Source organism: Ylistrum balloti, unplaced genomic scaffold (genome assembly GCF_031769215.1).
Source record: "Ylistrum balloti isolate Yb309-2 unplaced genomic scaffold, AGI_CSIRO_Ybal_v1 Utg370392, whole genome shotgun sequence".
NCBI classification, from domain to species: Eukaryota; Metazoa; Mollusca; class Bivalvia; order Pectinida; family Pectinidae; genus Ylistrum; species Ylistrum balloti.
Genome location: NW_026782271.1, coordinates 686,692 through 830,217, shown reverse-complemented (window position 1 = coordinate 830,217; position 143,526 = coordinate 686,692). Strand labels below are relative to the sequence as shown.

General features: G+C 33.4%; 7 protein-coding genes across 7 annotated transcripts in view; 3 read left to right on the top strand and 4 right to left on the bottom strand.

Moving 5' to 3' along the window:
• Window positions 1–7,853: 7,853 nt before the first annotated feature.
• On the bottom strand, window positions 7,854–14,147 carry LOC132554306 (dnaJ homolog subfamily C member 30, mitochondrial-like). The gene is made up of 2 exons (XM_060218612.1): window positions 13,430–14,147; window positions 7,854–10,598 (listed from the first exon to the last, which is right to left on the bottom strand). Exons 1-2 carry the CDS (start codon window positions 13,906–13,908, stop codon window positions 10,286–10,288), a joined length of 792 nt encoding a protein of 263 aa, XP_060074595.1. The 5' UTR covers window positions 13,909–14,147; the 3' UTR covers window positions 7,854–10,285.
• A 659-nt stretch (window positions 14,148–14,806) lies between these two features.
• On the top strand, window positions 14,807–23,391 carry LOC132554311 (probable 18S rRNA (guanine-N(7))-methyltransferase). The gene is made up of 11 exons (XM_060218616.1): window positions 14,807–14,976; window positions 16,118–16,155; window positions 16,954–17,049; window positions 17,300–17,382; window positions 18,676–18,772; window positions 19,048–19,144; window positions 19,378–19,428; window positions 19,718–19,803; window positions 21,939–22,046; window positions 22,566–22,658; window positions 23,258–23,391. Exons 1-11 carry the CDS (start codon window positions 14,926–14,928, stop codon window positions 23,310–23,312), a joined length of 855 nt encoding a protein of 284 aa, XP_060074599.1. The 5' UTR covers window positions 14,807–14,925; the 3' UTR covers window positions 23,313–23,391.
• Window positions 23,392–24,539: 1,148 nt separating this feature from the next.
• Window positions 24,540–28,808, bottom strand: LOC132554304 (GTP-binding nuclear protein ran-1-like). Its single transcript, XM_060218610.1, has 7 exons — window positions 28,751–28,808; window positions 28,479–28,510; window positions 28,150–28,234; window positions 26,919–27,044; window positions 26,299–26,486; window positions 25,658–25,834; window positions 24,540–24,807 (listed from the first exon to the last, which is right to left on the bottom strand). The coding sequence occupies exons 2-7, from the start codon at window positions 28,497–28,499 to the stop codon at window positions 24,766–24,768; spliced, it is 639 nt and encodes a 212-aa protein (XP_060074593.1). The 5' UTR covers window positions 28,500–28,510; window positions 28,751–28,808; the 3' UTR covers window positions 24,540–24,765.
• A 1,571-nt stretch (window positions 28,809–30,379) lies between these two features.
• LOC132554297 (GTP-binding nuclear protein Ran) lies at window positions 30,380–37,546 on the bottom strand. The gene is made up of 7 exons (XM_060218602.1): window positions 37,509–37,546; window positions 36,786–36,819; window positions 36,276–36,360; window positions 34,493–34,618; window positions 33,708–33,895; window positions 33,108–33,278; window positions 30,380–31,981 (listed from the first exon to the last, which is right to left on the bottom strand). Exons 2-7 carry the CDS (start codon window positions 36,810–36,812, stop codon window positions 31,934–31,936), a joined length of 645 nt encoding a protein of 214 aa, XP_060074585.1. The 5' UTR covers window positions 36,813–36,819; window positions 37,509–37,546; the 3' UTR covers window positions 30,380–31,933.
• Window positions 37,547–37,867: 321 nt separating this feature from the next.
• On the top strand, window positions 37,868–100,742 carry LOC132554322 (syntaxin). The gene is made up of 10 exons (XM_060218629.1): window positions 37,868–37,955; window positions 39,419–39,499; window positions 72,660–72,759; window positions 77,929–78,003; window positions 86,000–86,073; window positions 90,868–90,976; window positions 96,534–96,607; window positions 98,600–98,737; window positions 99,366–99,476; window positions 100,631–100,742. The coding sequence occupies exons 1-10, from the start codon at window positions 37,923–37,925 to the stop codon at window positions 100,706–100,708; spliced, it is 873 nt and encodes a 290-aa protein (XP_060074612.1). The 5' UTR covers window positions 37,868–37,922; the 3' UTR covers window positions 100,709–100,742.
• An 11,279-nt stretch (window positions 100,743–112,021) lies between these two features.
• On the bottom strand, window positions 112,022–135,995 carry LOC132554315 (centromere protein J-like). Its single transcript, XM_060218621.1, has 24 exons — window positions 135,641–135,995; window positions 135,119–135,316; window positions 134,810–134,964; window positions 133,510–133,809; window positions 132,755–133,024; window positions 131,912–131,960; window positions 130,068–130,123; window positions 127,550–127,783; window positions 126,751–127,113; window positions 125,535–125,681; window positions 125,260–125,330; window positions 123,433–124,463; window positions 122,788–122,894; window positions 122,230–122,382; window positions 121,002–121,105; window positions 120,587–120,680; window positions 120,217–120,390; window positions 118,425–118,551; window positions 116,819–117,323; window positions 116,448–116,589; window positions 114,420–114,560; window positions 113,961–114,034; window positions 113,429–113,624; window positions 112,022–112,514 (listed from the first exon to the last, which is right to left on the bottom strand). Exons 1-24 carry the CDS (start codon window positions 135,993–135,995, stop codon window positions 112,386–112,388), a joined length of 5,175 nt encoding a protein of 1,724 aa, XP_060074604.1. The 3' UTR covers window positions 112,022–112,385.
• Window positions 135,996–140,728: 4,733 nt separating this feature from the next.
• LOC132554310 (uncharacterized) overlaps window positions 140,729–143,526 on the top strand; it is an 8,272-nt gene continuing 5,474 nt past the window's right edge. The window contains exons 1-2 of the mRNA XM_060218615.1: window positions 140,729–140,764; window positions 143,345–143,526. The exon at window positions 143,345–143,526 is cut by the window's right edge and continues 520 nt beyond it. Coding sequence (XP_060074598.1) covers window positions 143,436–143,526 — 91 coding nt within the window. The 5' untranslated portion in view covers window positions 140,729–140,764; window positions 143,345–143,435. The remainder of the gene's footprint in view (window positions 140,765–143,344) is intronic.

Here is a 143,526-nt window from a genome sequence, read left to right as displayed (position 1 = left end):
GATACAGTACAATGACATTTTAACATTTCTTATTTTTTGTTAAATTTATTTTCCTACTAAAAAAATGATAATCGTCATTCATCTGACATTATGCGTACTGACGGACCAGTCCAACAACTGGCGGGATGACAAAATAGCTGAATCCATTTTGTTGGGAAAGGTTGGCAGGCTGGACAGTTTACCCTAAGTGTAAACATTTATTTTTATAGTTAAGGAGCGTAAGTAATTTTTCTTTTCAAAATAAAGAAAATAACGTGCGTCATTTAAAATTCATGTGAAAAATGCAGTTTTTACATCGGTGAAAAAAGACGGTTTATTCCTTAGGCGACATCAACCAAATATGGACCTTTAACACATTAGAACTCTCTGACTTTCATTTTGGTTGGAAAAAATGCAATATAAATTAATAGACGGCAATATTCTGTATTTTTCCTGAAAAGTATTTCTTAAGCTCGCTTATCAAAGTTAGATTACGCGAAAGGAGCACTATGTAAATATCATTGCGAAATTTCGTTTAAACGCACGCAATATTTCGATCAAATGCAATATTTTAACAGTATATTTTTCATTTCACGATGTCTCCGTCTATTTCCCAAAGTTTGAATTTCCCATGATGTTCTAAGCAGTACCGGTATTTTTCTTCAGAGCCTTTGTCCAAGGCAGCTTTTTCTCAGAAGATATCGTCCACACATAATTTTGATTGAGTGTGTGACCTACCATGTCGAAAACAATAAAAAAATTCTCTCTACCAGTGAGTTATTTCCCATGGCAGGTCGAATGCTTGTGGATTTAATTGGAGAGCAGCTCTTTCACTCGTGCTGTGGTTCAATTTCCAATTAAGTATACTGTTTGATTTGTGATCAGCTATAGAATTTAAGAGGAAATAGAGTTATAACACTATACCCGATATACAAACATTATCATAGTATTGATAAGAAAGCGAAGGGCCACGAGTCGGTTAAGTGATGTACCTACGTTGAACCCCTGATGAAGATTTGTAGTATATCGCTCAACCCGTGGCGGGTTCTTTCTGAAGAAACTGAGAAACGGACCAGTCTGCTTTTGAGGTAGAAACCGGCAACTACAAGTAGACCCCGCTTCAAAATGACCCTGGCTGTTTAAAAGACGATTACCCAGCAAGCTGTTAGAGTATTACAATGAAAATGAGCAATAAATAATATCCTTATATAGCGTTCCAAAGGTAGGTTATATCTTATAAAACATGCTTAAGATGAAAAGTTTAATTTTGCAGCACGTGACACATTTACTCGCAGTTGTAAACGGCATGTGACATTAAAATCAAAAAGATCCTTCCGCGGTCCCGAGCTCGATACGCTGGACCACAAGGGCCTGTAACAATGTTTTTGGTGGATGAAGGGCTGTATAGTATACTACAACCATACAAACCCTAACATGATAGGCCCCTGTGCGCTGGACATGCCAATGTTTCATATTACTTCAACTAAAAGTGAATACATTGAAGAGAAGTAATCAACACAAACAAAGCGAAATACTCTTAATTATTGACAAATATTGTTCTAGAATCAGATCGAAGAACAATAATGAAAATAAGACAGAAAAAAGACTTAAGATTTCCGATTTCTTTGGTATACCTGTATACAATATGTTTAAGACAGATGAACATCAGCTATAGGAGGCTCGCCCTACACTGGCCACAGTATTTTTTTTCTCTCTTCGTCACCGAAAACCCTAAATACCGAAGCCTTCCGAGTAGAATGTTAAATTTCAATATTTGTCACTATCGAGCGATATCACGACAAAAATTAGACATATAGATGGAAGTAACATGCCACCATAAAATTTGTTTCAATCTCGTAAGAAATATTTTGAAAGTCGTCTCAAAGTTTTGTTATGTTTGTTTTTTTAAAAATTCATTTCTGCCCACCAATGCTCATAATGCACAATGATGATGATGAATTGACTGATTTTACGGCATAGCACACATTCCCCGAAATGTTTACAAATATGTCTGAAATTTCAAAACATCAGACTCGTTTTGGGAACTGCCTGTACCGTATAAGGAATGTCAAAATATAAGCGTCAACTATCTGAATGTGTCTCAGAACGGAAACCTTGTTAACCTTTACGAAACAGTGCTACTATATATATACAAGAAGCTGTATTCATCTTTACAGTGCTACTATATATATATATACAAGAAGCTGTATTCATCTTTACAGTGCTACTATATATATATACAAGAAGCTGTATTCATCTTTACAGTGCTACTATATATATATATATATACAAGAAGCTGTATTCATCTTTACAGTGCTACTATATATATATACAAGAAGCTGTATTCATCTTTACAGTGCTACTATATATATATATACAAGAAGCTGTATTCATCTTTACAGTGCTACTATATATATACAAGAAGCTGTATTCATCTTTACAGTGCTACTATATATATATATACAAGAAGCTGTATTCATCTTTACAGTGCTACTATATATATATACAAGAAGCTGTATTCATCTTTACAGTGCTACTATATATATATACAAGAAGCTGTATTCATCTTTACAGTGCTACTATATATATATACAAGAAGCTGTATTCATCTTTACAGTGCTACTATATATATATATATATATATATATACAGTGCTACTATATATATATATACAAGAAGCTGTATTCATCTTTACAGTGCTACTATATATATATATACAAGAAGCTGTATTCATCTTTACAGTGCTACTATATATATATACAAGAAGCTGTATTCATCTTTACAGTGCTATATATATATATATACAAGAAGCTGTATTCATCTTTACAGTGCTACTATATATATATACAAGAAGCTGTATTCATCTTTACAGTGCTACTATATATATATACAAGAAGCTGTATTCATCTTTACAGTGCTACTATATATATATACACAAGAAGCTGTATTCATCTTTACAGTGCTACTATATATATATACAAGAAGCTGTATTCATCTTTACAGTGCTACTATATATATATATATATATATATATATATATATACAAGAAGCTGTATTCATCTTTACAGTGCTACTATATATATATATATATATACAAGAAGCTGTATTCATCTTTACAGTGCTACTATATATATACAAGAAGCTGTATTCGTCTTTACAGTGCTACTATATACAAGAAGCTGTATTCATCTTTACAGTGCTACTATATACAAGAAGCTGTATTCATCTTTACAGTGCCAAAGGTCATAATTATGATTTTAAAGATTGCGTTAACCTTTTAACAGCGTGTAGCACATCGTTTTCTAGAATATACAACACATTTAGAAAACTTCAAGTGAAATATCACTGGCGACTTCGTCAAAGTAAAAATATAGGTCACAGCGACCATTTCTGCTCTGCAGTGGATTTCTCGAGATCCTAAGAGAAAGGGTATACAGGGTCAAAGTCAAAATATAGCCCACGATATCGAAAGCCTCGAGTGTGACAGACTTGGTTTTCACGCGCGCGGATGATGATACATTCTACTAACGAGACAATCATGTGACTTCATAAAGACGTGACTTATATATGACGTCACAACAGAGTTATTGCACGTGTGTCGCAAGATAATTATGAAATGACCGTTTGACAAGACACAGCTGACCATTTATATTATATAATGGTCAATGTAACGCGTTTTAAGTTTAAAATGCATCCGAACCTCACAGTATAACAGGTGCTGATACAGAATAAGGAGGTCCTATTTGGTATGCATCAGCATAATTGGGTTTTTGTATGATAAACAAATATGTCGGTGTCTGTTTGCTTCTTCGGCACGTGACGAGAATCCGCAGCCATCATCTGCTCTTGAATTTAGTCAAAACCTGTTCACAACAGCAGATAATTCTGCATTATGAATTCGCTTTCATGTTGACCAACACTTAAGTTCTTCTTTGATGTAAGCAAGATTGATTTGCAAAACCAAATGTGCGCTGTACCAATTATTTGTAAAACATTTCTTGGAATGCATGAAGGCCAGGCCTTCGTAGCTCCAAGGGTTGTTAGAGTTACCTTGGCCCCAGTTGCTCAAAGGTTAATTCGAGTTAACCAGCGGTAAACAAAGGGTGTCAAAAGATGGAGGTTGGTGAAAATTACGGGGAAGTTTTACGATCGTCATTCTATTTCATTGTGCGATAGGAAGCTGGACGTGTTTGGTGCCTGCTGTTTCTCATTTGAGAAATTACTTACTTGCATAGACCAAGATTTACCTGGCGGGTACCGTCGATGAATTAGAAGACGCTTACCCTTCCGGAACACGCGGTCTTATTCTCCTTGTATTTTTTCAGGAGTCTCCGTGTAAATCTTTTTGTTCAAATTTTCCTCTCGTTTGATTGAATTTGAGTTTGGGTTATCATTATTGTAAAACCATGTGTAATGTCTGCAGGAACTTTTTAGGCTGAAATAAGTAAAAAAAGGCTTCTACTTGCATTATGTGCGCACCCAAAAATTCAGTCAAAATCGATCTCCAGTAGCCAAGAAATCGGTCTTGAAATGTTCAGCTTACACGTCAGACCAACGATATGAAGTTCAAAACTTCAAAGTTATCTGTTCAAAATTTGTTTTCATCTCATTTAATGACTTTCAACTACCTTCTGTTTAATCATACGTACAACACAATTGAAGAAAAAAACTGCCTGATGTTTGCCACTTCATGTCTTTTTTTCGAGATCAGACACGTTACGCTTTATAATTCACTTACCTATCCAAATATTATCCAATCCTAACTTATCTTAAGTACACAAACACTGGTCTTCACACCAGCCTAATAAACAGACTGTACAAGTCAATATCTATACCTATTAATAACCAAACAAGGTAATTAGATCTCTGGAATCTTCTTTCCTGTCTAATGTTAACATGTTGGTATGTTCTTGTTGGTTTTTAGCAATTGAAGGCAGAATTTCTGAAATTTACCTTTTGTGCAGGTGATGATTTTTTCGAAAATGAGATTTTTTCAGAGAATTTAAAAGCACTTCTTTTGCAGCTTCAGAAGTGCAATAGATAATATACACTTTCAATTACTGTTCTTGATATTATTCTTAAAGAACAGACATTCTGTTTTATGGGGGACAATCTTTTTTAATACTCATTTTTTAATACTCATTTAATTTCTCATTAGAATAAAATAGGATAATACCTGGATAATAAGAAAACAATAATGTGAAAATGCAAAATTTTCACTACGAAATTAAGAATACTTCAACCTTTTATTGCACCATACTCAAAATTCCATCTTAACATTTTATTTTATGATATGAAATTATTTGAAGATATTTTCAAGGTTAAACTAGAGATCCCAGAGGAATCTTGGTACCCACCACTGAATAATCTTAATTGGGTTTTTGAAATGCTGATCTTTTCTCCACTTTAAATTCCTTCTCTCCCCTTTTCCTTTTAGTTGTCTTTAACAGGGAAATCCCACATATGAAATCTAAGCAAGATCTAACAAGAAATAGTCATTATAAACAACTGTCAAAATCTGTAAGGGTCTTCATTAAGATCAGTCATCCATTATCTTTTCTTGAGCAAAAAGAAAATTGAATTGGCATAACTTGGGGACCATCCAGAACCTATACATCATGTTTTAGAAATATCTTTTGAATACTTCACAACAAATAGCTAAAACAACACCAACTGTTAAAATCAAGATTTGCTTCACTGATCAGTCTCAGTATTAAATAGGAACGACTAGGGACCATGAGGAACATATACAAGTTTGAGAACGACGCCTCCAATACATCTCTGAGTAGTGATAACAAACTTTCATTGTCAAAATCCAAGATGGCCGTCTGCCAGTCATTTTGTTTCTCTTGTCCCTAAATCACAAGGACAAAACTTGGGACCAAGGGGAGCATACCCATGAAATTTGAGGAAATGAGACAGATTCATACAGTACTTAATGGTGATAAACATTCATTGTCAAAATCCAATATAACTGTCTGTAAGCCATTTTGTTTTTTGAACGGTTGTCGAAGGGCACAAGAGCCCTAGTCAAATTTGGGAACTTTCTGTCCCATACTTTTAATTTAACTAAAATTTAAATGGGCACAACTAGGGATTAGGGTGAACCAACACATCGTTTGAGAAATATCCTTGCATTTATTTTTGAGAAATATTGATAACAAACTTCAACTAACAAAATCCATGATGGCTACATGTCAACCATGTTGTTTCCCAGACCAGTCTCAAAATTCAATCCAAATAAGGGACCAAGGGGAAAATATATTTGAAGTCTGAGAAAACCCTTTCAATACTTCTATGAAAATAGCAATAAGGAAAGAGAATTTCAATGGATTGATGGATGCACGGACCGGATGGGGGATGACGGACCACAGATGAATGGGATTGATAATTGGCTAAAATTGTGTCTGGTCTTTTGATTTCCACTATTGTACAGGTGAATGTAACTTTTCTATTTACTATATTCTAAAACTTTTTTTTAAAAATGATAGTTCTGGTTCACTTTTAGTTTCCATTGGTTACTATCCCTTCAGGAGAAATAAGTCTTTATAAATATACTTTTCTTCTTTTATTTCTATTGTTTCATTCATTTCAATCAACATGAGGTGAAATATTTCAGTGTAACTTCAAATTAAAGATCTATCATCCCTCTTTCTTTTCGTCACTTTTTAGCATTATGCGATTTCCTGAGACTTAATTAGATTTGCAATCAATAATAACAAATACATAAATGTGATTAAATGTAAAACTAATTTCTGCAATGTATTTCCTTATAAACCATTCACCAGTTATCTACCCTGATTATCTGTCAACAGAGCAAGTTCCTATGACAACTTTATAGAAATAAACATCAATGTGTTTTGGTAACCATTACATCAATACTTATATATAAAGTCCCATTATCTCTGATATTTGACACATTGCTTTAAATCATATAAGGCTTTTATAATCTGATCCCTGACATAAAGAGGAATGTGTACAAGATTATTGTAGGAAAATCTGAAAACCTAAATGTATTATAAACTTGTACAAATCAGCAGAAAATCAAACCTTTTTTTCCTTCAAAATTTGTGTCTATAAGCTTTGGAACTCTGAAATCTTTACAACAAGATCTAGCTAATTCTTGATTCATAAGCAGTTTAAAGGATAATTTTTTAATGTTTGTTTTGTGTGTATTCTGTGTAAAAAAAAAGATACAAAATATCATAAACATAATGATGATCATACATTGATGTAGACTCCAGTACTGGTCACTTTTATATCTGACATTAATCAATTCAATGTTGCTAACCTTGTTTGTAATGTATACTCTTAGAAGACACCTGAATTTGACCCATACATATAGTTATCATACAACATTTAAGTCTCCATTACATTTAATCACAAAACTGTAAAGTCAACCTTCTGTATTACCTCAATGATATAACTTTGTCAAAAGGTTAACTTCCTGGTTTGAAGAAAGTATGATCATGCACAAATTCTCTGTGAAAATTGAAACCCCCCCCCCCCAAAAAAAAAAAAAAAAAAAAAAAACAAAATAATCATGGCTAAAATTTCCTGTCAATTCAGTGTATACTTATATTTTTGGTTAATGTTTGTCTTATAATAAAACTTAAATCAGATGATTTAATATTGTCATACAACCTGGAGAGGTAACATCCATCGAGTAATTTCTGTACTGAACAAAGATAAGGTACTTCTAAGGTCACAAGTAGCCACTGTATTACATAATGAGATGTTACACATGTAAGGCCATTGTTTCTTTTCTAATTAAAAAAATGACCTATTAAAACAAAATGAATATACACTCTGGAAATGTTGAGGAAAAAGTATAAACCATTGAAATAATGGTTCCTTTGTCTTTTTTGAAATAGTGTTTGTCTATGTTGTTATGAGGTAAAAAGATTTTCATTAAAAACAATATTTAGATACAGAACATTTTAAAACAATTCTCAGGATAAGCTTTGATAACGGCAAACTATAATACCATGATATTGCTATAGTTATGTCTATAACCATTAACATATAACGCTGAATTCCTTGTGCAATGTAAAGATCAATATCCAATCCAGGGAAGATAACCCTTAATTCTTTCTAGGAAGGTTGATTAAGGAACCCATAAAAAAAGTAATAATTTGGTACCTTCCGATACTTATACCACACTCTCACAGTGCCTGTCAATGTAAGCACACAAATATTTATCACAGAATATGCTGTTTGTATTTATCACATATCTGATGAAAACAAAAAGGAAAAAAAGGCAAAAGGGTAAGTTATTTGCATTTTCCATTTTTAATTAGAAATTTATCAGGAAAGATTAAAGTAATACTGGTCTCTGTAAGTCTATTTATTCTTAAAGACCTCTCTCCTTTTTGTTTTTATTTTCTACTTTGAATGATGCACACTTCCAGCTTTTAAAATCATATGTTACTTAAGTTCTCAAAACAGAAACCTGATAAAAAACATCAAACACATTAAAACTGGTATAAACAGAGACTTCTATAAGCTTTCTATTAATATTTGTAAAATATTACCAAGAATTTCTTATGTAAAGGTCACCAGTAATGAAAAGTTACTTTTAGGTGAAAAAATGTTTGATAATAACTAAAACGAGTTATTGGTGCACAGGTAGGGTTATTTTCACCTGTAAATAACTGAGGAAGTTAAAATATGTCAGGTTATTTCTTTTCTGGAAACCAAGGACTTTCATTGGTTGATCATTTGTGACATCAATTCTGCCATTGGACACATTTTCATAAGTGTTTAAGAAGGCTGTGCACATTAAATCAACTTTAGTCAAGTAAGCATGCCCAGCACAATATAACGACTTAAGAGGTAAAGTTTGTTATTTGACTATAGCAGTGTGAGTTTCAGAGCAGCTAAAAGGAGTACAGTGGTGATAATTTATGCAACGAATCTAACTTCATATCCCAAACTGTAATAAACACAAGCCAGTTTCACATCAGTTCACATCCACAGGACATGGTGCAATTCATGTGAAAATTATCGGGCTTAAAACCAGTGTGAAACACATGAATAAACTTAGAAACACATAAATATGCTTAGAAAATTCCATGAGAACATATCTTTGCTGTGATTACTACTGTAAATCACTTAGATTTCATGATAATTTATTTTGCAAATCTACCTCTTCAGACATATTCACATGATTATACACACAAGGAATCTAGAAAGTAGCATATATGTATTCAGGTATCAGCAATCAAATTGGCATGGACGTCATCAAGATATAACTTTTGACAAACAGGATTTCAAATTCACAATTGATTCCCCTCATGTATTAACACGAAATTAATTCCTACGCGAAAATAACTTATTTACAGTAGAATCAAATTATTTTCAAAGATAGTTTAGAATACTATTTAAATGCACAATGACTTTTTAGAATTTAGCTATCATCAAATATGGTAAATGAATGTTTTGAAGAATATGTATCTAACTATTCTATTTGAATTCTTCTTAATAATTGTTATCCTATGGTCTGATATACATAATAGTAACATTAGGGTAATACTACACTATCCACTCTCTTTGTCTGCTTAGTCTGTGTGAAAATATACAGATAAATAAAACAGTCTGTGTCTGGTCCCGACTCCAAATATCTTCCAATTACCATGTTGGGCAGATAATGAAGAACCCACCTGGTTAATTTGTTAGTTGTTGTTAATCTAAGATTTGTTTGGTTTTTCACAGACTTTCTATATTGTTTTGTATTGATGAAGCTCATATTTGAATTTTCACTAGTTTTATGCTACCTGTGAACAACACAGTGTACTATCAATGCTGAAACAACTTTGATTATAAAACTGTCATATCATCAGAGACTTCTACTGTGGTACCAGCTGGCACATGTGCAATAGCAGAAATAACGTCACAAATTTTAGACACAAGAGATTCCTGGGTGTGACCATAGAAGCATGGAGAGGTTATCAAATTTATCTGCAGCATCACCACTCCGCTATAACAGCATCATGAGGTGAAAATTGATTCAGGATATTACTTAGGTGAGCTTTATGTCAAAATATTGAGAACTGCGAAACAAAATTGTTGCTGGTGACCTTTAAGATATGTCATGAGTATAACAAATCTTTAAACAAAACTTAATGTGAAACATTGTTTATCACATTAACTAATAATTGAGTCACAAAAATTCATGAAAGCAACATTGTTTGAAAACAAATTTAAAAACTCAGGATACAGGAAGGAGATCCAGAGCACTTTAAAATAATTAAGTATGTGTGTGTGTGTGTGTGTGTGTGTGTAATAATATTTTAAATCTATTAATTCAATCTGTAGCTAAATTTGTCTCCAGGTTTCCTTTAATTGCTAGTCGCTGATCTTTCTCTCTTTTCTCTCGTGCTTTTCTTTGTAATATATTTGATTCATTTGCTTGTGATACTGCAATGTCTTGAAAAGTTATTCCTCCTGCTGCATATACTATGAACATAAATCCCATTATCAAATAAAAAGCTAACTTATTCTCTTCCTTTATATGTGCTGTACTGCGACTCTGTCTATGCATCTGTCTTCCAATTTCATATTCATCAAATTTTTTCTTTTCAGCTGCCCTTTTTTCAAAAACTTCTGCATAGTGCGTTCTGTAAAACAGTAAAACAAGAAGCCAATGTAAGTCACACAAATAAAAACAAGAGACCCGAAGGCCTTAACGATCAGCTGACTATAAAGGCCTATACATGAAAGAGGCCATATAGGCCTAAAATAAATTGCTCAACTATATACAGCTTACAAAGAAGATACTGTTGTTTCATAAAAACATTTTCTGCAAATTTGAAATCATATTTTTTGTATATGCTACTACACTAATGCCATTACTTCGATCCTTTCGCTTGTTGAAAAGAAATTCTAAGATAACCAAACCATTTGACTAAAGTGACCTTGATTATAGGTCAAGGTCTATTATTTGAATAATATGGTAGACCTAAGCCTTCACCCACTTATCTTAAAGAATGAATATCAGCAAGCTGGACCTTTTTTGTTATTGAGAAGAAGATATTTGAAGATTTTAACACATTTGACCCCTGTGGCCTTTAAAAAGAGAAAATGTCAGTCACATGAACAAAATTGGTAACCCTTCATCACAGCATGCTGCAAGTTGATTGTCAGCACTCTTAGCCTTTTGGTTATTGAGGAGATGTCTTTTCAAGATTTTTACACATTTGTCCCCTGTGACCTTGAAAATTGGTCAAGGTAATTAATTTGATCAAATATGCTACACGCCCAGTATCTGCACCCTGGGCCTTCTGGTTATTGAGAAGAAGTCTTAAATATTTCAACACACCCTGTGATCTTGAAATTGGGTCAAGGTCATTCATATAAACATACTTGGTATCCCTCCATCTCAACATCACACAGGCCCAATATCAGCACCCTCCACCTTTTGGTTAATGAGAAGTTGTTTGAAGATTTCAGCATATTTGACCCCTGTGACCTTTGAAGTTGGCCAAGGTCATTCATTTTAATCAACTTGGCAGCCTTTTATCCTATCATGCTATGGAGCCAATACGTGCCCTGGGCATTTTGGTTATTGAAAAGAAGTCATTTGAATGGAAAGTTTACACACAGTGCATGGCAAGCATGCACATGTGGACGAAACATGATGGCTATAGGTCATCCAGGCCCTTTATGTTAGATGACCTAAAAATGCAATAATCCCATAAAAATTCAAAACATTGGGAATCCTGTGATCTTGCAAGTGAGTCAAGGTAATTAATTGTAACAAACTTGGTTATTGAGGGAGCTGTTTAAAGGTTTTAACACATTTGACCCCTGTGACCTTTGAAGTTGATACGGCCTAATATCAGTACTTTTGGTCTATTGAGAAGAAGTTTTTTCAGTGGAAAGTTTACACAAGGCAGACAAAGGCGAGGGACGTAGCACAAAAGCTCTAGGGTCAGATGACCTGATAAAATCTCAATTTGTTCTTTAAAACTTAATTTTCCCTTTCTTTTCTCTGTTTTTGTTCTTAATTTTTATAAAATTTGAAAATTACTTGCAATAGCAATAACAAACTTCAACTGTCAAAATCCAAGGGGCACCTACAAATTTGAGAAAGATCTGTCCAGTATTTATAAGAAATAACGGATAATAAGAATTCTTTTGCTCTGATGGACAGACCATTAACCACGGTCATGGCGCATTCACCATCATCAGATGGTGGGCTATAATTACAATATTTATAAATGCACTCCTTGTTTACCTGTAGTCTTAACTTTCAGTTCTTTTGCTCTATAATCACTTATAATGCACCAAGACATTTAAAAGGACATTCAGCACAAGTTAGGATATGAAATGCTTTTTTAATAAAAATTGGCATTTATGTGCAATAGAAGTGACAATAGGATAAGGACATTTTTCAATGAAGCACAATGCCTTTATCAAGTTGGCATTCATGATACCAAGGAATACCAACTTAAAGCAGTTCAATGCTAAATTATCATATCAATATTCAAATCTTCTTAAATCTTCAAATAGTTAACAGCACATCAATATTATACCTCTGCTATTGGCAGTTCTGTGTTGGTGATACACAAAAGACATCAGTAGGGCTACCCCATGGGATTGCCATAAAAATTTTAAATATTGGCATTATATGTACAAAGACTAAGCTGAATTTAGCAGTATGGAAGTCAAAACAAGGAAAATGAATTATCAAGAGACATTTGCTCACTTGCCAAAATGGAATACACTGACATGTAAGTATGACAGCTTCAAATGCATTTTAGGTGAAATATAAATCAGACAAGAGGAAGTCAAGCATCAGTTTATATCTTGACTGCAGACAGCAGAGTTCCTCTTTATAGTTGCCAATATGTAATTACTTAATTGTGTATAACAATATAATTGTGCCCTGCAAAACACAATAATAATGTATTGTATTGCAGTACAAAAAGCACATTGCATATATATCACATTTTCAGCGTTTTATCCAAATTTCCTGAGGATTGTAAATAAATAACAATAGGACCTATATCACTTACCTGGCTGAAATTGTTTCATTAAAACTTCAAGAAAAGAAATTCTTAATATCCAAACACAAAAAAATCTTGCCATCTTACTACCGGATTAATATAACAATTAACACTTTGGGTTTAGGGCCAATATCATTTGTCAATCCAACTATAAAACCTATAAAATCTGTATTGATCAATCTGAAATAATTAGATATTTTTGAAAGTTTTCGATTTGATTAAAGTAAACAAAATCACATTAACAGAGTTCCTGTGATAATAGACTATAGAATACATGGAATTCAACATTTTCTTTTGTTTTTCATAACTGTGATTTTTTTTGTATAATTTTACATTAGGCTATTCCAGACAGACTGACACAGCTATTATAGGTTTTTAAAGCTTTACGTGTCTATCAGCAAACTGTATTGGACAAAATAGAGAAGAAGAATATTACTGACTTTGTCCATGTATCAAAGTCATAGATTGATGTTCTGCCACGTACAGGAGGGCCATCGTATTTTTTGAAGCCTTTTCTATATGCCTTCCAACCATCTGGGTGTTTAGTATTTCCGAGTTCATCTTCTTGTTCCAACCCTTTATCATAAAGTCTTCTGGAGTGTGGTTTCCCCAAAATTTCATATGCTTCTGCTATTTCAGCAAATTTCGCAACTGCATTTTCATTTTTATTGACGTCCGGGTGATATTTCTTCGACAGTCTGAAGTATGCACCTTTGATTTGTACGCTTGTTGCTTTACTTGACAATTCCAAAACTTCATAAAGGTCTTTTTTATGTTTGAGCTTTCTGTGTGATCCTTGATATCTTTTATTTACAACGTTTTTTCCAGGTATGAAAATTAATGGCCTATATGTATTAGGGAATGGCTGCTTGGCGCAAAAACACATTTGGCCTCTTAAAGTTCTTAAATAACTATGCATTTGTTAATGTCTCTTCAGCTTTTCGAATCGACGACCTGTCTGTTTTGGCAATGTCAGATCATTTATAAATCGGTTTACTTAGCCATTTTGCATTGCTGTGTTGCTAATGTCACTTCATTCAGCAGTTCTCTTAGTTAATATTTAGGTCCAGTGTTCTCCTCCTAGCTTTCATCGGCGTTCAAATAGTGGTAATACTGTTCGTTCGAAAACACACGAAAATAATACGTAACAAGTTTTCACCTTGTACTCTACTCGGTCGCGCTGATGATCGTTGTCGTGCAGACGCTTGTATACTAACGCATTCTGATGTCTCATAGTTTTGATCAGTCAGTATGTAATGACTAGACGTTACTAACACTAAATAAAACAGAAAAAACAGAATCATAGTTCAAACGCAAATTAGTGAAATTATGGTAAAATATGAACACAAGTAAAAATACATAGAGACTCATGAAAAAGTAGTAAGTTTTGCCGCAGTCACTCGCTTCTGGTTTAAGAGATGCGTTAATGTAAAATTAGTTTATTTACTAAATAGTTGTTTGCTAAACTTATATAAACAAAGTTTATTTTTTTATCAATATTCCACTAAGACTGGAAATAGGGACTTTATAACACGTAATGTACGTATCTGCTAGAAGCATGTGATTGTGTTTATTTCACAACTCGGGGTTAATTCACAACATAGTGTTAATGAAAAAATGCTTATACGGGAAAAAATAACAAACTATGTGTATTTTATTTCGTGGATAAGCAATATTTCGTAAAAAAAAATTGCGAGGTATATCTTTAAATATTTTGTTTGTATCTTGATACTCCTTGTCGCTATAAGATAAGACACTTCTTAGAATACAAACTTTTTATTGATAGAGACTTATGGAAAGTACTTCCGGTTGTTTGCTTTGGCACTGGCACGTGTATTGACAGCAATCATGTTGACGGAGTGGAAACAATAATGATTAGATCTTGACCAAGCCAATACGTCTTCTCGTACTGATACTGACTTTGGTTATAATAATAATGGCCCACTCGTCTTCTGGAAGGCCCGAACGTCAGGCCCCTCCTGAAATCGTAAGTTAAAAGTTGCAGTCTTGCACACGCTCATTAGATTTGTGAATTAAACATACGAATTTTATAAAGAGTAAGAATTAATCGCATTTTGATTTCTGTCTGTGTATCATTTGGTTCATAACACATTCACCGAAACCCAAAGCACTTCCAGCCACCATCACCAACATCACAAAGATAGCCATCACGCACCACTACCAACGTCACACACCACCACCATCGCACACCATTACTTTCCTGACTCTACCATCACACACTATCTGGCTTCACTGCCACACCACACCATCATCATCACCACAACACCCTCCTCAACCACACCACACATCAAAATATCTGGCTTCACCGCCAAACCACTTCCTACCATCACTACAACAAACCCTTCTCAACCACATCATAATCACACACCACCATCACAACAAACTACCCAGCTTAACTGCCACCCAACTACCTACCATCACAACTACAATACCCTCCTCAACTTCACCACTATCACACACCACACATATCAAACTAATTGATTTCACTGCCACCCCACTACCCACCATCCCCACCACATCACACCACTACACTCTGCTCAACCACATCACCATCACACACCATCACATCACCACGCACTACCTAGCTTCACCACCAACACACCACCACCTCTAGAAAATAACTTCACCACCCTTAGAGACTACCTCCACCACCACTGTCTGTTCCTTTTCTACCACCACACTACCACCACCATCATAGAACCACACACCACCTTCATCACTATGTTAGTGTACATCTTCTGCTTTTATGATTTTACAGGAAAAATGAGACAGGGTATGAAAAGTCATTCCATATATATTCTTGTCTATTACTGAGTTATGACCAAACAAGCTCACATGTAGATATTTATACCCCTGTCATGGTCAGGGCATATATGATGTTACCCATAATTTATGCTTATTTGACAGATAAAGAGTTTGTGTATACATAGTTGTATAATGGTTCTGATTTGGTTATAGTCAAAACACCTCTTAACAAAGTCAGCAAGCACTGAAAATTTTGAAACTTCTTGGTTGCTGGCAGTCATTTGTATTGCTGTTACATATCTAGTTCTTTGTAATGTGAATATCAATAGTAACTCAGTGTTATATTGTGTTTTTCAATTTAGTTTTATGGTGAAGAAGAGGCTAGAAAATACACCTCAAAGTAAGTTTTTTAAAAACCTTAATGAATGTCAATGTCATATACTGAAGTAATAGAGAAATGTATGTGATCTATTAAAACTGTGGTACATTTGAAACTCAAAACGTCGTTTTGACTTCATCAATAATTTGTACACAACTGATATCATAATGGTTTTAGGATGTAGCTGTTTAGCAATAAGGCAATGTTGCTGCCCTGTTGCTGCTTGAGGTAATGTGTAGTTTAACATGAGTATGTAGTATTTTGTTAGTGATGTATTCATACTCAGCTTCAAGTTAGAAAAAAAATGGTGATGATTTTTTGTGTTACATATTTAGTATTGTAGGTAAAATAGTCCCCACATAATTAAGTGAGTTGTTACATGAATTTTTCCCCTGTTTTAACAAAGGTTTGATAAGGAAGAGATGCACTTTTTCTAGGAAGTCATGAAATTAACTCTTTTCTTCTTTATTATTGATTATATTTCAAGATTTCTGTTTCCATTCCATCCTTGAAAACAGCAAAAAATTGATCTTCTTTAAAATAACAACCTTTATATTGTAATTATTGTTTAGTTCAAAATCATTTATTTTCATTGAATTGTTGGATATTCTAAATCCATTAATTTAAATGTCTACAAAATGATACACAGATAAATGTACAAATACCTTAAAGCACTTTTGTGAGCAAGATTTATCCACAAAATCATCATTGTCACAGTTACATCTTGGCTAGTAACAGAGAGACCACCCTTGAGTATATGAGGTCATGCCAGGTATCAATACTTCCACTTTTCATTGGATTATTTGTTTTCTCCTCCAGTACTCGTATGATAGAAATTCAGAGCCAACTGTCAGAAAGAGCTATAGAGTTACTACAGTTACCAGCGGATCAGCCATGTTTTATTTTGGATGTAGGGTAAGTGTTTTTTGTTTGTTTAATGGATCAATTTTAAGTGTTTAAACTAAATACCAAATTTAACTGTCAAAGAAGAAGCTATATAGTCACATGACTAAGGTCAAAGGTTGCATTGTGATAATACACTAATTAATTATTGTTCGGTTTTTATCAAATTACCCTTCTAATTAGTTTTTGTTCGGTTTTTATCAAATTACCCTTCGAGATTCAATTCAGCAGAGTTTTTATTAAGGATTTTGGCTTGTTGTAGATGTGGCTCTGGGTTAAGTGGAGAGACATTAACAGAGCAAGGTCATTTCTGGGTTGGAGTGGACATCAGCCCTCACATGTTGGGTAAGTACACAATTTTTTTCTTTCATACCCATAGGGTATCAAATTCAAAATTTTGATCTTAGTTTTTTTGTTTATGTGTTTAAAGTGATGTAAAAAGAAACCTCAATACATGAAAAATTGAAATTTAAGTGTAATCTTGCAGCATATGATATGGTTACAAACTCCTACATACCAATATCATGATCTGATATATGACACAGGAAAGAAAATTCTATACAGGAAACATGGGGGCATTCTGGCCCCTCCTCTTTCCCAAAGTGCAGCTCAAAAACATCTTTGCTTAATTACAATTTTAGCTCAACTGACCTAAAGGTCCAAGTGAGTTTATGCCATGGTGCAGCTTCTTCCGTCCATCTGTTCCTTGTCTTTCTGATGTCAACTTTTCTGTTAATATCACTTTTTCTCAATATCTGACTGACCAGATGTCATGGAATTTAGCTGGTGGTCAGACAAAGTTTTCAAAAAGAGCTGACCTTGACACTTATTTGAGGTCACAGGGGTCAAATTCATTTAAACGTTAAAACCACTTTTTTTGACTAATCAAAAGGCACAGAATTATGGTATTTGACTAAGAGGTTTCAGTGATGAAGTCCAACATAGTTTGTGAAAAGAACTGTTATCTTTATCCAAGGCATAAGAGCAGAACTTGTTGAAACCTTTCAACAACTTCTTCTGACTAACCAACAGCCAAGAAGCATGAAATTTGGCTTGGATCAAGCATGACAACGTTTGCATGAAAGAAATGACCTTGAATCATAAATCATTTTCAAGGTCACAGGAGTCAAATTGTCAGAACCTGTTAAAGACTTCTTCTGGTAAACCAAAAGTCTGAAAAGTAAAGTATTTGGTGGAAAGATGTGTCTAGTCCAAGGCCTTGAGAAGAAAATATAATCCAGGTCATAACTGATACTGTTTAAAATATTGGAAGCTGTTTGTTGCAGAAATTAGTTAGAGTTAATTAAATGTGCCCACTTTGAGTGCCAGTGGTGTATGTGTTAATGTATTTGAGATAGACACAAATTGTATTTTTGATGAACATTGAATAGCAGGTGAGTGTTGCAGGCATTGGGCCTCTTGTATTTTGCTTTTATTTCAGAGCATTTAATTACAACATTACTTAAATGGAAATGTGCTTAGATTTGTTAAAATCATAATCCTGGTGTACAATGGAGTTTTGATACATACCACATAATACATGACAAGAATTGTGTCCTGTTCTATAAGCATTTGCTTCAATATCTTGAAAAGTGATTGGATTTTATTATTTTCTCATAGTTGAATAACTGATTTCAGATGTTGCCAGAGAGAGAGAGACTGAAGGAGACCTTGTTTTGGGAGACATGGGATACGGCATGCCCTTCAAACCAGGGACATTTGATGGCGTCATCAGGTAACATGATGTATTTGAGATCAGAACAAGGCAGTTTGACGACAAAAATAAATATATAGCCAAACCTGTCTACAAAGGCCACTAATGGGAGCAAAGAAAAGTGGCCTTTATAAACAGGTGGTCTTTGTATAAAGGAGGCTTTTGAGACAGGTTTGACATTAATTATATTTACCTCTGGTTTTAATGTCAGTGTATAAGTACAATCTACTTTGAACACTGGTCGGCATAATAATATATATGTTCTCTAAACAATTGTGTTGTTATCTTTTTTTCAGTATATCTGCCCTGCAATGGCTTTGTAATGCTGACAAATCCTTTCATCATCCACCAAAGCGTCTTCTAAAGTTCTTCAGTTCACTCTATGCCTGTATGGTATGTTAACATTAAAAGGCCATTTCTTTTTGAATAAAATCATCAAATAATTGGGGTTAATTATGTTTCTCATGTTGGACATTTTTACGTTTAAAAAAAAACAGTGATTCATATGATGAAAAATGCTGGTGTCAGGATATGACAAGAAAGTGTTTCAACAGTTCACAAAACACTCCTAAATCCTTTAAAATTTAAATAAATAAAACTGATGTATTCAAACATTCCATTTCCAGAGTAGAGGAAGTCGTGCTGTGTTCCAGCTTTACCCTGAAAACAGTTCACAGGTTAATGATTTTTATATGTCTCCATAAAACTAATTATCACATTTTTGTTATTTGGGCTATCTAATTATGTTTCCTGTGTAATATTTAAGAAGATCATTAAAGTAAGAAAAACAATCTGAAATTCATTCATTTCACTTCTGATCAAACTTTTTCTGCCTAATAGATCAAAAGTGTTAATTCTCTGGAAGGGAGAAACGAAATCACTCCATTGTTTGACTCTGGAATTTAGTGGGTATTGAAGCCTCACCCACCTAAACAGTTGTGTAACAGAACTAGAATTTTGTTTCAGTTGGAGCTGATTACACAACAGTCTATGAAGGCAGGTTTTACAGGCGGTTTGGTGGTGGACTATCCTAACAGTACTAAGGCCAAAAAGTAAGTGTAACTTAATGTTTGGTCAGCTATATGATGGGTATGGTTTACTGTGTGAAGTTACAACTACAGTGTGGGGTATGGATTATTGTGTGAGGTATAGTTTACTGTGTGATCTGTGGTTTACTGTGTGAAGTTGTGACTACCGTGTGGAGTGTGGATTATTGTGTGAGGTGTAATTTACTGTGGGATCTGTGGTTTACTGTGTGAAGTTGTGACTACTGTGTGGAGTGTGGATTATTGTGTGAGGTGTAGTTTATTATGTGATCTGTGGTTTACTGTGTGATCTGTGATTTACTTTGTGAAGTTGCAACTACTGTGTGGAGTGTGGATTATTGTGTGCGGTGTGGTTTACTGTGTGATCTGTGGTTTACTGTGTGAAGTTGCGACTACTGTGTAGAGTGTGGATTATTGTGTGAGGTGTAGTTTATTGTGTGATCTGTGGTTTACTGTGTCAAGTTGTGGCTATTGTGTGGAGTATGGATTATTATGTGAGGTGTAGTTTACTGTGTGATCTGTGGTTTACTTTGTGAAGATGCGACTACTGTGTGGAGTGTGGATTATTGTGTGAGGTGTAGTTTGTGATCTGTGGTTTACTGTGTGATCTGTGATTTACCGTATGAAGTTGCAACTACTATGTGGAGTGTGGATTATTGTGCGAGGTGTAGTTTGTGATCTGTGGTTTACTTTGTGAAGTTGCGACTACTGTGTGGAGTGTGGATTATTGTGTGAGGTGTAGTTTGTGATCTGTGGTTTACTGTGTGATCTGTGATTTACTGTATGAAGTTGCAACTACTGTGTGGAGCGTGGATTATTGTGTGAGGTGTAATTTACTGTGGGATCTGTGGTTTACTGTGTGAAGTTGTGACTACTGTGTGGAGTGTGGATTGTTGTGTGAGGTATAGTTTACAGTGGGATATGTAGTTTACTGTGTTAAGTTGTGGCTCCTGTGTGGAGTATGGATTATTGTGTGAGGTGTAGTTTACTGTGTGATCTGTGATTTACTGTGTGATCTGTGGTTTACTGTGTGAAGTTGTGACTCCTGTGTGGAGTATGGATTATTGTGTGAGGTGTAGTTTACAGTGGGATCTGTAGTTTACTGTGTTAAGTTGTGGCTCCTGTGTGGAGTATGGATTATTGTGTGAGGTGTAATTTACTGTGGGATCTGTAGTTTATTGTGTGAAGTTGTGACTACTGTGTGGAGTGTGGATTATTGTGTGAGGTATAGTTTACAGTGTGATCTGTAGTTTACTGTGTGATCTGTGGTTTACTGTGTGAAGTTGTGACTCCTGTGTGGAGTATGGATTATTGTGTGAGGTGTAGTTTACAGTGGGATCTGTAGTTTACTGTGTTAAGTTGTGGCTCCTGTGTGGAGTATGGATTATTGTGTGAGGTGTAATTTACTGTGGGATCTGTAGTTTATTGTGTGAAGTTGTGACTACTGTGTGGAGTGTGGATTATTGTGTGAGGTATAGTTTACAGTGTGATCTGTAGTTTACTGTGTGATCTGTGGTTTACTGTGTGAAGTTGTGACTCCTGTGTGGAGTGTGGATTATTGTGTGAGGTGTAGTTTACTGTGTGATCTGTGATTTACTGTGTGGAGTGTGGATTACTACGTGAGGTGTTGGTTACTGTTTGAGATGTTGACTGTGAGGTTTCGGTTACTGTGTGAGGTATAGTTTACTATGTGGATTACTGTATCAGGTGTGATTTACTGTGTGGGATTTGGTTTACTGTGTGAACTATAGTTTAATGTGTGAGATATGATTTAGTGTTTGAGTTCTAGCCTTACTGTGTGAGCTGTATTTTACTGTATAAAGTGTGGGTTACTTTTTGATGGAGTCTGGTTTACTGTGTAGAGTGTGCTTTAATTTTTGTGGTGTGGTTTACGGTGATATGAGGTTTACTGTGCGGAATGTTGATTACTGTGTAAGAAAGGGTTATCTGTGGTGTGTGGTTTGGGTGTCATTTTCTGTGTCGGACGTGTTTCACTGTGTGAGTTGTGATTTACTGTGAAAGCAATGTTTTATTATGAAACTGCTGTTTCTTTTGTTTTTTTACCAGACTAAAATGGATTATTTATATTGTATATTTAAGGAATTTTTCTGTAGATAAGACATTCCCTGTGTATATTGTAGGATATTTCTGTGTTTGTTTGCTGGAGGACAACCACAACAGTTACCTAAGGGATTAGGAACAGAAGTGGGAAACAGTCAGGGGCAACAGATTGACTTCAACACAAAAAGGTAAAGTACTTGTGATGTCATACAAATGTATTTCTATCAACTAGGACAGCTGCCAGCATACCAACAGCAGCAAACTTTTTCACCTTAAAGAAATTAAATATGTTTCTGCTACAAAATAGGACAAGTTGGTCAGAAAATGATTTATGATAAATAGTTAATACTAAATATACATTGAGAAAGAATTATCACTGAAATAGTGCTTCCTTGAATATCATCAAAGTAATTATGGATAGGCTCAGGAATGTAGGGTCAGTGAATGATAAATGTTTTTTATAGGCGTGAGTTTCATCGATATTCAAATTAGCACACAAAATGTTATGGAGCTATAGTGGGAAAATAGATCTTTTGTAAATAGTTATATTCAAAACAAAAATTATTGTTGACACTTCAATAACATTCCAATAATGATAAATTGTTCTTGAAAGAGTATATTTTGAAAGAGTTATTAACATCAGAAGAAATATAATAGAAGTCTGAACTTCAAAAATCAGCTGTTAAGCTTTCGTTCCAATACAATAGGGAGAGGATGAAGAAGATACGAGGTGCTAAATCTGCAAAGGGAAGCAGAGATTGGATCCTGGAGAAGAAAGAACGTCGCCGCAGACAGGGGAGGTAAGTAATGGAGAGTTGAGATAACATTATTTCCAAACCATAGCTTTAGTCTGTTGGTCATCTTTTAATATTGATGTAAAAATGGAGAGGTATCATTGATAAATGCTTTTACAGTATTTGAATTGACTTTTTACTGCTGGCATTGAGCATGCTTAGAGGTAGTATTTGATGATGTGTAATTGTTTCCCTTGTCATATGTTTACAAGGCTGGTATTACTGATAAAAAGGAAGTTTACTCTTCTGCAACATTGTCTCTTTCTTCTTGTACTTATTTTAATTCTCACTTCATTAATCTTCCACTGTTCATATTTTGCCCTTGTTTCAATGAATCTTAATTATAATTATGGTTCTTTTGACATGTCAATATTTTTTCTGTTGCTTTTGAGATACATATGTGTAGTTAGAGTCAACTGTTTGAACTCATGCAACTTTTCAAGGAACTTCGCAGAGAAAGTCTGACAAAGTTAATATACATACCCGTTTGTTAACATAAATGAATCTGTCAAATGCATAATTTCAGAATCATCAATCCTTTATGGGTTAGTAGTAAGTCAGATCGTATTCATTTAATGATAACTGTTTTGTTTACATCTTTACAGAGAAGTACGTCCAGATACAAAATACACAGGAAGGAAGAGGAAGGTCACGTTTTAAAACTTTGTTATTTTAACTGAATATTTCTGCATACATGTATCCCGTTTAATTGTTATTAAATTCTCCCTTTTAAAATCGATTTTGATTTGTATTTTGTGATTCTGAAATGAGGCAAAACTGATATTTCACATCCCAATGGCAAATAAGGGATGCTTAGTATAGTACTTATCACAGGGAATTAACATGAATTTCCAACTATTATAGTAACAAAGATTGGAACTCCAGAGAAAAAAAATCTTAATTTTTTGATATTATAAGAGCTGTAGAAATCTTAGTGACATATACATGACATTTAATGATTTATCTTTCTAATGTTTGTTTGATGGATGAAAGTGGTCAAGTTTTGACCAAGTTACGAATTCAGAATTCAGAACTATATGTAGAGATGGATTGATAGACATTTGCCTGTTAGGTTAAAAACATGTTCTTTTCTCCAATGAGGAGGAACTCAAATAACTAAGCCAAAATCACAAAAATCAATGCTTGTAGCAGAATACAGTTCCTATGACCTGAATGTTCTTTACTGTTGTTATGCCCGACATACTGAAGAAATTTCACGGTACTCTCTTTCTTTTGTTTTTATTGCTGATGGTGGTGTATGCTAAACCCTACCTTGACCTGATAAATAATTCAAGAATGAAAAATCATATAAATTTCAAATTTTCAATTTAAAAACATTTTTAAAAATCAGATACTTTGAATGAATTAATTACAGTTTCACCATCAAGTGTTGTGTACCAATTTTTTTTTACTCTCCTAAAAAATGCAAATCGTCATCATGATCTCTTGGTATCTAGTTACCATTCTATATGATAATTAATACATGTACATGTAGTTACGTGTATTTTAAACAAATTTAAGTTTCTTATGTTCATTTTCACCATTACTTTATTTCTATGTTATGAAATGAATACAGGTAAATGTTTGTTTGAACAACATGTATAAGATTAGTTTGAAATGTAAAAAGTTATTTGAATTTCATGTTATTTACAATATATATGTAAAGAAATACTTGACAATGAATTATATACAGTAAGAGGTATATACAAATTAACATGAGGAAGTGAAGATACAGCAGGTAACACATTCCTAAAAACAAGGTCTTTGATCACACAATTCTTCTCACCATAATATATTACAATGCAGTAAGTAAAACACAACACAGCTTGATTTTTGATTTACATGGAAGATAAACTGTTATTTGCACATTTATCTTATTTTCACAGTTAATGATATTTAAGGTTTAAAAGATGAAAAAATGCTTTACTAACTTTAAACATAAATTTCCATTAAAATTGCAAATAACACAGATTTTTATCACATGTAATTTTCTTCTGACCAATTGTTAATTTTTCTGTGTAAGTTTCAACACACATGCATGAAAACTTCCAATTGAAATATATGTCCAGCCATGATGCATTTATCATGTATTATTGATATTGTTGAGAGGATTTTAAAGCTCGTCATCATCATCTGGAAGCGAGACGTTCTTGGCCTGAAAGATATAAAGCAATAAGAATACAAAATATTGTTTTGGGATCAAATGGAATAAAGTTTAAGTTTGAATATATAGAGTTATACAAAATTAAAGATTTTACCTTTGTTTCTAAATCAAAATTTACATCACTTAATAGAACATCTATGACTACAAATTGAACTTTACAGGCTTAACTCATTTACATTGTGATAGTAGCAGTTTGGGAATATGAAATTTACAGAGGAGATGCTATATTTCTACAATATGTATATATCTGGTTTGTCAAGAATGTCAAAAACTGACAACAAGGGCTGTCAGAGATGGGTTATGCTCCTCGAATGAGACAAAATTTAAGTATAAAAAATAAACAAAAGGCAGTAAGAAAGGTATGATTCTTATGTCCTTCTTCCTGTTAAGATCAAACATCGACAATAACTCCTCAGGATGCAATACACAGTGATAGTACGTACTGCACTTCTCCTTATTGAAATTATCTACTTATGAAGTTTCATGTTGATACCTCTTATAGTGTTAGTGCAATGCTCCAGACAAAATTTAAGTATGAAAAATAACAAAGGGCAATAACTACTAAATTATGCTAAAGAGAGTGATGGTTCTGGTGTGCTGCACTTTCCCTTGTTGTGATATATCTACCTATGAAGTTTTATGTTGTTACCTCTTTAGTTTTTATGTCATGCTCCAGACAAAATTATGACCGACAGATTGACAAAGTGCTCCCTTAGGGTGCCTAATAAACTGCCTAGAAATAGCAGTGAGTTTGAATGCCAACAAACTTCTGTAAATTTTTTATTATAAATCACCTGTTCTACTTAAATAAACAACACAGGAAATGTAATTTTCTACAAACCTCTTCCAATTCCTTCTCCATCTGAGCAATTTGAGCTTTGTCCATGATTATTGATGGTGGTAACAGGCCTGCACAACAGGCCACAAAATACAGCTGAGGATCACCAACAAGTTGTCGAGCCAGCCACAAAAATGGTTTCTCATAGTTATAGTTACTCTTGGCACTCATGTCATAATACTGGAGGAAACAGGAGATTTTGATGACATAATAAAAGACTTTATGGAAGGTTGTTTTTTATGAATCTTGTACAATAAAAAATGCATGAGTTCAACTTTTTCATATTACCAATGAAAATATTTCCCTAAACAGGTGACTGACCAAAACTTTTTAGTGACCATGAACAGATGACCAAATTTTTTTAGCCTACAATTATGGCCTGTTTAAGCAGTCTTTTAAGGAATTTATATACATGTATGATGTATTTACTTTCTGTACAAGAAACAATTTGTTTATATTGTGCAGGAGGTAAATGCACTCTATTATATATGTACTGTTAAACAGACCATTATCGTAGATTAAAAAATTTTGGTCAACTGTTCATGGTTGCTCAAAAATTCTGGTTGGTTGCCAGTTTATGGCCAAAAGGGTGTTTTTTTATTCTTTTTTTTTTAATTTTTCTTCTTAGATAACTACACACTGACCTGTAGGTTATGTTTTCTGTGAAACTTGATAAGCTTTGCTGGAATTTTGCGATCCTTCACATCCACCTTGTTGCCACATAGCACCATGGGAACATTAACACAGACTCGAGAAAGGTCTCTGTACCAGTCTGGTACATTCCTGTATGTAATGCGTGATGTTACGTCGAACATAATGATAGCACACTGTCCTGAAATTTAAAGGGTTAGACACCTTTATTAATGGTTGTTAAAATATTTGTACAAGAAAATATACATTCTCCTTGGAGTATAGTCTTCATGAAGACTAAAGAACTGTATGTACACATTTAAAATACAAAAGTTTGGGTGAATCATATTAAAGATGTAGGCAGATATGTCTACTCTAAGGGACATGTAGATACCCAGACCCACAAGTTTTCAAACTTAGAAATTTCTCTCTGCTCTGTTTGCAATTCCCCTTTCCCACCTCCATAAGTGTGATAGATTCTATAATTGTTGCACCAGCTAATTTAAAACTATGTAATAATATTCTATTATATTTGTCATAAAGTAAATTTTCACAACATTAAATATAATAAAGTTGGTTTCATCTCTTCATGTTGTGATAGAAATAGTGGATCAAGATGTTTAACATGTGAGACCTTGTATGTAGTAGCCATCCCTCAGGCGTCCATATTTCTCCTGGCCTGCTGTATCCCACACATTGAACTTAATTTCTCCACGATTTGTGTTGAATTTCATTGGATGAACTTCTGCACCAACAGTAGCTACAATAAACATAACTCACAGGTATGTGGAAGTTCACTGCTTAAGTAGACAGTCTTACAGTCTATAATATTACAAGGTATAACAAGGAATATGGGGTTAGGCATTTACAAATAAGTTCCTCAGAGCAGGAACTGAAATCAGTTCCAACAACCTTGAACTGAACAGATAAGACTTGAAACCAGGTTTTTTTTCTCTAAATTATCTATGATTTTGATGATATAAATACTTAATATACAGTCGCTGTGGTATATTTAATGTCCGATATATTAATTATGATTTCACATAACAATATTTCTTGATACTTCAATTACATAAATGGTTTAGATTTTATTTGTCTTTATTATATCTTTTTTAAACAGTTGTTATAATGATCTCTTTGGGAAAAATGTATCTCCTTGTGAAATATAAAGTCAGATGTGTGCTTGTTAGATTGTATGATGGTTGTTGTTTACCTTGTTCTCATTTGTGAACATGACATTACTGACTTCGATTGACTAGGATTTATATCCAAGATAAATTAAACATGGCTGGTGTCATCAATGAAGCTGATAACACTTACACTGCCGGAACATTTGGTCTTACTCTCCTTGTGCTTTTTCAGGAGTCACAGTGTAAATATTTTGAGAATAGCAAATCTCCTGAAACTTTTTTTTTCAAAGGTAATGATCTTTCATAATATCTCTAGGACAATTTTGTTCATGTTATACTTTATAGCTTGAAAAGTTTGTGGTGGATTCCATTTTGCTATACATGCAGTCATTAAAGATAGCACTAAATTAAATATCAGACACATATTTTAACAGTTAGTCAAAATATGAATACCTATTGTTTGGTGCTAAAGGTAATGTTGCCTGGAATATCTAATGAACTAGCCTGAACTAGCAGATTTAAATCCATCAATGTGATTATTGAAACTAACACACCATTAAAACACTTAAATTCAGAATACAGAGCGTTGTTCTATTATACAGCAATTTTAAATTTTTGTAACAAACTTAATCTATTAGAAACACAGCTCATTTAAAAAATATAATTACCATGAAAACCACATAAAAACTTGTGCCATAGAATTATTATAATTTTATCATTAATTCATGTACTTACCGATATACTTCTTTTCAAACTCGCCTGTCAAATGACGTTTCACAAAAGTGGTTTTTCCAACGCCACCATCACCAACTACAATCAGCTGGAATTTTAAACATAAATTCTGTCTTTATCAACACATTACATTATACCTCAATTGTACTCCAGATATTGACTTTTAAAGACAATATATATCAGCCTTGATTCGTTTTGTACTTCAATGAAAACCGATTCAATTTATTATCATAAAGTTTATTCATTTAATTAATGGAATATAGTCATACATAATTAAGATGTCCATCAGCTGTACATATCAATTAATCTATATATATATAAATAATATTTACCTTAAATGTGGGAGTTGCCATGTCCGTAATCCCTAGAAAGAGGAAGGATTTTATTTTTAAATCAAATAAAGATAAAATAAAAAAAAAATAATAATAAAATCGGAAAAAAAAAAAAAAATCCTCCCAGTATGTAAGAGTTATCTCTCTTCTCCCATGAAATTAAGTACAGAGTGGTATTAACTATCTGAAATTAAAAGTAGAATAAGGAAATATCTGTGACAAAAATATATTCACTCAGTAAATTATCATTCATTGTACGACAACAGACTTACTTGAGGAAAACAGCAGCCTTCTATATCAAAGTTTGCTTGATGAATGAAGTTGCCTATGGTGCAATACCATAAGAATTGTACCAGCCATAACTGGCTGAAACCAGCTGAAAATTATTGAGAAAATTTCCACCAAGTATATAACTGATGGCTGATATCATGGAAAATTACAGAATGTGTCCTAAGCAAATTTGAATTATAAAGAGACCTTGAATAACCTTTTCTTCTTACCGCCCTCTGTTTTGTATGCCTGCAAACAATTTCTATACAGTTATCAAAAGTTACAAGATATAGATAACTACTTGTATAAGTGTTTTTGTAAATTGTTTAGTGTTCCAAGAAATAACAGATTTCAAAATAAACTTCCAGTCAACTTTTCTGCTTTGTTATTATTTTGTACACTAGAATATACATGTACCATGCAAATTTATGAAAGTATATAGCTAGATGTGTACCACCGTCTTGTTAAATAAGTAGCACTAATGTTTTATAAAGCGAGTCTTAATTATTCAGAAAATGATATATTGATAAAAAGTTGTGTTGTATCAGGTATATTTTTTTAATGTTACTGTGAATCCAAATTAGCAGTAACAGACTACCAATATTTTTCAACGCAAGCAATAGAAAAGATTAGTTTAGAAATACATCACTGTACAGGAGAGGTTCATTCTAAAATTATTAACATGGAAGTTTCAAGTTAAATTTGCTATACTCTGTAGAAGCAATCTGTCAAGAAATGATTCAGTCTTGCATCAGTAATATCTACATTGAACAGCAGCTGCTAGGGATTTGTTACTTATCATCATTGTTTTGATCAGTAGTCAGTACTCAAGTGTATGTATTGCCATGTACTCAAGTTTTTCAAAATAATGAAAATAATTCCAATCTTCTCAATCACAATGTGAATAATTTATACCAACTAATTCGGATTTCATCATAGAATAACAAAAGATGTTAAAAATATTAGCCTCAAGTATATCACTGTCATTTATTGGAGACTTTTTATTGAATCCTATTACTGACTATGTTGTCTTCCAACAAATCTAAGCACATCTGCCCTTGTGCACTTAAAAGCATGTGAAAATCATTCAAGGATTCATTTTAGCACACCACGAGCCAAAACTCTTTCTCCCATTTGTTATTTCCACACTAAACATCTCGTCTTGGGACCAATTTATTTTATCTAGATACCATTTGCAAACATAATCCTTCATCCAAGCAGGGGCAATCCAAGTTTAAAATATTGTTAGAGGATTTCAAAGAATTTTTTAGAAAATGTGTTCTGAATTTTCCTGATCTAATTCATCACAATACATATTTGAATTAATGATTCAACATCCTTGCCCAAAATTCATCTTTGTCCCCAATTGCTCCTGGCTGTAACAGACTGGTATTCCATTGATACAGTATTATAATCACACCTTTGCCATAAAGTTCCCGGTATGAAGTCAACTGCCATACCACATTGGTTTCCTATCATATCAAGACCCTAAACATATTCTTCTCAGGTTATTGGTACATCCAGCACATCAATACATTTGAAATTTACATAGTACTTTAAAGAGTAAAATTTTGGACACAAATCATTGCATAACATGCAAAAACTCACATGAAAAACATAAAAACACTACAAACATTTTAGTAAATCTTTTTATTGACAATTGATGTTGATGTCAACACTAACATGCATCACAGATCATATTCATTTGTAATAGGATGGTCTATAAAACAATTTTTGTGCTGTTAATTGCAAGGAAGAAAAAAATGAAAAAAAAAAAAAAAATAAAAATCGCATAACCTTGATAACTTAAAGACCATTACTAACATTCATCCATTAAATTTTGTAGTCGAAATTTGGTGTTTTTTTCCTCCATTAATCTGTAACTAAATGAAGAAATTTTTAAAAACAATTAAAATTTCCAACATTACTTTTCTTTTACCTCTACTATGTCTAGGACTTGTTTTTCATATTTACACCCACATGACATCAATAAGAAAACAGGCAAACCAATATTTTGAAAACAATTCATAGACACGCAAACAAAAAACGAAAGTTTCACTGTAAAGAGTATTAATAACAGACCACAACTATTTTGATGCATCTGGTGTTGGTACACATTAAATCATAAAACATTGTTTTAAGTGTTTCTAATTTCAACAATATTCCCCTTCAACATTTTCAGTAAACATGGCTAATATCAAAGGCCACATTTAAACATAATACAGCTTATTTATTTAAAGCATTGCAGCTGCTAGAACTTTACACCGACACTAGAGTAAAAAAAGCATAGATATTTTTTCTTGTACAGAATTTTGAATAAAATAAGTTGAAAACAAGCAGCTTATTTTTGGCCATGTGATTAACAATATGATCCCTTTCTATAATACCTCTACCATACGTATACAGCAATGTTCAATGGATTTTTTTTCTTCTTACCTCCCCCCCTCCCGAATTTCACTTTCCTCCACATCATTTTACTTGCCTTTTAATCATCCACATAAACAACATCACAGCAGAATATTTAATATTGCATGAGATTGTTGTGGAAAAACAAAATTAAAACAAGCTAACTTCTCCTGAATAAGAACAGCGGTGTAAATATGTCTATTCGCTCTCATCTTAATTATAGCAGGGGATTTTAGTATGTTACAGCTCTGTTGCTATATAATTCCATAAATGATAAAGTTAATAACTGGAGTATCATTCAATCATCTTGTCATGTGGTGTGTTTGACTGTTACAACAGTTCTGATATCCTAGGCAAACATCACAGGGAATCAGAATATGTATAACAATAAATAGATGTCCATACTAAAGAGATTTTTTTGCGATATTCAGTATGGCATTAGCTGTTGCCAGCCATCATCGCGAAATTCAATAGTGCTAATCTTACGACAAATTTAACAGGCCAAAATGTTGCCTTTGTTCTCATTTAACAACATTTATGATGGCTTGAGACGCAAGAGTTCCAGTCTTTGCAGCATTCACCAGCGAAAAGTATAAACCTTTGCCAAATATTCTCTCCACCATTCAAATGTCACAGGTCTCCCTTGTTAAATGTATTTTCACATGTTTTAAAGTATTTCTGCTGTGAACAAATGCATTCTTGCTAACACACAATCCATCTTGATTTGTTGAGAGAATAGCAGAGGTTCATCCTCTTCGAATTTCAAAACTACAGCACGTCTATAACTCTGAATCATCTTCGTCTGGTAGAGCTACCTGCTGTGCTTCCTGAAAATGTAAACATATCAAATTAAAGACATGAAAATGAATTTGTTATCAGCATCCTGTTTGACCAAATCATGAAAACTACATGTTCAAGTTTTTTTAGGATTAAGTTAAATCAGTCATTAAAATTGATTAATTTTTACACAATTCCATTTCCTCATAAAAACTCCCTATTTGTCAAACTGATTACCAGGTCTTGAACATGTCCTTATATATTTCTCATTATTATCACGCAAGATTCCTTGAATTGTTATTACTTAAACACCATTTCATTCCTGTCCCTTCCCTGCTATTGATGAGCAAGTGTCATTTGTTAGAATTTACCCGGGTTACACATGACTTGGTCCAACTAAAGCAAACCAGTTCAGATCACTTCCAAGTGTTTACAAAAATGACTAAAGATATACTGCTTTATTTGTTTTATAGGAACACTTCATATAAATTTGTATTTTAAATACATCGACAAAAATAAAGTATTGTTTGAAGTTCTTTTTGGAGTAAAACAAATAATATTGACATTTTGTGCTAACTTTTAGTGATAAATAAAACACAGAAGTATTCATCAATCTACTTTCATTCTCTGCAACATGCTTTCTGCACTTTGTTGTAAATTAAATGAAAATAAGACAGTCAAAGCTTCAGCAAAATCATAAATTACCATGTTTATGATTATCGAATACATTGTTCACAGATGCCGGACCTTCATGGATAATCAGCTACCAGTCAACAGTGAATATCTGATTGCATGATATCCTCATATTCCTTGAAAAACTAATATGGTCCCAAGGCGTTAAACTCTGCAGGTTTCACTGTATTTGTGTAGTTGAAGACTTCTATAAATACATGTTCTCTCTCTCTCTCTTTTTTTTTTAAATGAATAAGTTGACTATGAAACCATTTCCACAATTTAGGTAACAAACTATCAAATTTTCATCCCAAACCTTTGTAATATAGATACTTTTGCTGACCTGAAGTATTACAAGCTATTAAATTGAAACTGAATAACATTACATTTTAAACAATTGGTAGCCTCCTCCATCTCCCATCCCCTATTCTTTTGTAATTAAAATCACAAAGGAATTAAGTTGTTTCCCATTTAAATCATCTTCTTCTGTTTTATATGCCATACCTCTAGATCTTGTTCACATTGTTTAGCCAGACCAGGGTCCATGTGGATTTCTGGGGGAGCAAGGGCAGGCATAGCAGCAAACTCCAGGTTGGGATCTCCGACCAACTTTCTACCCAGCCATAGGAAAGGCTTCTCAAAGTTGTAATTACTTTTTGCACTGATGTCGTAATACTGGGAAACAGAAACAAATGACATAAATTAGGAGCAAAGCCCATCAAATTTAATCATCTGCTACAAACCGAAGTCTACATGATTTCAGGCAATTTTAATCTGTTTTATTATCGAAAAAAAATTCTTTAGCATTAAAGCTGACATTATAAAGAAATTACAACTTCAATGCAGTTCTTCATACCTAAATCGATTGTGGAAAAAAAACATGATCGAAGGAAGTTGAAAGAGCTTATCACAATTTGTTCTCTAAAAATTTTAATTTTATTGTATTTTTTTTAAACATTTAAGTTGAATGATAAACTTCCAATCAGCAGTAAATAAAACTTTGATTTAAGATTTTTTTCCCTTCATGCAATTTAGATCCTTTGATGAGAATGATGGACTCCCAAATCATTGTCCATTCTCATCTCAAAACAATACTCCTTTTACCTGGAGATTTTTCTTCCTGTGGAATACGATCGACTTTGCTTTCACTTTTCTATCCTTAATGTCCACCTTGTTGCCACATAGCACAATGGGTATACTTTCACACACTCGCACCAAGTCTCGATGCCAGTTGGGTACATTCTTGTATGTCACTCTTGAGGTCACGTCGAACATAATGATTGCACATTGACCTAAAATGTATGAAAATAAATAAAATGAATAGATTCAGAAATCAATTCAAACATTGATACTTAAAGCTTTATTTCAAAGTAATTTATGATGATCCAACAAGCTTAATCTGGAGACTTAATCAACTTAAACCACACCAAGGCATCAATATTTTCATCAAATTTAAGGATATATCATTATGCTTTTATTTTTCTAAAACATTTGCATTGACAAATTTTTACGTTAATATAAATCTGATTCACAAAATGTTTTACATCATCAAAAAGACAAAGGAGAACACTCTATCCAAGTCCCAAATAGTCACTGTATCTAAGGAGCAGGCAAATATATTTTGAAACTTTGATACAGGGTTAGGAATGAAAACAATGGACACAGTAGGAGATTACTACAGAAATTTGAGGCATCTTTTTCTCTCTCTGAAAGTATCTGTAAATAATTAATTTTCTCAGTAGAATCAATTTTGACAATACTGAAGTCATCTGAAATTATACAACATGTCTGTTTATAAGTTAATTAAACCAGAAATCAAGCCTACCAAACATATTTGTCTCTCCTAGATACACTAATCAACAATGAGAAACAAGGATTATACTACATACCTTGAATGTAGTATCCATCTCGGAGTCCTCCATACTTTTCCTGTCCTGCAGTGTCCCACACATTGAATTTGATATCACCTCTGGTAGTACAAAAGCGGAGAGGGTGCACCTCCACTCCAAGAGTAGCTAAAAATCAAATTAACTGTATTTTCACTACATCTTTTTTAATTTTAAACAAATGAAAAAAAAAATTTATTGGAGATTTGTCAAGGTTTTTTAAGTTTAAATATCGACATTTCAACAGTCAAGTCTGTTCCCTTATCTAAGGAATTTTCCAGAAAACATCTAAAGGATCCTTGATTCTCTTTAGGGTACCGCTCAAAGATTTTAAGTTGAACTTGCTTTCATGAAGTATAGTAAGACCAGAAATAATGATTCATCAATTATCATTTATCAGTTGTAAATGGATCAAGGCTTTTCATGATTGTGACGATTGATCATTAGTAAAAACTTCTTTGGGAAGTTCATATCAACTTGTCGAATTGACAAAAGGGTGACTGAAAGGTGGCCAAGATGCATTTATAGAAAGAAAATTCCTCAAACTATTCATTACAAAATATACCGATAAGCAAGAAAAGGTAATCGATATTATTGTCATATTTGTATAGATACAATGACATGACCATGCACAGAAAGAACTTTGTGCATACCAGTTAAATTATTAATACACTGTAACCACTTGTAATCGGTACAGGGGTTTATCAACACCATTTTTAGGTCCGCTAAATCAACCCATTCTCAATCGAAAAAGAAAAGGTTCAATTTTCTCCAATTTGCTTCTCTAAAATTCCCAATTTGCACTTCTAGAAAACAAATTTGACTTCTTTTAATTTCTAAAATACATTGTGTTTAACTAACGCCGTGTTGAGAGTCGGAGAGCTGATCGTTAACTAGGCCTTTTCTTTTATTACATGTGTCATCATGGTCACCAAGATGTTTTACTTATGATGCAATGAGGCTATTATTCTCAAGCGCTTAATAGATCGCGACATCGAAAAAAACCCACACACAAAACGAAACATGTTGCACAACAGTAGGTACTATGTGAAAAAACTGAGGAAAGCCGACGCAAAACATACAAAAACCGATCAACTTGTTCTTTTTAAAATTCCATCCAATTGATAAGGCGAGATTCACAACGAACCTACTGTAACTGATGACTGTCAGAGTGAGAGACAGGCTCACATCAACACATGTACCAACGTCAACGATACTGACGACTCTCAGTGAGAGTCAGACTCGCAATGACATTGACATATGTATCAACGATACATCAAGTTTATTAACGAAAAAATTGTATGAAAAAAAAAAAAAAAAAAACAAGCTGATCATGTTTAACCACCAAGAGAGTCTGAAAGGTTGAAACAGAACTTTTCAATTTGTATGCATAACTCAGAGGAAGTTAATAAAACAGAAAACAAAGTATTTTCAGTGGTTTTATTTTGATTTCCAAAAATTCCCAAAATAATCATTTGGTTGATGATTTTTCCAAATTCTGCCCCACGGTCTGTTTCCCAAAATACCCTGATAAACCCCCTGCGGTAAAATTGCATACAACCATTTCAGACTATTTTCTGAAACTGGTAATGTCAACGGAATATAAGTTCTTGCAATACAACCAGTATACAATTTATTTTGGAGTCCAGTAGTCAAGAAGATGTTTTTTTACTGGAGTGCCGTAACCAGTCAAACTATCAGTGATTACCTCTTTTTCCCTTTCTTGTCTGAAAAACAGAAATCAATTTGCAAAACTTTTTGGTTAGTATAAGTCAAAAATTCCTACCAACATATTTCTTCTCAAATTCTCCTGTCAGATGTCTCTTTACAAATGTTGTCTTTCCCACACCTCCATCGCCAACAAGCACCAACTGAAATGAAATATATGATTTTGTTCAGTTTACTAAAATAAATGAAGTAATGTAACAATTCCAATCATATTTAGTAAACTTCCTGCAAGTTCATCAAAAATTGGGTTAAAGGCAAGGTTCACAATCAACCGCTTATACCAATTTTTAAATATATGTTGGTTTCAGAAACAATTTCTGCTTTGTTTTATGGTATATTTTGTTGGCTTCTGATGCATTTGTTATGTCATATATAAGCTATGAAATTATTAGAAGAATATATATAAGGTCTTAATAATTTTAGATTGTCTCTGCTTCCAGAGTGAATTTCTAAACATTGATCACTTCCTAAATAAATTGGATGCTGAATGCCTTAATCAATGTAGTATAAATTGTGTGACAGTTTCTGGTATGTTTTAGATTGATGATGTCTATGTGTTCATACTCACCTTGAATGAAGGAATTTGTAAAGCCATTTGTATCCTGAAACGAACAAAAAAATTCTCGTATACAATGCTCTAACAATAAACACAAAAGACAATATATAAAAATCAAAATACATAATATATATTTTGAAAAATAACCTCATGCTTTCAAAATATTGTTATATTTGGGCAAGCAGTGCCACTACTGACTTAAACAACTTACCAAATTTTGTGGTCGAGCTTATGAAAGTAAAATTATTAGGCAAAATATCACAAAATGACTACTAAATGGGATTGCTGAACGAGAGCCCTTGGTCGTCTGTTGCACAATAACGTTTCAATACACACACTATAAATTGAGTTTGAACAGAAACCAGTAAAAACCAAAATAAACCGGTTCTCGAATACTGGTGATTACGACATAAATAGAAATCATACATATCAATATGGTCGTAATATCATTTATGAAAGCAAAATAACAACGAACGTCTCTTAACAAATTTATGACAAAAGTGTTATGTAGAGAGTCAATCGAAAGATGACGACGTACTTGTACTACGCAACAAAGAATTTTGGGGACTTTCCAGAGGGGGGTGGCCAGAATTATGTTAAGAATTATCAAATTATAAGTCTTTTTATAATAAAATTTGATAAATTTAGTCCCCAATGTCACTATTCACAAAACTGACAACATAGATACTAAAAACAAAAAGTGATTACGATGATATTCTTGGATGTTGAGCTTACCAATTTCAATAGATATTACACCGCTCTATGGTGGATTACTAAGACAGGAAGTGGAAGTTCAAGCTATTTTTGGCGCGAAAGAGAGAACAATATTATCATAATTATTATGAATATAATCAGACGTAGTAAACATTTAAACAGATTTGTAAATGACGTATTTGAGTACTCCAAAAATGTTAAAATATTGATTATTTTATTAGATAAGAATAATTTATACCTCGGAAAACCGGAAGTAGGAAACACCACATCGCACCTGCGCAAAACTGTTGTAATGGTTTCATGGTAGACAATATTAAAATTGTATTGATCTTACATGTTTTATCGCAACTCATGAAGCTTATATGACTCCTGGAACGTTTATTTTACCGTTTTACACCATCTGCGACAAGTTAGGTTAAAAACCTTCCATGCAAGATGACCAAAGACCGACTAGCGGCTTTAAAGGCGGTAGGTTTCTAAATCCTCAGCATCTGTATCAACTGTGAACTGGCAATGTCTTCCTGATGAACGATAGATTTGGACCCTATGTGCATCCCAAAAAAATCGGAACGGAGTTTAAGTGATTTCACGTTGGAATTTTAATGCTTATGGATTTAATGGACACAGTCATATCTTTTCCTGATCCTTGTTGTTTTTATTTGTTTTTCCCCACCCATTAAACTGATTTGCCGGTAGGCTTACGGAGCAGGCTTAGGTATGATCAGACCATGTCTATGTATTCATTAGAAGAGCTGTGATGTTCGTACACCATGTAGGACCGTTTTAGTCATAAATATTTCCTATTTCTGTACATTGTTTATTTTTGACTGATATTTAAACAGTAACATCAATTTCCAATCGTATGTAAAAAAAAAATTCCCGTTTGAGAAAACCTTTATTTTTCAGGTAGCATCAGTCTATTCGTACACATCAAACAATCCTTATATTTGATCTGTTGCTAGTATTGCTCAATCCTGTTTTTGTCATGAGTCATGACTGATTTTAATTTTTCGTATTTGTATGTCATTTGTCACTTGTGTGATAGCTGCTAACAAAACATGTAAGCATAAAGGAAAATCATCTTACTTTGTCCAGGTCTATGATAATTCATAATAAAAGAAAAAAATGTGTCCCATTAAAGAATGATCTAGCTCTTCACATATTAGTGATACTTTTAAATGTTAATGTTTTCCTGAAACCTCATTTTTACTTCAGTGTAATACATATACTTGATGTAATGGAACTTTATTAGAAGTATATCTCCATACATATCATTTTGTTATTGTTGTCACATGAAAAATTACCTTTAAAGGAAGCAAAGATTGAAAGTTGCATTTAACAATCAGTGTAAGTTTAAAGGACCATTCACATCTTGCTGACAGCTGAACAAGGAAGTGACACCCACTACCTGTAATATTCATCTATTTTTAACTAATCTGATAAAGTTAACATGTGTTTATTGTCTTAATGTGCAAGTTGAGTACATGTATTGAATAACATATAGTAAGCCTGTCCTGTTGCATGCTATCCCAGGTAACTGGCGCACAATGTCATACTCCAATATACAATCACATCAGAATAAGACGAGACACAAACCACCATATAGGATGGTTTGATCTAGACACCATAGGTTTTCAGCTGAGGTTGTATTACTACTACCCACATACCTGTATATCATTCAATCAGTCAGCATTATATTTAAAATGATCTTTTGAACTCTTTAAAAAAGGTTTTCATTTCAAGATCGCTTATATTGGAAAACATGAGATCTCTTTTTACACATTTTGGATACTGATTTTGTGGAAATTTAAAATAAATGATACGATGTTGGAAACTTACCATATCTGTGTGGGTTCAACTGATGTATAATTAATAAATTTGTCTTACCTTGATCTTGTATATTATTTTGAATCACTTTCTGCTACATGCAGGCACAAAGCGACGATGAAGAAGCTGATGATGTTGCTGTTAATGTGGATAGTAGCGGCTTTATGGAGCGATTCTTCGGACAGGTAGGCCATACAATTTTCAATCTTTCAGGTGAAATTAAAATATCATCTCTTCTGAACTTAAATGTATTGATGGAAATCCGATAATATTGGTAAAAGCTGAATAAGTGCCTCTAAATAAAAGTTGTCTGACAAAGATAGCCACCAACCTTCTGATTATAAAGGCAGTAAGAAATCCAATAATGCCAACTGACTGTTGGCAATTAGAGACATCTGCATCAATTGTCTGAACTGTAGAGGTCCCTATATATAAAGTTAGGTGTGAGAAGTCTTATGTAATCTTAGTACCTATGCTTCCTGTCTACTGACAGGCACTATAATTAGCATCTCACCTTTGGACCAATTACATGAAAGTTAAGTGTTTTTTTTACAGTATACTACACAAAGAATGCCTGAATCAATGGGTTTTCAAAGTCACTGACCCATGACTAATACAACAATGAGATAGATGTGTTTGATTAATGCTAAATAAAGTACTTCTCTGCTGTACAGAAAGTAAGGACAATTAATTCATGAACCAGTTTATAAAGACTCTAATGTTTTGAGTCAAACAATTCTCAAATATATGAAATTATTAAAGTACTGTTCTACTGTACAAGAACATAGTCCAATGAATTCAAACCTAGTATAAAAGATGATAATGTTTTGAATCAGATATTTTCTAAAATATATGCAATTCCAAATGATACCAAATTAAGTTGTATTGATGGTTGTTATGTAAGCATTATTAAGCAATTTGTAGAAAGTCAACAAATTTTCCAATGAACTGTATCAATTTCTTGTCAGAAAATTACTAGTTTAGGTAGACCTATAAAGTAAACAATACAACAGTTAATAAAACAGAAGTTCTTATAACACAACCAGTAAAAGACTGTACTATAATACAATGTTCTTTAAGGTAGAAAATAATGTGATGAGATGGTAAGAAGATTTTAGAGAAAAAGAACACGGAATGATGATAATATGCAAATGATAGTATGCTTTACACTGGTCAGATGAAGGGGACTATATAGTCATCAAAATGCTGCCCTTAAATTTTCTACTGGTTGTGATGTCAGAACTTCTATGTTATTGATATTACCAACCTGAAGAAAATGCTCTGAAATGTACAACAGTTGAATTCAAGTAAAAAACCCAGATCTTTGGTAAAGGTAGCTTATCAAATATTGACAAAATAAATTGTTTAACAGTCTTATCTGAAAGAAAAGAAAACAAACCGAGATGTCATAGACATGTGTTAGATATTTATGAAATCAAACAAAAAAGATAGATGAATACATTGAAAGATCTTTAATTGAAAAAACTACATCGAAGCATACATCAACACTTTTGTTTTTTTCAGATTCCAGTTGATACTCGCAATATTGTACTTTTAGTATTTATTGAACATTGAATGTTGTGAACATGTAGTTGTATAGTGAACAACACCATTTTTCAAGCGAATGCTGTTTTTTTATCATAAGTAAACCATTAATGACTAATACTATTTAGGATTATTTTTTCCTAACCCATGCACTGGATAGAAACAAATTCCTGATCTCTCCAATTCAGACCTTATCAATTGTGGTTACAAATGGTACTAACAGCTACTCATCAATTGACAGTCACAGTTTTTAAGAGAAGTACAGTACCTAGTATAAAATAGGGTTGTGTAAATATTGATATTCATGATTGGTAGTGCTTATCCTGTTATTTATGGTATTGTACAGGTTATATATCAGAGAACCACTTGATCTTGAGACAGCCCTACCCATCACACAGGTACTTGTGTGATGTGTGATCTTATAGGTTGTAGGTGAGTCTGAAGATCAAGGCCATTGATTTCAGGATACCAGCTTCATATATTATGTAATGACTCTGTTTAAAACTTTGCTTAATGATCTTGACAAAAAACTGAACATTTTACATCACAAAAGAGGATTTCTTACATCTTATATTTTAATTTGAATTGATGATTTTCTTGATATGTAATTTTGATAAAATTTCTTGGGTAAGCAACTTGCAGAAGAATATTGTTAGTTTTAGCATACAAGCAATTGAATTGCAGACTGTTTAGTCACTGTGGACACTAAAACTTCCAACCTTCCAACGTATCAACTGTCAGACCTAATGTATTATACATCAATGTAGAGTTTCATAGTTAGTTACTGTAACATGGGTCTGTTATTGTCAGTGTCAGCCACAAGGATGATAATGAATAAATCATGTAGATACACTGATAGACTTTGCCGGCTGATTCAGGAAAATCTGGTGAATTGTGTGATTGTTTTATTTATGAACAGTGTTTTTTTAGTGCAGTGGTATTTGATGTAATTAACACCTGTTAAAGTTCAAACTTTTAAAATATTTAAGATTTTGATGGCATCACCTAACAGAGATAATGATACTTCGTTTAAATGAAAGTCACCTTTTTAAAGGTAAACTCATTTCCATGTTGATATTTTTCGTATAAATTTTAAAAGAAATCATGATAAGATAAAAACAGTTAAAATCAGTTGAGAAAAGTTTGTGTTTTTTGGCTTTATTGCCCTGGGAACATCCAAGGTCATATTGAGGTGGAGACTGCTGTTAGTTGCTGATGGCTACCTCCCTGAACAACATACTGGAGGCTAGGCATATGCCATCCAGAGCAGTGTCTAGTCCAAAGGACAAAACCGCATCAGCACAGAACAGTCCATTTTTTTTAGCTTCCTGAGAAATACAAACCCCAAAAGGTAGTGAGTGTTGAAGGACACACCCTGGATCTTCTCCTTTGGTTAAGTTGGTCAACACTCTAGTCAAGTGAGGTATTACAGCCCCCTTACGGAAACGACCAATATAGAATAACGATTAGATAACACGTTGTATTGAAAAATCAAAACTCGTTCTTGGAAGTCAGAAAATATAGTCTCTAGGCTGTTAAGTGTCTATAGAATGTCTAAAGGAGAGCCGTTAAGTAAGATAATTGCCTATGGCTTAATCATTTTGATGTAACTTATAGAAAGTACCTTAGATCATTAGAATTACCAAGTCTTCAGTGCAGGTGGAAACTGGCTGATATTGCTGAGTTGTTTAAAGTAATCAACATCGCTGATACTGTAAATGAGTTGTTTACATTGTCACCCATCAATACTATCAGTGGACATTCAGAAAAGCTGCTTAGCTGTCCTCAATACATGGTTAGCAAAATCGCATTTCCATGAAAAGCCTCAGCTTGAAGGTCAAATACAGTTTGCCAGCATGTCCTACAGTTTTAGTTTATATAGAGCTTTGTGCTTCAGTGTTAGATAGTTTGTCAATAAGTAATGATATATTTTTTCTTTGATCCAGGATTAGGTTTACTTCTTATCCCTTAGTGTTCTTATATTGCAACTCATTTGTCTTGGGTCTTGATTTAGTGTGCTGCTTGCCTTAACTACTTGGATTTTGTTCCCAGCTAACTGCTCCATTGATGTGCTGGCTGTAGCTTGCCTGGAGTTTTGAGTTCTGTTCTGGATTTAATGGCCTGGGAAACCCAGACAGTCAGCCTGTCATGCGAGTCACATTCTCCTTTGCAAAAAAAAAAAAAAAACTACCAATCTTGGCAATAATAATTTCTGAAGACTGGTCAGCTTGTTCTTTTGTAGGACAAGGTTTCTTGATTCATTTGAAGGAAAAAAATTGATTTTGGAAATATAATTTTAAAATATCAAATTAACTTACTGGTAGTCTTATATGCTACATGTTAAATATATTTTAGTTTGTCACCACGTACATTTAAATTCTAACAAGAAGGTTGAAAAAGTTGAAATTATTTTGTATGATAAGATTACAAAATATTTTTTAACAACTTTTTATTTTAGTTTTTTTTTTATAAACAGCAGTACACCACCTACAAGTACTTCAGAATCATTGAAATTTTATGTTTCTTCCACAAGGTGATTTAAGATATTTTTCAGTGCTGAAGGCATTGAAAAGTGACCTATTTGTTAAAATTGTGCAACATAGCAGAGTACCTTAAGCTTGCCAAGCATAAATCCAAGCCTCATTTACAATAACGATCAATAAAATTTAAGCGCCTCGTCCTAGCAACATTAAGTAAAATTAAGGGATTTCAAATGGTTGGAGGAGCCATGTGATTTACTCCAAGAGAGACATTTGCCTGATTCTGCCTAGCTAGACAGAATATTTAGTTGTCACTCATGTTTGGACTAGGAAAGTTCCAGATTTGAATCGTTCAAGAATGAGCAGGTTTAGCTCAGATAGTGTGTGCCAGAACATTCCTCTTAAGACCAAGAAAATTGTTAGATTCTGCTTAGTCTAGCAAAATTTGTGAAAATATAGCTGTTCTCCAAAAGTCGATAGAGCATTAGTCAAATTTTATCTAATTGCCTGTGTACTGTATGTATTTTCAGTTTTTCAGAATGGGTGTATGAGAACCTATTGGAATAAAAAAGAAGAGCTAGTGTCAGGACATTAGAAAGGGAGAACTGTTAACAATTGAATGATTGTGCCATTAGAAAACACTTCACTCTATTTTAATGGAAATAAAAATGTAATATCAATTTAAACAATTGAACAGTTTGATCATTATAACAACAGCGTTAATGGTTGTGTTTTATAATTTCTAACTAGAGATACAGAGGTTTGTGATGGCTATCTTTCGTTGGGTGTGATTTTTACCAGTAATGATGACGTTTCAGTTGATTAAAGCCATACTTATCTGTAGCCTAGGATTGTAGTGATTAAGATTTTAGCCAATAAAAACAAGTGCCTGAGCTACCACAGTGACTCGTGATTTTAAATTATGTAACAATATCATAATTTTATGCAGTGAAACCTTTCTACTCTCGTTGTAGACAAAAATATGTATTTCTAATTCATGAAATTATAACCATCTTTTGTCAGCTGGAAGAGATAAAGGAAGTTGTCAGATGCACAAAGGGAATATTGAATGGCGTAGATCTTTTGAACTGTATTCTTGTTTGCATATTCAAGTTATGAAATACAAAAATTGTTCCCTTTGTTGATGGGAGTGGAAAGCCTCGAGAGATGAGCTCACGGAATTACGTTTCTATAACAGTGCACAACAGTGATTAAATGTCGGTGCGCTCTGACATCTCGGTAGCAAGTCTTGCTTGAGTTTAACAGCATCTTTGAAAATTGATTCCCAGCTCCGTTTTAATTACTTGGCATTGTGTTTCAACAGGATGCTTAAGCAAAGCTTGCAAGCTTTTCATGATCAATAATTTTATGCAGTGAAACCTTTCTACTCTGCATTGTAGACACCTCCTGATTTATGGTAGACACCATGTAACTGTTGGTATATCTAAAACAACCATAGCTCTAGATCTCTACCAACAAGTTAGCATTGTGTTGTCATTTGGGGTTTTTATAATGTAATCATCCTGTGATTCATGTTTCTCCGCTATCTAGCCACAAAAACCCACAGCTTCGGTTTCCTTCTTAACATCCTTGAGTTATCCTTACTATAACAAATATACAGTCCAGTGTCCTGGAGAAGGGAAATTTAAGTACCCATTTTCATGATCCACACAAAATTTTCACCTATGATATTACGCTTTTCATTATTTATTTATAACTTTAAGCTTATAAGCTTTGCCTATTTTTATACACAGTATATTCCAACAGGAAATTTTGAATATATCTCCAAACTTCGGTTGCTGAATGAAACATCAATTATATCAGTTTAAAGTCCCTTAAAGAAGGATATAACTACCAAAACATTTTGTAATATCATGAAATATTTACATCACAATTTCTATTTTAATCTCTTTTGTCATGGACACCACACCATTTTTTGGTGTCCATAGTGGAGAGGAGATTTTCTCACTACCAAATCTGTATTGTTTAATGTTATGAGACAAAGTGAATGGATTAAGATTGATGAAATACATTTACATTTTGGAAATATGCATTCATTTATATTTACAACATTTCGAAAAATTTGCACCTGGACGTAACCTTTTGTATCCTAAATGTTACGTCCAAAGATATACTTACAATGAGAAGCATGTATCACAGACAGGTTTCTAGCTGTTTAATGCATGTCTGTACTATCACAATGCAAAACGATGACCTATATACTGGAGTGTTGGTGATGCAAGTCTAAAGTTTCGTCACAGACATCAGATGAATATGTAAGCCAACCATTGAAAATGTTTGAAATGACAGAATTTATTGGGAACAAATCTAACATTACAAGTCAAATCTAATATTACATTTCATTGAATATTTTTGGTATATTTTACCGCACAATGGCGGTAGAAGATCAATCATCGATGAAATGTTGTACAGTAATATGACTGGTTTTAGTCAAGGTTTGCTCTATTGTTTGATGCGGTTTTGGGTCCATCTTTACATCTTGATGACTTACTCTCAGATGTGACCGATATGTTTGACTCTTAGCCTCATACAAGTCAAGAAAACCCTACCTATACAAGAAAGACCTTTTCAAATTTAACACATGGCGGATAAGAATCGCATGGTGTATTCTATCGCTAGATGATGGCCTAGGATGCACAGGACACCAAACACTTACGTCTTTCCATTATGCAATAGATTTAGTATTTTCATGATGATATGTGCACAGACAATGCTTTATGTAAAACAACTATGCGTGAGATTACATTTACCATCAAAATTCTCTGGTGTATGACAGTTTTTTTTTTTACAATATATGTCTGAGATATAACATGGAATCCCTATTCTGAACTGGATGTAATGTAAGACACCATAGTTGTAATTGGTGAATAAAATCATTGTCAAGAGATAAAGTTCTTAATATTATTCTGAAAACCTTTATTGGTATTACTCATTCATATGCATTATAGAACAAAAATGTAGTTTTACCTATTAGTATCTCAAAAAACTTGTTGATTATTGTTATTTTTGCTTATTATTTTTGTAAATAAAACATATTTGATGGCCTAAAATTGAAGTTTAAATATTCATAGCAGTATCTTATTCAAATGGATAATAATTTTATATGATTTTGACTATAAAATGTACTTGAGAAGGAAATATATTCCCAAATGAACAGCCTTTGGTGTCCTGTTACATCCAGGAACTCTACATCAACAGCTGTATTTTCTCCATCATTCAAAGCAGAACTGTCTTCACCTTTATTTGTCATGATGCAACACCATTTCATGAGTTGAAATCTACTATATAATAGTGTTTTTACTTTGTTTTAAATTTTTACAAATGGATGTCCTGGACTTAACAAATATTTTATGACAGAATTCTGCCTCATAAAGCATCATATACCACTGGCTTTGTTTCCTCATACGCAACATCCTGTTGTCTCTTAAATGGGCAAAACAAAATCAGATACCAAACCTACATTATAATACCACACCTAGTGTGTCCTCACTCACAGCAGTCTAATATATAAACAATTACACCCCTACCCATCCCCTCCTCCTACCCATTAACAACACCCAGTGTCTCCTAACCCTAAGTAGTCTTATATTAAAAAATGACACCTTTACCCACCTGTAGTCCTACCTAGAAACCACACTCAGAGTCTTCTCAATCTCAACAGCCCTATATGAATAATTGCATCCATACCCACAATCTACAACATTGCCAGAACGTTCGTCGTTAGGACAATGTCTAGAAATAGGATGAGTAACAGAAACTGTAAACCTGTAACCAACCAACAAACCAACCATTTTACCCTCTACTATCCATAAACCACACCCAGAGTTTCCTCACAGTCACCTGTCACATATGGCCCCAGTAGACATCAGCTAGACCACTGTCCTTACTTGGGTGTATGTACATGACTCCCACTTCCCAACATTCCAGCAGAGACCTTATTGATCTGTAGAGATGGTGTGTGCTAATTATTGCCTCAGGCCCCAGTACAAACAGCAGGCTATAGACGCTATCTACAGTGTATATAACAAGTGTAGCTTGTTGATCAATTTAATGACAAATATAAAAACAATAGAAATATATGTTTTTTTTTAGGAATTTTGTAATTAAGATACTTCCATATTTAGTGCTGACCTTAATTTACGGTGACATAATAATCATGAAAATATTTGCAGTATGAAATGTTAATAAGGCCAGGAATGAAGCCAACCTTACCATAACTTGTATATAACGGGGTTGTGTTATATAACCTAATTACTATGGACTTTGAGGGAAATATGACCTAAGTATCGCCAACTCACCTGATTTTGTCAGGTTAACCTGATATTGGCCATAGAATTCGCTTCCATGGATTGTGAAAAATGCTAAAATCACCAGATATTTCCTAACATTATTGTAGTATTTGAAAATAGAGTTTAGATCTAGATAATGTTCAAACATAACATAGAACATCATCTAAATATATGTATAAATGCGATAACTGTACAATAGAATTGGTTATAAGGTATTGTTACTTGATGACTCTTTAATGCATCTTGTCACTCTTGATTTTTAAGGCCTATAACCAGATATTAGATACCAAGAGACAGGTTTACGGCATTGCTTACATGGTTTGGGTCCCTGAAGTCATTTATGATAACCCTTACACTACTGTTAGTCATTTATCATTGTATGCTTTCAGATTCTGACATCATAGATATCAAATTCCTATCTTAGATTCTGTCCTAAATCAACTAGTGGTGAGCAGTTGACACAAGATGGCATCTTAGGTTTAAAAAACATTGCACAGTTTGTTTTACTTTTAAAAGTTCATTTACAGAAGTAGAAAATAATTCTTATCACAAAATACATGGTGCCTCTAAGTATTGATACGTGTGGATCTCGGATTGAGAGGGATGAATTTATTGTTAATAGTTAGGGATGGCTACCTATGGTATATATGTTATTACCAAATAAGAAGTAGTAGTGATGTGTAGTAAAACATGTCCAAAGAATAGGGGCAATACAGGAGAAGTAAGGACAAATTTGTTCTCAAATTCATCCATGAAAGAACAGATTCCACTGTGTTGTCTCCGCTGATTAGATACATGTTGTATTGAAAAATCAAAACTCGTTCTTGGAAGTCAGAAAATATCGTCTCTAGGATGTTAAGGGTCTACAGAATGTCCTCCTTTATTATCAACAAGATTCCTCATCATCAAGGTGTCAAGTTTTAAGTACCATAATAGATTTGTTGAGATACTGGGTGTAATTGCCTTCAGGTAAGTCCAGCATACAGCTGGTGTACATATCCAGCAGTTGTCAGAACTGGTTGTCTTTGTTAGAGATATTTCTAATTATAGATTGTCAGTCAGATTATCTTTCAACTCCCAATATAAATTTTCCCATTCTAGAGGTCACAGCTGTGAGTGTCTGAATTCAAAAGGTCATCAACATCGATCATTATCAAATGCTACCATGGACCGGAACTATTTTAATATGGATCTTATATGGAGCTCAGGAACGATGCTACTTGGTTTGATTTGCTTGTGAGGAAATCAATTATTTTGAACTTTCAAAACTAGGCAATTGGTTAGATTTGATTTCTCTGAATTAAAGAACATTTTGTCTTCATCTTGGGTTTTGAAGCTTGCATAATGAAGTATGCAGTGTTGTAAGGTGTACATGAAAAGCTTTCTGAAGCCTGTATAGATTGTGTGATTCTGCTAATTAATCTTGCCCTGAATTGGTTGTAAGTAGACATGAAGGTGTGTCATCACTCTTCTTGCATGCAATCCTTGTTGAGCAATAAAAAAAATCTTCAAATATGGTATTTTGTGATTCATATCGAGATACTAGAATCATACTTTCTGTCTGTTTGATTCTCAATACTTAATAAAACTGTCTGCATATGCTTGTCTTATGGAATACATCTACGTACAATGAAATACAATTGATCTTTTCCAAGCTTTGTTGTGTAAAGATATACACTTTGTAATTCTGCTTTCTCTTTATACTTAAAAGGAGTTGAAAAAACAATGAAATAATGTTCTTTCAGTCTTCAAACAGTGATATACTAGTACAAGTCAGTAAATTGATATCAAAATAGACTTAAGGAGGTTTGTGGTATTAATCTAAAACTTATATTATAGCCATACTGAAGTCAGCATTATGATATGAAATGGTATATGAAGAGTAATTACAGTAATAAAAAATGTCCATTTTTGAAAGAATTTAACAAAGTACAAACTTTGGTTTGTTTATATCCTTAATTGAATTCTATATTTTGATACATATTGTCACTATTATAAGTAAATCTTGAGATATTTACCAAAGTATAATCCTGGTGAAATTGGACACTCAATCATCTTTTACAGTAAAGAAAGTAGGAATAGATATCTTATAGCACTGCCTATTTTTGTGGGTAAATTGATAATTCACCTTCATGTATTTCACTAGTTGGGCGTTGACTACCTGTTGACAGAAGTAGTTGTGTATAGTGATATCTATATATAGATATGATACATTGTTATTACCTGTAGGTATATCAGCTTTCTTAAGATATCTATATAGGATTACTTCAACAGATCCTACATATCTAAATGTCATGAAAAGTGAAATTTAAAACTCTTAACTCTTATGTGTAGTTGATTTCCAGTACTAGGTTGAATAAAGGTTATTTAGTCTGAATTAATTGTACTGATTCCATGTTTTAACTAGGTCATTTTACATAAATAATTATTTTGCCCACCCCCCACTCCATAAAAAAAAGAGTAATAGATAGGAAGGACATATTGATCAAGTCTGACTTTCTCAATACTATAAGGAAAAAAATCAGTATTGGTTGATCACAAGGGTAACAGGTACTTAAGTATTAGTTGAGTCATATGATTGTACACTGACCTAGGCCTGTAAAGGTGATATCATGAAGTGAAAATTTCATAACCTCTTGTGCTGTTTGGACTTTTAAAAAATTATTTGCTAATATTTCTTTCAGGGTACTGGGTAGATGGAACTTAAGATATGACGAATCTGTTGATATATTACAGTAGAGGCAGTAAGTTGTATAACAGAGTATTGACAAGATCAAAATCCCAGTAAATGATTTGTTGACGTTTGCTGTTAATACACGAGATGATTCACAGAGAGTAAATAGATCAATATTTGATGGCACCTGGATCAGCTTAGAGAGCTACTCGTGCATTAGTCGAAGTAGAAGTGGTCAGTAGGTGGCTCTCTCTTCCTATCCGTTCTAATATTTACATATGAGGATCAGTGGTGTCAAGACAGTAGATCATATTTCCTGATTGAAATCAGGTCAGGATATAGTGATGTGTTACCATTACAGATGTCGATCTCATACTGGCTGTAATTCTGATGGATTTGATTGTTGATAATAATTATTGGAAACTGAAAATCTCTGTTGTTGATGTCAATTATTGGAAACTGAAAATCTCTGTTATATTAATGTTTGATAACAAGCTAGCTTTATCATTTTGTTCAACTGGATCTTGAGGTACAGAAACAAAATCAAGATGAATTTTCCATAACATGTAATATTTGATTGATTAGTGATCAGTTTACATATGGAACCTCTTCATTTTGGAAACTGGAGAAATTGATTTTCTGTTGGACATAAAAAGTGATAAGAGTAACCTGTCTGACTCTTACGCTTTCTTACTAATACTATGCATGTTTATTGCTGTCCCAGTTTTAATTCTGAAAATTTAAATGAGTTCAAATAGAAATTATATCATAGTCTGTGATTGTGTATGATGTTGATTGTAAAAATTTTCAAAATAACAAGGGACAGGGTTTGGCTTTGTGTAACTTTAGATACTGACATTGCAGGGTAATTCATAGATTTCTCTTTGAGTGAAGTAACATTGCATACACATATCACTGTCCTTTTTTTCACGTCATGGGAATATTTTTCATCTATAAAGGTGCTTTCTGTATTCAGTTTGACATGTGCAGTTTAAATGCTCAAAGCACATGCAATCGTTAATGTACTGCACAGATTGGATTTGGAACAATTATATCTGAGCCTTGATCATCAGTCAAGTTCTGTCACTTTTGTAAACCGTAAACATTCCCTAAACCAGTCAAATATTCATGTCCCATGCATGGTGGTTTTGGAAAAAGTTCCACTGTATATTATCACCATTGTCGTAACTATGGAATTTGTATTCTGTCCATAAACATGGAAACATATTAGAATCAAGACAATTTGACACAGAATGATGTATGTAGTCTTTTTACAGAATGACTTAATCGGAATAAGTTTTGTTTTAGCATTGTTGAGATAATTTGGATGCAGCCTATTATTTCTCGAATTCTGTATACTTGGAGTGGAAGTCTGTGTTGTACACTGTGTTTATATGTTGATCTTTGAGTATAAGGTTGAATATTTTCTGAAGTCTTTGGACATTATTGTAAGTTGGTATTTTACTCATACAGAGCTCTGTTTTTGAAGTAAGTCATTCTTAAACTCAGTATGGGCTTTATTTTCTGTGTATGTTGATTTAAGTCAGTTTTGAGCTCTGTATTAGCCTTATTTGCTGTACACTTATGGAAGCAAATGTTGAGCTCAGTCTTATTTTCTAAAGCTTGTGTATACTTAAATCAGCGTTGAGCTACAAGTGAGTAGGAGTGTGAATGTCTGAAATCTGTGTTGAGCTCTGTACGAGACCTATTTTGTCAAGTCTGTGTACACTGATATAAGTCCACATTGAGCTCAGTATGAACAGCATTATAGTCTGTATTAGCTCTATTTTTCTGTAGTGTGTAGTAAGCTTTGTGTAAGCTCTATTTGCTGAAGTCTAAACACTGATGTGAGTCAGTGTTGAGCCTTATATGAGCCTTATTTGCTGAAGTCTTTGTATACTATTGTAAATCCCATAATGATAAAAGATAAGGACTTTGTAAGATTTCCCCAAGGACTATGTCACTGTACAGTATCGACTGCCACCGCTGGGTGTAATTCCTCCAGTGGCTGAAGATCACATCCAGTAGCCTACTAACGATTGATTCAATAAACAAGTGAAGAAAGTGATCACTCTCCCCTCATAATCGTAATTAATTTTCTGCCCGAAATGAATCTATCAATACCTAAGACCTGGACACGACTGCCGATGTGTATGACACCATTGGATTGTATAAACAACATACTGATAGGAAAAAATGACAGCTGATCATTTTGACTTTGGAGGACAGCATAGTTTTATTTGATATTTTGGTAGGCAAATTTAGTGGTTATGAAATCTATGATGAGATTGTTTGCGATTGAATATAGGAATAAGTTTGTTGATGACAAAGTTGTCACCTGATGGGTTTCATTGTTAGATTGCAGTTAGGGTAGAAGGGTAGACTTTCTGATAGGTTAAACATGCTGAAATTTAGGAAACACCTCTTGGATTGAAATCTACCCCAATGTAGCAAAAAAATGTCCTATGAACTGCAATCAAAAATTCCATGACAGTTAGAAATACATTTCAATTTATAAGTTCTACATTGAAATATATACCAGTTGATATACTGGTATTATCATAAATTTAAGAAAAAAATACTTGTAGGAGAAATAGGTAGCTTAAATGATTGACCATGAAAAATAAACAAATTGTATGAAGGGACAAAATTCAGATATAAACGCAGTTGTCCTATATTGCTCAATAATACTGTTATTTGGAACACTGAACATATGCTATACTCCAACTGTATTCTTATGGTGATCTCTGTTGCCACCAAATCCATACCAGCCATCCTCTACTGCAGTGTCCTAGCTCGATATGCCACAGAATCAGCCTAGGATACATTGGATTAACAAAGTCCTTTGATGCCTGTCAGTCAACTATTTTGTATTGAGCTCAAATTTACTATCCTTTTGTGGCATTTGTGGTCTTCCATTGAGTGACATGTACATTGATGACAGGACTTGTCAGTCATCCACATGACAAGTTTTATCCTGGTTTGTAATAGTTTTCTGTCAACAAAGTGCTTGTATATGGATTCATAACATGTGTCATTTGTTACTTCTCTGTGATAAGCAAATTGGTTAAAGTACTGTTTGGTTTTTGTCTACATTAATCAAGTTATGTTTCAGATTTTGTCAGTTAGCTTTAAGTCATGTTTGGCTTTGTCTCAAATACTTCAAGTTATGTTTGACTTTCGTCAGCAATGCTTCAAGTTATGCCTTGCTTTTGTCAGCTATAGATCAAATTATGTATAGCTTTTATCTGCAATTGATCAAGTTATGTTTGGTCTCTGTCAGCTTTAGATCAAGTTATGTTTAGTTTTTGTCCTGAATGGATCAAGTTATGTTAAGATCATGTAAGCTGTATGTGTGGTTAGTATCATATGTGTGGTATAGTCTGTTGGTATGTGTGTGGTGAAAAATGAATTATCTGCTTTGTGTGTGAAGAACATAAAGTCAACAAATTTGCTGTAATTTGAAGATTTATGATGTACAATGTATTGTTATGTGTTTGTGATGATCAAACTGAATAAAAAAATAAGATATAAAAAAAAAATTATGTTAAGATTTTGTCTGCTATAGATCAAATTTGGTTTATCTTTTGTCTGTAATTGATCAAGTTATGTTTGGTCTCTGCCAGATTTAGATCAAGATATGTTTAGTTTTTGTCCTGAATAGATCAAGTTATGTTTAGATTTTGTCAGCTATAAATCAAATTATGTTTAGATTTTGTCTGCAATTGATCAAGTTATGTCTGGTTACTGTGCGCTTCAGATCAAGTTATGTTTAGTTTTTGTCATCAATGGATAAAGTTATGTTTGGTTTTTGTCGGCTATAAATCAAGTTATGTATGTTTTTTGTCCGTCATGGATCAAGTTATGCTTAGTATTGTCAATGTTGAAACATTACAGTTTAGGAATTCATCAGTGGTAAACATATTTAATCTATACATGATGTATATCAGTTGTTATTCTCTCCTGTAGTGTATCTCTACAGCAAGCTGTCACCACAAAAACATCACAGTTTATTGTGTCACATAATAACGTAATCTACTGAGCTTTGATCCCCTGTCTTCCACAAACACTGCTGAATCAACTCATATCCACCGCAGATTACATATTTTACCTGTAGCTGCAGAATGATCTATTTTTAAAGAATGGCTGTTCTGTTTTGTATCAGACTCTTACTCTGTAGGTGGGTTGCCATCATTTCAATCTGATTTTGAGAGATTAACTTCAATACTTATACTGTACTCAGCTATGTTTATTTATATTGAAGTCTACAGAAATAAAAGATTTTATTAACAGAAGAAAATGACTTCTGATTAATTGATAGAGGCTCTATGTTAATCATCTTTGTATGAAGATACATTGCATGTATGTAGGTTCCTTGAAGATGTTAAAGTTTTGTTTAAGTTTATGATAGGGATGTCAATAAATTTAAATAATTCTACTAAATTGACATTCTTAATTTTAAGATTGTACAAAAGCACACTAGTAAAGAGTACCTTTGATACTATTTAGAATTAGATAGAGCCAAATTATAGATTCAACAGCATCATCCAGCTGTTTGTCCTTAAAGGACTTGTTAGTGCTGCTTAAGACCTAAATTTTGAATTCAAGGAGGCGACTAAAGAAAATCAAAAAGTGATGGTAAAAATGTCAAAATCTGGATGAGGAGGTGTCTTAGGGTGGAGAATGATGAGGACCCAGTGTATGTTAAATAAAAAGGAAACTAAAAAATTCAAATATATTAGAGAGTTGGCCATATATAGGTTCGTGTTTAGTGGGCATCATGTTCAGCAGGTGTTTTGATTTTTCATTGTTACTTTGGTTTATAGCTGTTATATAGAAGTGTATTCCTTAGGGTGATGAGTTGATGAAGTATGACTTCAGTGAGGGATATATTTATATACTGTTTTATAATTTTCTAATTAACTTTCATCAATTAATGGATTACACAATGCCACCGAATTTGTTCCAGGCGAGATAGGAAATCTCTCATGAATCTTTCGATGGTTGGAGATTTTCTTTTAGTTACAGATAATTACATATGCAATTAAGCAGTTCTGACTCCAAAGGCAGTTTTTGATTAAACTTGCAAGGTCATCGTGACATTAAAATGATTCAGTAGGTGGTAGTGCCTACAACTATTATGATGTATAAGTCCTGTTCTGTTGAATAAAACTCGCAGAACAATAGAACCAGTAAAGCATCGCACAGTGAAACCTAACCAAGGCGATAAAAACATTCCCTTGTATCAAAAAAAAACCAAAGATAAAATTCCCTGTGTGAATCAAATTTGTTATACATAAAACCAGGAACCTGTAAGTCAATGCTCCATGAAGGCTGCAGCCACAGGTAAAAGATAAAAACATAACAACCAACAGCGAGGCCTGAAACTAAACGTATTGATTATAATGATTTAAATCTGATTCTTTTATAAGTATAATGTTGTGTCAATTAAAACTGGAGTCCTGCTGCAGAGCCTTTACCATTGATTCTCGCCTGACTGTTTGAACACCCAATCAATATAACTATATACACACAGTCCCGGGTATAGGTTTTCTTCTACACAGGCTGCCAATATTTCATGGGGCATTTGTTCAAACTCAAAAGAACTTAGACTACGTTGCTGACAGAACATAGGACTATGGTATGTTCTGTGGGTGGTGTAGAACTGGGCTAATGTGGTTTCATTAATCAATACCTACATAGATTTGTTACACATGTTTCATTTGGTCTTAAAACACAAAATTGTTTCTTAATCAATTACTGCATTTTGTGATTTCTCATAAAGAGGCAATGTTTGTCTAATGTGGTTAGGTCCAACCTTTTGGATAGTTTTGTTTATTTTGTGTCAGACTATGTTACTGCCAAATCAGCTATAAAAGTAGGCCACTGAAATAGAATTGTTGTTCATGCTGCATTGCATGCAAACTAAAGATAATCTTTATAAGGTTTAGCAGATTGCACAGGAAAGATGATATTGAAGAGGTTTTAAGATTGTACAGGAAAAATGATATTAAAAGGAGGTTAGCTGATTGTACAGGAAAGATGATATTAAAGAGGTTAGCAGATTGTACAAGAAAGATGATATTAAAAGTGGGTTAGCAGATTGTACAGGAAATATGATATTAAAGAAGTTTGCAGATTGTACATGAAAGATGATATTAAATAGATTAACAGATTGTACAGGAAAGATGAAATTAAAAGGAGGTTAGCCGATTGTACAGGTAAAATAATATTAAAAGGAGGTTAGCCGATTGTACAGGTAAAATAATATTAAAAGGAGGTTAGCTGATTTATTAAAGAGGTTAGCAGATTGTAAAGGAAAGATGAAATTAAAGAGGTTAGTGAATTGTACAGGAAAGATGATATTAAAAGGAGGTTAGCAGATTGTACAGGAAAGATGATAATAAAAGGAGGTTAGCAGATTGTACAGGAAAGATGATATTAAAGAGGTTAGTGGGTTGTTAAAGAAAGATAAAGTTAAAGGGGTATGTAGATTGTACAAATTAGATGATCTTTCCACAGGTTTGCAGATTGTACAGTTAAGATAGTCTTACAGTGGAGGTAAGAACATTGTGCAAATATGATAATCTTACCAGAGGTGCTTAGCAGGTTAAGTAAGATAATGTTTTAGAACTTATTATAATTTCATTACAAGAATTATAATTTCTTGTAAATTATACAAGAAAGATAAATTGTGTTAACTTAAAGGTATTACAGAAGATTTATTAAAACAAGGGAATACTGTTACAGAAAACATTACACTTTACTGCTATATAACTTACAATAGGGACAGAAGAATGAAGCGTACGGAAAAGGGCTTGCTTCAAGATGGATGGGGTAGTCTTGCAATTTTTCCCCAAAGGAGACTTACTGAAATGGTTACTGTGTTATAAAACCAGATCTTCCAGACTACAGAAGGTGACTGGTGTGGTGGGATGGGCAGCATGGACATGTAGTTGTTATATTAGTGCCTGGTCTAACTCTGTTGTCTGTCATGCTATATTTCAGCATGTGAAGCAACCAGCACAGGATATCAGATCCTCATATTTTCCTATAAGGCTCAGCATTTTTTTATTTCCCAAGAGTCCTCTTCAAAAGGCGCAGTAGATACGAAAGGAAAAGCACAACCGTATCGTGCAGAATAATTACTCGGAAAATCTTAACTAAACTAAAACCTATTCCATTGATTCATGACAGAACTGGTTGCACTGAATGGGTATAGAGGCAGAGAGCGTGAAGTCACTTGAGAATGAGGGTATTGATCTGAGGTGTTCCGAATGCAATGATTTACTTCCCCCAAGGAAAAAAATTTCCAGCACATTGCAACACAATCTGTTTTCATTGCTTTTGCTGGTCAAAATGTTTGCTTAACATGTTTATATTACTTTACAATAGAATAATAAAATTATTGCCCTTTTCCTTAACTATGTACCATAGGTATTTAGAAAAGAAAAAAAAAGAAAAGAAAGAAAAATTCTGATCACATTGCATCTTTCTGATGGTTTTATTCATAAAATGAAAATTCTTAGAAGTAAAAATGATTAGTCATCAGAAATTGTATTTGTGTATTAATGTGAAAATAAAGGAAGTCCTTAAATTTGTTTGTATCAAAGACATTATATTGAAACTAAACAAATTAAGGGCTGTGCTCGGGACATGAAAACATTATTTTGAAAGTATACCGGTGTTTAAATTTGATAAGGTACAGTTGAAAATTGTTGTCTCGAAATTGCTTGAGTTGAAATTCTGTTTGAGTCCTAATTATTTTCCTTTTTTGTCTTTGTAACATAAGTTGGGATGACTCAAATTTCATTGAGTCGGAATTTCATTGGAGTCGAAGTCATTTTTAAGTCCTTTCAATTGTAAAGAATAAGAAAATTCATTCATTGTCTCGAAATCAATTATTGTCATTAGCATGTCTTCCCGAAGAAAACTGTCAATACATACATAGAGTCAAATGTCACTTGTGCGTAACACATGGCTAATTACAGCAAATCAGTCTATGTACACACAACACTTGGTCTCTGACAATTAATTACCAGTTTAATTATCCAATGAAATGTTGGCTTCTTAATTAGTATCACTATCCTGTAGCAATGACTTACCTACACAAGACATGAAAACAGTTAGCTGGGTTGCGTGTATCTTTAGGAATGATAAAATGAAACTTTTGGATGAAATCTGATCCCCACAATTCCAAGAAAAACTAATTTTTGTGCTTGTTTAACAAAGGACTGTAAAGGGGTGGGTACTTTGCTGGATTAAGTGCTGTTTGTACCTTGGAGTACCTGCCAATCGTAGCCCCTACTGTAACCAATATTACACTTTCCACGGTTCCTTGAATTTGGAGATAACGATTTTCCACTGTGTGTTGTTTAAGAATTTATTTAAATTAAATTCTCAATAATGTATCCAGTGACTTTGTCTCCTAAAAGGTTATAATAGCAGATATATAACCTACTAAGTAATTTTACTGTATGAATATTATTGATGTGTGTTATAATATAATAATTAATGTCTGTTTTAATTGAAAAATTAAATTTGTAACAATTGATGTGTGTTAGATTTAAATTGTTAAATTTATAACAATCAATGTGTGTTATAATTAGATAATTAAATTTATAACAATCAATGTGTGTTATAATTAGATAATTAAATGTATAACAATCAATGTGTGTTATAATTAGATAATTAAATGTATAACAATCAATGTGTGTTATAATTAGATAATCAAATTTATAACAATCAATGTGTGTTATAATTAGATAATTAAATGTATAACAATCAATGTGTGTTATAATTAGATAATTAAATTTATAACAATCAATGTGTGTTATAATTAGATAATTAAATGTATAACAATCAATGTGTGTTATAATTAGATAATTAAATGTATAACAATCAATGTGTGTTATAATTAGATAATCAAATTTATAACAATCAATGTGTGTTATAATTAGATAATTAAATTTATAACAATCAATGTGTGTTATAATTAGATAATTAAATGTATAACAATCAAAGTGTGTTATAATTAGATAATTAAATGTATAACAATCAATGTGTGTTATAATTAGATAATTAAATGTATAACAATCAATGTGTGTTATAATTAGATAATCAAATTTATAACAATCAATGTGTGTTATAATTAGATAATTAAATTTATAACAATCAATGTGTGTTATAATTAGATAATTAAATTTATAACAATCAATGTGTGTTATAATTAGATAATTAAATGTATAACAATCAATGTGTGTTATAATTAGATAATTAAATTTATAACAATCAATGTGTGTTATAATTAGATAATTAAATGTATAACAATCAATGTGTGTTATAATTAGATAATTAAATGTATAACAATCAAAGTGTGTTATAATTAGATAATTAAATGTATAACAATCAAAGTGTGTTATAATTAGATAATTAAATTTATAACAATCAATGTGTGTTATAATTAGATAATTAAATGTATAACAATCAAAGTGTGTTATAATTAGATAATTAAATGTATAACAATCAAAGTGTGTTATAATTAGATAATTAAATTTATAACAATCAATGTGTGTTATAATTAGATAATTAAATTTATAACAATCAATGTGTGTTATAATTAGATAATTTAACTTGTAACAGTCATTGTGTGTTATTGTAAAATAATTAAATTTATAATAATTGATGCATATTGTAATTAGATCATTAAATTTGTAACGACCTTTTGCTTGATAAATAATAAGTGAAGCTAAGGTGTTACAGTTTGTCCTTTTTGTAACAAGTGATTAATATACCCTAAAATACTTGATATGAAAACTAATTAACATCATAATTGATTTACTGTGTAATATTAAGTAACATGTATAAATCTAAACTATTGTAAACGTACTTAGTTTGGCAAAATCAGATTTTTGCACATAACAATTGTTTGGTTAATTAGTGCATTGATGAATTCAGGCATCCTTGATGATGACATTAGTCAGAAGTAGCTTGTAGAAACTGCAATTAACGTAATCATGATTTAACGCAACACTTCCAGTGCTAAAGGTGCTAAAATATGATTACCAGTAAAATATTTACAAAAATTAGTAATCAATAAATTTTGCAAAACTTAATCGATCTAAGATGTTATGATTGATTGCATACATAACCTTTATCATGTAATTTTGTCACGTCGTTAACATAATTACTCTATTGATTACCTGTTATTTTATTTTACCATTAATTTCTGGACTACTGCAATCTACTGTGATAATTTGATATAAGTAACAGTTGTACATTAATTATTTATATCAGTCTTTTGTAAAATTAAGATGTTGTTACAGAGGAAGGTTTGGTTCAGGAGACAATTAACAACATATTTCAGCATCAGTGGTTTCATTTGATTTTAAAGAGACCACACAAGTAACTATCTTGTGATCTTAAAATGGCTGTTACACATAAAATAAACAACAAAGCTACTTGGTTTTCAAGTTGTAAGGTTAGAGAAATTGAATTTGTTGTTTAAGGCCTGTAGTGAAGTATGTTAAACTGTAGTATTGATCCGACATCAGTAGACCAGAGTGTTTCCAGCTATATTGTCTCTGGTGCGACTCCTCATCCATCACCGACTGCAAGCTAGGTGATATAGCGAGAACAGACTCCCTGAACAGTCCTTGAATCTCTCCATGGAAAATGCTGAATATGTTATATTCTGGAAAACATGTGATTTGTTGTTTCTTTTATTAAGACTTGTTTGCTAACTTTATCACCCTGTCAACATCCAGGGTCATTTTGTTGTAGGGTCTCCTTGTAGTGGATTAAGGCTACCTTACTGAACAACATACGGAAGGCCTGTTGCATGTTATCTAAAGCAATTGGGGTTTAGTGTCTTGCTCAAGGACATCATTGTGACAACACACCTCCAGCTTGTTATAAAGAACAACTAAATGATGTCAAATTATTTAGTATTGCAGCAATTCTTTTTAGTGAAACTTTTAAGTTAAAAAAATAATTCAATTTTGGACATTGATTTTTCAAACAATATTTATTCATTTTCAACTGTTATAAAGAATTTGAGAATAAAATATGTGTTTTTCTCTTACAAAGAAACACTAGACATCTACCTTAAACCTGTATAGTATTTAATTTCCGCCCAAGAGATAACATGTCAAATTAATTTCCCTAGATCATTTACGGTGATAATCTTGATTCATTTTTACAATGTAATGTGTGATACAATCTGAATACAACACAATTAATGGTAGAATGGACTACATCATGTCAATCTTCCTGTGATTATTGATGGGTCTTACACGTGCGTCTTCCTCATCTGGTGTGTCGTGTGTATGACCTTATCTCTTCGCTTTGTACACTAAAGACACTGCCTCATCCATCTTTACAATCTTATAGTGTTTCCAACTGTCCTCGGATCATATGCCATTTATCATGTCCAAGAGGAAGGCTTCAGATGACCATGGTATCAACCTTTTGTTGAGGGAAACACCAACATTGACAGGGTTTGATCATTACTTTTCAGTAGAGAGACAGCAGATCTCCTTGGTACAATCATGGCAATGATTTTGATAAATTAAATAAAAGGTAACAAGAATATTAACATCTGTGATATTTCCTCCTTTAAATTTATATATGGATCACTTCATTTAGGTTAATTAACATGTTCTATTGATTTCACAGATGTAAGATTTTTTTCTTCTGGAAATAAGAGGAAAAGAATGTGGAATCTAAGGGCCTGAAAGGTCATTGAATGAGGCATAAATGATACTTGATGTCCACCTACCCATGGAGGTTTATCAGTATTATTTAAACATGGTTAAATATTACAGAACAGGTATAATATGAAAAGGACAGGTGGTCCATGTTCAACTTAATGTGACCATCTCACCCCGAAAGATTCATGATGGATAATATTACCTCTTAACTTTATTTTCTCAGCAGTTATTTAAATTTGTTCTTCTCGACTTTGTATAATTACTTGAATATATTAAACAGATCAAAATTTGAAAAAATGGGGATTAATGAATGCCTTTTGATTCAAAACTGAATGTGACACCATGAACAGCCAGGTTCATTTGTAAAGTGGATTCCCCTTGTAGAGCATAACTGAGGCTACCTTACTGAACATTATAATGGATGCAATAGTCCATATGATGGAAATGCCCAAACTAGAATCAGTAAGACTTCGTTAAAAACAATCACATCTACAATGTACATCTAGATGTTTTTATAGACTGAAAATTACATAGAAGCATAGTACTGACAAAGTTAGATATGGGTTTTGGTAAAGACATGCACCTGAATGCCCATATCAAACATTGTAGAAGAGCATACATCCTTTTTTCTCATGGTCTTTACTGCCTGTACATTTAATATCCTCAGCCAGCTTGCTGCAGAAGGACACCATTCTAAGCTTAAAGTTGCTAATTTAAACTTCCTTTCATTTCTAAAAGGAAAATAACAGGTCTGTTTTAATGTCGTTGGATATTTTGAAAGCCTTTCTATTTTACAATGGCACCATCTTCTGAAAGCTAAGATTGTGAGTCATTCCTAAGTTTCAAAAAAATATTTTTAATCAATTAGATTCCACAGCTATTAACACACATTAGGAGTTATTTCATAGAATTGGAAAAATCACTCGCCTCAATCCACTAATGAAATGAAGACATCAAATTGAAGGTAACTCTATTGTGAAAATAAGGGATAAAAGAGTTACGTAATTAGTGTGTTTTAATTATTGGACATCTGCACAAGGTGTGTTGGTTACATCCATGCTTGAGATTCATCAGTTGTGTTTTATTTTTATGAATGTCCATTACTAATTAATAAGTTATAAGGTGAATGAAAGTCTAATATGTGTTTGACAATACTTCAATACTTCTCTTCACATTTCCATAAATGAGTTCTTGTCATATGTCATTTACTTACCTGTATGTTTTCACCATACTGATTTCATCATTCCATAAATTTTTCACCTTATAATGAAACTGTTCATTTTGCCTGCAAGTGTCCACACATTAAGCTACATTGACAAATACAAACAAAACAATTTTGCTTTAACATTGAAGTCCCCCATACATGTTCCTGTTATTGGTAACCAACTGAGACTATGATACAGAAAGATATCTTCATAACTGTGAAAAAACATATTGCATGCTGCCAGATTCTCATCCACTGTGACAGATTGCCTGGATTGAAATGTGTAAGGGGACTTACTGAGGAAGGAAACCTGAGGGGAAGGGGGAAATTGGAATTAGAATTTGTTCAAATTGGTGTATATATTTAAGTTTACAATAGGTATATAATATGATTCTTTACAAACATTACCTCTTGCAGAGAATATTTTTCAAATTTAATGGGTGTGTTTATTTAGGTAAATTGTCACATTCTATTAAAAGTACAACTGCAGAGGTAATCCAGGATTTACATCACTGTCCTGTTATAGTCAGCTTTGTTATTAGCTATCAGTAGTTTACCAAGATTCCCATGATAGGTCAATGAATTGTCTTCAGTGAAGCAGAACATGCGTATTCTTTCTGAACACATGATCTTATTAATTTTCTCTGTATATCCTTTGTTCATATTTGTCCTTGGTTCCTCTAATTTGAGTTTGTGTTTAGATTATGTTGAAGTCATAATTATTTTTTTTTGTTTCAGTATAATCAACAGGGAATTACTATAATTGATATACAAATTTTGAAATAATTCCTCTGTGAAAGTGCAGAAATAGACATATTTGTCAGGTTGGAATTTAAACAGTAATTCAAGTAAAAGCATCTTTTTCTTATTTACCCTAAAACAATGCAGGACAAACATGAAGGGACTATTGTAACAGTAAAGTTGACTGGGACTAAAAGGTATATATGAAAGTCAGGCGATTTCTTCATGAAAAAGACAAAAAGTGTATCATATCTATAAAACGTCTGTTATCAAAACGTACATGATCATGTAATAAATCACCATATGGTAGGCTATTTAAATTGCTCTGCGTCTGTGGTCCTTTCATCTGTTCATCCGTCCTTAAATATTTTGTTATTGCTATTTCTTTAGAGATGGATCTTTCTCAAATTGCATATGTAGTTTCCCCTTGGTCGCTGGCAATGCCCATTTGATTTTGGGCCTGATAAAAGAAAAAAAAAAATTGCTGACAGGCAGCGATCTTGGATTTTCTCAATGAACTTTTTTATATTTCTTAAAAAGTAAGAGATGGATCTCTCTCAAATTTCATATGTAGGATTCCCTTGGTCCTTAGTTATGTCCAATTGATTTTGGGAATGATAAAAAAAACAAAAATGGCCAACAGGCAGCCATGTTGGATTTTGCCAGTATAGATTGTTATTGCTATTTCTTAAGAAGTACTCTATGGATATCTCTCAAATTTTTAAGTATGTTCACTTTGGTCAGTCTTTGTATTTCTTTGATTTTGGGACTGAGCAGAAGAAACAAAATGGCTCTCAGTTGGCCAGTTTGGATGTGGCAGGTAAAGATTACCATTGCTATTTCTGCAAAGGAATGTTTAAATGTGTGATCATTAAGAGCAAAGACAGAGAAGAGAAAAGAAGGGTAAAGATCCAACTTCCAAAGAGCCTCAGAATATTTTCCAAATGAAAATGTCATTAATGTCACATTTTATAGCAAAGGATATAGAAAAAAATGACTGCCTTTAAGTGCCTTGGATATTTACTTATAAAACATGAACTTGTCGTAGAGGAAAGTAAAGAGAAAAATGGATTTGTTGAAAGAAATGAGGGGAAAAAAGGTCAAATTTGTAGCTAGCTGCTCTGCATGCATGCAGCACCTTTAAAAATATTGAAAATGAAGTGAAGATAGGAACAGAGATAATGGATGGAGCTGGGTTATTGATCCATAATAAAAAAGTGAGTGAATTTCCTTATAAATATTTAATAGTGTGTGGATTACTAGGAAGAGAGAGACAAGGAACCAGAGTATTGATTTGGAGTGGAACACTTGTGCTGTGTAGAGTCGGAACTTCATTCATAACCTGTGTGTGCACACAGCTTAGAAACACTGCATCAGGTTTTTCCTAAGGAACTATATATATATACACATGCCATTCTATCATTAATGACTGGCGCTTCAACATCGACAACATAGTGACAGAGAGATGCAAAAACGGTGTAAATGATAGCAGAGGTGTCATTCAGACTCGTTATGGTCCATTTATCAAGCATCTCTTACACATGTCATGCATCAGTTGTCACGTTAATTGCTGAGATTTAATATCTTGTCGTTTATATTAGAAAATGTCATGTGCCGCAGCAGTAGATAGTTTGTACAAGATAACAACCTCTGATTCATATGGTTGAAACAGATCTTATTTTTCCTAATGTCTGTTTTAAAGGACAAAAATAATGCATTGTGTTTGAAAATAATGTAATTTTCATAGCAATAGTTTGAGATTGGAGGCAATGAAACGGTTAGAAGTTAAAAGATTGAAAGCAAGATTTATCGTTGAAATTTTTGAAAATTGAATTTTGATTTCTTTAGGATATATTATCTGCATGAAAAAAATGTTAAAATCAGATAGGATTTTTCTGCAAATTGTATACCAGGTCTAGCTTCTGCAGGGATAAGGCAGGTTTTCAATGTTTTCCATTTAGGGGAGTCAGAGAATATGGACCTGCTGTACTTACAGCTTATTTTATTATCCTGAAAGGCATTGCCGCTACAAGTGAGAATCCTGCAAATATAGGATTTTTCACATGCTTTATTGAAGAGACCAGAATTGATTTGCCTTCAGCATCATACTTTGGATCATTCTGTTTCATTTCCTTCCTACCTGCTCTTCCTTTCTGAGATTTGTTTTCTTTGTTGGTATATCCTCTTGGAAATATGTCCTCTGACTTGTATATAAGGTCATTTCACCCTAAACTGCTTGACATACTTGTAATGGTATACACCTCAAAGGGAGACAATCCAGTGTGGTGTCATTAGTGGTTTTTACTGTCAATGAGAGATGAATGCTCAATATTGCTGTACTGCAGAGGCCATGTTTCAGTGAACAATGAAAATGTTACAACATCACTACTATCAATCTTCTGTGGTAAAATACCAAAGAAGACAAGTATCATTTGGGCACTGGCATATTGATAAATGGGGTTGTTTGTAGCCAGGAACATTCACTAAATCAATGCTTGGAGACAAGAATATACTTGTTAGTAGCTGTGTAGTGCTCTACAGAACTTGAAATTCCAGCAACTGTGCAGTATATATATAAATATAGAGTACTTATGAAACAAAATATTTTTAAGTACAGAAGAATTGCAAATGTCAAATTTCAGTGTCTTTACATAAATTGCTTTTCTATTTTGTTGGCAATATGAAACTGGGTGCTAAAGTAGTCAGCTAATGGAATGTTTTGGGTGGTCAGGTGGTGGAGTAGCAATGCACTCACTCACCTTTCACCTATACTTCTGAGGCTTGATTCTTCAAACGGCCATGAAAATGTATGTCACATGACTGATCACAAGGGCATAAGGTTTCCTCTTACCGTAAGAACCCTTACATACTTCCTTCAAGGCCAGAGAGAGGGAATAATATAGATTTTGCTGTGCCTATTTCAAAACTTTGAATATGATTTTCCTTGCCTGCCTGCTCTTTAACTCCAGACATCATGCTATGGTATGACAATTTTGCAAGGACTGTGCAATCCAAAAGAAAAAAAAAATCTGAACTATTAGGCAATATGTTGGTTGTTCAAAGTCAACTGATGCAATTTTAACATACTAAGCTTTACTGAGGTGATCATGGGTCTGTTCTTCTATGAGATTTGAAAAGGAATGGTTCACTTGCCCAGCTACATAGATTTTCCCTGGGTACTTCAGTAGACATCCTTAATGCTTCCATTCACTTCAATAAGACTGAACTACAAAAACAGACCTGTATATCTTTAGGTCTTGCATTGTCGACCACATCTCCGACTGATGACTCGAGATGCATCAAAATACTGATAAATCTGCTTTTACACTATACTGCAGTGATCCTTCAGACTATTCAATATAGAAAAGATGAATTTGTCTAGAAAACACACTGATTTCATTATCGTTTGTATATCTAAATTTACCAATGTGTGACTGATACCAGAAACATTGTATAAAGATTTTACGTATTCAAACTTAACTTATATAAATCATTCACTTTGATATTGAATCTCGGGAAAGATTGAAGAAGTTTTCTTTGGAAGATTTGTGATGGAAAGGAAAATTTATATGATGTTTACACTCTCCATCAATTCTTTGGCGGAACATTAGATGTTTATATCAGATAGATGATAAATCGCCTCTCCCTGTTTTCCATTTCCCTGTGGTGGCCCAATATAATATATTGGATTGGAAACGGGGAGGATTGCAGTCTGATATAATACAACTATTCTTCAGAGACCTGATGTTGATAAATATTGAAATTATTCCCGCCAGAGACATTTAAATGTCGTCTGTGACAACGCTTCATACTGAGTTTGTGGAAATGCTTTGTCTTTAAATGCACTTGTAAGATAAGTATAGGACGCGTTTTCTTCTATCTTCCAGTTTTTATCTGACAGGAGATCGATAATGTTTATCAATCAGTCAACAACTCTAATATGTCTATATTTTTTCTTTTCTGTGCATCATCAGCATAACAGGTACCTGTGAATGTTGCTGTAAAATCAGGTATTTTTGTGAGGGCCCAGTTTTGGTGTTTTTCAGCAAAAATAAAAAAAATTCAGGGACACTTGATTTCATGCATAAGTACTGGTGTACCTCTGGACAATATACCACTTGTGCTTGTTTTTCACCATGTGTGGATATAAAAAATTGTGGATTAAGAATACCAATCGTGAAAAAAACATCCCCAGGAAAAGTAATGACTTCATAGTAGTCATAACTAAACATCTCCACAGACTTAATGTTTGTGTTAAAAACCTTGCTACAACCTCATATACTGTAAGCAACTTATTTCAAGAATAAAATACTTTATTTTAGTAAGATTGATACATTTTATTTATCATAATTTTCCTGTTTGCTAAGTTTATGATAAAAAGGATGCTGAAGTTTAAAACTGGAGGTTAACAGGAATGAACTTACAACTTAAATTCAACAGAAAATATAATACTGCCTTATATATATATATTTTGAAAACCATTTTAGAAAAGTTTAAATATTTCTGATATTTAGTGACATGAACTATTAACTATTATTTTTCCTAGTTATTTAATTGGATTTTAACTTAAAGAAATATTAATTTCAACAGGAAATTTGTACAGAAATTAGACTTTTATCAACTGTTCCTATTTTATATTTGATATGCAGGAATTTTGATTATTCATCTGAAATTTTGGGTGTAATATATTACCAATTATGGCAGAATTCATAGAAACAAAAGCAAACAAAAAAAAAAAAGAAGAATTGGTCTATTAAGTTTGTTTATCTATTGAAAAGTTTCAGCAATAATGGAGGGTCATTTTGAACATTTTCAAAAATAAAGTACTACAGCATATAGTAAGACATGTTATTGTTAATTTTGAATAACAGACATTCCCATTTGATAATGATTTCAATCTTTTATAGACAAAAGTACCTGTTATTTCTAATTGATCATTATTTGAATTTAAATAGCTTCAGGTGTAATGGCATGCACCATTACCAAGTTTATACAATGCTTCTTACCTCCGTCAAATTTTAAACGTTTGTTAATATTGATGAAAAATAATTAGAATACAGTAAACCAAACATAGCATCATCATAGTGCCATGTCCTTGCCCGAAAGTCGTGTATCACATGATGACGCTACAAATAGCCTGATTTCGTGTTTGGATGATTGCTTCAAGAAATGTCCATTTTACCAAATAAACAGCAAAGGTTTTCTATTCATGACTGCCAATCTGTCGCTTAGTCGTCTAAACGTATCAGCCTTGGATAGTAGTCATCATGAGAAAATTGATTCCTTAAGGAAGAGATAGGTAATGCTGAGGCTTAACAGTTTCTGTGTCAAATCAATGGCTGAGTGCTGTTGTAGAATAGAGCATGCATAGTACAGCTCAGGAATTTGTCGCTCTCAGGAAGCAACTGCTTGTCTTTGTGTGGTTTACAGATCCACAACAAAATTTTGCAGATAATTTTGTATTTTTTCAGGAGCCAGAGGTGAACAAATGATAAATCTTTATTAAAATATAGAAGCTTATAGCTACTTGCATAGAAAAAGAAGCTTGGAAAGACAATATTTTAGCTCATATGCCTTGCATAGAATTAGTTTCCAAATGTTTATTTATGTATAAAAATTGGTATTTTGTGAATAATTGATATTCAAAGTGTCTGAATGATTTATGTTCCTGGGATCTGTGAATTCACATTAATTTATATGTTCTTGCAAGGAATTCAAGGAAAAAATGAAGCATGAAAATATATTGGCAATATTTGATGAGCCTATCTCCTCTACAGTGAATAACCAGGATGGTGTTATTGTAGCGTAGTGCTTTCCACACAGTGATCAGAAACAGCCATCCCAAAGCTGGTGTCTAATGGTAAAGATGCACAATTTGATTATGCGTTTTAACCCTGTGATCCCAACAAACACAATGGATTCTCCAAGTCCATAATTGAGATAGGTTCATGATTTCTTAATGGGGGCGGAGGATGTTAAAGCACACGAGAACAGAAAATCAGCAAAGGGGTCAGTGGTCAAATTTGATAAACTATCTATAAATACAGATAAAACTCACCAAAGGAGTCTGTCTGCCAAACTGAAGAGTGTTTTATTTTTTTGACAGAAAACCTATGGGATATACAAAATGTATAGCTTAGTCAAAAGAACTTGACATTGAAGAGCTGGACCATAGGTGACCATGTTCTGGCACAATACACCTAACCATATTTTAAACAGAAATCTATTGATCTTTTGCTAATTTAGACTGAAATATAGTAACCAAATTATAAACGTGAATTGTTTCAATTTCTTTCCCTTTATAGCATAAACTGAAAGAAAAGATCTGTTATCATTATTCTAATGTTACTGTCCTTGTAAATAGGATCTGTCTGTTGACTCAGTGGAATCTTTAAGGCCATGGGAAATATGATTTCATAATTTCTGAGATATGTACATGCTGAAACAATATCGAACTTTTGAAAAAGACTATGCTACAAATGCAACATGCTGAATCAGCACTTTAGTGTCACACAAGTCAGTCTGGCGGAAAACCAGTATCAGTGATCTATAAGGGACTCATGTTAATGTTATCTGTGTCACATGAAACATGAGGAAAAGAAACAAATTGAGGCCTTCGTGTACACATCAATTGCATTGAACTGTTTGTAAAGATTCAATCTATGTGGTTGCATGACATCAAATTGCCTCAATATAGGTTCAGCTCCCATTCATGTGTGTTTTTTTATATTCAAATCATCTGGTCTTCTCTCTGTGTATCCTATAGTAATAGTCGTAGTTCTTTTTCTCTCACACAGTCATGCTGCCATATATCCTAGCTCTAGTATATAGCATTTTAATGCTTCAGTCTATTGTAATTTTCTGCATATAAAAAATCCTCCATTGGTGGTGGTTGGTGAAGTGAGGAAAATGATTAAAGCGGAGGTACTGGTTGATGTTAATTACAAACCATAACTATTGTAAATACTCAGGCCCACCGTTTTGTGATCTGTATCCCTCCATAAAATAAATCTACGTGACATGTAGGCTAGAGGCTCTAATACACATTCAATTTAAATAAACACATTTTATGTGATCACGTTAAAAATCACCCTTTGCTCTTAAGCTTGAGTGATTGATGAGGAAGATTCTCTGAGGTCAGCTAGAGTCAAAGTGGGGATGACTACACTTAGGAATAGTATAGATGCAGGAGGGAAAATTTGTTCCTACTGAAATTTAAGTTGTGATTTCCAAAACAACCAGCATAATGACTTAATTTCATTAGCAACTCTTTAACCTGGGCTTATTGATGTGTGATAGAGATCTGAAGTTCCTTATTCATTCATCATCAATTCACTCATGGTGAAAGCAGAACTCATTAGCCTCACCTACAAATATATCTTAAATCAGCCCACAAGATAGTCAAACCCTCCCTCCCTCCCTCCCATCCAAAAAAAAATAAATAATAATAATAATTTAACGTTTGCTGTAAACCCTGTGTTAAAACCACACAGTGTTAATAAATGTCACTGGAATTTGGTCCCAGTGTAACACAGTTTCAAGTGAATGAACCTTAAAGGCCATTACTAATCTCTGTTACCATGAGACTGGCTTTTATAGACAGGTATGACTGTATCTGTACCAGTAAGATGAATCAAAAACCTCTCTGACAAAGCTTGTATCATTTTTATGAAAATTATAATAGAATATTCTAGTAAGTCTCATAAATATATTCATGAACCAAATCTGAAAGGAAGTGTTTGTAGCTACAGTTTGGCTATAATAAGGATTGATTGTGATGAAGAATATAGTTCATAAAATGGCTGGAACATGTATAGATCTAATTAAGTAGACCATCTACCAAATTCCAGTGCCATATATCTTGTTTTATGATCCAGTTTCATGGTTTCAGAAGTTATGTCTTTCCTGGCAGATCTGTTTCAGTAAAGATATAACTTGCATGATTACTTGGAGATTTATACATGAGCTCGTACATTATATGTTGGCGGTAATTGATGATTAAATTATTTTTGAGTACATAATTTTGTGTGCATGACCGACTCGTAAAATATGGCAGAAACACTTAGTATGATTTTATAATATATATATAGATATTGAAATGTTGATTTGTATTCCTGAATTGTCAACTGTTGATATTTTCTCAATATCCTATCCTCCTGTCTAAGATTTCCTGTTTCTTCTGTACCTGTATCCTCAAGTCTTTATTCCTGTTTAATTTAATGTTTAGATTACCTGACTTTATTAATGATTGATTCCATTCTGCTTTCTTTAAACTTTAGCCACTTTCTTGTCAATTAAACTGTATTTAGAATTGATACATTTTTACTTCTAATGATATGTTTCCAGGAAGAAAATTCACAGAAATTTATTCAGTTTTCTGAAAATGTCATAAATAGGACCAAAAATGACAATGTGTTTTTGAACTTGATATATATGAGATTTTTTCCCTTTGATTAGCTATACATGATCAAATGTCACATATGTGTTTATGAAATTGTTTTAGATCTTTGAAATAACTGTTTTTATTTCAAAGATCTAAAACAAATGATATTGACTATATTTGATATGTTGGATCATGAATTGATGAAGAGTTGATTACAGATTCATGGATTATGTTAGCGCAGATTTATCCCTGGTTCTAAATCACGATGTACAGGTTTGTTTTGGTTTTGTTTTGCAGGTGGAAGAGATCCGTGGAATGATTGATAAAATTTCTGATAATGTGGAAGAGGTCAAGAAAAAACACAGTGCCATCTTGTCTGCTCCACAATCGGATGACAGTAAGTTGTTCTAGCCAATCACTGATCACTTTAATATTAATATGAATACATCGACCATATCCAACTGGCCTCAAGGTCACAAGGGTCACATTTTCAAAAACATTTTAACAACTAGAGACATGATATTTGGCTGGTATATATATATATATATATATATGAAGTGAGCAGTGCAGGCCCACTGGTCCTCTTGTTGAATATTCTGGTCATCTGTCCGATCATAAAGATATCTACCAGCCACTTTAACAATACAGAACTGTATTACACTGCTTCTGCTTCATGAACCTGTACAATTATTGTGTCAATATATTCATCTTATGGATTACATTAACACCATTTGTTTATCGGTTATGTGGATTGAGAAGTAGTCACAGAATTTCCTATGGAATCTCTCAAACCTGACCTTAACCATTTGTGAACTGATTATGATGTAAAAAGTGTGGGTCGGTGTGACATGTGGTATTAAATATGGCCTCTATCACTCAGCTGACAGAACATGCTTCTTGACTCAGTTGGGTAGAGCCTTCGATTTCCATGCCACAGACACTGGATTTTTGGTCTGGGCTTTTGACATGAATGTGTATTGTCCTTGTTTTTACAATGGTGAAGTCATTGATGCATTCACTTTCTTGAAATATACTTCCTTTTTACTTCCAGATGTCAATAAAATCCATGGACTTTTAAAACATTGAGAAAAACAATCTTCACAGTAAGGGTACTAAATGCATAAGCTTAACATACCTCTAAGACTGTCATTAAGTTTGGTTAGTGGAAATAAGGTATGAATGTATGTCTCTATATGGCTAGGGTCAGTGGGAATAAGGTATGATCGAATGTCTCTCTGTGGTTAGAATTAGTGGAAGTAAGGTATGATTGTACATCTTTCTGTGGCTAGAGTTGGTGGAAATAAGGTATGATTGTACATCTTTCTGTGGCTAGAGTTAGTGGAAATAAGGTATGATTGTACATCTTTCTGTGGCTAGGGTTAGTGGAAATAAGGTATGATTGAATGTCTCTCTGTGGCCAGGATAAGTGGCAATAAAGTAAGAATGTAGATCTCTCTCTGTGACCAGGGTTAGTGGAAAAAAGTTATATGGTATGATCTGTCTGTGGTCAAGGTTAGTGGAAATAAGGTATGATAGTAAGTCTCTCTGTGGCCAGGATAAGTGGCAATAAAGTAAGATGGTACGTCTCTCTCTGTGGTCAGGGTTAGTGGAAATAAGGTTTGATGGTATATCTTTTTCTATAGTTAGGAAAGGGTTAATGGAAATAAAGTTAAAAGAATGATGGTACATCTTGTGTGGCAGGAAATTCAAGGCTTTGCCAGTGGCACAGGGTATAGTTTATCTCCAGCAGTCACACATGGGACTGAAAATTGGCACAGTGTTTTAATTTGTTTCTTAAATATTTATGAGTTCTTGAGAATATTTATTGATTGGCTTTGGTTTAAGTATGAGTAATCAGTGGTGCTAGACAATGTATCCAACACATAATCTGATAACAGTGATAGCAGGACTTCTACCAACCGCAGTCTTTATTAGTTAAAAACTATGATGAAAGTCCAATGAGGTTCATAAGGAAGAATATTATTCCTATGACAACATTTTAAATCAGGCCTTTTTTAAGGGCTTCTTGAGGCCAATAAAGGGGCCCTATTCCAAATTAAAATTATTTGGTTTGAGACAAATCCTGAGAATTTTGCAATACGACTTCTGAAAATTTCTTTTCCAATTCATCAATTTTCCCAAAATTGAAGCGAGGCAAAAATGCCCCATTCCAAACCATCTATTTAGGTAACTATTTCTTCTTGTCGAAACTTCTTCATTTCAGCTCACCAAAGGCTCACTAAAATTAAAGTTTCTTAGACTTAATTCATAAATATGCAATCAAATGAAACCTCATGTGTATATATAACAAGCTTTACATAAAGACATGTTTTATTAGGAGAAGGGTCTCTTTTTGGATGACAGTGGTACTACATAGCACCAGCTACAGCCTTCCTGTTCCTAGGTCAATACAGATTCCTGGTAGTCTGCAGACTTTGGCAGGATACCATAATATTGAGAAATGATTGTCAGAAACATGATTATTCCATTCCAATAATGTTTGTCATTGAGCATCTGCAATCACAGCATTAAAACTGGACAGAGATTGTCCAGCATTCTTATAGCTTAAGCTTAAACTCAAATTTTACCACGAAATATTCTTTAATTTCCTGTAACAAATTAAACAAAAATGAAGAGACCAAGTTAATTGTCAATCCACTTGGCCATTATTTATGGTAATTTGATATTTTAAAACACATTCAATTAATTTCTCATTCATTTGTATGAAGGGACAAGCAGTCTTATAGGACAGCTGAGTTTAAGATGTAGGTTGAACAAACAAAATGTTATTTGGTGATTTCGGAAGGAATACATCTAAATGAATACAGGTTACTGTGTACAATGGCATTCGAGCCTTGTAACATCAGAAATGTCTACTGTACTCCAGGGAAATAATGGCACTTGGAAACATTGAAAATAACTCAAGTGAACATTGGAAAAATTGTCGGTTCTGTTAAAGAAATCAACAAGTTGCTTGGACCATCTTTGGACTTAAGAGCAATAAAGTCAAAACATGTTCCTGGATTTTCTGGAAGACGTTAAACAATTCCCTATAGTGTTGAAGGTGATTTGTTAAAGTGTTTCCAGTCCAAAAAAAATAAAGCCAAAAACATATAGATTTTTAAGCTTACTTAATTGACATGTTGGTGTCAGAGGAATGGTACTGACAACTCAGTAATAAGTGTGTATGTGAAAGCTCACATCACAATGCAAAGACTGACTATAAGAACATCCCAGTATAAACATTGTACATCTCTGGTCTTTATCAAGATTAATCTCATAATGGCAAATTGTAAACATTTCAATCACCAAGATTAGATCAGATATTTTTGTCAACATTTCTAAAAGGCTTTTTACTCTTTCAAAATAAAATGTATAAATGCATCTTAGACCTGTCATATTCTTTTATTCCACAATTTCATCTCTTCTGTTTGATTTTTTTCTTAGTAAAAAAATAATAATAAAACTAAGATGTAAGGAATGTGATTTTGATATTCTAAGTGAAAAGGAGAGGAGTAGGAGGAAAAGGAGGGAACATTTTGGGAGAATTTAAAAACAAAATAAATGGATTAGTATCATGTGTATATTGACACTGACATTTGAATAGCATTAGTCTGGTTATATTCTGATGGGTTAAGTGATGGGGGCTGTAGTGGTATAACCTTAGGCTGATGGAATTAAAAGTGTGTTTCTTATACTTTCTTATTTAACATCCATTCAGCATTATTCTCTTGTGACCAATCTTTCAAAGGAAAATGGTTGTCTCTGGTGGTGCCTGAATGTGAACCCTCTTCAATCAAACACTATGGAAGCCCTTGTGTGTTAAAAGGACAAGTGTACTGCCGATACCAAATTGCTTTTGTTTCCTCTTTATGAATAATGTAAAGTTCTCAGAAAAAGAAATCATTATTTACAGTCATATTGAATACAAATAAAATATAAATATCTGAAATTTTGGAGAAATCCAATTCTCTGAAAAAAAAATCATGATTTTTAAAATTTCATTTACAGGTATCAGTATGTTTGCCTGTAAGAGGCATCTTAGCATTAGAGTCTTGAGTTCAAATGAAGAAACAAAAAAACAAAAAAGTCTTAAAATAAAAAAATGTATACATATGTCTATAACACTTTTGATTGCCCATGGGAAATACAAGTTTTAGTCGCCATAGAAAAGGATTTTCAGACTATGTTAATTTCATAACTGCTTTTGTATTGGAAGTATAATGAGGAAAAGTGTTTGTATTGCTGTATCGATAAATTGTCTCAATCGTTGTCATTTATTGACCGAATTAAGGTGTTGTATTCTAATGGAACCCAGCAGAGTCGTCCAAACAGTGTTGACGGTTAATGGAAATTCACTGATAGCATCTGATAGGGATTTACTTAATATCCTCTAGGATTTCACTGTGATCCGAACAATCTCCATTTTCTAGTTATTGCTTACTACTTAAGATAGAAACATAATCAAATAGTAATAAATAATGTTGATAATTTCTGTTTCGTAAATAATTACTGTATTTGATTTCATAAGAAATATGATATTTATTGGCATATATATAGATTTGTTGTTATACACTTGCTGAACTTGAAATTTATGTTTTCATTTCATATAGTAAAATAGTGTTATCAGTTATGGAAATTACTGTTCTTTGACTGAACTACTGATCAATTATTTATTGTTTTCATGAATAATATTACATGATAGATTCTGTTCAGTTTAATGTTTTAAGACATGTGCATTAAAAGTCAGACTAGAGTTATCTTATCTTATTTTTTTTTCTTTTGTCCTAAATTCAATCCAATTAGATTTCTCTTGTGAAAATTGAATCCAATTCGTTTTCTTTTGTACAAGTTTAATCCAATTTTATTTCATTTGTACAAATTACCGGGTAATCCAATTTGTTTTATTTTCTGAATTTTTAAGGGTTTTTGAACTTTCCAGGAGTCAAAGTTTGAATTGTTAGATACATTATAATATGGGCTCATCTTTGGTGTATCTCTTGAGAATAACAAGCAGGTTAAAAGTTTGCTGGCGGATTTTTCAAAGTCACTTGCACATCAGCAAAAATGAGTGTTGCGGCTGCCATGTTTTTCATGAGTCGAAAGTATAAGGTGTGCACTGAATATGGAACCTACAACTGGATCTGTCAGACCTCCCTTTTTTGTATGAATGGTATATCTGTTCACACATTCACCTGTGTGGATGGCTGCCATTCAATGATGTAAACCAAAGCACTACATTATTGTGCACATTCATTCAGTTTGCATTTTACTTTCATATCAGTGTGAAACTAGAAAATATTCCTATCAAAGCTTAATGAATGCTCTAAGGCTTCCAGTTGAATAGATGTGGCTAGCTGCATTGTACACCTTTCACCAATAAAGCTTCATGTTGATTGTTTTTTTGATAAGGCTTATGAATCCAGAACTTCCCTGCAGAGACTGAAATTCAAGGACTTCGTCTATTACAGCAAGATTTGAAAGTTTCAAATAAACAGATAATTGAAAGTGCAAATTTTTTTAATATTTATGGATAAGAAAATACTGTTATTATTTATTCTTTCAGAAACAAAGGAAGAGCTGGAGGAACTTATGACAGATATCAAGAGAACAGCTAACAAAGTCCGTGGGAAATTAAAAGGTAAATCACAATTATTTACACAAGATTTTATCCTGAAAATTGCAGCTGCTGTAAATATCTTATTTAAGAAAAAATAATTCAATAAAAGTTTAGTTGCCATGTATTCAGTCTGTCAGTAAACTGAATCATTGAGGATTTTTGTACAGTGGAACCCACTAAATGTCATGTCTGTTAATGTCACTTTCCAGTTAATATCACGTTTTCTAGAAACACTGATTTTTTTTCTTTATATTTTCTATGTAATCCAACATCTGATAATGTCACCTGTTTTCATGTTGGCAATGCTTAATATCACTTTATTCTGCACACTATCACAAAGAAAGCAAAGGTTAATCACACATAAGTGAGGACAGGAACTATGGATTCATGTCTGAAAGGTCATATGTCACACCTGGACACAATATGTAAACATTGTCACTGCCCTATGGTTCAACTTTTCAAGCTTTTGCGACACCTGAACATTAAGATTGTCAAAGAAAGTGTAGTGCGTTTTTTTGGGGTTTTTTTTGTATTGGCTAGTGCATTCCAGGTGATAAAATCTGTTATAAACCCTTGTCACTTGGAACTTGTCACGATACAACCAATGTTGGAGTGGGTGCCATTTTCCGATGTGTTGTCGAAACATCTTGAAAATAAGTCTTTAGTATGCATACCAAAACAAAAAAGATTATTTTGCAAAAGACATTTAAGAAAATAATCATAAACTGTAATTTACAAAAAATGGTTTTTGTTTTGTTTCTTTTTACAATGATGAATGGGATACCAAATAGTGTCATGTCAATGTCATCATCACAAATGTCGCCTCCTGTCAATTTATGAGAACATCTTTCTGATACAAAGCTTAAAATGATAAATAAAGCAAAATTCATTGTAGAATAATATCACATGTTGCGAGAAAAAAGCTTCACTGGGTCACTAACGTCTTTGGAAACCCAACTGGCCATAATATCAGAATGTCGATGTTTTGATATTTCTTAAAACAATTTATTCTTAAATTACTGTGAGTACTGGTAAGCTGACAGTAAAATGTCCTGAAACAAGGTTTTCCCTATGCCGTGTTCATCTGATTGGCCATTAAAAATAACCACTAGTTTAACAGCCAATGAAACATGGCATTTCAAAGGTGAACAGTTCACAGACTGTTGACTATTTTTGTTGGCGATTATTGAGATGCGATCTTCAGGACACATTTAACTGAAGTTGCAGAGATACACACTTTATATATATTATCTTTGTGATGATACACCATTATTAAGTCTATACAGTAATAAATTATACAGCCAAACATCAGCTGATGACACAATAGTGTCACTTACGAATCTGACCAGAAAACTGAATATGACAAGAATTGTCATGATCTTTCCAGATAATTTATTATTGCAGTTTAGATGTTTCAAAGAACAAACAAACAAAATGCAAGGATAATAAATGTTCTAAATCAAATTTCAAATTTATTGTCTTTTAGCAATTTCTGTTAGAAACAAGTCAGTTTGGCGCATCAGAAAATTAACTTTTGGAAAAATGTGTCAACTGTTAATGACACATTCTGCTTATAATCACATTTCCATCTGACAAATAGAACATAATATTAAGTGGATTTTACTGTACTGGCGATAGCTCAATAGTATTGCTTTCACCTTCCTGACACAATACAATCATTATCCTCTGTCTGATTGGTCAGTTTTTGCCATTGTTTTAGTTATACCACCTGCATGGATTAATTTCCAGTTTCCAACGAGGGTTTTATTAGTACCACACAGGTGGTATATATAATTGAAAATTTACATCCAAAATTGATCAGAAAGAACAAGATTGCTCATTACTGTTGAAAATAATACCTACTTCAGTTAAAATGATATCTGTGTGAAGCAGGACATTATTCATTCAGATTGGATGTACACTTGATGGAGACATAGGGAATTTTTTGACTATTTGCAATATTAACTCCAAATTTAGATATAGTAGTATATAATGAAACACCTTCATCATGTTAGTAAGTATCGGTAGAACAGAAATTCTTATATCGCAACCAATAGAAATATTTTGTGTAGAGTTTAAATGACAACAATGCCACCTTTATCTTAGTTTTTATCTGATGGAGATGTCAGTCATCCAGACATCACTTTTAAATTTCTACCTGTTATGAGAACTTCATATGATATAAGAATATGACGTCTAGTTGTGATATTGTTTGTGGTGAATTCAAGCATTGGTACAATATTTATGTAAATTTGAAAGTGTTATAGATATAAGATCACACCATGTCTGTTCAACAATGAGTTTCTTACATCCTTTTATCACTTTATCACAGTTGATGTTTTGAAAATAGCAAACTAGGATGCAGGTATAGATTATCATCGGATGTTTATTTCAACAGACAGTATATTTCTGTACTGTGATTTAATAGATCAATGGTATTTGTGTACATGAAATCATAATTAGGTTGAACACGGTAAAAAAAGTACTGCTGTTGCGATTGGTGACTAAAGAATTCAAAGGAGAGAAGAAAGAAGACATCAATTATTTTAGTCGTTTCAGCCACATAGCTTTATTGATGTAGATAATCTTGGAGACATTACAGATTCTGACCATGAAGTTACAATCAATACCTGAGGCCTTAATTCTGCATTTTTTTAAAAACTGATGCATAATAAATGAGGTAGGCTATTGTAAAGGTTGTTTGTGAATTGTTCAAATTTGTGAGATTTAACGAAAGTCATGAAGTAGATAACTATGGTTTTCTCTGTTAGTTTTATACTCACTTTGTGTGATTTTAATCCATTCTCCAAAAATAACAAAAAAAGCAGATAACCTTGACAATAACAACTTTAACAGTATAGGTATTTCAGAATATTGTTTTTCTAAAGATTGTACAAAAGGCATACAAGTGAATGTGACCTTCCTAAACAGATTTACCAACAAAATTTATCATACAGAAGATTCTCTTGTCAGCTAGGGCTTGCCTGTGATGCTATGTGTCTAGATTTTGAAACGTAGAAGGCAACTGAACAAAATAGAAATTAATTAAAAGGAATAGTAGAATTAAGATAGGGAGGTGTACAAGCCTTGTAATTTGATAAATTTCACATATCTGATAATTCCCCAACAATGTAACTGCCTGAACTTGGCCGCTATTCACATGCATTAAAACATGGCATGCAATATACCGCAAACCTCACCTTCTATCTGAGGTAAACACTCCTACACTGATATCACATTTTGTTTCTACTATTGTTGGTCTCCGTGAGAATTAGCAGTGTCAGTAGTAATGGTTATCATGTAACTCTCTAAGACAGGATGAGAAACAAAGCACATCCTTATAATATTGATCAGATTTATCCTTGAAGTATTCTCATTGTGGTTAATCCAATAATTAGGAGAAACTGTATAAAACACTGATTTGCATAAACTTTTAGAGTATATTAACTTTTAGGAGTTTTTTGCTGGTTTTACCCTAAAAATACTATCATATTTCATACATATCTGTGTAGCTATTGAATTACCTGGAAGTGTTACAGGTGTAGGGTTTCACAACATTACATGATGAGTGATGGGTGCATGATGTCTTAACAATGTGTGCACTATTTGTGAGCAAAATTTGCTATTGCATATCTGTTCATACAAATTTGAAAGTGATTGTTGATAAGTGTAGGAAAGGATTTATTTATAAGAGTACAACTAAGTATATTTCCTTATTAAGCAATATATTTATCGGTCAGACATGTAGATCTATCAGGTACAGAATGAATATTTATATACACTCATAATAGAGTGTTTTGTTTACGAAGTGTCATACAGGACCAGTGTTAGTGTAGACAGACACTCATTATATATGTAAACATCAAATGGACATCTTTTTTTTGGTCCAAGCTATGAGTCATTTTTTTATCACATTGTAAAGAAAATATATTTACTTGGGTACCGTATTTTCTAGGTTATAAGCTGCACTGGTATGTTAGCCGTAAAGCCAATTTTTACCAATTTTTTTTATTTGATCCAAATATTAGCCACACCATTTTTTACCATATGGTGACCACTATCGTTGACATTTGATATACCGGTAACTGATAACAGAAGGCAGTTCTTACGAAGTGGTAACCATTACGTTGACCAAAGTTCGTTAATATAACAGACAACAGAGTTAAATCTGCAAGAATGTTATTTTCATTTCAATCTTCAAATTATTATGTATATGATTGCAAGTGACGGTTCTTGACTCTTGAAAAAAATCAGTATCGTCTCTACTCGAACAATGTTACATGGCAATAAACTTTTGACAGGCACTGTGTACTTGCAATCAGCACATTAATGACAGATAATAAAATGGCTGACCAGCAGCCTCTTTTGTTATAGCAGTATACCATCTCGTACTCTTGTTATAGCAGTATACCATCTCGTACTCGTGTTATAGCAGTATACCATCTCGTACTCTTGTTACAGCAGTATACCATCTCGTACTCTTGTTATAGCAGTATACCATCTCGTACTCTTGTTATAGCAGTATACCGTCTCGTACTCGTGTTATAGCAGTATACCGTCTCGTACTCGTGTTATAGCAGTATACCATCTCGTACTCGTGTTATAGCAGTATACCGTCTCGTACTCGTGTTACAGCAGTATACCGTCTCGTACTCTTGTTACAGCAGTATGCCGTCTCGTACTCTTGTTACAGCAGTATGCCGTCTCGTACTCTTGTTACAGCAGTGTGCCGTCTCGTACTCTTGTTACAGCAGTGTGCCGTCTTGTTACAGCAGTGTGCCGTCTCGTACTCTTGTTACAGCAGTGTGCCGTCTCGTACTCATGTTACAGCAGTGTGCCGTCTCGTACTCTTGTTACAGCAGTGTGCCGTCTCGTACTCATGTTACAGCAGTGTGCCGTCTCGTACTCTTGTTACAGCAGTGTGCCATCTCGTACTCTTGTTACAGCAGTATGCCGTCACCTACTCATGTTACAGCAGTGTGCCGTCTCGTACTCTTGTTACAGCAGTGTGCCGTCTCGTACTCTTGTTACAGCAGTGTGCCGTCTCGTACTCTTGTTACAGCAGTATGCCGTCTCGTACTCTTGTTACAGCAGTATACCATCTCGTACTCTTGTTACAGCAGTATACCATCTCGTACTCTTGTTACAGCAGTGTGCCGTCTCGTACTCTTGTTATGTAAGCTGCACATCTGATTTACAAGGAAAAAGGGTGCGGCTTATAATCTGGAAATACAGTAGATTTTAAGTGTTGTGTTTGTTACACAGGAGACGTGTCCGGCAGAGAACTGCCACATGTACTTTTATAATCACCTATCAGCATGGTAGCTATTTAGTCATTATTACACAAGTTCTCTGTTTTGTTTTCAGTCCATAATAGTAATCAGCTTTTTTTTGCCAAACCACACCAAATGTATGATCCTATCAAATACTGTTGTGTCTGAAATATTGTACTGCGTGTGTGCATGTGTGTGTGCTTGTATGTGTGCATGTGTGTGTGCTTGTATGTGAGAATATTGTGCAGGCAGAGTATGCACGATGAATGTATGAAGGTTTTGGTACGTTGTGAAAGACAACAACTGTTTTACTAGTACATGTTGTGTGACCTGGCACATTCATAATCATATTTATTACCTAAGAATCGATACTATTATCAGGTGCATTATAATGTTAATCAATATCTCTGTATTCTGTACTCATTACACTTAGCAATAACAGGTAATAGGTCATATTCAACACTCTCTAGCCATCTAACTTCTGGTCATATCCTTGCAGAATCAAAGTTGGCAGCAAGGTGTTTTCAAGAATCCTTAAAGAAAAAGACCTTTTAGTCAATTCTGTTGTATAGTTATTACATTTGTAAGTGATTTTAAAATTTTCAAATTCTGGTCAGAAGTAAAGAAACGTCTTTTTCATGATTTGAGCAGCGTGTCATGATATTGCCAGTGTGAGGCTGACCTGATGAAATCAAGTGAGTTGGCAACACTGCCTTTGAATGAATATAATCACTAGAATTGAGTGTTTCGGGTAAAGTTATTCTAAAGGTTATTCTGGTGGACTAGATTAGCAAAATTGTCTTACAAACTTCAAGTGTGACAGCTTAATGTAACTTGAACATACTCCTTGATATTGCTTATTATCAGTGTCTAGACCTTATTTGACCTTAGGCTTACCTATTGTATGTGCTGTATTGTCAAACTAGGAATAGCTAGGAAAAGTCAGACCCACACCAGTCTTCTTAGACAGTTCAATGATAATAAAAGTACAGTTAAATTCTAAAGATAGGCTGGGAAATGCCAATTATATTTTCCAAAGAAAGCCAAAAGACCTGTTTTAACCGTACGACTGAATGTAATTTTCTGAGAGGAAGAAGTAATCAAAGGTTAAAAGGACTAGTGACAAACATGCAAATAATTACCTAAGAAACTGATCAACCTGTCACAGGAAACTACAAGATTACTAATTCACTGTTATAATATTTTATAAATAGATTTAAAGTTCTTTGTTTTTGACATTTAATGTTCAAGTAAGCTCAAGATAAGTATTGTATAATCATTGATTAATATACCTGCTTATAATCAATTGTGCTTGATTGTATAATGTTATTACTTCTTAACACGATCTTCCCGTACAGGATAACTGGTTACACACAAGTGTTGTTGAGTCATTGTGTGCCATACAAACACTAATGCAAATTTATATAGTGATTTTCCTTCCTAAGATTTTTTGTCCTCATCATCATCTGATGTCAAACCTAGTGTTATAAAAAAAGGCCAAACAAAGTCATTTTTTGTCCGAGATATTCAATGACATATCCTTTTTTAAATCAAGCGTGGTTAACGGTGTTAAAATCACTTGTCTGGTTGTGAAAATTGATTCACACTGCTGGAGGTTGATGTGTTACATGTCCATCAGACAAGGGTTTTTTTGGTTATATGTAATTTGAAAAAAAAAAAACCTTATCAACATCTTCAGAAAGTCTGCTCTCCTGTTCCCTATAAATCTGACAGATATTTTTTTCTGTTCTAGTGATTGTGAGGGAACACCATATGTATACTGTCTATAGATGCATGTAGAGGGATTCCAAATGCCCATCTATGTTTTTAAATGGAAATCTAGAACAAGATGGTGTCACCATATGTGACTGATACTTAGCTTACAAACAGGATTAGGGAAATAATAATTTTAAAAAATGAATGAAAATAAAGATATGACAAATTGTGACAAGAGAAAATACAAAAGGATTATCAGTCTTCGGGTCCTTTGTTTCTGTATAATTTGTGAAATCATTTTTGTCTATCTCAGCTGGCTCCCATCATTGGCATTGTTTTCACTTACCAAACAGCACCCAACATCACTGCAAAGTTAAAACATGTATTCTGAGACACATGTTTCATGTTTTTGACATTGAAACAAATTTCTTCATCAGGAAACCAAATGTATTTGTTGACTTAGCCTGAAATGATGATTCATTTCAATGAGCCTTGACAGGAAGTCAATTTGAGATCACGCTGTATGTCTGTAAAATCTATATCCCAGGGCAGTAACTTATCATCGATTTTTCATTTACCTTATTCAGTTTTTCAATTTTTTTTTAAAAATGATTGTACAAGTACTTTTTATGACACAAAAGAAGTTATTTTCATCCCTTTTGAGTATTCAAACTTATGTAGTCATTAGTAAAATTTAATAAATTGAAGGCTTCGATTTTAAGATATTTTCAATCATGCGCACAGTTGTTATTTTTTTTTTTTTACATATATACCTTTAATTATTGTTCAATAAAACATCATACTTTTGATCAACATCGTGGAGATTTGGTTATTTACTTTGGTTTGTTTTGTTTTTGGTTTTTGTTTCTGTTTTCATTTTTCAATTTGTTTATATGGCACTCCATTACCATCAGAAAAAAAGATATTTGTAATCCGGATTATATAACAAACCTTTGACTAAAATCTGCACAAGTTTGGGATAAATTTGTGATGTAACATACTGGATATTTTTCTTTTTCTGTTTTCAGTTATTGAACAAAACATAGAACAAGAGGAGCATTCCAACAAATCATCTGCAGACCTTAGAATACGAAAGACACAAGTATGTATCTACACCTGTCATTGGTCATCACCATTACAAACACCATTTCCTATTGGTTAACAGGAAAATGTGACGGCATCAGCACATTTCAGAAGTTGAAATATATATAATCATCACTTTCATTGGTTGATATCCAGTTTGAAGTATGTGTCAGCACTTTTCATTGGTTATTTCACTTATGGAATGTACCAGCACTTTTCATTGGTCAATCAGGATTTATTGTCAATATGTGTTTTTATATATACATGTATATATATATATCAGAATGAAAGAATATCATTCATTAGTCCAATCATGTTTTGATGTCATGAGCATATCGTAATTGAGTATACAGCATGCAGTGGTCTGTTTGTTTTCTAAGTCATGATTAAGATCTAAGTTAAGATATATTGTTCAATGAACGTTTCAGAAATCTAAAATTTTGTGAAAATTTCCAAATATCAAAGTCATTCATGTTTATAGATAAAAGTATCAAAGGATTTTCAGAAGTAAGTGCTAGAGATACAGTAACTAAGGGAAGATTTATATATTTACTCAATGTTATCCATTTTTATGTTATTATAATAGCTTATTCAAAGAACAAGGCTAGGTGACTACAACCCTTTGATTTGAAGGTCCTGGTTTATACTGCAGAGATACTAGTACCTGGTGCTACAAATCAGTTATTCAATATGGGGATGGAATTATTTTCAAGTGTATTAAAACGTAAATAGTGGTACAAATAATATTATACTGCACATAAAAGTACTTAAATATGTTTGAATACTAACAGTGCTTAAATATTGTTCCGAAAATCTGCTTGAAACGTCCTTCAGAGATTTGAATGAAGGGACATCTATGTAAATCAAATACCAAATAATTGTGAATTAAAGTTGAAAACATACATTTTTATTGGACAATTAATTCCATATAATAACTATTTTTCTTAACTTTAGATAATCACAATCGTCAATTGTAATTGATCTGTAAAATGGTGTCATTAAACTTGAATATACTCTTCTTAGGCCATATTTCCAGCCTTTTGTTTTCAGAGGGAAATGCAACTAGATGATTCACCAATTTTCATTTTTTGATTTTGATTAAAACAAAAGACAAAAACAAAAATTAAGTGTGAAAAGAGTGATTTCTGAAAAAATTCAAAATCTTCTGATTTTATAGTCTACATCAATACAATATGATATATATTTAACATTAGAAAAATATAATACAAAAGGCCAATTTCATTTAGCAGTTTGTTTAAAAATTTTCTGCTATGTTTATTTCCAGTGTTCTTTTTCAGGAAGATTCCAGACAACTTCTTTTTCAGGACCTGATAATGGATAGTAATTCTTACTTTAACGAAAGTTTCAAAGGAATGCAGATTGATAACAATTACACAAATGCAATTACTTAAATATATATTATCAATAGGAATAATATTGATACCTTTACATCTTACATACATCTCTAATGCCCTTCCCCCCTCTTCTTTGTTTTACTAGCATTTCCTTTTATGACAAAAGACCAAGTGGTTGAATTATGATAATTTTGATTAAGATGTTTTCATTCAACGGATTATATTAAGAGTATTGGAAAATATCAACCATTTTTTCAATTTCCAAAATAGTTTTTTAGGAAGTTTTGATTTTAGTTACATATAAAACAAAAAGATGGTACAGAAAAATGTACATTTGACAAATTCCTCCTCACCAGAAATAATACTGTACTTTCTTAATATCTGTGATTCCAAATGCAAAGAATTTCAATTTCCTGACTTCATTTTTGATGGTGTACTGACCACTGCTCCTCATTAGATTGTCTCTGTACAAGCCAGCTGGCCACTTTTGATTTTCCCTGTGCAAGTCAGCTCTCCAAACTTTTGTTGAAACCACTTCCCCATCTAGGAGTGTCTCTGTGTACTGACCACCTATCCACCATAGATTGTCTGTATAAGCCAACTCAAAAGTGGTCATGCAAATCAGCTATCCCCCTTACATTTTCAAGTCAGCTCTCTAGGTCTGGATTGGGGCCATGTCGCTGGTGATGAGATCTCCTTCAGAAATCTTGCAATACTTATTATCCATTATGCAACTGTCAAGTTCTTCCTTGTTGTATTTTATCAGTGAATCTCCAAACCCAAAAAATTCTACAAACATCTTAAGGATACAAGAGTCTTTTTTTTTCAACAATTCTTGCTCTATGAAAACCAAGGTGATTTTGAGGCTGAAGAAACTGATTGCTACCATTCTACTGACATTAAAACCCTTTGAATACCATCCATAGAGATTAGGGTTAGGAGACCCTTCACATAACACACAGAGTGATAGGGGTTAGGGAACCCTTCACATAACATACAGAGTGATAGGGGTTAGGGGACCCTTCACATAACATACAGAGTGATAGAGGGTAGGGGGTACTTCACATAACATACAGAGTGATGGAGGTTAGGAACCCTTTACATAACATGCAGAGTGATAGGGGTTAGGGGACCCTTCACATAACATACAGAGTGATAGGGGTTAGGAGACCCTTCACATAACATACAGAGTGATAGAGGGTAGGGGATACTTCACATAACATACAGAGTGATGGAGGTTAGGAACCCTTTACATAACATGCAGAGTGATAGGGGTTAGGGGACCCTTCACATAACATACAGAGTGATAGGGGTTAGGGGACCCTTCATATAACATACAGAGTGATAGGGGTTAGGGACCCTTCACATAACATACAGAGTGATAGAGGTTAGGGGACCCTTCACAAAACATAGAGTGATAGGGGTTAGGGGACCCTTCACATAACATACAGAGTGATAGAGGTTAAGGACCCTTCACATAACATACAGAGTGATAGGGGTTAGGGGACCCTTCACATAACATACAGAGTGATAGGGGTTAGGGACCCTTCACATAACATACAGAGTGATAGAGGTTAGGGGACCCTTCACATAACATACAGAGTGATAGAGGTTAGGGACCCTTCACATAACATACAGAGTGATAGAGGTTAGGGACCCTTCACATAACATACAGAGTGATAGGGGTTAGGAGACCCTTCACATAACATACAGAGTGAAAGGGGTTAGGAGACCCTTCACATAACATACAGAGTGATAGAGGTTAGGAAACCCTTCACATAACATACAGAGTGATAGAGGTTAGGGACCCTTCACATAACATACAGAGTGATAGGGGTTAGGGGACCCTTCACATAACATACAGAGTGGTAGGGGTTTAGTGTCATGACCGAGGACACAACCACTACAGCACAAGACTTGTCTGTTTCCTGAGAAATACAAATGGCTGGGAGTACTGATAGCTGAACTACATATATTGGGTCTTCCTCTGACAGAGCTATTGCAGTCTGCTCTTGTCTTTCTGTCTGCTCTGCTAACAAATGCCATTGTTTCTCAATACATGTCTAGATGTAGCAATGTATCCAGGCTTTGTCAACAAAGTACCAACTTTGATCTCTTAATTTGGTGTTTTGGTTTATGTGTCATAAAAACCTCAGTGGTTGGCTCTTATGAAATTGAGGTTCTTTGTAGTAAGTTATGAATGATAGGTATAGAATAAAAGTTTTTTTTTTCACAATCAGCAAAAAATATTATTCATAAATATAGTTGTATTATCATAACTAAAATTCTGCTTCTTGTGGTGAAAGTAAAGATTTTGAAATAAAAAATCTGGATATATACAATTTCAATCAAGTGTGATTATTTTTGGCCCTGAAATTAATTTTTGGTTACAAAATTACGAGTGGAATTGTTAATAGGTAATGAAGTAATATTGATATGCATGACTTATTTTCAGATAATTAATGATGCATACAATTATGTATCACTGATATTAATGGTGTGCTGGGCGATGGGGTTTAAGAAAGTGTTGAATTTATATCAGATTACTACATGGTATGCAAGCTTGGAAAATATAAATCTCATTAAAGTCCAATGTTAATTTGCTGTTTCAAAATTTTCCTAGAATAAAACTTTTGATATTGCATGATGAAGTTAAATAATATTGTCTTCATATTGTACTAAATAGATATTGAAATTTTCTACTTTAACTAATTGTTTCATTTGAAGTTTGAATGATATTTAATGATAATGTTGGTGTTTATACTCTACAAATTAGAACCAGTTTCAGTATTATATACCCAGTGAACAGAACCATTAGTGATAGTTATTTCATATTGAAATATTTTTTATTTTTCTAAATCAATTTCTCCATTGAAATATGTGACTTTTTCCATAGTATTCCACAATATCACGTAAATTTGTGGAAGTGATGGGAGTGTACAACCAAGCACAGCTAGACTACAGAGAGGGGTGCAAAACTCGAATTAAGCGCCAAATGGAGATCAGTAAGAAATTCCCGTTTCTACTCTGCACGGCGTTTCTTTTTAAAACTCCTCTACTAGAACAGCCCAAGCCTCTTACTTTGCTCTAGGTAGCAAAAGAACATCTCTTCATTTTCATTATTTTTGTTTTTATTTTTTGTTTACAAATGATTGTTCCATTTTGGTAGTATTTTGATAAGCTTATTGCAGTTGGAAATTTCAATCAGAAATGTTTTGATACATATTTAAAAGCTTTTCAAAACAGCTTGAATTCAGGATGAAAATTTTGTAAATTTGATGAATTTTGAATGAAATTGTTCTCCTAAATTTCAATTTCAGATCAAAATTCACCAATGCAATAAATGGAACAGTTATTTAGATCATTTTTCTTTGATTTTCTAGAAAACTATAAACTTTTGATGGATTTTTTGTGTTTTTTGAATAATTTCTGTACATTTCTTTTCATTTCTGCCCTAGCACGCCACATTATCACGTAAATTTGTGGAGGTTATGAACGATTACAATTCGTGCCAGATAGACTACCGTGAGCGATGCAAAGGACGCATTCAGAGGCAGCTGGAGATCAGTAAGCCATCGTTTCGTACTTTTTGCTTGTGCTGCTGTCTCCCCCCTTACATAACAATTAATCCGAGTTCCTTATTTGGTATTGTCTGCTACTTAAGCGTTAATTACCTGTAGTGTGGACCTGTGAGCTAGCATAAGTGCATGGCCATCAAAACCTGATAGTTGTTGTAATGCTTATATCTTCATGTTGACAAGATCACTAAAGTGTTTGCAAAGAGGTAAAATGATGTTCAGATAATGAAAGGTTATATTTGGTCCGCTTCTTTAACCGGTAAAACACTAATTTCTCGTTAGAAATCATTTTGACTTAGGTATCAAGTATTAAATAGAGTTACAGGTAAATAGTCTGATTGAGTTCATAGTATTGACCCTGAATAATAGATATTAATTGATGTTAACAATTCTCTTGTCAGGTTTTGTCTCATCAATCATACATTTCAGCACTTCAAAAGATTTTGGAAAGAAAAATAATTCAGATATGTGTATTATCTTATTTTCAAACGTCAGATTCAAATAAAACAAACAAAGTTTTGGCTTATTGATAAATCTTTATTTATGTATTATTTTTTTATTTTATGATAAAGTCCTGTATTTTAAGGGGTAGATGAAAGTGGTACAAAGTTGTTTTTATCAGATAATTTGCACTTGTAAGCAAATTGGTCCATGTTTAACAGGTCTTCAAAGTGTGAACTTTACTGATTCTTTAGATTTTTTCACTGCTTTCCCATTGATCAATCCTACTGCCTGTTACTTGTCCACTCTGTACGCTGTATTTAATGAGAAGTAGCTATTGTTACTACAGTGTCGTAATCCTCATCATTGTGTCCCAGCGATGACTTCCTGTACTCTGTACATAGATCACTTAAAAGAAATAAACCATTAAAAAAATCTGAAATTAGATTGAATAGGAATAATCCTGGTTAACGTTTGAGATGGGATTAAATCTTTTTAAAAGACACCAGTACTTTGATTTCAACTGGAGACACTTTTTAGGTATTTTCTAAACTTAATGATGTTAAAATCAGAGTTCTGTGAAGTTTCAATTATCAAACTAAAGTACATCTGATGAGAGCTATAGAGCTAGCAACCTTTTGTTAAAAGAGATATTTGTAATACAGATAAAAGTAAATATGTTAAATATGTGAATGTCAAAAAAGGAGGAAAAATATCAAAACTCTTTCTACATGTGGGTTTCAGCTTATGGTATTTCCTTTATTCGTCCATTATTGTCAGATGATGGGCTAATCAAAGAAACCCTTTATCAGGCGTTTGGAGTAAAGCCATGCCTAAACAATTCTCGTGCAAGATGGATCTTTTTCAAATTTTCTGTGTAGGTTCCCTTTTGTCCCTAGTTGTATATTGCCCGATTTTGGAACTGATCTGGAAAACAAAATGGCCGACAGTAGGTCAACTTGGATTTTGACAGTAGTAGTTTGTTATCATTATTTCTTGAGAAGTACCGGATGGTCTCTGAAATCTCATGTGCAAAGTCCCTAGTTGTGCATTGTCTTTTTTTTGGTATGATTTAAAGAGACATAATGGCAGACGGGTGGCCATCTTGAATTCTGCTTACGAAGATCTATTTCATGGAAAGTTCTGAATGGGTCTTTCTTCTGTATGATATATAGTTTCTTCCTTGGTCCCTAATTGTGCCCTTTTGATTCTGGGACTGATCAGAGACACAAACTGGCTGACAGGTGGTCATCTTTGATTTTAACAATGAAAGTCTGTTATCACTATTTCATGTGAAATACTGGATTGATCTTTTTCTCAAATTTTATATGTAGGTTCCCCATTGTCCCTAGTTGTGCTCTTTTAATTTTGGGACTGATCAATATACCAAAATGGCCAAGAGATGACTTTCTTGGATTTGACAAGATTAGTTTTTAATTCAGACTGTTTCATGAAAGGTGTTTTCAAATATGATATATTTAAGAGCATGAACAGAAAAATAGATAAAAAAGAAGGGAAAAGATAAAACTTTAAAAAAGAAAAACCTAACAAAACAAAAAATAAAACATTGTTGGATGCCATGATTTCTCTGGGCTCTCTTGTAACTTACAGAGTATGATAGGACTTCTTTGGATATTTAGATATGATTATTGTTGTATGTGAAAATTTTTCTGTTACCTTGAAAGTTTTGTTGACAAACAGTGAGCAAGATTTATTTACTGGTTTATTGTGGGAATTTATTGGTATAATCATTAGGAAGAAATCAATAATATAGAATTGATGCCGGCTCCAACTGACCAGATTACTCCCATATTGATTTATAATTAGGATTTCATCAATGGCAGAAGTCATTGATTTTTCATATCATTTCCTTGTAAAATGTCTCTGTGAATTCAACCTCTTCTCCCTTTTGTTCCTTGATAATAAATTGTTTTCCTTCATTCCCTCTTGGAATTATCTTTTTTATCTGATAACATCAACATTTTTTTCTCATTGATCTGGAGATATGCTATAAAACATTTTACTGCCATTTAGCTATCCGAGTAAACCCAGGTCTTAGTAAATTCACTACAACGCTCTCCATATTATAATCATGGAAACTCAGTAAGGGGTTTAATACAGAGTATCACAGTGAATTAAGGTCTGGTTTAACCATTTACCAGCTGCTAATATCTTTTACAGCCAATTAATTACCAGCTGATGGTATATTATACAGCTATTTACAAGCTGTTCATATGTTGTACAGCCATTTACCAGCTGTTAATTCACGGTACAGCCATTTACCAGCTGTTAATTCACGGTACAGCCATTTACCAGCTGTTAATTCACGGCACAGCCATTTACCAGCTGTTAATTCACGGTACAGCCATTTACCAGCTGTTAATTCACGGTACAGCCATTTACCAGCTGTTAATTCACGGTACAGCCATTTACCAGCTGTTATCTCTTGGTGCAGCCATTTACCAGCTGTTGTCTCTTGGTACAGCCATTTACCAGCTGTTGTCTCTTGGTACAGCCATTTATCAGCTGTTGTCTCTTGGTACAGTCATTTATCAGCTGTTGTCTCTTGGTACAGCCATTTATCAGCTGTACATACATTGTGCAGCCATTTGACTGTAACTTTGTTGTACAGCCAGTTACCAACTGTTAATATTTTGTACAGCCATTTACCAGCTTCTAACTTATGGCACAGCTATTTACTAGCTTTTAATACATTGTACAGCCATTTACCAACTGTTAATATGTTGTACAGCCATTTGCCAGCTGTTTATATACATTGTACAGCCAAGTTCCAGTTGTGTATTTTCATAATTTATTCTACTGCTTCAATACGGTCTCCAAAAAATTGTATGAAATAAAGAAGAAATAACTTGCTGTAGTTACTTGTGATTTTTTGATGCTAGATTGTTTTTTGATATTTCTATGTGTAGGGGTGGGGGGATGTGAATTCTGTGTATGAACTGTAGGTGTATTGTCCAGCCATGTGTTGTGAGATCTAGACACCAATATTTCCAGTCAGCTTTTCAAAAATGTGGTCATTTAATCATTGAAAGATTGGTAAAATTTTCGTAAGGTATAATGTTCACTAGAATGTCTGGTGGCACAATGATAATGCATTTGCCTTTCACCATGATGTCTGGGGTTTGACTCCGAAAGTGGACATGAAAAGGTATGGGGTCACCTGTCTGACAACATTGGTTTCCTTCTACAGTAACACCTTTCATGTGCTTTCATTTGTTTGGACAAGGACTATTGATATAAGGCAACAGCTTGTTATAAAATTGTTAAAGAATAAATAGTTTATATGTTCATATATACAGGTATTATGTACAATACATCTAAAACTTTCAACACATTGAATCTGTAGGTATTGACAATATTCATTCTGTTAAAAGCAGGTCTTAATATATGCAGATGGAATGCTGTTACGTAATTTATGATATAATTTAGATGTTTAAAGCAGTTGCTCAAAGCTGTAGGTTATGGAACAATCTGTAATTAACTTAGCAGCATAAAATTTGAAAATTGATCATCAAATGTGACATTTATTTTCTCCCCCTATCTAGTGATCAGAGAGTTTTTTGAATTCCAAAAACAAAACAAAAAGGATTTTGTTGTTGATAACTTCAGCCAATAGAACACATAAAATGTGGCATATTGGTGGTTGTTCAGATCAAATGCTCCACCAAAAATCATTGTTAGTTTTAACAGTAGTGAGATCTCTGTTATATCTGCTGTAGATTACTGTACTAATTCCAGTAACTGTATCTAGATAGTAGTATATGTGATTTATAACATCATTTAGAAAAGAAAAACTTTGGTATGTTGAGGATAGAAATCTGGTTTCATCAATGTCATGGAGTTAGTGTAACCATTAGCAACCATGGCATTAGTAGTCTGTTGTCTGTTGTTCCTTGTCCCATAGAGATGAAACAAACATTAGTAACCATTCATTAAAGATATGATGTCTATGGTTTCCTCTACCATAGAGCTAGAGATAAATTGTGTCCTTAGACTTTAAATAGCCATTAGTTACCATATAAAGACGTGATGTTCTCTACCATAGAGGTAGGACAGCATTTACTTATCATGGTGATATAGATATGATATTCTTTATCAAAGCGGTATGTCAGCCATTAATTACCATGTTGTTAGAGAGGACAACCATATGTTACCATGGTGATAGAGATGTGGTTTCAAATACAAGTTACAGAAGATTGAGTCACCCCTCCCTAGTTTTTGTCCCACATTGACTGGAAAAGACAAAACTGCTAAACCCTATTGGTGGGAATGAGTATTTTATGTAAAATGGGTAATTTTCTCAATTGAGACAGAAAAAATATATCAGAGAGTTTATGAAAATGATATACATTGTATTTCGATATTTATTTTAATCTTAATGAGAAACCAATATTTATAATATTAAACAGAATCTTTATAGTGTTGTAGTAGTATTAGTGAGTTGATGATGAACAGTGACATTCATAAGATGGATTATGATATACTACGCAGCATGTGTGCTCTAGTCTTTAGCTTTTCTGCTGAGTTGAGAATGAATCAGAACGTTTGAAGAAAAGGATCAGAACCTTCTGATGCAGAAACGTCTATAAGCCTTGGGGTGATACAATTCTAGCACAAGAAATTGTAGTCATTGTATGTGTCATTCACAACAGAATGACCAACAGTAATGTACTAGCAACAGATGAATCATAATCTATTTGAAATAACACATAACACATGTTGCACTTTTGGGCAGATATTTTATTTTTGGCACCCTTTTCTCATTTTTTGATTGTTATTTTCGATTCATATGAAAATCATTTGTTTTATTATTGAATTGTTTGTTTAACAATATAATTTTCTATTTCAGGTACTAGTGCTCTTTACCACATATGTTATTTATTCTTGTATATTGTGGAAAAGTTTTGATAAAACCTGTATATTTTTGTCATCTGATTAAACTACAGTCATCAAATTTAAAGAAAATTGATTTTACAGTTTTTGAATATTTAATTTCTTTCTTAAATTTTGTTGAATTGTATCCTATTTCTTCATTTTGACAATTTTAGGTTTTAACAACAAATAAATATCAATTTGCATTATAGCTGGAAGAACTACAACAAACGAGGAGCTAGAAGATATGTTAGAATCAGGGAATCCAGCAATATTTACGCAAGGGGTAGGTCTACTAATCTGTAAAACCTACACACAGTTATACACAGGTGATAGGTCTACCAGACTATGATACCTCATACAATGTCATACACAGGTGATAGGTCTACCAGACTATGATACCTCATACAGTGTTATACACAGGTGATAGGTCTACCAGACTATGATATCTCATACAATGTCATACACAGGTGATAGGTCTACCAGACTATGATACCTCATACAATGTTATACACAGGTGATAGGTCCACCAGACTATGATATCTCATACAATGTCACTGATGATACCTCATACAATGTCATACACAGGTGATAGGTCCACCAGACTATGATACCATACATGTCATACACAGGTGATAGGTCCACCAGACTATGATACCGCATACACAGGTGATAGGTCTACCAGACTATGATACCTCATACAATGTCATACACAGGTGATAGGTCTACCAGACTATGATATCTCATACAGTGTTATACACAGGTGATAGGTCTACCAGACTATGATATCTCAGACTATGATATGATACTCATACAGTGTTATACACAGGTGATAGGTCTACCAGACTATGATATCTCATACAATGTCATACACAGGTGATAGGTCTACCAGACTATGATACCTCATACAGTGTTATACACAGGTGATAGGTCTACCAGACTATGATACCTCATACAATGTTATACACAGGTGATAGGTCTACCAGACTATGATACCTCATACAATGTCATACACAGGTGATAGGTCTACCAGACTATGATATCTCATACAGTGTTATACACAGGTGATAGGTCTACCAGACTATGATATCTCATACAATGTCATACACAGGTGATAGGTCTACCAGACTATGATAATCATACAATGTCATACACAGGTGATAGGTCTACCAGACTATGATATCTCATACAATGTCATACACAGGTGATAGGTCTACCAGACTATGATATCTCATACAATGTCATACACAGGTGTTATACATGATATCAGGTGGTGATAGGTCTACCAGTCTCACAATGTCAGGTGACCAGACTATGATATCTCATACAATGTCATACACAGGTGATAGGTCTACCAGACTATGATATCTCATACAATGTCATACACAGGTGATAGGTCTACCAGACTATGATATCTCATACAATGTCATACACAGGTGATAGGTCCACCAGACTATGATAATCATACAATGTCATACACAGGTGATAGGTCCACCAGACTATGATACCTCATACAATGTCATACACAGGTGATAGGTCCACCAGACTATGATATCTCATACAATGTCATACACAGGTGATTGGTCCACCAGACTATGATACCTCATACAATGTCATACACAGTTGATAGGTCCACCAGACTATGATACCTCATACAATGTCATACACAGGTGATAGGTCCACCAGACTATGATACCTCATACAATGTCATACACAGGTAATAGGTCCACTAGACTATGATAATCATACAATGTCATACACAGGTGATAGGTCCACCAGACTATGATACCTCATACAATGTCATACACAGGTGATAGGTCCACCACACTAAGATACCTCATACAATGTCATACACAGGTGATTGGTCCACCAGACTATGATACCTCATACAATGTCATACACAGGTGATAGGTCCACCAGACTATGATACCTCATACAATGTCATACACAGGTGATAGGTCCACCAGACTATGATACCTCATACAATGTCATACACAGGTGATAGGTCTACCAAACATGTGTTGTCTCGTGCAATTTAAAACTTCCCAATAATATTTGTTCCATATTGATTGCAGAGCTATTAAGGATACTTTGGAAATGTTGAGCTGTGTTTTGAAAAAAAAAAAAAAAAAAACAGCCAAAAAATAGACATTAAATTCTCCTGATACTGGAACTTGATTTCTAAGTTGACATTTGTAAAGTCTACGATTGTCCAATCTATATTTAAAATTAAGATATTTCTTGTGCCCAGTTTGTAATGCAATTTTTTGAATTTTAGATCATAATGGAAACCCAACAAGCAAAACAGACGCTAGCAGACATAGAAGCACGTCATAATGACATTATAAAATTGGAGACAAGTATACGAGAGCTTCATGATATGTTTATGGACATGGCAATGCTTGTGGAACAACAGGTGAGGTATAGAGGTCAAAGGTGAGGTCAGAGGTCATGGGAAAGGCATCAGCAGCGTTAACATTTTTTTATTGCCTTCCAAAATATTCTCTGAGAGAAGCGTTTTTGAGCTTTATATATGTAATAAGTAATAGCGCAAGATACCTGTATTTGCCAGCTTGCCAAGAAAAGAATGTGTGGTAAACTTATAAAGTTGAATAAAAAATATTATCCAAACTCTATATTGGTAACAATATTTGATCGGTAAACAAGTATTTGTTCTATGAAAAAATGATGTTCAACAGTAATTACATAGAGCATAACGACACTTTCAATGAATTAGGCTTTATTTATTTTCATTATCAAATGTTTTTAAAAAAACTTTTTATGTGTTAAACTTTTCAGCATTCTGGAATTTTTCAAATTCATTATTGAATTTGGTGGATAACCTCAGTGAAGAAATACTACACTCACAACAGATGTAATAGATAGGAACCTGTAATGATAAATTAACATACTGGCTTTAAAGCATATTTACTTTATATGTAGTGATAAATTGTAGATGAAAATTTTAAATGTTCCTGAAGTATACCTAGAAGCCTCATGATCAGTTCTATGTAGACAGGTAACAGTTTAAGTTTATATTGTAGGGAGAAATGATAGATCGTATAGAGTACAACGTGGAACAAGCTGTAGACTATATAGAAACGGCCAAGATGGATACAAAGAAGGCAGTACGCTACCAAAGTAAAGCTAGGCGGGTAAGTAGAGTTATGTCCCTTGATATATAAAAATCATCACTTTTGGAAGGTTGTTTGTAAGCTGGTGAAATGATGGATAATCTGGCAATTAATAATATATCTAACATAGGTGTTGTTATTCAGTGAAACTGGAATATTTCAACCCAAGTGTAAGAGTTTGTCTAATCAGCACAAGGCTTGCCGAGTTTTGACCAACCAAACTCTTACACTTGGAATAAGATATCTCTTGTCAATCAAACAGGCCAATGTTTGATTATATTTCTCTAATACTTAATAAAAAAAAAAGTAACAAATTGTTGTGAAACTTATTCATCTATATCCATATGCATTGAAATTGATGACGAAATCAATTTGCATTATTATTACACTATAACCTACCCTACAGCGAGTGTGAGCTGTCTTTCCCTGCTAGACATTGATCTATCTCTGTTTGAACATATGTACCAGTGAAATACTGGAAGATTATTAATGTTTTTTTAGATCATATAAAAATGGTTTAAATTGAAAATGATGACTTCATTACTCGTGTGATATCAGCAAAATGTGTAAAAACTTCTTTTTGTGCCTAAAAGACAAAAAGGAATAATTACAGCCAATGATAGAATTTGTTTACATTATTTCTTTAGGTTGCAGAGAAAGGCATAGAAACTTTAAACAGAATCAGTTAAAATTCAGATATTCAAATATCAAGTGTGTGGGTCGTTTGCATCCAGTAACATTAAGTACCTTAAACAGATGCCTAATCATTGATTGGAAACTGATACTGTGCCATAACCATATTGTATAGGTGGTATTATTCACAAGCGGATTTAATTTTGCTGTATTTGCAATCAATAAATATAGTGAGGTATTAGATATCCAGAAAACATTTCTATAGAGAATGAAAATCAGAAAAAATATCTGTTATTTCTGTATACATGGACCCCGTTTCATAGGCTAATGCGAGTCTGAATACCCGTGAACTCTCCCATACCAGGATGACCACAAAAATGTCAGTCCAGCGGAATTACACATCTAATACAGTGTCACATGTATTCTGTCAGCCACTGCAGCAGTTTTATTGTTCCTTAGTTAGGATGACTTTATTTTTATTATAAATATATTGGCGATTTTAATTTTCATTCTTTATTTATTTATTTTTTTTTATCTTTCAGAAAATGATAATGATCGTAGCTTGTGTTGTAGTTCTTGTGGTCATAATTGTCATCATAATAATTACACAAGTTGCCTAGGAATGCACCACATGACCCAACACAACCATTCTGATTGGCTAATGACATTCCAAAATGCAAACAAGATTTTTCCTTAGAAAACAAGGCTGGCAAGCTATGTGACTTTTACTGCCGAATGTCTTGTACAAGATATCTTGGCAGATGGATCTACATCACGTGGATGTTACAAGGGAGAAAGAGATGTGGTCCAGATATTTCATTGCGTGGCAAGTAGGATATGGAATTTCAAGTTCTGGATGTAGGCTATTGTTGCTAGTAATGTTACCTGGATGGAAGAAGAAAGATGAAGAGGAGACATTTTCTTCATAGAAATAAAAGTAGTGTTGTATTTATGTGGGAAGGATTTCATTATAGGTCATCTTTCTCGCCCCTGTTTTAGAGTATGCCCTGTCTTGACTGATATTGACAGACTTTCATAGGTCTCTCTACTCTCTCAAAATGTTAATGTCACTTAAAAAAAAAAAAATGCAGTAAAACTGGACATCATATTATAATTGAATTTTGATATGAAAAAAAATTAAATTAAAGACAGAAAGCTTAAAAAAGAGCACAGATTAATGTACTTTATATTGACTTGTAATCTCACCAATTTTGTTAAATATTCAAGGAGTTTATTGCTTTGTAAAATATAGGTGTGTTGGATTGAGATTCCATCATACCTACCAATTGGTTGACTCCCATTTCATAATTCTCAACTTAATATTAACTACAGCATTCAGAACATAACAATTAAGTCTATTTTCTAGAAACAGATAATGTTCTTATTGATAAAAGATCATAATTAGAATGAACTGGGGGAAAATGGTGTTCTAGAGGTATACTTTAACACGAGTAGTTTGCAAGAGCTTTGCCAGATGTTCACTAAACAGTAATTATTCACTTGCTTGAAGTAATGATGTTTCTCAAATGAGGGAAATGTTAGTTTAGTGATTTCTCATATTTCATTTAAATAACATCACATTTTAGAACATTTTACTGAACTATATGATGCATTCCATAGTTATGATTGAAACAATGCTTAGTTATGGTTGATGGATGTAAAGTTACCCGACTTAAGGTCAGCAGACTGATAAGGGATAATTCTCTCAAGAAACACTCATGGGACACTAGATGCCCTATAGAGTACATGCATGTCAAATGGGACACTTGTATGTCACATGGGATACTTGTATGTCACATGGGACACTTGATGCCCTATAGAGTACATGTATGTCAAATGGGACACTTGCTTGTCACATGGGACACTTGTATGCCCTATGGAATATATGCATGTCAAATGGGACACTTGTATGTCACATGGGACACTTGTATGTCACAGGCAGAGGAATTGGAGAAACATAACTGATCATAAAAATAAGTGTATAATTAATGTTTAAATGTTCTGCTATAAAATTGAAAGTTGGACAATAAAGATGAATGGTTTACGAAGTTTCTGTGCTGATGTAAGTGGACCACTGAGACAATGTTTTTATCAGTCAAGAATACAAACAAAGGGTGTTTCCCACAAGGTGTTGGGAACTGGTAGCTTATATTTCTCTACATAGCTCTTTGTGCAATAAAGTGCATATACGTAGATATGCATTTGTACCATGATAATCTTTTTTATCCGTGATTGTTGTAAACGTTTTCTTGATGAACTTATCAAGACTATGTACTAGGAGGATTTGTTTCAATTTTTCAAACATTATTTGTTACGTAAGCACCACTTGACGTAACACAAGTGATACAAGAAATGTTTGATATGAGTGTACCATTTTATACAATCTGAATAAAATCAGCTCTTGAGCTCCCAAATTTTTTGACATTTTTTCATTTGACCTCTTGACCAATCAGCAAGTTTGTCAGATAGTCCTCTTACAGTCAGAGTTTTTTTAAATTTAAAGGATTCTGCAGTAATTATCTGGTTCACAAAAATTCAAAAGTCAGTATGTAACAGAGTTTCATATCTGTTCAAATTATTTGAAATGACATTTAAGATATTGTTTTGAATTGACTGAATCATAAAAAGGAAATAAAATCAAGTATTGTATTATTCAGCCAATCATGGATTTTGTTACATGTTTCCCACCATGGTTTTACAAATAAGGACAAAGCTGATTGACTGTTTGGTTGGTCACTGAACATGAACTATGTGCTACTCATTGTGGTGAGTGTAAGTGGAGCATTGGATTTGATTTTACTCAGAATGTTTCTTTGTGCTGTGTGTTGTGACTTGTTATTTGTGTGGACGAAAAATGCATATTTTACACTCTTAACCTGACTAATAGTATTTACTTACTCAAAAACATACCTTGGAAATTTTGGAAATAATACTTTGAGTACTGTTGTCAACTTATGTTTAGGTAATAATAGAATCTATCTTGTTAATAATTTACACTGAATGTTGGGTTTTAAAAGTCAAACATAACAGTTAGGAAGAAAAGGCTGTTATTATGTGGCAGAAATTTTAAATACCAGCATTGGCAAAGAAATATTTCTGGAAAAGACTTCAAAAGTTTGTCAGAAAGAAAGTGTATCATTTGAATGACATTATTTACTTTTGCATACATATTGATATCCGACAAGCCAGTGATGTAGTAATTCCCTGTCTATGATCCAGTTTTGATGTCGAGGGATTTGTATGTTTCTACATGTTAGTTTGTTCTTTATTACTGCCAACATCTTTGCAGATCATTGTGAATGATAAGTAAATCGTCTTCTTAGATAACTGTGAGTAAGCTAGAACTGACAGGCTTAAGTTTAGCCAAACTGGTGTGGTATCCTGCTCAAAGTGTCGCGCACAAATAGAATAGTTAGGCCTATTGCTTGAAAGTCACCATCTGTAATTCACTTTTTAGTTTCTAGATCATTCTAGTATGATTTCTACAATGTTTCCAAGGTTTTTGGTTCAAAGGAATGGTTCTGATTATATTGAGTATTTTTGATGACCTTCAAATGACGTACACAATATGTACAATTACAAATGTTAACCAATTGTCACAATACACAACTGTAACTTTATAATATCTGCACACAACTGTGATGCACTACAATGATCTAAGAACATTGAGCAAGTGTTAATGATAAATAATACTTCTAGTGGACTGTCTAGTTAACCACCGTTTTCCCAAATAACAACTCTTGCATCTTCTTTAGTCACCCAAGTCAGTAACAAAATACTTCTAAGACATTTCACGCATGACAAATTTGGAAAAGTTAAATTATAGTGTCAATTTTTTTTTTTCAGGCCTCCGCAATTTGATGGGGGTGGGGGGCATATATGTCCATCTGTCCATCCATCTGTCACATCTTGAAAACTTTTCATTATTTGGATATGCAGTAATCAATATGAGAATAATGAGATAAAAACTTCTTTGAATATAAAACTTAAACAGTGTGTCTGCTGATTTGATTGTTAAGGGGATGCAAGGCTTGTTCATCCTTGTTTCATATTGTCTTAATTTGCATTTTTATTACAACAAAGGCATCACTTTTACATCAAATTGTCACCATTTTTATTTCTAAAGATATACATCAGAGTGTAATTTTTTTAAAAAGATATCAGAAATATATGATAATTTTTTTTATATTTTATGAATCATTAAAAAGACTGAAAATGAAATTGTTTAATGAAGATTATGACAAATGAAACAGGGATGCATTTTCTGTGATTAGTGTGTCAGTAATTTCTTGTAAATCATCAAAGTTAATAGTTGTATTTAGTTTCTGCTTGTATAAAGCTTTGGATAATTATATTTTTATATTTTCCTCAGGAAATTTTTTTTTTTTTTTTTTTTTGCAAAGTACTTTGTCTTCATTCAGTAAATGATCGTGGTCGTCTTTTTGAGTCTTACTACAGGTTGACTTATGTGCTCCTTATTCAGGCTTTTCTTCTCGACAAGTGAAGTATTGATGGGTAGATACATTGTTATGTTAACATTTTGATACAGTTCGTCTTGTTTTTGTTTTTGTTTTTTTGAAGGGTTTTTTTTTTTTTTGAAGAAAAAAAATCTTTTCTTTGAGTGCTACAGTAGACCAGAATATTTCGTTAATTTGTTTCCAGAGGTTGTCAACAAAAAAGAGAGGGATTGGGAAATGAAGGAAATTAAGTAGGTTACCTGTGGTAAGACTAATTAGGCTTTGAATGAACTAGATTTAAATTCTGGTCTTTATGTATTTTCCCCAGTAGTGATTTTTTTCTGATGTATGTATTTTTCACCAAAAATAATGAAGTTTTTCTAATGGAGAGCAAATTAAGTAAAAAATCCTGTGTTTTCATTGTCGAATCAGTACTAGCAGCGGTACTGTCTTTTTGTTTTTGTTTGTATTGAGAAAGTATTAGAAATATTTTCTTCTGTCTTCACAAACTGAAAGCACTTACAAATTACGCAACACGATGTCATGTTATACATTCTGTGTTTACATCTGGTAATGTGTTAGTGTTACATTAAACCTATGTTTGTTTAGTGCTACAAAATCAGTTGTCAGGTTTGAAAATAGATTTTACAGAGAGTTTTTAGTTTGAAGAAGTTGAAGTTGGTATAGTAATGCATTTAGTTATACTTTAGATATATGGATCAGAGATGTCTATGATGAACTTAAAGAGGCCGGAGATATCTTACAATCAGCGACATGGGAATCGGATTATATCAACATGCGTAAGATTCATAAATGTACATGATATTAAAAAAATATATAACATAATGAATGTTCATGCCAACTAAGTGATAGTCATGTTGACTATCTTCGCTGATAATTTACAAGCTGTTTAGTGCAACGACAATCTAATGCAATAACTCCATCAGCTGTAGACATGTATTGAAATGCAAATCTAAATGCATTTATTAGAATTCAGAAGACCATCAACAAACAAGAAACAAACAAAATGACTTTAATTATCAGATTTTAGGTACTTTCAAAAAATTTTATCCGAATTCTTCACTCATCAAGTTGATCATACTTTGATGCGATCCTTATTATGACATTATGGAAATGTAGAACATCATTAAATTGCCTTAGTTTTAGTTTTCAATAAAGTATTAGAATCTAACATTTTTTGTACTGTAAACACAAATTTGACAACTCAAATGTGAATTTACACACCACTTAAGAATTTGTCATCATTCATCTGTGAAACTTTTAACAAGAGGTGTTGGTAATATGTGTATTGATTGGAAATCCATAGCTCACCTCACATAATTTACACCAATCCAAAGTAATCAGAGCATACCCCATCTCATTAATTCAAAAGAAAAAAGTCCTTTATTCTAATATCAGAATTTAATCACTGTTTACAAATTATATTTAATTTTTGAAAAATAGCTAATTAATTGATTTGAACAGCATTAGTGGTTTTAAGAAATCAAGTTAGCTGCTAGAGGAAAAGTTCTGTTTGTTTTGTAGATTTTTATTTATATTTTCATTGACAATTATCTACTCGGTATGTATGGAATGCCATTGTTCTGTATTTTTGTATACAGATGGTACCCGAGTACCATTGAAGTGATCATTCTAACATCTTTGTCTCACAGTTGTTATATGAACTATGTGTATTTATTCCATTTTTTTTTTAATTATTATTATTTTTTATTGATGATAGACCATAAATCATATATGTATCCAAGACATATGCTGTTGTGTTGTTTTAAATGTAAAAAAAAATAAACATAGTAAAATGATAGTTCTAATGGACAAATTCAAACAAAAATTTTACACATCAGTTATTATCTGTCTGTATTTAAACTCATTGTCTTGTAGAGCAAGGTATATACAAAAATTGTAATCACTGACAATAAGTTACAAATGATGGAGGACAACGATAAATCACAAGTGTAGGATGATGAATAGTGTTAATGATATTTATCAGAAGGAAAAAGAATTGACCTCAGACAATAACCACACAAAATACAATCTTTACTGTTGTAATATTTTCACATAAATGTAGAAATATGTACATTATGGATACCAATTGCTTCCTATGCAGGAAATGATATTACAAGCTACTAACAAGAACAGATTTAAAGACACAAAAAACAGGCAAGGTTTTATTTCAAGGGGATCTATTTTCTGCTATTTTCCAAAAAGAAAATTTTTAAAAAAATGGAACCCTGTAGAATTAAAAAAAAAAAACAACAAATTAAAATTGGTTTCATTCCATCATTTCTACAAAAAAAAAAAACGAAAAAACACTTGACGCTAATCCTTTCTACAACAAACTTTTGGTTTAAGTGCAAAAATTGCAACCATCATATACAAGAACTTTATAAATTAAATGTCAACATTGACATTTTATCCAGGAAAGTAAATTGAAATCTAACAGAACAAAAAAATTTCCAACAAAATCTGTTTTAGTGTTTAAGGACATGTACCAGATGTAAAGTTTCTTTGGTGATAAAATACATGTAACATTCTTGATATTTCATCTCTGTCGCTGGGAGTGACGTTTTATTTGTTATATAAAAAGATATGGTATGATGAAATATAAATAGCTGGAATTTATATTCCGTTTTATATCTTTAATATATCATGTTTTCATCTCTTAAAACTTTCTTCTTCTTAAGGATCTTTCCAGTTTTTGTACCCCGTATAATATCCTAAATAAAGGTTGAAGTTGTACAGTGTTGTGGTTTTACCTACATGCCTGAACCATTAATGTGATGATCTTCTCTCTTTCCAACACATTGTAGGCTAATTTAGATTGTGTGTATTTTTTCGTGTGCAAAAATATAAGAATTGTAGGTTAGGGTTAGTTTCGTGTGAGTTGTTCTCTTCTTCTGTGTTAACTTAACATAAATGTTGTCATGTCGAAAGTGATGTTATGACTCCTCAGCATATCCCCTACTGCAATACACTTCAGGTGAATTATGCAACACAGAACAAATATCGCTTAAATTTGTAATTGTGGTTTTTGTCTATTAAGAGCACTTTCCTTACTTTGATCATGGTTTGTAACCATTTTCCATGATAGATGAAATGTATGAGAAAAAAAGACTTAAGATAGGATACTTTGAATGTGCAGAATTAAGTTGATCCATAAAAGGGCAATTTCTGAGTACGTTGGATCTTGAAGTACACAGCAAATAAAAAAACGTTTCAAAGAAAAACGAATACTACCTAAAGGAACATTGTTGTAACATGTACTTATTCACTGCTGAAGTTGAAGAAAGATGTAGTCATGAAAGATCTATTTGATAAAGTATTACATGCAATAAGTTGACCTCATACACAATTAAATGTTCATACTTAAGAATTTGCACAATTAAAAAGCTATTAATTTTGTAGAGCAGAGAAAGAGTAGGTAATACACACAAATTTGTACACAGTATTGTATATGTGGAGAAAAATCTTGGATGCTGTATAGCGTTGCATGTGTCTACCAAATAATCATCAACTTTAAAAAAGACCTATTTGTAACTTATTTTTGTAACCTATTTTTGAGGTAAAATTGAAGGAATTGTTTGTTTTAACCTTGATTGAAGTGGAATAAGCCTTGCTATTTAATGCTTTTCGTTGTGTTCATCTTATTGCTGATTACTCAAGTCCCGTTTTTCATGTGTTCATTCTACATCCATCAATTTGCTCAGGATGAAATATTAATTTTTTCTGTCCAAATCGACCAATCATCGTCTTGTTTTTATCCTTGGAAACCGAAGTAGGTCAATGTATATAACTGGCTTTTATATACGATATATATATATACATATATATATAAATGTACTACTATTAACAATTAGACAAAACATTATCATTAGATCATGTATGTATTTATTATCACTACTGTAATTGTACATATTACATGATTGTGTATAATATTCTTAACAATTGTTATGTTTATAATTATTCCACTGTTTCTTATTAGATTTTAATTCAAATTCCGATATTGTAAGCTTAATGTAAAGAAATTGTTGATATTTCAATAGAAATTAAAAAATAGGACTCAATAGTGTTCTTGTTTTATTCATTTCTCTTTTGTGTCTCACATGTCAGCTTTGACAATGTAGATTTATCTTCTACTGTTGATTGTAGTGGAAAATGGGATGAGTCATGAAGAAGGGCAACAGTTAACAAGTTTTGAGGTCTGTCATGTTTGTAGAGGTCAAGGACACTACTATTGTTAGAATTAATAGATTCTACATGTGTATAAGAAAAACAGGAAAATATTGACAAGTCAACAAAATCTTAATTCAGGTCTACACAGAGACCCTTTGAAAATGTACAAGGAGAATATGACTAGGTGTTCTCTGTAAGTGAAGTGAAAATGTAAGCGTATTCTGCTTCATTGACAACACCCATCACGAAAATCAAAATTTAATTAACAGGTGTCGCATTCCTAAACGAAAACAGACATTCGAATAAGCATGAAACACATCTTACATCATATCACCCATAGAAATGGGATGTTTCCTGAAGAGATCGTACATATTCTTCTGTCTTCATTAATGTGCGTCTCTCAGAAACCTGTGTTGTATGGTGATCAACAGTAGATTTCTGTCTTGATATTGAAAATGTGTCCTAGTATACCGTGTAATTGATTCCATGGTGACAGGTTTGGGAAACTGGTAGTTACATGTTGCTAGAAATAGGAAATTCACAACAAACATGTATATACAGCTTAGTGGTTAATGCAAGGCGGTCCCAGTAGGTTTTGTCGAAGCAATTTTTTGATGTAGACAAGTACATGGAAGTCGTGTCTTCATCAAATTCTATTGACTATATCAGATAGACAAGGTAAGTAAATCACAACCGTTTACAGCGAAATTTGAAGGATTCTTACAAGTCTCTTCAAGAGCAGCATCAATCCAGTGAATCGAAGAAATGTAGGTAGAGGCTTGCATTGCAAAACTCTGATGGCTTCAATTTACAAAAATATATATTTAAGACACTATTCAAATTTACTAACAGAATAAAAAAAACGAAACCTTTATTTCGGCTTCAAATTTTATTGTGCATTATCATTTCATTACTTAACAGCAAGATAGAAACCTATAAAAAGCTTGAACTTGCCTTTTGATAAATATCTGAACATTTTTCTTATATCAAAATGCATGTAACATGAGTTTGAATAAATAAGCTGCAACCTAGGATTATTTACAAAATTTACAATGTTTTCAAAATGCTGAATAATAGTACTGTTCAATAATTGCTTATATCTACACTATGAACACTAGCATAAAGTCAGTTAACACTAACATTAGGGAGCTAAACAATAAAGTGACATACTTGTACATCAATCCATTCATTCCTGACAGTAGGACTATTCCAGTAAAACATCTGTCATCCCTACAGACTTCAAGTCTCATTTAAAGGTACCATTTGTATAGTTTAATTGTTGATTTGCTTAGAAGTAAATGGCAGGAAACATAACCATGGATACATGTGATTTAGCTAGGAGTCTTGGAGTAAAGACAACATCTTACTGGAATAGTCCTTCATCTATAGCTGAAGTAATCCTTCTATAAAAATTGAACAACCAGCAAGTGTAAATTAATCCTAGTATTTCCCTGTATAACATGTTGGTAAGTAATTCTATATGAGGATTTTGTCAGTGAAAGGATTTCATAGTGTTTTTTATTCTACAACCATTTACTATGACAGCTCAAAGGTTAAAATATGTTTCCTTCTTATCAAATAAAATTGGCTAAGGCAGCATGGTGGACATATACAGAAGTCATACAGAACTGATGATATTATAGAAAAGTTCAAACAAAAAAGGAACAATTTATCAAAAACACTTTTTACATATACTTTTGAATGTCATACTGTATACTAACTTTCTTTCATGGCTTTGTCCTTTCACAGCCTCTGTACCACAACAAGTTTGCATCCATTAACTTTTCCATAAGGTTATTACTGTTTATTGTCAGTTTTACTTTGTGGGAATTAAGTGACAGGAATTTGTTTGATCAAAGAAAAAATATATTGTAAATATAAAACAGTATACAATAATGTTAGATGATCTGAGGAAAAAATCTTTTTGGAAAATATTCAGATGTGATTATAAAGTACATGTACAGTTGAAACTTGTCTCGAAATCTCTTGAGTCAAAATTCCATTTGAGTCAAAATAATTGTCAAGTCACTTTTTTTTTTTTCCTTTCTGTATCTTTATAAATTTGTTTGGATGACTTGAATTTTAATCGAGTAGAAATTTCGTTCGAGTCCAAGCGATTTTTCAGTCCTTCAATTTTAAAGCAAGGAAAAAGTAATTTGTTTTCTCAAAATTAATTTTTATCAAAACATCAGCACGTCTTCTGATGAAATCAGTTAATACATACACAGAATAGAAAGTCCCCGGTGCGTAACACATGGCTAATTACCGCATATCGGTCCATCATACATACAACAATATGTAGGTTAAAGGATAGTTATCAAGTGTCATGAAACAGAAATTGTGACACTGAATATAGTAAGCCAGTGTCAAAACAATCATCCTATACTGATAATTCTTAGTTATTTCCAGTGGGAAATAACCAACACTATGCTCAAAAATACAATTTGCTATGAAAATTACAGTAAAAAAAATATTCCACCTAAGGAAGAAATGTGTGACTCATTCTGGTAATTAAAGCACCTTAAGATGCTTCCAATCATGAAGAGTATTTGATTCTACCATATCTGGGTTTCAGGAAAAGATTTTTGAAATTTAAGTCAATTTGACTCCTTTTGCCCCCTCATCAGCCCCTAGGGCCAGTCAGGATCCAAATGGGAATACCATAAAGCTGTCATCCTTCACTCAAAATTCTAACCAAGTTTGAAATTATTCCAATGGAAATTAAACAAATAATGCTAAAAAATCTAGTTTTACTATATAAACTAAAGTAAACTTTACCCCCTTCCCATAGGGAAATGTGAGACCCTTGGGCCATGAAATTCACAAATTTTGGTAAAGCACCTGAAGATGCTTCCATTCATGAAAAGTATTTGATTCCACCATATCTGTGTCTTCAGAAATTTTTTTAAATCCCAGTCAACTTGAGCACTTTTGGCCCCACCCCTCAGGCCCCTGGGGGTGGGGACTGTATAATTCAAAAATTTTGGTTCATATTAGGCCAGAGAAGGTTTCTGCAAAATTTTATTGAAAACGGATCAAGGGTTTTTGAGAAGAAGTGGAAAGTGTTAAATTGTTTGCGGACGCATGACGCTGTATGAAGGGTATTAGAATAGGTCTCCATGAGACTTTGTCTCAAGTGAATTAACAAGCACCTTAAAATCATGAAGTAAAAATTATTTTTTATAACAGCATTAAGGCAATTCTCAGATAGGAAATAAGATGATAAAGTGAATTTTGTATTCAAAATTCTCTAGCACTAATTACTATATAAAAATTTGTATGAAAAACTGAGACAAAACAATAACAATTGTCACTTTGCGTATTAATTATTTCTATAACAAATAAGAGGAAATAAAGGTTTCAGACTACAATGATTACACATGGAATGAAAGACAAATTGCAGAAACAATGATGAGTGAAGAAATATGTCAAATTACTTTCAGTGATTTGTTCTTCCACTGATAATGTCAATAATACATGTACAAAAATTCTGAAGGCAAGTCACAGAAGCATTCTGGAAAGAAGTTACAGATGATGATGATCATGATGATGATGATGATGACAATGATGATGATAAAGCACCACTGGAGAAAGAGTACAGTCTGCCCAGGATGACGATGACAGTAAGGATGAAAAGATGACACAAATGCTAGCAACGTCTGTCCACAATCACATTGCCGTCCCGGTCTTTCACACGTATCCTGCCGTTAGAGTATCGGGTTTCCTGCCGTCCGTCTGGATACACTGTCTTTACTGTTCCATCAGGATATTCACGTCTCTGTCAAAAAAGTTCAAATTTCAATTATCAATCCAAAGTAAACAAGATAACTGAAATTGAGGTAAAATATAAATTTCACATGAAAAATTTAAAAAGAAACATTTTCTGGAAATGTATGGGGGTTGTGCAATCACAAACATACCCTTTCAAAGCAATCAATGCAGTGAGGATTCATTTATTGTAATCTTTAAATCTTTCAATAATGTACAGGTTCAGATCTACGGCATAGCTCAAGACTGGTCAGGATTTAGTTTAGACACTCAGTCATACCAACATGTATCCACCTACGATGTTGACGCTAAACTGGAGACATTGTCTAGTTTGCTGTTTGCTGGGTTTAATGCAAATAAAAAGTCAGGGTCATTTTATGACAGGGATTTCCTTGTAATTTGCTGGTGGCTATCTTACTGAACAACATATGAAAGGTTCGTCACATCTCATTCAGAGTGATAGGTGCAAAGTGTCTTACCCAAGAACACAATAGCACTGACTGGTTCATTTCTCAACTTCCTGAGAAACACACACTACCAGGAATAAAAAGCATTGAACCATGCACCTTGGACCTTCACCTGAGGTTACGCAGCTCATCACTCAACCAAATGAACTATCACAGCTACTATAAGATATGGTCCAGACAAAGAAATAAAAGGAACGGGTAAAACCAACTATAACAAGCTTTTAAGACAACAACGTAAACAACAAACAACAAACAGCAAACAGGCTGAAGTATGTCTTCCTTCTTACACTGGGGAGTCATATTTATACCCAGACAGCAACCTAAATCTCAACATAAAACAGCATTTCATGGTTATCTAAAGACTACACTAAAGACTTGTACTAATACCTCTATCTGCTGGAATAGTTCGTAATCAGCTCTAGAGATCAGACCATGTGATATACAGACAGATATATACCTTATAATCCTGAGTGTGTATCTCTCTTTGTCTGTTTGGAAATTCCATGGTTTTATCACCATTCTTGTCTACACGGATCACTGTTCCATCCGGAAAAATACTTTCCTCTGACCCGTTTTGAAACAAGTACTTGATCGTCTGATCGGGGAAAATGATTTCTGTAGTCTTGTCTGGGTAGTGCTTCTCCACTTGGTTGCTATGGATACGAAGATCAGTAAGATTATAACAAGATTTTTCATAAGATCAGGCATTCCAACGGATGTTCAATTAAGCTTGTTTCCTAGATTTAAGGCTGTGAACTGAGGGTTAAATAGATTCAAGACTTCTTTGGAATCAATCTCTTCTGTTTAGGGATTTAAAAAGTTCATTTCAACATTTACAGTAACATGAGCATATGGAAGAAAGAAAATAACTTATTGTTTCTATGAACTAGTGAACTATGTTAAGATTTTTAACTCAAACAGAAAATTATTGGTTTTTATGAACAAGGATGACATTTCCTTGGGAATAGAGTTTACAAGTAAACACTTACTTTGGGAACTGGAGTATTTCTAAGCCGTCCGGGTATGTAGAGTGTGTTGTCTGAGCCTCACAATAGTAGTACACCTAGTGACATCGTTTACATTAGATATTTTTTACAATTTAACAAAACAAATTGCTTTCCATCTCTAAAATATATCTTGATCGTAAAATCAAATGTAAACAAAATAAAGTTCTCCTGCTTTGATAAATGTTTGGAAATCATTTCATACGTAACATACAACATCAGCCATACAATACTTAAACACTAAATGTTTGTTAAGAAATAAATAAAGTTATTTTGTATTCATATTCTTACAAATTCACAATAGGTTTCCATACTATGAATACAAAAAAATGCAAGAGATTTTTTTCCTTTCAGAAGATGAAAAAAATATCATGATTTCATTTTTTGTTTAAAGTCAGTTTTCTTTCTAATGATACAAAATCAGAAGCAGGGACTTGAACTCACAATTCGCTGGTCCGGCATAATCTGTTTGATGTCACCATTGAAGAAGGAGACTATGATTGTCTGTCCATCAGCTGAGATCTCCTTCCGAGTGCCATTAGAAAACAGAATCTCCCTGGCGCCCGTTCTGTACACTCGCTCCACCTAAAATAGATTCATGATGTAAACATTACTCCTGGTGTGTTACTTTATCACTTTACAGTTAATAACAGTGTTGTGTAGTGAAATTATTTACTTTTATTATCATGTATTACTTAATATACTACAAATTATCATTCTGTATTACTTTATATACTACAAATTATCATTCTGTATTACTTAATATACTACAAATTATCATTCTGTATTACTTTATATACTACAAATTATCATTCTGTATTACTTAATATACTACAAATTATCATTCTGTATTACTTAATATACTACAAATTATCATTCTGTATTACTTAATATACTACTATCATTCTGTATTACTTAATATACTACAAATTATCATTCTGTATTACTTTATATACTACAAATTATCATTCTGTATTACTTAATATACTACAAATTATCATTCTGTATTACTTAATATACTACAAATTATCATTCTGTATTACTTAATATACTACAAATTATCATTCTGTATTACTTAATATACTACAAATTATCATTCTGTATTACTTAATATACTTATCAAATTATATACATTATCTGTATTACTTATATACTACAAATTATCATTCTGTATTACTTAATATACTACAAATTATCATTCTGTAACTTATATACTACAAATTATCATTCTGTATTACTTAATATACATATTACAATATACTATTATCATTCTGTATTACTTAATATACTACAAATTATCATATACTTAATATACTACAAATTATCATTCTGTATTACTTAATATACTACAAATTATCATTCTGTATTACTTAATATACTACAAATTATCAGTTCTGTATTACTTAATATACTACAAATTATCATTCTGTATTACTTTATATACTACAAATTATCATTCTGTATTACTTAATATACTACAAATTATCATTCTGTATTACTTAATAAACTATCATTCTGTATTACTTAATATATACAAATTATCATTCTGTATTACTTAATATACTACAAATTATCATTCTGTATTACTTAATATACTTCCAATTATCATTCTGTATTACTATCATTCTGTATTACTTAATATACTACAAATTATCATTCTGTATTACTTTATATACTACAAATTATCATTCTGTATTACTTAATATACTGTATTACTTTATATACTACAAATTATCATTCTGTATTACTTATATACTACAAATTATCATTCTGTATTACTTAATATACTACAAATTATCATTCCGTATTACTTCATATACTACAAATTATAATTCTGTATTACTTAATATACTACAAATTATCATTCTGTATTACTCATTCATGATCCTATATATTATATACATCAACAGTCGGTAGTAAATTGATAGTATAAACTTCAGCACTAAAGTGTTTTCTGAATGTAGTTATATTCAATATAAGTATTACAAATCACATGAAATCAGTTAGGCTAGGGTTTAATGGAAGATTTGCCAGAAGGACACCTAGCAATTATAAACATAATCATATTTACAAAATACTCTATTTATTGCATCAACTCACTTATATCTGGTGTATATATATATATCAGGTTTGTGTTTATATTGAGAATAAAAACTCATGTTACATCAAGTAATACAAACAGGCAGAAAGAGCATTGTGACGTCACAATGTTTCATAATTGCATTTAATTTGTCATCATGTAAATAAAGTCATTGAATTTTTGTTTTTTGCTTTCTTATATAAAATAATTCAGAACATAATCAATAATACCACGAACAATGACATGCTGAATCAAGCCATTGATAAGGCTGTAATCGTATTAAAATTAATTAGCTACATCAAATACAAATTAATATTCATGTATATGAAATATCATTATCTATCATCATTTTCATGTTCAATAAATAAGTATGTTTTTAATGATTGACTCACTTTTCCATCTGTATGCTGTAGTTCATCATATCGACTGTCACCCTTGTCAATGGCTGACTTATCAATGTTAAATTTTGTAGCTGTCTTTCTAGGCATGATGCTACCAAATCGGGAATCTTCAGTATCAGTATACATACTGGTGCTGCATATTCAAAAAGAAGTTTCATTTCACAAATTTAAATTTTAACTAACAAATAACACATGTATGAAGTGTATGAAGACAAAATAGACACAATTTTTACTTGACATAATACAGAATGAAATTCAACCTAAAATTTGTAAAAATTGTGAATTAGTAGCAGTACAGAATAACTAGGAGATTTAGTGGTTTGCTACCATTAATATGTTAGAGAGTTGTCTTCCCTACTTACTCCTGTGGTATCGCCGCTGTTGACAGTACTTGGCGGGGCACATCCTCGGTCAGTGATGTCCGTAACATGTTTGTCTTGTCCTGATGATTGCTTTCCTTGGTAGAGGAAGATGACCACGAGTTGGCTGAAGACTTAGACTGACCACTTATCTGACCTGTGTGTTTCTGCTGACCACCACTAGCACCTGAAATAACTGCATGGTTTTTGGACTGAGCTGTAGAAGATGCCTGACTAGTCTGGACATTAGCTGTCTGCTGGGAGTGACTACTTCCTGTGGACGATACCTGTCCACTTTTTCCTGGAGGTTTGGAGAGATTATTAAGCCCTGCTGTTGCCCCTAGGTGGGTTTGCTGGTGTCTGATCCCCTGTGTCCCCGTGGAAATAGAGGGTGGAGGGGCTCGGACGTTAACCTGAGGCTGGAACTGTGATGGACGGAGATTCATCTGTCCTGACATTGCATGAGGAACAGTGGACGGAGGGAATGATGATCGACTGCTGGACTGATCTGTGAAGGAATAGACTGATTAATAATCAAATAAATAAAATATAGTTACAAAGTATTTAATAGAATACAAACTGAATTAAAATGCATTCATACAAAAAATCACATTTCTTCAATGAGTCATATTTCATATATAATACCATTAAAACACAATAGAATCTTAAAATCAGATGTGTCATAATTAAATATTCATGCAAAGAAAAAATATCATAAACTCCTCAAGGACTATCAGTTATGATCCTACTGAATATCAAAATGTGCAAATATGATATACAACATCAAAATGTGTAAATATGATATACAACATCAAAATGTGCAAATATGATATACAACATCAAAATGTGTAAATATGATATACAACATCAAAATGAGCAAATATGATATACAACATCAAAATGTGCAAATATGATATACAATATCAAAATGTGCAAATATGATATACAACATCAAAATGTGCAAATATGATATACAACATCAAAATGTACAAATATGATATACAACATCAAAATGTGTAAATATGATATACAACATCAAAATGTGCAAATATGATATACAACAAAATGTGCAAATATGATATACAACATCAAAATGTGCAAATATGATATACAACATCAAAATGTGTAAATATGATATACAACATCAAAATGTGTAAATATGATATACAACATCAAAATGTGCAAATATGATATACAACATCAAAATGTGTAAATATGATATACAACATCAAAATGTGCAAATATGATATACAACATCAAAATGTGCAAATATGATATACAACATCAAAATGTGCAAATATGATATACAACATCAAAATGTGCAAATATGATATACAACATCAAAATGTGTAAATATGATATACAACATCAAAATTTGCAAATATGATATACAACATCAAAATGTGTAAATATGATATACAACATCAAAATGTGCAAATATGATATACAACATCAAAATGTACAAATATGATATACAACATCAAAATGTGCAAATATGATATACAACATCAAAATGTGTAAATATGATATACAACATCAAAATGTGCAAATATGATATACAACATCAAAATGTGCAAATATGATATACAACCCCGACCATACTTCTTACCTCGAACTGGATCCTTTTCTTCCTCTGAGTCTGTGTTCTGGAAGTCTGCAGAACTCGTGATTGGATTGCGGAAATTTGTGGAGTCACGGGACATCTGAATATTATCCTTTCCAGTTGATGAGTTTCCCTACAAGAACAAAGAAAACATTTCAACTGAAACCATTGAAATGATAAAGGAGCAGAATAACATCTTTTGTTATAATTTTTCTTCCATGTTACAAAACCATTCAGTTTTTTCATGAAGTACAGGAAACTTGCTACAATGGAGAATTTCAAGGCATCCACATCAGGATGAAAAAGCATTTGATTTTACCATAACTAACATTGGTGCATAAATATTACTTTCCTAATGAGATGGCAAGTTTTTTTTTCAACAGACATTCCTGTAATTTTATGTTGTGACAAAAACTTAAATACCCACTTTTGTGTACATTTGTGTATAATACGAGGTGGTTTTTTGGAAAAAAATTCTCAAAAAGAAGTCATTCCACAGGGAAAACCCAGTATTAACATGACTTAATCAAATCACGTAACTACTGATAAGAAAGAAAAAAAATGCTAATTTCACAAGGTGTACTAAGAAAAAAATAATTTCCAGGTAGATGACAGAAGAGCTGACCATGACAGAACTGTCAAAGATAGTGTAAAAATCAAGACCATGTATGTACCAGAAAAACCTATCAGTACTTGATTCTTTTCAATATCAGTGATCATCATATAAAATGTGAAGAATACCCTTCAAAAAGATGACTTAGTTGCAATTTATACTAGAAAAATATCTAGCATATTACAACAGATAATGCTGAAGTCTACAAACTGATCAAAGTTATCTTCATGCCTCATCCCGAATGAGTCTAATCAAGGGAGGAAAGTAAGATATCTAATTTTCGACCGTTTCATCTCCAACAAGTCACCTGCCCTAGACGCAAAAATAGAAGAAGACTCAACATATTTTTGCATGAACGATGTAACTGCTATTGTTTAAAATGATCTAGTAAATTTTTTCTACATATTATGCATGTATGATATTAATGATTTACAACTCAATAAGCATTATTTCAATCAAGCAATTATGCAGCAAACCTACATCCGCATAATATATTAAACTATATATACTTTGCTTTGCCAGATATCTGAAACAACATTTTTAGTGTTTATTCAAAATAGACCTTTATTTATCGACTATATAATTCAGTGATAAAATTCTACAACAGAAATGTTGCTTAGGTCTACGTGAATATTTGCAGTGGTCTGGATATTCACTTTTGCTAATTTATGATGTTCTGTAATTGAGATGGAACTCAAACACATTAAACATGAAAAAATGTTTTTCATTGCTCTGATGGCATTGTACACTAATTGTCTTTTTGAAGGGACGCCAACAGCCTATATGGACATAAGTCAAAGCATCAAGATCTATGAATATGCTTTGTTTGTGTGTAAAGTGTGCATCACATGTTTTGAAAAACAACCCCCCCTCCCCCACCTCCTACCCCAAAAAAGTGCATATTATATGCACATATTTATGGTAATATCATTTCCTGTTATTGAAATAAGAATGTTTCCTTTATTCAATGTGATAAATATTTTGTATTTAATGGGTTAACCTTAATATCATCAGCTTTTATGTAATAAATCAGGATCTATGTTTATATTCTTCCTCCAAACAGAATCCCTTCTCTCTTGACTTTAGATATAATAGCTTCCTGTCTTACTAACAAATATTCCTGTCTCTTTCACTGACACTACACACAGGAGTTGAAGCCAAAATAAAGAAATTTTTGAAGATTACTTTTCCAGTTTGTTCTCGCTGTAGCCATTCTAAACGTTTTTTCTCCATCAGTTTGATTTCTTCCTTCAGCTCCCCATTCTCCTGTTCTAGTTGGTCAATTTTACTTCGTAAACGTGATGTGCTGTTGGTCCAACGTGTGTCTTTTCTTTTCATTTCTTCTTGAAGTTCCTGAAGCTGTTTACAACAGAACATACAAGGTGACCAGATTATTTGTATGTTACTGGAGTAGGAAGAAAACAATGACACAGACACATTTAAAGCATGGAACAAAAGTGATTAGTTCAGCAAAGAATCAACAAGAGAGGAAAACACACAGGAATACTAAAGGAAATGATCGCTAGTAACAAGTTTACTGATATCACAAGATTACCTGTTTCTTCAGCATCTCTATTTCCTCTCGTTCTTTCTTGTCTGGTATTGCCCTTGATGCTTTCTGGTACTTCTCAAACATTTTCTTCTCATGCCTGTTGAACAAGAAATATTAAGAATAGATCAAATCTACCGAGTTTCAAGTTTACAACCAAGATGGCTGTCTTTGAGTCATCTTGTTTATTAAATCACCATGACAAAGATAACTTCTTGAAGAAAAGCAAAACATTCATTGTCAAAATCCAAGATGGTTGTCTGTCAGCCTTATTGTTAAGACCTTTATCTTTCAATACTTACCATAGGAGGTAAATAGGAAATCGCTGATTAATTTTTAATCATTTAATTCAGAGATCCTATTAACCAAACTTTCATTTTGCTGGCTAAGAGACAGAACTATCAGAACCACATGTACTTACCTTAGTTTCTTCATTTCTTCTTTTTTGTATTCTTGTATTCGCTGGAGTTCAGCATTCTTTTCTTTCTCAAAGTCTCCTATTTCCTTCTTTAACTTTGTCAACCCCTATAAATAAAATGTTTTCACAAAACTACAATGATGTCAAACCTGTCTCTATATATAAGATAGAGCACCATTTTTGTGAAATTTTCTCCAAATAGAATGTCAGAATATGAAATCATTGAAGAAAAGAATTTTTCATTAAATCTTCTGAGACAGCAAAACTTTACTTTTTTGTATGATAATGCTATTTTCACAGTAAAAAAGATGTTCAGAAATTTCCATAAATATCACCAGGCAACATAATTCTAAAAACAGTGATTGGATAGCATGGAACTGCCTATGATCAATACATATATCTGATCATACCAATCTCATCTATGATTTTCAGATATAGATATATATGTACATTTTTTGTAAGTTTTCAGTAACCAAAAATCGGCTCAGTGGTAACTCAGTTTCAGACTACAGTGAAACATTCAGTGCCTTCATCCAGAATAAAGGGAAGGATATAAGACTCATGGAAACAATGGGAATCCTTGTCAAATCAAAGTGTACAAAGTTACTCTGCTCATGATTGATTCCAACATTAATGTATTTCGAGTTAGAGCTAGTATACTGTAAGTTACATATTTCATGTGAAGGGTTGTATTGTGTTTATTCAGCTTTATTCGTGAATTCAAATCCCTCGCTAATAATCTTTCAATGATGTTTTCCTAAAACAAATGAACTTTGAAATGTGATATGTGTGAAATCATGTATTTGCAAATAAGACAGTCACTTACCTTGTCTAAAATTAAATAACATAAAGCGATTTATAGTATATTGAATTAAAATTTCATGTCTCATGCTTGATGAAATACCTTATACACAGTGCTTTTACTTGAGGAATGGTCAAGGCTGACCTTTGACCTTAACCGTGACTCATGACCACCAAAATCTAATCAGGCATAGACCTGAATGAGGTGGTTTTGTGGCAAAAATGTATCCATGAGATATCTTGTTCACCAGTTTATTAAGGATGCAGGTAAGCACAGACCTATGTACTAATGCACAGACAAACTGATGACTACATATCACCTTCACTAGAGGGAGGTATTTACATTTTGGTACAATTTTATATTTTGAATATCTAATTATTTTTATTTATTACTCTCAAATTTCAATTGTTAAGGTTCAATTTTACATACCTCTTCTCTCTCCTTTCTTAATTTCTCTAAGTTTGCATTTTCGCTTCTGAACTTCTCAATCTCTTTTTCTAGTTCAGAGAGTTTCTCTCGGAGTAACTTGGACTGGACACCATCCGAGGATGAGGCAGAATTGTTTGTGGACAATTTCTGCTCCTTATATAAAAAATGATCAACATGATTAATAATTTTTGGCATCCTTAAGACACATTGTCAACTACAAATATATTTTTAGGAATAAATTTTGTTTCTGAAAATTATGTTAAACATTGAATGTCCAAAGGTTTTTTTCTACCTGGTTTAATGGATTTATTTGCAGGATTTTGACAGAATTTATCACTGGGAGATATTGGAGAATCAGAAACTTTTGTCATCAAAATACAAAATACATGGCTACCATAATTAACAACACTCAAAAGTATGAAATCACTAATGATATAGTTATAAAATGTACCAATGTCTGTTTAAAAACATGATTGCAGAGAACTGGTTTCATTAAAACACAATGCAGAGAACTGGTTTCATTAAAACGTCTAACTGCAGATCCCGAGAGATGTATACCTGTAGTTGCTGTAGTTTGGACGGCTGTGGTTTCAGTTTTGGGAACAGTCGAGTCATGAGCTGAGAAGTAGGAGGAGTTCCATCACTGCCTGCAGCACCTGCCATACCTGGTAATGTGTAAATATGTTGTAATTTAAGAAACAAAGTAGACTCCATTTTCAGAGCTTTGCAGAGTCTGAATCTTCACTATATATATCTTAGTTTATAAAAAGTGTGATTCCCTGCACCATTATATATCTGCTTAATGGAATAGCTTTTCTCAATCTGATTTATACCTGAAACGAATCCAAAATGCTTAAGTTCTGATTTATTTTTATCAAAACTGAAATTATATGTGTGCATCTTCCAAATTATTTTGAATATTTATTAATGAAGACATAACATATAACATTGGTCTTGTATTAACTATCTATAGTTTCTAAACTATTTGACAAAGTAAAATGACAGATTCTGAAAATATAGAAAACAGAAAAAATATTAATTGAATGAGCATCAGTCCATTTTTATATGTGAAAATTAATTATCAAAAGTATTTAAAAGCTGGAAGTCAATCACAGTCACTTCAAATCCACCAAAATTCCTTATTTTTTATTCTGAATGTGGACCAAAGTTGTCAAAATTCCAACTGATTAAACTTTAGCATACCTGTTTTTGTCTTGTCCTGCTCCAAATTCTTGCGAGGCGACTTTGATTTCAATGTAGTCTCTCCCCACTCCTCATCATCATCAAAATCAGTATCCAGTTCACTTTCAGGTTTTTCCTCCTCCTTTCTTTGTCTAACACTTTCTCCCTGTGAAAAACTCCCTGAATTTTGCTTTGTTTCCACAAATGACTGAAACTGTGACCTTGAACTCTTTGCACTAATTTTCAAAGCCGAGTATGAAGTATCACTATCATTTCCAGAATTTTCATCTCCATCTTTTGATGATAAGTCTGATGAAATTCTGGGACTAGAAAATTTACCATGAATTTGGAAATCATTATCAGTGTCTTCTTCATCTTCGATTTTTGTCACTTTTTCTTTTACTTGCGGTAGAGAATTAGAACTATAAGCACCATGTGATGGAGGTAAAACATCTCGTGAGATTACAATTGGGGATTTAGCTTGTGGCACGTATGAGCTTGAGTTAAAACTAAGATTAAAATTATCTGTGTTTTGTTGTCCATAATTAGCCGACACATATCCCTGTTGTGTGGCCATTGTTCCCTGTGAAAACTGTGATTGAGAAGAAACAGCACCAGGATTTAGTTTCTGTAATAGACTTGACACAGTATTCAGTGTAGATCGGTCTTCCTTTGATGCAACTTTTCTTGTCATTATTTTGGACGGAGATCGTGGAAAAAACGTTTCTGAGTCCGCATCAGAATTATTATCATTCTGACCATGTAGTATGAAATTGTCATTTTCTGCCTGAGCAGAACTGGCAAAATTATCCCTTTTCTTCTGTACCTCACTTTCGATCACTTCATCTGACTCACTTGATGAACTTTCTCCATCTTCATCTGAACTTTCTTCTTCGTTATTGTTTTCATTGTCCTCAGTTTCAGTTTCATCACTATCTGTATCGCTCCAGGATTCGTCATCTTCCTCAATTCTTGGAGAAAGTTTAGGTTTTGTTTCTTGTTGAGGTGGTAACATTTTCCTCATTTGGGTTGGCACTCTGGACTCATTTTGTCTATATAATGACAGACAAATACAAATTAATATTTTTGCGCAATGAATTTTCAAATGTTTTTCCGTTTCCCATTGAAAATATGATTTGAGCAGGACAGGCATTAATATCATATATTGATATATCAAGTATGTTAACACAGGTAACAATAATACATTTTCCAAATATCAATGGAAGACTACATAAAGAGAACATTAACCTCAGTTAAACTTTCGTCTGTTTCACTCTTTCACAAATACAGCAACAATAAAGAGTGGGCTGAAGTTTGATTATAATAGCAAAAATGTATGTTTCTTAACCCTTTCGGCACTGTAGGCGACTAATGTCGACATGTAGACAGGCCGCCATAGGCGACTTTGGTCCACAAAGTTAATATCTTTATTATTCTGCCGTTGTTTTCGGATATTTTCCGGAAAATATTTGCCGCTGAGCTGTACATTGTAAGTGATAATTGGCGCCAAAAGGGTTAATCATTAATTTTACAGGGAACATGAAAACAGGCCCAAAGTTTGTTCTTTCCAACACAGTATTTTTTATACCTGATGATAATTATACACACCCTGACAGTGTAGTTTATACCTGATGATAATTATACACACCCTGACAGTGTAGTTTATACCTGATGATAATTATACACACCCTGATAGTGTAGTTTATACCTGATGATAATTATACACACCCTGTCAGTGTAGTTTATACCTGATGATAATTATACACACCCTGACAGTGTAGTTTATACCTGATGATAATTATACACACCCTGATAGTGTAGTTTATACCTGATGATAATTATACACACCCTGATAGTGTAGTCTGTGGATCCTTTTTAATGGTGGCTTCAAGTTGTTTAGCTACTGATTGTCGGGGAGACTGAAAAAAAAATTACAGATACAAAGTAAATTAGAAAAAAGTTGATGTTTCTTCTAAAAAGTAACAACTACATAGTTAGGATGCTGTTCAATATTTGTTTTCATTCTGCATACAAATTTTGTTGCAAAATTGATTTGAAATATTCAAAGCTTACATCACCAGATAAGGATAAGAGACAAACTTTCCACATTGAGAGGAGCTTACCTGCTGTTTTTTGCTAACAGGCTGTTGAAATTGTCGAAGGCGATCACGCTGCATTACCTTGACAACCACTGAAGAGTTACTACAGAAAGAGGCGTTGTCTGCGAAATTCTCTAACATTTCAAATTCATCTAAGTCTTCTTGTTCAAACTGAAAATGGTATAAAGGAAGAAGTTTTTAGTTTTTATAGTGTATAATACTCAGATAATCTGGCAATATTTAATGTATCATCAAAAATCATGAATAGTTGCAGTCACTACAGCACAATACCATATCGAATATCAAAAAGCACGAAAAGAAGTCGCAAAGGGAGGCAATTTCCCCCCGCACCCAGCTGTTGGTGGAAATATGATATTTATATAATGGTATAACGATCTGTGACACCACTCAATTATGTACCACTAGTACTGCTACTATCACCTGAAGATCTAATACAGTAAAAGTGCTAGTACAAAATGCAACTTCTTTGGTCAACTATCAATCAAATTTCTTTGCATCGCCTAATTGAACACTTATATGCATACATATCTTATATCAACCTTATAGTAAGAGTTTATGTTGATGTAGATCCTGTGTGTTTGACTATTGATATTGGAATAGAGCTTGGTATTGTCCAGGAACAAATTTATACAAAACTCTAAGCTCTGGAGTAATACAAGGAGTCAAGAAATTGAAAAAACTTTGATGGTAACAGAAAAAAGATAAATAATCAAATGTCCTCAATATGAAAAGGCACAAAGGGCACTAATATAATATATACAGCAAGTTTTGTGGAGTTAAGTGGAATGGTTTCTCTAAGCTGTATCCCGGAAAGGAAAGTTAACACTTATTTTGTATGAAGTATCTCAGACTGCATGAGAAAATATCTCAGAGTATGCGATAAAATATGTTAGAAGTTCTTATAATACTGGAAAATGTTTCTCATATATAGTATATAGCACAACATAGATATATTAGTAAAGACAATTATATAGTAAAATTTAAGTACATAGTACAAGACAAGGTAAAGTTATCCTAATACCCCATCAAGTATATCATAGTACTGATATCATAGTACCCTCAAACTGATATCATAGTACCCTCAAACTGATATCATAGTACCCTCAAACTGATATCATAGTACCCTCAAACTGATATCATAGTACCCTCAAAGTGATAGATGATGTCAAAGATTTTGTCAGAAAGAGCATAATGACCCATAAAGATGTTTGCAACCTACCTCAGCATTTATTTCTCGTTCTTTCAACTTTTCAACAAAAGAGGTGTCATCTGGAATAGAATCAGGTGTTCTTGATGCCCTTGAGGGTATGCGTGACTTGATATCCTCAATTTCCAACTGACGACTACTTGGTAAGATTTGCTTGTTCTGAATAGGGTCATGCTGACCTTGGCCTTGATGATTTCCTTGAGAACGACTTTCAGCCATCTTTTGACTTTCTCCTGTTAAGTTTGTATCACTAACTTGTTTGTCAACCTGTTTCTGATTGGTAAATCCAGTTTTAGGTCTTATCGATGACTGGTTGGTATTTTTAGAAAGTTGATTCCTAGGAGATGTCTTCAGAACAAGTTTTGCTTGTGGTTGCTACAAATAGAGAATCAAAACTAAGGAAATCTCTGTTAGTGAAGTGATGGCAAGTGCTCTTACATCTAAATCATTTTTTTGCTACATATTCTTAATAACAGTGAAATAGTTCACAATACACCCAAAATCTTTTAATACTATTATCCTACATATCTGGACAAAACAATGATTAGATTTTAAAATAATGATAATGTTGTACTTCTGGATATGTATAAAGTTTGGTGACTGTGCAAACTGTAGTATCAGTAAAGTATAAATGTGAAATATTTTCAAGTAGTTGTACAAATAAATGGTGTACAGAATGACCAACACAAAATATCATTAATGAGATTGGGCCGTAATTACTCCATTCACAGCTATAGATTGAATATCATTAATCCCTCTGGTATGTTCTCCATACATTTTATCCACTCATTCTCAAATTCAGCAAGTTTACCTTTGTTTTACCACGTGGAGACTTCACGGTGGGTTTACTAATTGACTGAGTTGAAGTTTTACTACTGGCTTTAGATGATGGCCCAGTTTTGTTCTCATGACCAGCAGAGGTGACATCCTTTTTACATCCTCCTTGTTTTTCTTTGATTAGACCAAACCTTGCCAGACCCTGTCCTCTCTTTAGGAAAGGTCGTCTTGGACTCTGTGTAGATTCCTCTTCCTCCTTAACTCGCAACTATTGAAGAACAAGAATATACAATCTTTATGAGAAATAGCATTTTACAGTGTACAGAGCCTCAACCTTTGGGGTAAGATTATTAAGTTGTCTAACACTCAGCAAGTCTGGGTTTGCTAACTTAAGCTTCTTTCCCCTTCGGTTGAGATCCTCATATCTCAACAAGAAGAGAAAATATTGTGATTAACCAATTATATGAGAAACATATTTCAAATGAAATTTGGTCAGATGATCATTTGTGTACCAGCTCGTGTTTAATGAAGTGAACTTATTTCTATAATCAGTTACACATATCTTCCATTATATGAATTAAATGGAAACCCTATCAAGAGGGTTCAACTCGAATTTTTTTCATAAAACAAGATGTATGAAACACAATGCCCCTAGCTGCATCAAAATTATAATCACAGGGTCAAAAGTTTTGTCACCAAAAAAGGTCTTGTCACATGGAACACACATGCTAAATATAAAAGCCATAATACTTCTTATGAGGCCGATGTAAAATGTTTTCAAATGTAGGTCAGAGGTCACCATCAAGGTCACATTTTCAAAAAATTTTGGTATCATCTGAAAGGCCTTGTCCATAGGAACACACATGCCATATATGAAAGCCCTACCTCTTACTGGTGCGAAAATTATGGGCAAGATTCAAATTGACAACAGACAAACAAACAGCACAAAAATAATATGCCCTTGATCTTTAGGTCCAGTGGCAACAAAATGCTTAAACTTCTGACAAATGTAGAAAGTCTGGTTATTTCAAGTTAAGATAATTAATATAAAAAGATAACCACCCCACCCACATACTGCCTTACCAAGGTGAACCCATACAGTTCCCTACCCACACACTGCCTTACCAAGATGAACCCATACACTCCCCTACCCACACACTGCCTTACCAAGGTGAACCCATACACTCCCCCACCCACACACTGCCTTACCAAGGTGAACCCATACAGTCCCCTACCCACACACTGCCTTACCAAGGTGAACCCATACACTCCCCTACCCACACACTGCCTTACCAAGGTGAACCCATACAGTCCCCTACCCACACACTGCCTTACCAAGGTGAACCCATACAGTCCCCTACCCACACACTGCCTTACCAAGGTGAACCCATACACTCCCCCACCCACACACTGCCTTACCAAGGTGAACCCATACAGTTCCCTACCCACACACTGCCTTACCAAGATGAACCCATACACTCCCCCACCCACACACTGCCTTACCAAGGTGAACCCATACACTCCCCCACCCACACACTGCCTTACCAAGGTGAACCCATACAGTCCCCTACCCACACACTGCCTTACCAAGGTGAACCCATACAGTCCCCTACCCACACACTGCCTTACCAAGGTGAACCCATACAGTCCCCTACCCACACACTGCCTTACCAAGGTGAACCCATACACACCCCTACCCACACTGCCTTACCAAGGTGAACCCATACACTCCCCAACCCACACACTGCCTTACCAAGGTGAACCCATACAGTACCCAACCCACACACTGCCTTACCAAGGTGAACCCATACACACACTGCCTTACCCTACCCACACACACTGCCTTACCAAGATGAACCCATACACTCCCCTACCCACACACTGCCTTACCAAGGTGAACCCATACACTCCCCCACCCACACACTGCCTTACCAATGTGAACCCATACACTCCCCTACCCACACACTGCCTTACCAAGGTGAACCCATACAGTCCCCTACCCACACACTGCCTTACCAAGGTGAACCCATACAGTTCCCTACCCACACACTGCCTTACCAAGATGAACCCATACACTCCCCTACCCACACACTGCCTTACCAAGGTGAACCCATACACTCCCCCACCCACACACTGCCTTACCAATGTGAACCCATACACTCCCCTACCCACACACTGCCTTACCAAGGTGAACCCATACAGTCCCCTACCCACACACTGCCTTACCAAGGTGAACCCATACAGTTCCCTACCCACACACTGCCTTACCAAGGTGAACCCATACAGTCCCCTACCCACACACTGCCTTACCAAGGTGAACCCATACAGTCTCCATCAAAGTTTAAAGCACTGTCCAGAGTGACCTACTTTGAAACATGACATACCACTTCACCAAGGTAAAGCCATGCCCCAAGTATGAAGTTCCAGTTACAAGTAGTGTAGGAGACAAAGTGAAAAAAAAGCAGAATGGACTGAATGGACAGAGGAACATACTCATTCTTTATGAGGAAATTATCTTATAAGTTGACAAAGGATAACAAAATCATATTTACCCTTTTCTCTTCATCTCTGAGTTGTTCTTCCAACAATTGTTCAAATGTTTTCTTCCCTGGAAAAACAAGAAAATAAGATAAAACAAGATAAAATGGCTGAACTAAGTATAAATAATACCAATGATTAAAGGTTTCTACTGTCATTTCAGAAATATGTATTTCTGTCTGTATTAACAAGCAAAGTTAATTAAAATTCTAATACTGACAAGATTAACATTCAAATAAAAGTAAAACAGGTTATTTTTTTTTTAACAAACATGTATATACAATATGGGGGAGTCTTACCTGCACTGTTTTGTTAGAATGGTGATTTCTAACCAAAGTACAAAATATACTAGAAGTGCCTCCCCCATACCCAGCCAAAAATAACTTTATATAATATACAATATGGGGGAGTCTAACCTGCACTGCTTTGTTAGAATGGTGATTTCTAACCAAAGTACAAAATATACTAGAAGTGCCTCCCCCATACCCAGCCAAAAATAACTTTATATAATATACAATATGGGGGAGTCTAACCTGCCCTGCTTTGTTAGAATGGTGATTTCTAACCAAAGTACAAAATATACTAGAAGTGCCTCCCCCATCCCCAGCCAAAAATAACTTTCCAAATTAATTATACATTAAAACCTGTCACATGAGACTTTTCAAGGGAGGCAGCCAATAAGGTCATATATCACAGGTGGTCCTTTAATACAGGTTCATTATAACAAAAATAAAAAACCTATTCAAATTAAATTCATTTATAATGATAAATATTTCCTATATAAATGAAGTCAAAAAATGTTTATTATGATATAGTCCAACATGAAATATTGGTAATGCTCTAAATAAAATTATTAAGCTATAACCTCAAGTGTCTGTATACCGAACTTAGCTGTTCCTTATGACACTCATCATCCATCACTTACCAATCCATCAATGGGTATAAACCTAGAGATAAAGTAAACTAACAGTGCCAGTCGTAGCTAACCAAAAACTTGACAGCTAGAACTTATTACATAGTTAACACTCATAATAAGGCCCAAACAATTACAATAGGAGAAAAAAGATAATTGTACCTTATTCTACACTGTCTAGAGGCTTTTTTCAAAAGTCATTTCTAACAATTTGTTACAGCATCTGTCATAATTTTGTGAATTTTCCCTAATTCCGAAAGAAGCTTTGGTTTATTGGATTAAACCTCTCTCCTATTCAGCAAATGGTGTGTTTTAATAACCATGCAACCCCCACTGTAGTGCCATAAATCCAGTCTGACAACTTGAGTTCTGGCCACACCAGCATGGTTCCAAAAATAGTCATTTGTTCATGCTATATGATAGAGAGGAACTAATTAACAGTTTATAAAATTAAGTTGGATAAGTACATTATTTTATTTGTAAATAAATAGTTTAGGTAGCACAACATCAGGGATATGTAATTGTTGCATGATTGTCTACGTGTTTAACATGGCAAAATGATACAAACATTTATTGGAGCCAGGTTACTTTCAGGAAGTCCTTTTTGATGTTTGGGACACAAAGATTACAGTGGCCGGTTGTACCAATTAAGTGGTCATTTAATTCAGGTCATGTATATAGTAAATTACATTGGGAGGAAAAATTACTGTCACATATTAAAGATAGTTGCTTTATTCGGGTGGTTGTTAAGGCAGGTTTCACTGTAATTAATATCTAATGTTAACATCATAGCTATGTTGTTGTCATGTTCACATATTAATGTATTGTGACACACTGAGTGAAGATTTTGTAAATTCTTCCATTCTCAAAATTCACTCAATTACAGATTTTTTTACAGCCATTCATTAGAAAAATATGCATGAAATAAACATGTTGATTGCTTACCTGCCACACCAGGCCTGATTGGTCTCTCATCTGGCTGCATTGCTTCATCCTGTACAAGTATTCAGCTGATTAGTAAAGAACCATCAGTATGATACATTCTAAAATGAACTTACATAGAGAGATTTTTAATGTAATACATCTACGAAGTTTCTATGTCAACATCATGTAACATAGATTCTGAAATCTCTATGCCACCATTATGTAACAAATCTCCTTCAGTCTTGATGTCAATGTTATGCAGCATATTTTCTTAAGTCTCTATAGGAATATTATGTAATATACAGCTCCTTACATCTCCATGTCAGCTTAACATGACAAACATTCTTAAGTGTCTATGTCAATGTAACATTAGTCTCTTTGTTCTGTGTCATTGCTAGGTTACATACCTCCTTATTTCTCAATGTCACATTCAGTAACATACCTCCTTAATTCTAAATATCACATTTCTAAGTTATGATGTCACATTATGTAACTTACTTCCTTAAGTTTTGACGTAACATTATGTAACTTACTTCCTTAAGTTTTGACGTAACATTATGTAACTTACTTCCTTCAGTTTTGATGTCACATTATGTAACTTACTTCCTTAAGTTTTGATGTCACATTATGTAACTTACTTCCTTCAGTTTTGACGTCACATTATGTAACTTACTTCCTTCAGTTTTGACGTAACATTATGTAACTTACTTCCTTCAGTTTTGATGTCACATTATGTAACTTACTTCCTTAAGTTTTGATGTCACATTATGTTTACTTAACATACCTTCTTAAGTCTCAATGTCACATTTGTTACATACATACAAAGAATGAATCAAACAGATTTATCATATTAAAACACATTACATTGTATGCTCTTTCTAGAGTTTCTTCATTCTCATTTTCCTCCGATTCATCCTCATCATCATCATCTAACGGATGTTGTTCCAATTCATCAATGCCACCATCTCTTTCATTTCCTGCTACACGTCCATCAAAATGATCATAATCTATTTGTACTGGACATTTTGATGGATGGTCAGGTGAACTGGGTGACCGTAAGGTTCCAATGCCTTCATCCATCTCTAAATCATGGCTACACGTTGCTGCAGACATTTTATTTTTGTCTAATTTCCCCTGGAAATCATAAAGGAAGAACTACAATAAAATGGCAGATTACATGATAACACATATTTGAAAGGATTAATATCATAGATGAACTCTGCATATCAAATCAAAGAAATAACAAATAAAAACATACATGTATATCTAATCAAGAATGGATTGGCAATTTTAAAATGTGTCTTAAAGAAACTCATCAACAGGTAGCAATTATTGAAATTCCTGAAATCTCATCCTTCGAAAAAAGATTATAAAACTCATGTTTCAAAAATAAGGAAAATCTTCATATTATAACCTCTGGGCTTTTTTCCACTCGTTTAGGAAAGCCCCTTTTTATTTCATTTTCAGAAGAAAATTGATCAGATTGATCAGTTGGGAATTTAGCCATATTATGAAATATATTCTATTGGGACTGGGGCCTATATTTAGCCCCACAAAACCCCCTGAAAAGTGCTGAAATAAGAAACTGAAAGCATTGGCTTAACAAATCATTGGTTTACCTGATTTCTGCCTGGTTTAGTTGGAGCCATGTGACCCTGAGATGGCATTGACTGGTACACCTGCGAGGGTGCTAAAGTCTTTCCATGGTTTCCACGTCGATGAGAGGCTTGATTTACCATCACATTGTTCTGTTCTCCGACCTCTGACACCGATTCCAGGTTAGTGAACTCATCTGTCATTGCCTGACTTCCTGTCGCTGAATTGGTGTCACTGAACAAGTCTGGATTTGTTTTTACTTCATCATTTTCCTCATCAAGATTCACATACATCACTGGACAAGGTAGCACACCACCAGCTTGCTATTGTTGGCAAAAAATAAAATACATCTACATAAAGTCTAGGTTTTATATCACAGGAATGAGAAAATAAAGTGTACTATCACTTCTGGAAATGGGAATTATTTGATAAAGCTTACACTTAAAAATTAAGTTGAAAACCAAATATTATCTAAAAACAGAGGAGAGTCTGTGACCTCAGCTTCCCAAGAAATTAAAACTACCTTAGGTAGTGGTTGAACCACACACCTCAGATCTTAATCCCAAGTTGCATAGCTCAGATCCTCTACTGCCTAAACTATCCTCAAAAATGTCTTCTAAGGTTTATACAGAGATATATGATACAGTACACAAAGCAATGTACCATCTCTAAATGTAGGATCTCCATATCTATAAAACACCTCCCTTTGATTTGTGTCAGGTATAAGCCAACTAAGGGTGAGTTGGTAAAATACACTTGTACTTGAGATTGAATTCTCTTCCTTTTGTCTGCACAGGAAGTATTCCTACCTTAACTCACACTTAAGATATTTTTCAGGTAAATTTTGACTAAAATGACTTTTAACAAAGATCAACTGAATGAGTAACTAACTGTGGATGTCACAATATGCCATAGATATATAATACAACAGAGGGAATGAAGCTCTAGATGTATCACAATATACAGTACTATAATGGTCATTAAAAATCTTGAAATAATGCTTGATTTCTTGAAAATATGTTTATAATACACTGTCAAACAGAACACTGATAATGTTGATTTCAAATTTCTTCCAATATTCATCAATTACAAAATTTCGTTGCAATGCTTTCACTGGTTACAGTCAGGTGCATGTTGTTTTATCTTTTAGACTCAGTAATAAATTGCAAACTGGAAATATCAACCAAAAAATAATGCAAGTATCCAAGGATGTGTTGCAGTGCCAGTGATATTATATTGCTGGATTTGGATATGATACAATATTTCTGTTCATACAATAGTATTTCAATATTTCTGAAAGATTTTGACAGCTATATTACTAACCTCAGGCCTAGTATGTGGTACAGACTGTAGGTTAGGGGGCCGCTGCATGCTGCCATTTTGCATCATGGGTGGGAACCCTGGTCCCTGCCCTCGTTGCCTGATGGGTGGAGTCTTAGTGGGTGACATGGGATTATTTGTCTGTCCGTTCTGTTTCCCTTTCAAAAGATAAAATGGATGAATTTGAGCTTAGTCTTACATCAATTTTCTGTACTTATGTTTGCATTTACTTTAACTTAGTGGTCTAATGTTAGAAAACCTCTGAGGAGCCAAATTCAAGGAAATAAACAGTAAAATGTCTTTATCGTATACCCCATTGGGAGTCTCGTTGTTTTGCAATCAGTGCCTGTGTTCGCTCCTGTTCTGACTTCAACGCATTCAACTGCATTTGCTGTTGTTTCATTAGCATGTCTTGCTGCTGTAACTGCCAAGAACGCAGCTCTTTGAAACGCTGCAATAGTCGAGCCTGTTCCATGGTCTGTTGCTGTTCAAGGATTTCCATAGTTGCATCTGAGCAAAACAATTTTTTTTTAAATTGGTAAGTTCTCTTAATCTAACTCAAACAGCATATATGGTAACTATAAATTCAATAACAATAAGTGTTGCTGTGATTGGCTAAGATTTATATTATTGTAAAATCTACCATATATTTTCTTGAGGCTTTGATTAGGAGGATTTTCAATAGAATACTTTTTTCTGTTTCATGATTTCACTCTCTAACATCAATACATTAATATTTCTAGATAAAATACAATTAGCTAAATTCATCAAAGAACATAAAATATCTATTATTAAGCAAGTTCTAGCATAATATAAAAATATGGATTTGTGTACCTTTCACAGGTTTTTTCTCTGTTTGTGAACTCATCATTCCCATCATCATTGCATTTTGTGCAAACATTGGGTTTCGCATGGCTGCCTCGAAATTGAAAGCTTGATTGAACATTTCCATTGGCAAGTTAGCAGCCATTACAGGTAGACTGGCCATTCCATTAGGTGTTGTGATGTCTCCATTTGCATGCATGTCTGTCATCCCTGTATGCCCAACCCCTGCTTCCTGCTTAGTGGCCTGTCCCTGGTATGGCCCCACCCTTGACCCCATTGATTGATTGAGGTCAATGTTGGGCCTGCCCCCTCCAGAGTTTCCAGCAGGCCATGCAGGATTAGGAGGAGGGTAATATTCATCCATTCTTGAAAACTGAGTTACATTGAGTCTACATTGTGAAAAACAACTTCATCATACATTGAGTCTTCATTGTGAGAAACAACCTCATCAGTGCTGGAATATTATCTGAAAAAAGAAAAGACAACATTTACTGGAAAAGAATACAAAATTTGAAGGATAATTAATAGCAATAGGTATTATAAACAAGAAGACTATTTGCTCTTACTTTCAAACATTTAAATCATTAGGAAATGAAACTGAGCTAAAGCTCTGAAGTTATCACTTACTGACCCCAAGTCTTACAGCTTGTGATTACAAGTTCATCATATTCAAATAAATTATAATATCAATAGAAACATATCGGGATTAAATCAGTTTTAACAACTGTAAATAAGAAATCAATATACATGGTATAAGGACAGAATGGTAAGAGGACGACACATTTTATAACTGAATGGAAGTATTGTATATCACTCAATATATTTTACTACACTGATTTTCATTTCATCTCACAACCAGAGTTGAATGATGCCAACCAAACATCTATCTGTTAAAACAATATCTTTCTAATGTTTGGTAGGTGTAATATGTCTACTTCTGTTGAGTGCTTCCACCCTATAATTATCACAATTACCCAATGCTTTCACAATACAAACTTTGCAACTAATTCTGTGTTATATTAAGTGATCAATGAAGTAAAAATAATGACAGTATTGACAAGTGAATTGTCAAATCTTTAGACAATAAGCCACTTTATCAAAACACATGATATTACATAAATTACATCACATACATAGAACAAATCACAAATTAGTTATAAACTAAAATCGAGAATGGTAGTGTAAATTTAGATGTCTCAATAATCCCTACGGAGGCCGAAGGCACTTTATAAGAGGCATAAACCATTTAAGTAGTGGTATATGTGTCAGAGGAGAGAATATTAGTGTGTATTTCACACTGATCTCTCTTGATTTTGTGGTTAGAAACCAAAAGAGCACTGTTGTGTTAAATCAGTTCCAACCAAGGGAGTAATGCCCCCAGTTTTCACTACAATTATTTTGTGTCTTGATAAAGGCATACCTGCCAACTTTTCAAAATTCTCATGCAGGGAAAAGTGCATGAACATTTTTGACTCGCCAGGATACCTTGCACATTTGGCAAAAAAGGAAAAATAAATTAATGTATAATTAATCAATATTTTGTAGGTATGCTTAAGTTAATAATGTGCAAGCACTACTATAGTAATGATTTTCTTCCTGCAAGTCAGGATCAAGTTGGAATTCATTAAATGGGAATTCTTCATAAAATATGATTTTTGAAATTCTCAGTATTCATAGAACTCAAACAATGGAACAGACAACAAGATATATGATTATCTGTTTGGTTGAAGGTAAAGATAGATATTTCCAAATATAATGCTTGTGAAAGAATTTATTTCACTGAAATAATGAAAAAATAATATTGATCATCTCAAAAAATTTTAAGCTCTCATTTTAATAAAATTTTAGATAAACAAGAAAAAAAAAACCACTGAAGAAATAACTTTTCATGAAATTCAAAATTCTTTAATTTAGATCTAAAAGCCCTTGATATTTGATTTTTCATGTATTTACTGTGAAATGTATTTTTATAAAACAATTATAGGCAGATACAAATCTGGAACTTTGGTCCAGATCTGGTCCTCTATTACAAAAGTGTAGCTACGTCCTATTAAAGCATTACCCAACATACTTGTGATCTTTGTAAACTTTTAAGTGAGTTGAATGTTTCTTTAATCTGATTTTGGTACTCAAGATGCAAACTAAGTAGTTTTCTAAGGACTGGTATGGTTAAAATTTTAAATTGGTTGAGAAACATCTGAAAGATCCTTTTTGAAACAATTGATGAATTTGTTATTTGGTAATAGGTAATATATACATGGTAATAACTACTAAATTATCTGTGTAATGACCTCATCTTAACTGACTAGTTGCCAATGCCTGCTCCTGAGTTCTGACCAAGGGTCTATCATTAGGTAGGGAACAATTGGACGACTACAGATGTGTGCTCCAAATCGTAGTGGTCAGCAAGGATAACCTTACTGATACTAATTAGATAATTGGGTTGTGCATTCATCTAGGTAAGCCTCGTTTATATGGCAATGTGGTCAGCCTAATTACCTATTTGAGAAATATAGCAAGCTGACTTATGACCTATCTAGGAGGATATCTGAAATCGCGAATTTTTCCTTATTTTAATACATACGATTGGGAGACAGGGCTGGAAAATGAAAATCTGTCTAAATCTGGAAAGTTGACCAGTATATAAAGGGGCAGATCACCTTGAAAATTGACGATTCACTGATACATACTGTCGTTATTACTTCATTGATCATATATCTTTCCCAATAATATGCATTAAATACACTTGTTCAGGGCTCGCGCTGGCGATCGCCAATGGCGCCATTGGCGAAAGTGAAATGAGATTGGCGATTTCAAATTTCTATTGACGAAAATGCCGATTACAGACATTTCCAGTCACCAATGTCACTGGCGTTTAACTTATTTGTAACGAGTGACACAGGTAAATTTTGCTCCGACATCGTTGTGTACTACACGTTCACGGTTGACTGACTCACGCAGCTGGGGCAAGGTCAGCTATCGGAACTCTTTTGTGTTTTGACAGAAACGTTTACCTGTCTAAACAGCAACACGCCTGAAAAGAAAACCGCCAATTATCCAATGATGTCTCCATTGTCTCAATCCAAGATAGCCTCTGCCGTGAACAATAAGGTAAGTTAGCTGAAGGAAAGATGTTGTTTTATCGGGAATTGGCTTACGGTAGGTGGATCATTAGGTGTGTCGATGTCGTTAATTGGGCACGAGTTTGTGATTTGTGCAGACATAACTTAGTAAACTAGTGTATTTGAAAGGGCCCGAAATGGGCTTTTTGATCGACAATCAAAATAGCAAGAAACACAAGATATAATTTTGTTGTTTTTACACTATGTTGCCGATTTTGTTTTATATTTTTGTACATATTTTGGTCACATCAGATTTGGCCCTTCACTGAGATAGATCGTTAGATGAAATGGGAAAACGTAAACTCCCCTTTAGTGATAGGGATGGGAAAGTACCCAGATTGTCATCATTTGGTTTTAGGACACCATCTATTGAAAAGGAAAATGATAGTCCTGATCAGGTTACTAACAGGGGCAGTAGTTCAAGAAAGTTTCTAGATAGTTGGAAAATTGGCAGGCCATGGCTAAAATATGACCCAGAGCAAAAGCTCATGTTTTGTGACATATGTATTAAGGCATTAGTTAGAAATAGTTTCACTGATGGCTGCAGTATCATGAAGAAGAAGTGCTTGGTTAAGCATGAGAAAGGATCAGTATATACAACTATTCATCATTTATGAACAGAAAATTATGTAAATTTAGATTAAGTAATTCAGAAATACTATACAGCCTGGAGGATGGTACAATGTAGTTACTCATTACAGCCTGCTTGGCACATGAATTAGAAACACAATCTTTTAGTTTAACGATTATGTCTTTATTATCTCTGAAGTGTTTTTAAGAGATATATTACTTAGGAAGTTACTGTAATAAGTATAATACTTTGATGGTGTAAAATAAGGTTCAATGTAATCCTGTATCTCTCTGCAAATGTCCAATTCTATTCTAAATTTTATTTTCAATTTTACAGATGAGAACTCTCACTCTGCTGCTTTGGCAACACAACAGCAAACTGTTGAGATGCAGAAGGCCTGTAATAATTCCATGTTTATAAACTCTTTTACCATATACTGTGTTATGTTTGATGTATTGTTGTTAAAACAGTGAATAAATAATGTAATTATATAATTAGCATATGTGTTTTTATTATATGAGGAAATTAAGGGCTCGTCGGGTGAGGGTGAGTTCCGGAATCTGTTCGCACGCTTATAGAAAAAAAAATTGGTTTGGCAAAACTGAATTTTGACCCAGAGCTAGCCCTGCTGGTTTGTTAGGATCCAGTACCAATATTGGCAGTATCAATATTACGCATCAGATTATATATATCCTAACAAACAAGTGCATGTTGGATGCATTTTATTGCTGTCAGAGCAATAACCTGAATGGAAAATCCATTTTGTCAGCCTGTATCATAAAATAACTCCTTTCAGGTTCTGTCTTTCCTTGCACAGCAAATCAAATGGAAAACATATTCCATATTTAAACGTAATGTATAGCAAATGATAATTAAATATACATCATCCGAACCTCCATGCTTTAGTTCCGCATACCCTTGATATCTGCAGGATAAAACGTAAAATTGGACGGATTTACAATTACTTGAAACTTCGTGGTAGTATAGGTACAAATTCGGCTTAACATACTTTGATATTGGAAAAAATAAGCTATGGTCTGAAATCAAAACATATGACATGTGCGCCAACCCAAAACAAGCTGTTGCATGCAAGTTTAGTATATATGTCAATTTTTAAAAATCAGAGGTATCACCTTATGCAAAACTGTATAAATTCCTTCCTTGTTTCACATTTCTTGTAGTTTGTCAATAGAATCTCAATTACCGTTGAAAATAACGCAAATATGAAGGTCGTATCCTGCGTTACCCCACTGCTTGTTTACAAATGTCCGCCATTTTATGAAAAAGTTTTAAGTCTCGCGAGACTTAACGAGATAATCGATCATCTCATTCCCTTTCCTTTCCATTCAAGATTTTTATGACCCCGATTTATACCGATGACAAGCACGTTCCTGATTCAGATGTGAAGCAGACAGCACAGAAAGAAGATACATAGATTGGGTAAATATCTCACGTCCGACACTCCCAACAACACCCTCTGAATATCATATATTATGTATCTGTATATTTACAATACAGGGTCCTTACGGACATGTAATGCATTGGGGGAAGGAGTGCCTGTTACTTACTGTTGATAGAGGCCACTGATTGAAACCTTGAATTTGTCTCAGTTGCAATAACTGCCAGTTTTTTGGACAAGCAGGTTCCAAACCATAGTCGTATTGGGGAAGAACGAGATCTTAATTTCATTTGTCCTTGCTTCTGGAACTTTGTATCACATATTGTGGCTACATGAATGTTTTTCGTGTTGCCGTTGGAGAAACCTCTGAAACTGAAATTCGGGTGACGGAAAGTTTGCTGGGGGTGGGGGTCATTGATGGCAATATACCCTCAACTACTTTGAAGAATAGTGTAAGCCGTAATATTTGCCTGTGATCTGCTAATGGAGTCAGGCCCATGTCGTGCAACATGTTTGTTATGCAACCCTCTTCTCTGCTTCTGTAGTTTGTGTTTGACCCTGTCTAGGGTTGTTATGTGGTATTGGTAGTATGGGTTCCAAATGACGCATCCATTCTCAAAGGTTGACCAAACAAGGCAGTGGTAGGCTGAACTTCAGCAGAAATGTGGGCAGTGTTTCAGGTTACAGTTAATGAAGCTGAGGGAACAATGGGCTTTTTAACAGCCTTAGTAATGTGTGAGGTCCATCTCAAGTTTTCCTTGGTAAGCTCCCAGGTTGGGGCACTCACCAGTTTGCTTTGGAATCTGACCACTGAGAGAGTAGAAGTGAGGTTTCTTTCAGTCATAACTGTACATTTCCTTGGGTTGAACTTTATGCTCCAGTCTATTGTCCAACATTCAAGGTTATGGAGGTAATTCTGGAGTTGGAATGTGTCTAACACAGATCTAATCTCACGGTGGATCAGGCAGTTATATACAAAGAGACAGACTTGTGATGTGACTGCATCTGACAAGTCTTTTATGCAGCAGAGAAATAGGCCAGAGGACAGTCTCTTGGGGCACTCCAGAGGGAGTGTGTGAGGGGTAAATGTTCTCTGTCAACAACTACCTTCTTAACTTGATTACAGAGGAAGGAGATGAGTCACTTGTGGATATCAACATTAATACCATAATTTTGCATTTTATATTTTTAATGGGGCACTATGATAAAAGCTTTAGAAAAATCTAACACTATTACGTCAGTAGGAGTTCCATTATTGTGGCTCTGTAAAAGATCATGTATAGTGGTAGTAAGCTGTGTTTCACAAGAAAAACCAGCTCTAAAGCCATGGTTCAGATTAGTCAGAATGGAGTTTTGTTCTATATGGTCAAGTAAATGTTTACAGATAATGTCATCAATGTTTTTATATGACACACAAGTCAGTGGCACTTGACAGTAATCATGGACAGATGGGCATTTCCACTTTTGAAGATCTGTGGAACATTAGCATTGGTCAAGTCATAGGGGAATGATCCACTAGTAATGGAATATTGAAATGTACCAGTAAGACCCCTAAAACATGGTAAGAAATAACAATAAATATTCTGCCTCCCATTCTAACCCTGCCCACCCTAATTATAGTGGATTATTTAAATAGACAAACTCCTGTGCTCATACTGTGTACTTGAGGGATCAAGGGCCCTGAATTTGGTACACAGCACATTGTTTTAGTATGATCAAAGTATCAACCAAGTTTCATTATCCTAGCTTAAATGCGAGCAACATTATGCTCTGGACACAATATTTTAATAAAGGGCAGTAATGGCAGAAACTCTATAATTCAAGGGGGTTAATCACCCTGAATTTGATACACTGCACATAACCTTAGTATGACCAATTTATACACCAAGTTTTATGACCCTTGCTTTACTGTGGGCAAAGTTATGCTCCAGATGGAAAAACATACGGATAGACATGATGGTAACTATATGCTCCTTTGAGAAGTTTTGGTGAGCATAATAAAAGATATTGGACAGTTGAAGTGAAGTACCAACTATATACCATCTTCTCTAATGAGCAAAAGTTACCAGCCTTTCCACATCATTTATGGTGCACAGCCTGACACTTGTCTGTATTATTTTATTTTTCTCTTGGCGTTCATTTTGTATCAGTCTGGAGACAATGAACATCATAGTCAGAAGGGTTCTGACAATCTATCCATGATTTTATATTTGACTTGATCACAGTCGATAGTCAGAATTCCTCTTTACATAAAGATGCCAGATACATCAATATCCATGCTGAGAGAATGGTGAAGCAAAGTTCGGTATATAGGCAATGTTTAGTATTATTTACAACAGCGCAATAGTTGTAAGTCATGCATCAGTGGAAGGATAACATATTTTTCTGCAATTAAATATTGTAACCAAATATTTCCACTCATTTTTCCTGACAACTTAACTTTCCAGCATATTTACTCTAGTCACCAAATGCTTTACAGGAAAGAAAGATCATTTATAATCGTAATATTGTAATTTATATCATTTTGCATTAAAAACTAATCATTCATTCAAATTTGTGACCATACATCATCATTTAATTGTTCTTTCCAAGATCATCCTTTGTTTTCCTTTTTGTTACAGTGGCATGGCTACAGAAATCGACTTGGGCCATGATTTTGACACAAGGAAATCCAACAGTTAACACCAGCTTCCTGAAAACTTTGTTGAGGTTATGTCAACAAGAATGTCACGGGTTCTAATATATGTCAGAGGAGATCACTCTGTAGAAGAATATTGTTTTTTCTCTCGAGAATTATCACCAG

What these genes read in the sequence shown, in the direction of transcription:
- LOC132554306 (XM_060218612.1), bottom strand. Translation starts at nt 13,908, where the DNA reads ATGCATAGTTATTTAAGAACTTTAAGAGGCCAAATGTGTTTTTGCGCC. An exon ending in GACTTTGATACATGGACAAA is followed by an intron (nt 10,599 to 13,429) that starts GTCAGTAATATT and finishes ACTGTTTTACAG; the next exon opens with AACGCACTATGCAGAAGTTT.
- LOC132554315 (XM_060218621.1), bottom strand. Translation starts at nt 135,995, where the DNA reads ATGGATGAATATTACCCTCCTCCTAATCCTGCATGGCCTGCTGGAAAC. An exon ending in ACAACGAGACTCCCAATGGG is followed by an intron (nt 134,965 to 135,118) that starts GTATACGATAAA and finishes ATCTTTTGAAAG; the next exon opens with GGAAACAGAACGGACAGACA. An exon ending in GAAGAAATGAAGAAACTAAG is followed by an intron (nt 120,681 to 121,001) that starts GTAAGTACATGT and finishes CTTGTTCAACAG; the next exon opens with GCATGAGAAGAAAATGTTTG.
- LOC132554311 (XM_060218616.1), top strand. Translation starts at nt 14,926, where the DNA reads ATGGCCCACTCGTCTTCTGGAAGGCCCGAACGTCAGGCCCCTCCTGAA. An exon ending in CATCAGCCCTCACATGTTGG is followed by an intron (nt 17,383 to 18,675) that starts GTAAGTACACAA and finishes AACTGATTTCAG; the next exon opens with ATGTTGCCAGAGAGAGAGAG. An exon ending in ACATTTGATGGCGTCATCAG is followed by an intron (nt 18,773 to 19,047) that starts GTAACATGATGT and finishes TCTTTTTTTCAG; the next exon opens with TATATCTGCCCTGCAATGGC.
- LOC132554297 (XM_060218602.1), bottom strand. Translation starts at nt 36,812, where the DNA reads ATGGCTTTACAAATTCCTTCATTCAAG. An exon ending in ATTTGAGAAGAAATATGTTG is followed by an intron (nt 34,619 to 36,275) that starts GTAGGAATTTTT and finishes TTTGATTTTTAG; the next exon opens with CTACTCTTGGAGTGGAGGTG. An exon ending in AATGTGAACAAGATCTAGAG is followed by an intron (nt 31,982 to 33,107) that starts GTATGGCATATA and finishes TTACATTTTCAG; the next exon opens with GAAGCACAGCAGGTAGCTCT.
- LOC132554322 (XM_060218629.1), top strand. Translation starts at nt 37,923, where the DNA reads ATGACCAAAGACCGACTAGCGGCTTTAAAGGCG. An exon ending in GACTAGCGGCTTTAAAGGCG is followed by an intron (nt 37,956 to 39,418) that starts GTAGGTTTCTAA and finishes TGCTACATGCAG; the next exon opens with GCACAAAGCGACGATGAAGA. An exon ending in AGTCCGTGGGAAATTAAAAG is followed by an intron (nt 78,004 to 85,999) that starts GTAAATCACAAT and finishes TTCTGTTTTCAG; the next exon opens with TTATTGAACAAAACATAGAA.
- LOC132554304 (XM_060218610.1), bottom strand. Translation starts at nt 28,499, where the DNA reads ATGGCAACTCCCACATTTAAG. An exon ending in ACAGAAAACATAACCTACAG is followed by an intron (nt 25,835 to 26,298) that starts GTCAGTGTGTAG and finishes TGTTTCCTCCAG; the next exon opens with TATTATGACATGAGTGCCAA. An exon ending in TGGAGAAGGAATTGGAAGAG is followed by an intron (nt 24,808 to 25,657) that starts GTTTGTAGAAAA and finishes TATATCTTTCAG; the next exon opens with GCCAAGAACGTCTCGCTTCC.